Raw genomic sequence first — 122,457 nt, forward strand, 5'->3', positions numbered from 1 at the left:
GTTGGTTTTGTGATGTGTGCTGAGAAAAGCATTGCATTTGGTTTTGCCATGTACAATGACATTAAAGTTACTCTATACTTCCATTCTATATCATCTTTACCCTCTAAACCAGGGGTCCTCAAACTAAGGCCCGGGGGCCGGATACAGCCCTCCAAGGTCATTTACCCGGCCCTTGCTCAGGGTCAACCTAAGTCTGAAATGACTTGAAAACACACAACAACAACAAGAACAATCCTATCTCATCAGCCAAAGGCTGTTCACAACAACTGCCTCACGTGTGCCTCTGTGGGTGAAGTGCAGTGTGCAAAGGAATTCATTCATTTTTTTTCAAATTATAATCTGGCCCTCCAGCAGGTTGAAGGACTGTGACCTGGCCCTCTTTTTAAAAAGTTTGAGGACCCCTGCTCTAAACCAATTATTCGGCATTGCCGAAGGGTTTCATGGCCAGAATCACTGGGTTGCTTGAGGTTTTGGGGCTGTATGACCATGTAGCATTCTCTCCTGACGTTTTGCCTCTCCTGACATTTCTTCAGAGGTCTGTTGGAAGTCTGGGACTCTGGTGCTCATCTCCATTTCTAAGCCAAAGAGCTGACATTGTCCGTAGACACCTCCAAGGTCATGTTGTTGCGGCATATACGTTACCCAGAAGTTCATTCAAAGTTCATTAGAAGAAGGAAAAGGATGGAGACCGCATATCCGATTTCCAGGCTTTATTACTATCTCTGCAGAGTATAGGCTGGACAGCAAGCAAAGGGCTGTCACAACTTCGAATCCCAATGGCACCCGTATATATAGAGCTCAAACTTAGCTTTCCCTTACATGCACAGAAAGTCTCTGACATTTACTTAGTACATTCATTAACAGGTGTTTCCATGTATATAGTTGCCAAGAACATCTTTATCAGGCCTTGGCAGACACTTTGTGAAACTCAACATCTGCTTGATGATATCACATGTTTTTACATGTTCACCATTTACCATTAGATGATTCTTAAAGTTCAGTTCCTTAAATCTCGAATTGAATTATCACTTTCATCTGCTTATAACACAAGATCTGACCAAGGCAAGCTCCTTTAGTTAATTCAGCCTTTTAAAACGTCATTATAACTTATAACTCCCAGATACCAAAATAATAGTAATGTAATCCCCTTTCTTTCTACCTTGCCTCCACCTCCCCAAAGGGGACTCAGGGCGGCTTACATGAGGCCAAGCCCAGAGGTGCCTCACAAACAAATAAAACAGTGCAATGAATTTCAGGAAATGGAACTATGACTGACGAGTTTGGATCATGATTCTAGTTATGAGACGCCACTTGAATGTCTGTTACTGTTAAATTGTTTGATTTGTTTCTGTGTCAACTGTTTTTAAGTACCTTGTTGATGTCGCATTGAATCTTTGCCTTGATTGTTCGCCTTGTTTTGGCTTGATTGTTGTAAACCGCTATGAGTCGCCTTAGGGCTGAGAATGGCGGTATACAAGTGAAGTAAATCCATAAATAAATAAAACCAGAAGCACAGAACAAACATCACAACAAAATAAATAGAGCACAAGAATACCATAAAACAATGCCGAATAAGACAATAAAAAATCAAGCTGTATACATATATATATAGAGAGAGAGAGAGACGTACACACTAGCCGTCCCCTGCCAGGCATTGCTGTGGCCCAGTCTTGTGACCTGGCTTGGGTTTCTCATATAATGTGATGTCTGGATGCTTGTGGGTCAACAGTATTTGTTGTTGTTGCTTTGTCCGTGTTGCTGTGGAGATTGCCTGGCTTGCCCACTCTGGAACATGCAACACATCACTGGCCTTCTTCAGGGGTCCCTTTCACATCTTGGATACTATATCTCTCTGTGTGTGTGAATCCTATCTCTCGATCTCTATCTCTGGCTGGATGGCTCTCTGTCAGGAGGGCTGTGATTAGGTTTCCTTGCCCTGGTGAAGGGAGTTGGACTGGATGGCCTTCAGTATTAACTGTTTGTCATGGGGATTCTGTTTGGGAAGTTGGCCCCAATTGGTGTGGCCATGGGAGGGAAAGGGCCGCTTCCCCTTTAAAGATGCAAATGAGCCCCGCCAGAGGGCAGCCAATCAGGACCGCGCAGGGAGGGGAGGGGAGGGGGCGACGCCACCGGAGGCCCCGCCCCTTCCGGTCCGGCCGCCATTTTCCCGGAGGAAGCCTCCTTTCTCGCCCAGGGAAGAAGCCTCTCTCTCTCTCTCTCTTCGCCTTGGGTGTCTCTCCGGAGAAGGTCTGTATCTGTCTCTCTCTCTCTCTCTCTCTCTCTGGGATTCCCTCCTGGCTTGGGAGGGCGGACTACAACTCCCAGGAGCCAGGGCCAGGCTTCCCCACACCAGGCCTGTAGGCACAGCTGGACAGGGTGGGCCTGAGTGCCAAGGGTGGTCCAGGTCTCTCACTAGCTGGGTTCAAGGGCTCTCTGGGTCAGGGTGGACTACAACTCCCAGGCGCCCAGGACGGTCACCCCCAAGCCCAGCCAGTATCCACAGTTGGCCATGCTGGTTCTCTGAGTGCCAAGGGTGGTCCAGGTCTCTCACTGGCTGGGTTCAAGGGCTCTCTGGGTCGGGGGGAACTACAACTCCCAGGCGCCCAGGGCGGTCACCCCCAAGCCCAGCCAGTATCCACAGTTGGCCATGCTGGTTCTCTGAGTGCCAAGGGTGGTCCAGGTCTCTCACTGGCTGGGTTCAAGGGCTCTCTGGGTCAGGGGGAACTACAACTCCCAGACTCCCAGGGCAGTCACCCCCAAGCCCAGCCAGTATCCACAGTTGGCCATGCTGGTTCTCTGAGTGCCAAGGGTGGTCCAGGCCTCTCACTAGCTGGGTTCAAGGGCTCTCTGGGTCGGGGGGAACTACAACTCCCAGGCGCCCAGGGCGGTCACCCCCAAGCCCAGCCAGTATCCACAGTTGGCCATGCTGGTTCTCTGAGTGCCAAGGGTGGTCCAGGTCTCTCACTAGCTGGGTTCAAGGGCTCTCTGGGTCAGGGGGAACTACAACTCCCAGGCGCCCAGGGCGGTCACCCCCAAGCCCAGCCAGTATCCACAGTTGGCCATGCTGGTTCTCTGAGTGCCAAGGGTGGTCCAGGTCTCTCCCTGGCTGGGTTCAAGGGCTCTCTGGGTCAGGGTGGACTACAACTCCCAGGCGCCCAGGGCGGTCACCCCCAAGCCCAGCCAGTATCCACAGTTGGCCATGCTGGTTCTCTGAGTGCCAAGGGTGGTCCAGGCCTCTCACTAGCTGGGTTCAAGGGCTCTCTGGGTCGGGGGGAACTACAACTCCCAGGCGCCCAGGGCGGTCACCCCCAAGCCCAGCCAGTATCCACAGTTGGCCATGCTGGTTCTCTGAGTGCCAAGGGTGGTCCAGGTCTCTCACTAGCTGGGTTCAAGGGCTCTCTGGGTCAGGGGGAACTACAACTCCCAGGCGCCCAGGGCGGTCACCCCCAAGCCCAGCCAGTATCCACAGTTGGCCATGCTGGTTCTCTGAGTGCCAAGGGTGGTCCAGGTCTCTCCCTGGCTGGGTTCAAGGGCTCTCTGGGTCAGGGTGGACTACAACTCCCAGGCGCCCAGGGCGGTCACCCCCAAGCCCAGCCAGTATCCACAGTTGGCCATGCTGGTTCTCTGAGTGCCAAGGGTGGTCCAGGTCTCTCACTGGCTGGGTTCAAGGGCTCTCTGGGTCAGGGGGAACTACAACTCCCAGGCGCCCAGGGCGGTCACCCCCAAGCCCAGCCAGTATCCACAGTTGGCCATGCTGGTTCTCTGAGTGCCAAGGGTGGTCCAGGCCTCTCACTAGCTGGGTTCAAGGGCTCTCTGGGTCGGGGGGAACTACAACTCCCAGGCGCCCAGGGCGGTCACCCCCAAGCCCAGCCAGTATCCACAGTTGGCCATGCTGGTTCTCTGAGTGCCAAGGGTGGTCCAGGTCTCTCACTAGCTGGGTTCAAGGGCTCTCTGGGTCAGGGTGGACTACAACTCCCAGGCGCCCAGGGCGGTCACCCCCAAGCCCAGCCAGTATCCACAGTTGGCCATGCTGGTTCTCTGAGTGCCAAGGGTGGTCCAGGCCTCTCACTAGCTGGGTTCAAGGGCTCTCTGGGTCGGGGGGAACTACAACTCCCAGGCGCCCAGGGCGGTCACCCCCAAGCCCAGCCAGTATCCACACTTGGCCATGCTGGTTCTCTGAGTGCCAAGGGTGGTCCAGGCCTCTCACTAGCTGGGTTCAAGGGCTCTCTGGGTCGGGGGGAACTACAACTCCCAGGCGCCCAGGGCGGTCACCCCCAAGCCCAGCCAGTATCCACAGTTGGCCATGCTGGTTCTCTGAGTGCCAAGGGTGGTCCAGGTCTCTCACTGGCTGGGTTCAAGGGCTCTCTGGGTCAGGGGGAACTACAACTCCCAGGCGCCCAGGGCGGTCACCCCCAAGCCCAGCCAGTATCCACAGTTGGCCATGCTGGTTCTCTGAGTGCCAAGGGTGGTCCAGGTCTCTCACTAGCTGGGTTCAAGGGCTCTCTGGATCAGGGTGGACTACAACTCCCAGGCGCCCAGGGCGGTCACCCCCAAGCCCAGCCAGTATCCACAGTTGGCCATGCTGGTTCTCTGAGTGCCAAGGGTGGTCCAGGCCTCTCACTAGCTGGGTTCAAGGGCTCTCTGGGTCGGGGGGAACTACAACTCCCAGGCGCCCAGGGCGGTCACCCCCAAGCCCAGCCAGTATCCACAGTTGGCCATGCTGGTTCTCTGAGTGCCAAGGGTGGTCCAGGTCTCTCACTGGCTGGGTTCAAGGGCTCTCTGGGTCGGGGGGAACTACAACTCCCAGGCGCCCAGGGCGGTCACCCCCAAGCCCAGCCAGTATTCACACTTGGCCAGGCTGGTTCTCTGAGTGCCAAGGGTGGTCCAGGCCTCTCACTAGCTGGGTTCAAGGGCTCTCTGGGTCGGGGGGAACTACAACTCCCAGGCGCCCAGGGCGGTCACCCCCAAGCCCAGCCAGTATCCACAGTTGGCCATGCTGGTTCTCTGAGTGCCAAGGGTGGTCCAGGTCTCTCACTGGCTGGGTTCAAGGGCTCTCTGGGTCGGGGGGAACTACAACTCCCAGGCGCCCAGGGCAGTCACCCCCAAGCCCAGCCAGTATCCACACTTGGCCATGCTGGTTCTCTGAGTGCCAAGGGTGGTCCAGGTCTCTCACTAGCTGGGTTCAAGGGCTCTCTGGGTCAGGGGGAACTACAACTCCCAGGCGCCCAGGGCTGTCACCCCCAAGCCCAGCCAGTATCCACAGTTGGCCATGCTGGTTCTCTGAGTGCCAAGCTTGGTCCAGGTCTCTCACTGGCTGGGTTCAAGGGCTCTCTGGATCAGGGTGGACTACAACTCCCAGGCGCCCAGGGCGGTCACCCCCAAGCCCAGCCAGTATCCACACTTGGCCATGCTGGTTCTCTGAGTGCCAAGGGTGGTCCAGGTCTCTCACTGGCTGGGTTCAAGGGCTCTCTGGGTCAGGGGGAACTACAACTCCCAGGCGCCCAGGGCGGTCACCCCCAAGCCCAGCCAGTATCCACACTTGGCCATGCTGGTTCTCTGAGTGCCAAGCTTGGTCCAGGTCTCTCACTGGCTGGGTTCAAGGGCTCTCTGGGTCGGGGGGAACTACAACTCCCAGGCGCCCAGGGCGGTCACCCCCAAGCCCAGCCAGTATCCACACTTGGCCATGCTGGTTCTCTGAGTGCCAAGGGTGGTCCAGGTCTCTCACTGGCTGGGTTCAAGGGCTCTCTGGGTCGGGGGGAACTACAACTCCCAGGCGCCCAGGGCGGTCACCCCCAAGCCCAGCCAGTATCCACACTTGGCCATGCTGGTTCTCTGAGTGCCAAGGGTGGTCCAGGTCTCTCACTGGCTGGGTTCAAGGGCTCTCTGGGTCGGGGGGAACTACAACTCCCAGGCGCCCAGGGCGGTCACCCCCAAACCCAGCCAGTATTCACACTTGGCCATGCTGGTTCTCTGAGTGCCAAGGGTGGTCCAGGTCTCTCACTGGCTGGGTTCAAGGGCTCTCTGGGTCAGGGGGAACTACAACTCCCAGGCGCCCAGGGCGGTCACCCCCAAGCCCAGCCAGTATCCACACTTGGCCATGCTGGTTCTCTGAGTGCCAAGCTTGGTCCAGGTCTCTCACTGGCTGGGTTCAAGGGCTCTCTGGGTCGGGGGGAACTACAACTCCCAGGCGCCCAGGGCGGTCACCCCCAAGCCCAGCCAGTATCCACACTTGGCCATGCTGGTTCTCTGAGTGCCAAGGGTGGTCCAGGTCTCTCACTGGCTGGGTTCAAGGGCTCTCTGGGTCGGGGGGAACTACAACTCCCAGGCGCCCAGGGCGGTCACCCCCAAGCCCAGCCAGTATCCACACTTGGCCATGCTGGTTCTCTGAGTGCCAAGGGTAGTCCAGGTCTCTCACTAGCTGGGTTCAAGGGCTCTCTGGGTCAGGGGGAACTACAACTCCCAGGCGCCCAGGGCGGTCACCCCCAAGCCCAGCCAGTATCCACAGTTGGCCATGCTGGTTCTCTGAGTGCCAAGGGTGGTCCAGGTCTCTCACTAGCTGGGTTCAAGGGCTCTCTGGGTCAGGGGGAACTACAACTCCCAGGCGCCCAGGGCGGTCACCCCCAAGCCCAGCCAGTATCCACAGTTGGCCATGCTGGTTCTCTGAGTGCCAAGGGTGGTCCAGGTCTCTCACTGGCTGGGTTCAAGGGCTCTCTGGATCAGGGTGGACTACAACTCCCAGGCGCCCAGGGCGGTCACCCCCAAGCCCAGCCAGTATCCACACTTGGCCATGCTGGTTCTCTGAGTGCCAAGGGTGGTCCAGGTCTCTCACTAGCTGGGTTCAAGGGCTCTCTGGGTCAGGGTGGACTACAACTCCCAGGCGCCCAGGACGGTCACCCCCAAGCCCAGCCAGTATCTACACTTGGCCATGCTGGTTCTCTGTGTGCCAAGGGTGGTCCAGGTCTCTCACTAGCTGGGTTCAAGGGCTCTCTGGGTCAGGGTGAACTACAACTCCCAGGCGCCCAGGACGGTCACCCCCAAGCCCAGCCAGTATCTACACTTGGCCATGCTGGTTCTCTGTGTGCCAAGGGTGGTCCAGGTCTCTCACTAGCTGGGTTCAAGGGCTCTCTGGGTCAGGGTGAACTACAACTCCCATGTGCCCAGGACGGTCACCCCCAAGCCCAGCCAGTATCTACACTTGGCCATGCTGGTTCTCTGTGTGCCAAGGGTGGTCCAGGTCTCTCACTAGCTGGGTTCAAGGGCTCTCTGGGTCAGGGTGAACTACAACTCCCATGCGCCCAGGACGGTCACCCCCAAGCCCAGCCAGTATCTACAGTTGGCCATGCTGATTCTCTGAGTGCCAAGGGTGGTCCAGGCCTCTCCCTGGCTGGGTTCAAGGGCTCCCTGGGTCAGGGTGGACTACAACTCCCATGCGCCCAGGGCGGTCACCCCCAAGCCCAGCCAGTATCTACAGTTGGCCATGCTGATTCTCTGAGTGCCAAGGGTGGTCCAGGCCTCTCCCTGGCTGGGTTCAAGGGCTCTCTGGGTCAGGGTGGACTACAACTCCCATGCGCCCAGGGCGGTCACCCCCAAGCCCAGCCAGTATCTACACTTGGCCATGCTGGTTCTCTGTGTGCCAAGGGTGGTCCAGGTCTCTCACTAGCTGGGTTCAAGGGCTCTCTGGGTCAGGGTGAACTACAACTCCCAGATTCCAAGGGCAGTCACCCCCAAGCCCAGCCAGTATCCACAGTTGGCCATGCTGGTTCTCTGTGTGCCGAGCTTGGTCCAGATCTAGTTCCAACAGGCCTCACAACCTCTGAGGATGCTTGATATAGATGCAGGCGAAACGTCAGAAGAGAATGCTTCTGGAACAGAACCATATAGCCCGAAAAATCCTACAACTATCCGGTGATTCCGGCCATGGAAGCCTTTGGCAATCCAACCCTCTTATTATGATTGTATGGTGCCCCCGGTGGCTCAGTGGGTTAAAGCACTGAGCTGCTGAGCTTGTTGATCGAAAGGTTGCAGGTTCGATTCCGGGGAGTGGTGTGAGCTTCCGCTGTCAGCCCTAGGTTCTGCCAACCTAGCAGTTCGAAAACATGCAAATGTGAGTAGATCAATAGGTACCGCTCCGGCGGGAAGGTAAGGGCGCTCCATGCAGTCATGCCGGCCACATGACCTTGGAGGTGTCTACGGACAACGCCGGCTCTTCGGCTTAGAAATGGAGATGAGCACCACACCCCAGAGACAGACCTGACTGGACTTAATGTCAGGGGACTACCTTTATCTTTACCTATTATGATTTACCTATTCTCCCCCACTTTGGCTCTCCGGCAGGAGACTCAAAGCGGATAAACAGAAAAGCATCCGCATACCATTCAAAGGATGATGACCTATAATAATAATAATAATAATAATGGACTAGCCGTCCCCTGCCATGTGCTGCTGTGGCCCAGTCTGGTGAATAAAGTAATGGTTTCTAATATATGTAATTTTTTATGCTTGTGGGTAAACAGTATTTCTTTTTGTTTCTTTGTCCGTGTTGATGTGGAGAGTGTCTGGTTTCCCTGCTCTGGGATATGGAACATATTATTGTCCTTCTTCAGGGGTCCCTTTCAAATCTAGGATACTATATCTCTCTCTGTGTGAATCATATCTATCTATATCTGTGGCTGGATGGCCCTTTGTCGGGAGGGCTCTGATTCCGTTTTCTTGCCCTGGTGACAGGAGTTGGACTGCATGGCCTTGAGTATTTTCTGTCTTTCGTGGGGGTTCTGTGTGGGAAGTTTGCCCCAATTGATGGGGTTCACAATGCTCTTTGATTGTAGGTGAACTATACATCCCAGTAACTACAACTCCCAAATATCAAGGTTTATTATCCCCAAAGTCCGTCTGTGTTCATATTTGGGCATATGGAATATTCGTGCCAAGTGTGGTCCAGATCCATCATTGTTTGAGTCCAAGGTGCTCTCTGGATGTGGGTGAACTTCAACTCCCAAACTCAAGGTCAATGCCCACCAAACCCTTCTGGTGTTTTCTGTTGTTCACGGGAGTCCTGTGTGCCCCGTTTGGTTGAATTCTATCATGCTATTTGATTGTAGGTGAACTATAAATCCCAGCAACTACAACTCCCAAAAGACAAAATCCAATTTTTTGAGTGAAGGACATACATTGGGTTGTTAAGCGTCTTGTGTCCAAATTTGGTGCCAATTCGTCCAGTGATTTTTGAGTTCTGTTAATCCCACAAACGAAGATTACATTATTGTTATTGTTGTTGTTGTTGTTATTATTATTATTATTGATGTCTCCCCATTTTCTCTCTTCCGAAGGGGACTCAAAGCAGGTGGACATATATATACTCTATATATATATATATATATATATATATATATATATATATATAATTTATAATTACACACACACACATATATATAATTATAAATATATATAAATATATAATGTAATATATTGTGGAATAATGTTATACTCCTCTTCCTTATTTTGCTCCTTTTTAAAAAGTAATTATTATTATTATTATATAGATTAATATGGCGGACACTCTAGTGATGACTAAAATATTGTAAATAAAAATAATATAATATGGGAGACACTAATATTATTACAATATTTGAAATTATACTTTATTTATAGTATCATAAGTAATATGTTTAAAGATATATTAATATGGTAGACACTCTAATGATGACTAAACATATAAAAATAAAAATATTAATATGGGTGACACTCTATTATTAAATATTATAATATGATTTAGAGTAATATTTAATGTATGATATTAAAATCTTATAAATAGATTAATATAAAAGTCACTAATGATTAAAATATAAATATTAAATAAAAATGTATTAGTGTGTTGGACTATATTAGTGTGTCGGTGGGTGGGGGCGTGGCTTTCTCAGAGGGGGGTGGGCGGAGGAGGAGGAGTGTAGGGGTGGGGCATCGGTGGGTGGGGGCATGGCTTCCGCGCAGGGGGGTGGGCGGAGGAGGAGGAGTGTAGGGGCGAGGCGTCGGTGGGGGCGGGGCTTCCGCGGAGGGGGTGGGCGGAGGAGGAGGAGTGTAGGGGTGGGGCGTCGGTGGGGGCGGGGCTTCCGCAGAGGGGGGTGGGCGGAGGAGGAGGAGTGTAGGGGCGAGGCGTCGGTGGGGGCGGGGCTTCCGCGGAGGGGGTGGGCGGAGGAGGAGGAGTGTAGGGGTGGGGCGTCGGTGGGGGCGGGGCTTCCGCAGAGGGGGGTGGGCGGAGGAGGAGGAGTGTAGGGGCGGGGCGTCTGTGGGTGGGGGCGGGGCTTCCGCAGAGGGGGGTGGGCGGAGGAGGAGTGGGAGGAGGAATGGATGGCGTATGGGAGGGGCGGTGGAGGATGGGGGCGTGGCTTGCGGGAGGGTACGTTGGGCGACCGGCCATGTGCGCGCGCCGGGAACTTGTGGCGGGGCAGCTTTGCGCATGCTCAGTTGGTTTTTTGTTTTTGTGAGTGTGTCGAAATGTTGTTTAGAATTTTGAATCGCTATCTGCATACCTTGTGGGTTGAGGTATGTGCATGCCAAGTTTGGTGTGTTTTGGGCCGGGGGTTTTCGCGTTTTGCTGTCCCGTTGAACGCCCCTAACAGATTTCTATATATAGATATAATGTGATGTAAAATAATATTTAATGAATAATATTAAAATATTATAAATCAATATATTAATATGGAAGACATTCTTAAAAATAATACTTAAAATAATATAATATTAAAATATTATAAATGGAAAATATTAATATAGCAGACACTAGTGATGATTTAATTCACTGTAAATAAAAAATATATTAATATAGCAGTCACTCCCATTTATAGTTTGGCAAGGCACCATCACTATTGGGCAGAGGCGGCAAAGGGCTCACAAAACTACAGCTCCAGGATATTGTTGTTGTTGTTATTTGAAACACAACAAGATGAGTCCACAGCAAACAAGATCACTCTCCTGGATTTTGTATTGGATCACACGTCGGATACTTCCTAGGTTTCTAGGGCTGTGTGATGTATCAGTGAGTGTGTTTAGATCCCTGTAAGGTGGCCTTTTGCAGCTGACAGGGGGGGATTTGGTCAGCGCTGATGGGTTTTAAGTGCAGGCCAAGGTCTTGAGGCACTGCACCCAGTGTGCCCGTCCCCTCTGGGACCCCCTTGACTGGCTTGTGCCAGAGTCTTTGCAGTTCAATCTTTAAATTCTCGTATCGTGTCAGCTTTTCCAGTTGTTTGTCTTCAATCCTGCTGTCACCTGCGATTGCAACATCGATGATCCAAACTTGGTTTTTTAACACGATGGTAAGGTCAGGAGTCTTGTGCTCGAAAACGCGTTTGGTGGGGACACGAGACAGGGCCTTTTCTGTGGTGGCCCCCCGACTCTGGAACACCCTCCCCAAAGATCTTAGACAGGCCCCTACATTGGCAGTCTTTAGAAAGAACTTGAAGACCTGGCTGTTCCGATGTGCCTTCTTCCCAGATTAGGAAATCTCCAATACCAAGTCCCAGAAGCACTTGATTAGAACCAAGATTGCCGCACGCTGCACGCTGCACTTACCCCAGAATCCTTATATACCACCTGTCACATCAGCACTTTTAATTCTGTACCCATTACCTTGGCCCGGCCCAGTTTTATTGTGTTTTGGTGTATTGTTATTGCTTGTTGTTTTGTTGTCTAATATTGCTTTAATTGTTTCTAATTTGCTTTAGGTTTTGTATTGTTATGTTGTGTATTGAGGCCTTGGCCATTGTAAGCCGCATCGAGTCCTTCGGGAGATGCTAGCGGGGTACAAATAAAGCTAATAATAATAATAATAATAATAATAATAATAATAATAATAATACTGTCTGTCTGAATTCGGAAGTCCCAGAGTAGTTTGACCTGTTCATTTTCTGTAACTTTTTCAGGCTTGTGATCCCACCAGTTCTTTGTCACAGGCAGATGGTATTTGTGGTACAAGTCCCAATGAATCATCTGAGCAAGGGTGTTGTGCCTCTGCTTGGAGTCTGTCTGCGCAACCTTCTTGCAGCAGCTGAGGATGGGATCTGTTGTTTCATCTGCTTCCTTGCAGAGTCTACACTTGGGATCTGTTGCCGACTTTTCAATTCTGGCTTTGATTGCAACATTATTATTATTCTTGTTGTTATTGTTGTTATTGTACTATTTAACAGACCGCTGGGGGATAAATATCTCTTAATTAGGCACGTTTTAATAATGTTTTTTTGAAGGCTTTCATGGTCAGAATCACTGGGTTGCTGTACATTTTTGGGCCTGTCTAGTCATGTTCCAGCAGCATTCTCTCCTGACGTTTCCCCTGCATCTGTGGCTAATGGCACCTTCAGAGGTTCTCTTGGCAGTGAAACAAGTGGAGTAGTGTATATATTCCTGTGGAATAATATCCAGTGTGGGAGAAAGAACCCTTGTCTGTTTGAAGAAAGGCTGAATGTTGCAGTGAGCAAGCTTGAATTAGCATTGGAGTAGCCATGAAGTCTGCAGAGTCAATCAGTGAGGATATCTGCAGAGAGGCGGCCTGGCCTCTGTTTCCTGTAGGCACCCTCTTTTTAGGTGGTGTTAACTGGCACCTGATTGCTTGCTGTCTGGAGTTCTCCTCTTTCTGAGTTTTGGACACAGAATCTTATTTGAAAACGCAGAAATGCTGGGCCATTCGCACCTGCTTCAAGCAGACAAGGGTTCTTTCTCCCACCCTGGACATTATTCCAAAGGGACAGAGACACACCACTTGCTTCATTGTCTACCCAGGACGTACTCTGATGTCCTGGGTATTTCCATTTTCAACATGACCCATGAAGGGAAAGGGGGAAATTGTGGAGGCAAAGAAAGCTTCTCCCCTTCATCCTTGACCTTTTGCTTCTCTCTTAACCAGGGAAACGAGGATTCTGTGGAGCCACCCCTTGGATGCAGCAATGAAATCAATAATATAGGAAGAATTTCTCTCTAGTTGATGGACTTGCTGAAATCTTGGTCTCACGTACAGATAAGGAAGGAAAAAAGAAGACGGAAGTATCTGTATTGCAATCAAACACCCATATCGTGGCTGACATGGAGGAGAAAGCATTTAAAGCATTTATATGCCTGGAATGTGGGAAAAGTTTCACTCGCAGCTGTGATCTGAAGCGACATCAAAGAACTCACACGGGGGAGAAATCCTATGCATGCCTGGAGTGTGGAAGGAGCTTCACTCACAGTGGTAGTCTACGTTTACATGAAAGGATTCACACTGGGGAGAAACCCTATACATGCCCGGAGTGTGGAAAGAGCTTCACTCATAGTTCAGGTCTACGTTCCCATCAACGGACTCATACTGGGGAGAAACCCTATACATGCCCGGAGTGTGGGAAGACTTTCACTCATAGTTCAGGTCTACGTTCACATCAACGGACTCATACTGGGGAGAAACCCTATACATGCCTGGAGTGTGGAAAGAGGTTCACTCATACTACAGGTCTACGTTTGCATCTAAGGATTCACACTGGGGAGAAACCTTATACATGCCCAGAGTGTGGAAAGAGCTTCGCTCATAGTTCACATCTATATAAACATCAAAGGACTCACACTGGAGAGAAACCCTATAACTGCCTGGAGTGTGGGCAGAGCTTCACTGAGAGTGGAAATCTACGTTCACATCAAAGGATTCACACTGGTGAGAAGCCCTATACATGCCTGGAGTGTGGTCAGAGCTTTACTCATAGTTCATATCTACGTTCACATCAAAGGATTCACATGGGGGAGAAACCCTATACATGCCCAGAGTGTGGAAAGAGCTTTGCTCAGAGTGAACATCTACGTTCACACCAAAGGACTCACACTGGGGAGAAACCCTATAAATGCCTGGAGTGTGGGCAGACCTTCACTCGGAGTTCAAATCTACGTTCACATCAAAGTATTCACATGGGGGAGAAATGCTATAACTGCCTGGAGTGTGGGCAGAGCTTCACTCAGAGTGGAAATCTACGTTCACATCAAAGGAGTCACACGGGGGAGAAACTCTATACATGCCTGGAGTGCGGGCAGAGCTTCTCTGAGAGTGGAAATCTACGTTCACATCTAAGAACTCATACTGGGGAGAAACCCTATACATGCCTGGAGTGTGGAAAGAGCTTCACTCTGAGTTCAATCCTACATAAACACCAAAGGGTTCACATGGAAGAGAAACCGCATAGATGCCTGTAGTGTGGACAGAGCTTCTCTCAGAGTGGAAGTCTATGTTCACATCAAAGGATTCACACTGGGGAGAAACCCTATCAATGCCATGAGTGATGACAGAGCTACACTGAGAGTTCAGGTCTACTTTCACACCAAAGGGCTCACACTGGGGAACAATCCTATAAATCCCATGAGTGATGACAGAGCTTCACCCATTGTTCAAGTTTACGTTCTCATCAAAGAACTTATACTGGGAGAAACTCTATAAATGCATAGTGTGTGGAAAAAGCTTCTCTGAGAATGGAAAGCTACATAGACATCAAAGGACTCACACTGGGGAGCAACATCCATGCCTGGAGTGTGGAAAGAGCTTCATTCATAGTTCAGGTCTACGTTCACATCAAAGGACTCACACTGAAGAGAAACCGTATACATGCCTGGAGTGTGGAAAGAGACTGCGCAGCTGAGACAGAAGGAGCAGGCAGATCTCCACGCAAGACATCGGACTTTGAATGTGGGGATAAAGTGCTTGTATTAAAACCAAGGTCAAAAAGAAAGCTAGAAGTCGCATGGGAAGGTCTCTATACAGTTCTAAGATATCTGAGGTGACTTATTTAGTGGGAGAAAACTCTGAGGGAGGGAGATGTAAAAAGTGACATGTAAACATGTTAAAGCCTTATCACTCAAGGGCTAATGTGATTATGCAAGTCTCCCAAGAGACAGATGGAGAGGTTTCATTGTCTGGTTGGGGGAAGGTGCGTTCTGATTGTACCCAGCCTTCTGTGGAGGAAAATACAAACCTCACAGCTCCACAGAAAAAGCAGCTGCAAGATCTATTACACCAGTAGAGAGAGGTATTTTCTAACATACCTGGGAGAACTAATATGTCGGAGTGAGACCCTCCAGTCTGCGCAGCGAATTTGAGGTTTCCAGATCACACAGACTCAATTACCACACTGCAGTCTTCTTCAGTTTCAAAAACAACAAACTTTACTGAAAGCATGTCTATATGCGACTACATGTTGAAGAGGGGAAATGGCGACAGACAAAATACAGCATAAAACACACAGACAAAGAAAGATCCACCCTCCTGCCTTATCTATCTTCTGGCTGGTACACTCCTTATTTTTTCAGGGCAAAGGAATTCCTGTTACCACAGTCTCAAGGACTCCACTCTCTGGCCTGTTCCAACTCTCTAACAATAATAATTTACTGCACATGTGAACAAAAATGAACATGACTGAATCCATCTTGAAATATGTCAGCTCCAATGGCTGCCGATCCAATTCCGAGCACAATTCAAAGTGCTGGTTTTGACCTATAAAACCCCATACGGTTCTGGCCCAATGTATCTGTCCGAACGGATTTCCCTCTACGTCCCACCTTGGAGTCTAAGATTCTCTGGGGAGGCCCTGCTCTCGACTCCGCCTTTATTACAAGTGAGACTGGCGGGGACGAGGAGCAGGGCCTTCTCGGTGGTGGCTCCCCACCTGTGGAACTCACTCCCCGGGGAGATTAGATCGGCGACTTCCCTCCTATCATTTAGGAGGGAAGTGAAGACCTGGATATGGGATCAGGCATTTGGATGCTCTGGCAGCTAAAGGAAGGACCTGGATGATGGACAAGAAAATATTGACTGAATAGTACGGATCTATGGAACTTTGGAACGCTGAACATGAGATTAGTTAATGATGGTTTATGTTTTTGGTGACTTTTGATGATTTTAATCTGTTAACTGTTTAAATGTTATTTTTGTATGTTTGCATTTTGATATAGGCATCGAATTTGTGCCTTCCTTTGTAAGCCGCCCTGAGTCCCCCCCCCCCCCCCCCGGGGGTGAGAAGGGCGGGGTAGAAGTAACGGAAATAAATAAATAAGTAAATAAAATATAATATTAACACATTGAAAAACATACATATAATATTTGCAATTATCCTGACATAATGTAGCCTGTCACCGTATCAACACAGGGACAGCTAATCCCATTTCATCTTCACCATACCGTGTAATAGGGGAGCGGGCCAAATTAATCCCAAAAGAGATTCAGGAGATGTGAAATCTTGGTTTGATAGTCCCATCAAGTAGTCCATGGTCATCTGTTATTTTAGTTCCTAAACCGGACCACACCATTAGGTTTTGTGTTGATTATCGTAAATTAAATCAGGTCGCTGGTTCGGATGTTTATCCTATGCCAAGAATAAATGAACTTATTGAGACCATAGGATCAGCCCAGTATATAACAACTTTAGACCTGAGAAAAGGGTATTGGCAGGTCGCTATGAATCCCGAGGATCAGGAGAAAGCTGCTTTTATTACACAGGATGGTTTATATCATTGTTTGGTTCTTCCTTTTGGTTTAAAAAATGCACCAGCAACTTTCCAAAGGTTAATTGACCAAATGTTAGCAGGAATGAAAGATTTTGTCCAGGCGTATATAGATGATCTGTCTGTCTATAGTCAAACGTGGGAGCAGCACCTGGAACACTTGGGGAAGGTGTTGAGTAGGTGAAATACCTTGGCCATGTGGTCAGAGGTGGAACCATATTGCCAGATATGGACAATGTGTAAGCCATAAGGGAATGGCCTAGACCATGTACCAAGAAACAGATTTGTTCATTTTTGGGAGTTGTGGGATTTTATAGGCGATTTATTCCAAGTTTTAGTTCACTTGCAGCAGTGTTGACTGATTGCACAAAAAAGGCCTCACCAGATAGCATGGTGTGGACGCCAGAGTGTCAAACTGCCTATGATTTGTTAAAGAGTGCGTTAATGACTGAACCTGTTTTACGAGCCCCGACTTTAATCAACCTTTTGTTTTGACAACTGATGCTTCTAAGGTAGGCCTTGGGGCAGTTTTGAGTCAGGAGAATGCTGAGGATGTGTTACAGCCAGTGCTGTAGATGAGTAAAAGGTTGTTAGAAAGGGAACAACACCTGTCAGCAATAGAGCGTGAGTGTTTGGCAATAGTTTGGGCCATCACAAAACTAAAGCCGTACCTGTGGGGGAGGAAGTTTACGCTCTGCACGGATCACTCACCTTTACGGTGGCTGCATCAGGTAAAGAGTACCAACAGCAAGTCGATCCATTGGAGTTCAGCACTCCAAGATTATGATGTTGAGGTCAAGCACATGAAAGGCACCCAAAATGTAATGGCAGATGCATTATCCAGAGCAATTGATTAAAAGGATCCAGGATTGGTAAAGGTATTGTTTTATTTATTTATTATTATTATTATTAAACTTTATTTGTACCCCGCTAGCATCTCCTGAAGGACTCGATGCGGCTTACAAAGGCCAAGGCCTCAACACACAAGATAACAATACAAACCTAAGGCAAATTAAAAACAATTAAAGCAATATAAACAACAAGCAATAAACAGTACACTAAGACACAATAAAGCTGGGCCGGGCCAGAGTAATGGGTACAGAATTAAAAGTGCTGATGTGACAGGAGGTATATAAGGCTTATAGGGTAAGTGCAGTGTGCGGTGTGCAGCAATCTTAGTTCTAGTAAAGTGCTTCTGGGACTTGGTATTGGAGATTTCCTATTCTGGGAAGGCACATCAGAACAGCCAGATCTTCAAGTTCTTTCTGAAGACTGCCAATGTAGGGGCCTGTCTAAGATATTTGGGGAGGGTGTTCCAGAGTTGGGGGGCCACCACAGAAAAGGCCCTGTCTCGTGTCCCCACCAAACACGCTTGCGACGCAGGTGGGATCACGAGCAGGGCCTCTCCAGATGACCGAAGTGAACGTGTGGGTTCGTAGACGGAGACACGGTCACGCAGGTAGGATGGTCCCAAACCGTTCAGGGCTTTATAGGTAAGCACCTGCACCTTAAATTGGGCTCGGTAGATAAACGGCAGCCAGTGGAGCTCCTTGAACAGGAGGGTTGACCTCTCTCTGTAAGCAGCGCCAGTTAACATTCTCGTTGGACCAGTTGGAACTTCCGAGCCGTTTTCAAGGGCAGCCCCACGTAGAGCGCATTGCAGTAGTCCAATCTGTTTTAGATGTGATGAATTCGTGTATATGCATAAATGTGTACTGTATTTACTGTTTCTCCTTTTTCAGGAATGTATTTGTTGTATATACTGTATTGATTGCTTAATACGTAATAATGACTTTTTGCAAATGTATTTATTGCAGATGTGTTGCAAATGTATTTTTACTGTGTGTGGGTTTACTGTGGGGATGGTGAACAGTTTAGTTAGAATTTTGTTAGTTAGGCTTACAGTGTAGAGCTAGGCCTTTGCTTCAGAAGAGGAAGGAAAACCTCTTCATTCAGCAAAGCATCTTGGGCGAGGGAGGAATGTAATGAATCCCTTTCCTTGTTTGGCTGCCTGAGGCCTAAAGGGAGTGGGCCTAGTGAAGCCACAGAATGCATTTTAGGAAAGGGAGACAGGGAGAAGCCATCTTAGTTAGGTTTGCCTTGAGGGGGCGTGTTCAAGTCTTAGAGGGAAAATCAATAAGCTAGGATTGGTTAGAAAGATGCGGGCAGAACCTAGAGGGAAAAAAGTATCTTTTAAACTGAGGCTTGAAGTCCCTTTTTAGCCAGTTGGACTTTGGAGCTCTTAGAGAGAGGAAGAGTTGGTGTTAGTCAGAGCGAGTTTGGGTTTGAGAAGAAGATTGGGTCATGAAGGGACATTATTATTATTATGTCCCTTATACAGGAGGGGCACCATTGTGTCCCTAGTGCAGGGGTGCAGGAATGGCAATGTACCACTAGGAGGCACTGGCACACCATGTCTCCGGGTGAACATAGCAGATTCCAGTCCCCTGACGCTTATGCTTCACACCTTTCTGGCAAGGAGATGCAGGGGACATCATGACCTGGGATTGATAGTGGGCTGCAGGTTACCTCACCTTATGATGAGCTCACCTCTAGCCAATCACTCTACCAATGATGTAATCCCCCACTGTTGCTATGCAGACCTTGGCTAAAGAGCACCAGAACCAATATAAGCTTTGCTTGGGCAACAATAAAGGAAGCCATCATCATTTACTTCTACACCCTGCCTCCCGCCTGGTCATTATCGCGTTTCTACAGGGTCAGTCTTTTGTGTAGTATTCAGAATAGCTATTGAGTAGATAGCTAGAAGACTGTGTGGAGCAGTACCCCCTTAGTGGTCTGTTCAAATCCTAAGGAAGTTCAGTTCAGGGTTTTTGGCTAGATTCCTAAGGGGCTTTTTTGGGAGTTACTATCAGAGATTCATTTCCTGAAGTAATTTTCTGTGGTGGAACTTTGAAGACTTGTAACCCAGAAGTTTTTAAGATTTTGACTAATGCAACCACAAGCTTTTTATGCCAGTATTTTACTGAAACGATTAAGCATTTATACCAGATTATTTCAAGCCTGTTCAAGAAAAGTTCTTAATCATAGAATCAAAGTTGGAAGAGACCTCATGGGCCATCCAGTCCAACCCCATTCTGCCAAGAAGCAGGAATATTGCATTCAAATCACCCCTGACAAATGGCCATCCAGCCTCTGCTTAAAAGCTTCCAAAGAAGGAGCCTCCACCACACTCCGGGGCAGAGAGTTCCACTGCTGAACAGCTCTCACAGTCAGGAAGTTCTTCCTAATGTTCAGATGGAATCTCCTCTCTTGTAGTTTGAAGCCATTGTTCCGCGTCCTAGTCTCCAAGGAAGCAGAAAACAAGCTTGCTCCCTCCTCCCTGTGGCTTCCTCTCACATATTTATACATGGCTATCATATCGCCTCTCAGCCTTCTCTTCTTCAGGCTAAACATGCCCAGCTCCTTAAGCCGCTCCTCATAGGGCTTGTTCTCCAGACCCTTGATCCTTTGAGTCGCCCTCCTCTGGACACATTCCAGCTTGTCAATATCTCTCTTGAATTGTGGTGCCCAGAATTGGACACAATATTCCAGATGTGGTCTAACCAAAGCAGAATAGAGGGGTAGCATTACTTTCTTAGATCTAGACACTATGCTCCTATTGATGCAGGCCAAAATCCCATTGGCTTTTTTTGCCGCCGCATCACATTGTTGGCTCATGTTCCCCTTCCTCCCCACGAGGACTCCAAGATCTTTTTCACACGTACTGCTCTCGAGCCAGGCCTCATCGTCCCCCATTCTGTATCTTTGCATTTCATTTTTTCTGCCAAAGTGGCAGAAAATTAATTAATTAATTAATTAATTCTTGTTCTTTTTATCAACTTATACCAGCCTCAGTGTGAATACCTTTGTGGCCAAAGTGTTATTCAAGTCAGCTACACAACAGCCAACAGTGTGTGTTACAGGGGAAACTCTCAATATTACCTCAGCCTGATTATTATAAGAATGCTGGCAGCGGGATTCCCTTGAAGAATGAATTTAAGTCTTGCAGTTCCAGTGGTTCCCAGTTCCTAACTTTTAAATATACAGTGGGTTCAGCAACCATACTCCTTCTACCTTTTGTGAGCCTCATAATTTTGGCAGAACAGAGTTGGGATTCTAATATATATATATTTCCCCATCTTAATAAATTAATTAAATCTCCCTCTATGTTATAGTGTGCCACTCTACCAACCACCGTCAACAGTGAGACATGACACCTGGGTTCAGTCCCAATGTGTCCTGTTATGGTAAATCCTTGCAGGACACAAATATATGTGTGAAGAAAAACCTTACTGATTGTTCAGCCTCCTCCAGGCCCTCCTTCCTTCATCCAGAGGCACGCCATCCTGAGCTGAGCCTGGTTCTGAAGGCATGGAGACAGAGAGTTGGGTGTCATCTGCGTAAGGACAACACCCGCCCAGGCCTCTGGAGGACGTCTCCCAGCGGTGTCGTGTCAATCTGCCGTCTTGGGCAGAGGAGGGGAAAGGCCTTCCAAAACTACAACTCCCAGAAGATTATTATCCGTATTATGATTGGGTTGTTGTAAGTTTTCCGGGCTGTCTGGGCATGTCAAGGTCTATTTTCCTGAAACTACTGACAATGACATGTGTTTTCAAGAGGGCCAAAGACAATTGATCTTCTGGCTTCCTCACAGAACAAAATACTTCCTTCCAAGAGGAGACACTTCTGGACCAAGACATACTAATGATACTATTGATTCCTTCTTTTGTTCCTTTCTTGGGTTCTTTCCTTCCTCCTTCCTTGAATTCTGTATTATTCATTCCTTCATTTCTTTCCCCTCCTTCCTTCCTTTCTTGTTCTTTCTTGCTCTCCTCCTTGGGGGGGGGGGGGGGGGGAATATAACATAGATGTGCAGCTTCTCCGCTTGGCCACTTGGTGGCAGCAAAGGGCTGCAGATCAGAATCTCAAGGGAAGTGCAATATTCTCATGTCCACCAGAGGGCAGCAAAGGGAATTGCCATGAGGGTTAAAACTGGAACATCATTGACCTATTAATAATAATTAGGGCTGTCCAACCACGGAAAAAATTGTTTCTAAACTCGATTCGTTTTTAGGGGGTTTTTGCATTTCGTTATTTAAAAGAATTCCGAAATTTTTCTTTAAAAAAGTTCGATATTTACGAAATTTCAGAAATTACGAAACAATTTCGAAACAATAACGAATCGATTCGTTAATGGCAGACGCGATGGCGCAATATGCTAAAAAACTTGCACCAGACATACGGAAATAATAACGAAATAATAACGAAACAATTACGAAATAAATTTTAAAAATTTGTTTCGATTTTAAGTTGCTCCTGAATGGTTCAATACCGCTTCGTTATAAAAAAAAAAATAACGAATTAATAACGAATTACGAAATTAATGAACGAAACCGCCCAGCCCTAATAATAATACTAATATCCTGGGAGTTGTAGTTTCATATATTAGACACTATAGATCAGCATTTCTCAACCTGGGGATCGGGACCCCGGGGGGGGGGGGCATGAGGGGATGTCAGAGGGGTTGCGAAAGACCATCAGAAAACACATAGTCATGGGGATTCGGTGTGGGAAGTTTGGCCCAATTCTATCCTTGGTGGGGTTCAGAATGCTGTTTGATTGTAGGTGAACTATAAATCTCAGCAATTACAAACCCCAAATGTCAAGGTCTATTTTCCCCAAACTCCCCCAGTGTTCACATTTGGGCATATGGAGTATTCATGCCAAGTTTGGTCCAGATCCCTCAGTGTTTGAGTCCACAGTGCTCTCTGGATTTAGGTGAACTACAACTCCAAAATGCAAGATCAATGCCCACCAAACCCTCCCAGTATTTTCTGTTAGTCTTGGGAGTTCTGTGTGCCAAGATTGGTTCCATTCCATCGTTGGTGGAGGTCAGAATGCCCTTTGATGGTGGGCTAACTATAAATCCCAACAACTACAACTCCCAAATGAGTAAATCAACCCCACCAGGATTCACATTGGGGCGTATTGGGTATTTGTGCCAACTTTGGTCCAGTGAATGGAAATACATCCTGCATGCCGGATATTTACATGACGATTCATAACAATAGCAAAATGACAGTTGTCCTTGTTTGTTTCCTCAGAGGGTTGTTGTAGGATTTTTCGGGCTGTATGGCCATGGTCGAGAGCAGGGGTCAGGAACCTTCGGCCCTCCAGGTGTGGTGGACTTCAACTCCCACAATTCCTTGAGGCTCGGCATTCACCCCAAAGGCTTACCTTGGCCTCAAGGAATTGTGGGAGTTGAAGTCCACCACACCTGGAGGGCTGAAGGTTCCCCATGCCTGGTCTAGAGGCATTCTCTCCTGACGTTTCGCCTGCATCTATGGCAAGCATCCTCAGAGGTAGGGAGGCCTGTTGGAACTAGGAAAAGGGGTTGATATATCTGTGGAATGATGACCAGGGTGGGACAAAGGACTCTTGTCTGCTGGAGCGAGGTGTGAATGTTTCAACTGATCACCTTGTTTAGCATTCGATTGCCTGGCAGTGCCTGGAGCAATCTTTTGTTGAGAGGTGGTGAGATGTCCTTGTTTGTTTCCTCTCTGTTGTTGTGCTGTTGTAATTTTAGAGTTTTTTAATACTCTCTCTCTCTCTCTCTTGCAAAATGAGAGTTATGGAGGAGCAAGGAAAGTCATGTGATGGTTGGGGGTCATCACCAGAGGAGGAGGAAGGGGGCCAAGAAGGGGCTGGACACCCTGCTCTCTCTCTCTCTCTGTCTCCCTGGGGGCAGCTCAGAGGCGCCTCTGGGGCTCAAGGGCGCGCTTCCCCGCTCGGCCTCTGGGTGGCAGCAAAGGGCACTTCTCCCAACTGCAGCTACAAGGAAGCAGGCCGAGGAGGGAAGGCTGCCTGTCTGCGCCTGCGCGGAACGGAGTCCCCAAGGGAGGGAGAGGAGAGGCCAACAGGGGGCGCCCCCTTCCCAGATGCAAATGAGCCCCGCCAGAGGGCGGCCAATCAGGAGCGCGGCTGGGGAGGGCGACGTCACTGCAGGCCCCGCCCCTCCCGGCCCGGCCGCCATTTTCCCGGAAGAGGTCTCCTTGGGCGCCTTCCTGCCTTCCTTCCTTCTCCTCGGTTCCGGTCTGTCTCTGCGGGTGTGTCTCCGCCTCTCTCTCTCTCTGGCTTGGGGGGTGTGGAGAAGGCCTGCTTTGTCTTGAGGTGGGTGCAGCACCCTCTCCTGACCTTTCGCCCACCCCTCTGGCTCAAGGCCTCCTACTCAGAGGTTGAGAGGAAACCCTTGGGAAGGAGGCCAGGGAGGGGGAGGGAGGGAGGGAGAGAGAGAGAGAGAGATCTCTCCCTGGGGAAGGAGGACTCTCAAGGGAAGGAGGGAGGGAGCCCACGCCTCTCGGGAAAGGACTCCCCCAGGCAGGAAGCAGCCAGGCTTTGAAGCTGCAAGGCCATTCAAAGAGGTAAGGGAGGTTTATATATATCCCTGTGGAATAATGTCAAGAGTGGGAGAAAGCTAACATCTCTCAGGAAACAATTCCCCCACGCAGGAAGCAGCCAGGCTTTGAAGCTGCAAGGCCATTCAAAGAGGTAAGGGAGGTTTATATATATCCCTGTGGAATAATGTCAAGAGTGGGAGAAAACTAACATCTCTCAGGAAACAATTCCCCCAGGCAGGAAGCAGCCAGGCTTTGAAGCTGCAAAGCTATTCAATGAGGCAAGGGGGGTTTATATATATGCCATGGAATAATGTCGAGGGGGGGGGGAGGAAGCTAACGCCTCTCAGTAAGCAATTCCCCCAGGCAGGAAGCAGCCAGGCTTTGAAGCTGCAAAGCTATTCAATGAGGCAAGGGGGGTTTATATATATGCCATGGAATAATGTTGAGGGGAGGGGGGGAGGAAGCTAACGCCTCTCAGTAAGCAATTCCCCCAGGCAGGAAGCAGCCAGGCTTTGAAGCTGCAAAGCTATTCAATGAGGCAAGGGGGGTTTATATATATGCCATGGAATAATGTTGAGGGGAGGGGGGGAGGAAGCTAACGCCTCTCAGTAAGCAATTCCCCCAGGCAGGAAGCAGCCAGGCTTTGAAGCTGCAAAGCTATTCAATGAGGCAAGGGGGGTTTATATATATGCCATGGAATAATGTTGAGGGGAGGGGGGGAGGAAGCTAACGCCTCTCAGTAAGCAATTCCCCCAGGCAGGAAGCAGCCAGGCTTTGAAGCTGCAAGGCTATCCAATCAGGCAAGGGGGGGTTATATATATCCCTGTGGAATAATGTCAAGGGTGGGAGGAAGCTAACACCTCTCAGTAAACAATTCCCCCAGGCAGGAAGCAGCCAGGCTTTGAAGTTGCAAGGCCATTCAATGCTAATCAAGGTGGCCAAGGGCAACTATCACACTTGTCTCAAGCAGACAAGAGTTCTTTCTCCCACCCTGGGATATATATATATATATATATATATATATATATATATATATATATCCCTCACTGACCTAGTTTCCAACAGGCCTCCCAACCTCTGAACACATCTGCCATAGATGTGGGTGAAATGTCAGGAGAGAATGCTTCTGGAACATGGCCATGCAGCCTGGAAAACTTCCCTGTGGACTGATGCCCAGGGTGGGAGGAAGCTCTCTTGCCTGCTTGAGGCAAGTGTGAATGCTGCCATTGGCCACCTTGATTAGCATTGAATGGCCCAGCAGTTTTCAAGGCTTAGCTTCTTACTGCCTGGGGGAATCCTTTGTTGGGAGGTGATTAGCTGTCCCTGGCGGAGAGAGAGGAGACAGGATGAGGGCCAGGGGTCAAGAGGTCAGGGGAAGTCCTGCGGAAGAAGGAGCAGCTTGTTTTCTGTATTGTCGAAGGCTTTCATGGCCGGAATCATTGGGATGTTGTAGGTTTTTTCGGGCTATATGGTCATGGTCTAGAGGCATTTTCTCCTGACGTTTCGCCTGCATCTATGGCAAGCATCCTCAGAGGTAGTGAGGTCTGTTGGAACTAGGAAAGTGGGTTTATATATCTGTGGAATGACCAGGGTGGGACAAAGGACTCTTGGTTCTTGTGGGTTTTTTTGGGCTATAGGGCCATGTTCTAGAGGCATTCTCTCCTGACATTTCGCCTGCATCTATGGCAAGCATCCTCAGAGGTAGTGAGGTCTGTTGGAACTAGGAAAAAGGATTTATATATCTGTGGAATGACCAGGGTGGGACAAAGGACTCTTGTCTGCTGGAGCTAGGTGGGAATGTTTCAACTGACCACCTTGATTAGCATATAATGGTCTGACAGAGCCTGGGGCAAACTTTCGTTGAGAGGTGATTAGATGTACCATGTACTATGCAGCTGTGGACAAGTCTCCATAGGGACCACCAAACGCAGCAGCATTGCCCAAACACGAGTTCCAACAGACCTCACTCACTGCCTCTGAGGATGCTTGCCATAGAAACGCCAGGAGAGAATGCTCTAGAGGACCATGGCCATATAACCTGAAAAAACCCACAACAACCCAGCTTGTTTTCTGCTTCCCTGGCGATTAGGATCCGAGAGTTGGGAGAGGCCTGGTGGGCCATCATCCAGCCCAGCCCCATTCTGCCAAGAAGCAGAACTATCGCCTTCAAAGCACCCCCGACAGATGGCCACCCAGCCTCTGTTTCAAAGTTACAATTTTTTATATTTATATCACAATTTTATATTAATAATTATATATTTTATATGACATGTAATCTATATAAATAAAAATGTAATCCTAGTTTGTAAGATTAACGTAACTCAAAAACCACTGGACAAATTGACATCACATTTGGACGCAAGACACAGCAGAAGAGACTTAAAAACCAAAAAAATAAAAACAAAAATACATTACAACACATGTGCAAAACCACGTATACATATATGCAAACACATATACACAAATATATATATACACACACACACACACACAAAACTTATACACAGACTGGGCCACAGCAACATGTGGCAGGGGACGGCTCATATTACTAATAATATTACAGTGTAATGGTATGGTACAATATAGTAATATATAATATTAATATTGTGCTGTGGCAAAATTATAATATACTAGCTTGGGGACCCGGTGCTGCCCGGGTTATTAGAGAAAGTGGGTAATGGCGGTTCTGTATGCCAAGTTTGGTCATTATTGGTCATTGGATGATGTTGCATTGTTTTCAGGAAGTGAGTGAAGGTACTTGAAGTCCCATCATCCATGGTCCACCCTCCTCCAAACAGCAGCAGGATATAGAGTGGGTCATGGGGGCTCTGTGTGCCAAGTTTGGTCTTTATCAGTCATTGGATGAGGGTGGCAATGGTTTCAGTAAGTGAGTGAAGATACTGCAAGTCCCATCATCCAAAATCCATCCTCCTTCAAACTGCAGCAGGATGTAGAATGGGTCATGGGGGCTCTGTGTGCTAAGTTTGGTCTTGATCAGTCATTGATTCAGAGTCGCAGTGGTTTCAGTAAGTGAGTAAAGGTACTGCAAGCCCCATCATCCATGGTTAACCCTCCTCCAAAACTGCAGCAGGATGTAGAGTGGGTCATGGGGGCTCTGTTTGCCAAGTTTGGTCTTGATCGGATATTAGATGAGGGGTGCAGCAGTCTTGGGAAGGGAGTGGAGGTACTTGAAGTCCCAGCATCCATTGTCTGTCCTCCCTGAAAGTGCACCAGGATGTAGAGTGGGTTATGGGGACTCTGTGTGCCAAGTTTGGTCTTGATCAGTCATTGGCGAGGGTCTCAGCGGTCTCAGGAAGTGAGTGAAGTGACTGCAAGTCCCAGCATCCATTGTCAAATTCTTCCAAACCGCACCTGGATGTAGAGCTCTCTGCGGGCTCTCTGTGTAAATTGTGGTCCTGATCCATCATTGTTGGCAGTTGTAATGGTCTTAGGAAGGGAGTGCAGGTATTGCAAGTCCCATCGTCCATGGTGCATCCTCCTCCAAACTGCACCAGGATGTAGAGTGCGTCATGGAGACTCAGTGTGCCAAGTTTGGTCTTTCAACAACCCAGCTTGTTTTCTGCTTCCCTGGCGATTAGGATCCGAGAGTTGGGAGAGGCCTGGTGGGCCATCATCCAGCCCAGCCCCATTCTGCCAAGAAGCAGGACAATCGCCTTCAAAGCACCCCCGACAGATGGCCATCCAGCCTCTGTTTCAAAGTTACAATTTTTATATTTATACCAAAATTTTATATTGATAATTATATATTTTATATTACATGTAATCTATATAAATAAAAATGTTACAGACCTCATTATATCTGAGGATGCTTGCCATAGATGCAGGCGAAACGTCAGGAGAAAATGCCTCTAGAACATAGCCAAATAGCCAGAAAAAACCTACAACAACCCAATGTAATGTTTGTTTGTGGGATTAACATAATTCAAAAACCACCGGTGAAATTGATACCACATTTGAACACAATACACCTATCAGGCTAATGGGTCACCATCACTCACAAAAACACTGCAAAACACAGCGGAAGAGACTTAGAAAACCATAAAACAAAAAATAGAGTACAACGCACATGCAAACCACACATACATATATGCAAACACACATATATACAAATATATACACACATATGCACACACAAAACTTATACACAGACTGGGCCACAGCAACATGTGGCAAGCGACGGCTCGTATTACTAATAATATTACAGTGTAATGGTAATATATAATAGTAATATTGTGCTGTGGCAAAATTACAATATATTGTATTTACGTGTTACTTGTAAGCTGCTGTGAGTCCTCTTTGGGGTGAGAAGGGCGGCATTTAAATGTCGTAAATCAGTAAATGGAACTCCTGATTTCTCCCCTGGGCATGCTTAGGAAAGAATGCTCCTTTTTACTGCTGCTCGGTTTCACCATCTCCTTCACATAGAATCCTAGAGTTGGAAGAGGCCTGGTGGGCCATCCAGTCCAACCCCATTCTGCCAATGGCGTTCAAAGCACCCCCAACAGATGGCCATCCAGCCTCTGTTTCAAAGCCTCCAAAGAAGGAGCCTCCACCACACTCCCTCCAGGGCATTGAGCACTGAGGAGAGAATTCCACTGCTGAACAGTTCTCTCTCTCTCTCAAAGTGGGGAAGTTCTTCATGTTCAGGTGGAATCTCCTTCCTTTCCTGAAGTTTGAAGCCTTGGCTCCTTTGCATCTCCAGGGCAGCACAAAGGAAGCCTGTTCCCTCCTCCCTAGGACTTCCCCAGCCTCACATTTGTATACATGGCCCTCATCATGTCTCCTCTCCGCCTTCTCTTCTTCAGGCTAAACATGCCAAGCTTTTTAAGCCACTCCTCATAGGGCTTGTGTTCCAGACCCTTGATCAGTTGAGTCACCCTCTTCCTTTGGACACATTCCAGCTTAGAGCCAACATCTCCCTTCAGTTATGGTGACCAGAATTGGACACAATATTATTCCCAAAATCACCCCAGGGAGAATCGCAGTAGAGTTCTTGCAACCCTGGAGAAGGTAGGATGGGGTAGAGTCCATGACAGACCCCCTGGACCTAAGATCCTACTGGTAAATGCCAGGTCCATCAATGGTAAGACATCTGTCATCCAAGATTTGATTCCGGATGATGGGGCGGACCTGGCTTGCATCACCGAGACCTGGCTGGATGAGCTGGGTGGGGTAAATCTCACCCGGCTGTGCCCACCTGGCTTCGGGGTGCACTAGCAGGCTAAGCCTGTGGGGCGGGGAGGAGGGGTCACGGTGGTCTTTCGGCAGTCCATCTCCGTGATCAGGTGCACTGTTCTGCAGTCCTCTGAGTTTGAGGGTGGAAACCCGTGATAGCTTTGGGATTCTGCTGGTATACCGTCCACCCCACGACACAGCACTCTCCCTGCCTGAGCTAGCAGATGTGATCTCTAATTTGGCCCTGGTATCCCAGCATTTGGTTGTGGTGGGAGACTTTGACATTCATGCAGAGACCACTTTAACAGGCGTGGCTCAAGATTTCATGGTTGCCATGACGACCATGGGACTATCACAAGTAATATCTGGACCCACCCATCAGGCTGGACATACACTTGACCTAGTTTTACTGCGGACAGCGGAGTGGTCAGGGTGGAAGAGCAAAACATTATTCCATTGTCATGGTCTGAGCATCACCTGATCAGCTTTAGGCTCGCTGCGACCTCTAACCTCCGCGGGGGTGGTGGACCCACTAAGATGGTCTGCCCCAGAAGACTGATGGATCCGGATGGATTCCTCAGGACTCTTGGGGTTCTTCCTGTCATGGAGGCTGACGATCATGTTGACATCCTGGTTGATCGCTATAATAGCGAGATGGCTAGGGCGATTGACACGATTGCCCCCGAACGTCTCCTCTTGTTGCACAGAGCTGGCCCAACTCCTTGGTTTACTGAGGATTTGGCCAAGATGAAGTGCACGAGATGGAGTCTAGAGTGCATCTGGAGGAAGTTTCGGGGTGTCTCTGACCGAGCACAGGCTAGAGCTCTATTAGGGCCTATATCGCGGCTTTGCGGGCAGCTAGGAAGACCTTCTCAACTGCCCGCATAGCATCTGCATCCAATAGACCATCTGAGTTGTTTCGGATTGTCTCTCTCCTTCCCATGGAGCAGAGCATGGCGGGTGAACCAGACTCCCTGGGTCTGTCACAATTTGAGCATTATTAGATTGAGTCTTTTATAGGAGTATTCTGCTGATGTAGTCCCAAAGTTGTAAACGAGTGATAGATGTCTTCCATCTGGGATCCAGCTCGGTTTCCAGGCCAGATGTTAACTCTTCTTGATTAGTGTTAGCCTCGTGTGGCTTCCTTCTTTACATCGTAAACATTTATCTTAGCACTGTCCAGTTCTTATCACAGTTTACTTTTCAATTCTTATTAGCGACTTTTAACTATAATCCAGCAGGCAGGTAGTTAGTCATTGCAGGCCTTAATATTTTACTGGTGTAACTCCATCCGTTCATCCTTGCATTCAGTGGCCAATTAGGGAAGTGCGCCCTTGAGCCGTGGAGGCGCCTCTGTGCTGCCATCCTGTGGACAGAGTGGGCAAACCGCCTCTATATGATATTTCCCCCTCTCAAAGGAGGAAGGCAAGAAAGAACAATAAAGAAAGAAGGAAGGCAGAATGAAACCTCCAAGTGGTCTCCAAAAGGTCCCAAATGTTTCCTGCTTCTGAAAGGCTTCCCTGACCAGTGGCAAAGTTACAATTTTTCACCCTTTAGCAGACCTTTATCTGGCAGTTGGGGGAGAAATATCTCCGAACGAGGCATGTTTTTAATAATGTTTTGTTGGAGGCTTTCATGGTCGGAATCGCGGTTGGTGTACATTTTTTGGCCTGTCTGGCCATGTTCCAGCAGCATTCTCTCCTGAAGTTTTGCCTGCACCTGTGGCTAATGGCACCTTCAGAGGTTCTCTTGGCAGCGAAGAAAGTGGAGTAGTGTATATATTCCTGTGGAATAATATCCAGGGCGGGAGAAAGAACCCTTGTCTATTAGAAGCAAGTGTAAATGTTGCAATTGGCAAGCTTGAATTAGCACTGGAGTAGCCATGAAGTCTGCAAAGTCAATCAGTGAGGATATCTGCAGAGAGGCGGCCTGGCCTCTATTGCCTGGAGGCACCCTCTGTTTTAGATGTGTTAACTGGCACCTGATTGCTTGCTGTCTGGAGTTTTCTTGTTTCTGAGTGCTGGACACAGAATCTTATGTGGAAATGCAGAAATGCTGGGCCATTCACACCTGCTTCAAGCAGACAAGGGTTCTTTCTCCCACCCTGGACATTATTCCACAGGGACAGAGACACTCCACTTGCTTCATTGTCCAACTGAGCCCCTGAAGACCCTGATGTTTGCGTTTCTGGGTGTTTCCATTTTTAACATGGCCCATGAAGGGAAAGGGGGAAATCGTGGATGTAAAGAAAGCTTCTCGCCTTAACCTTGATTTTTTGCTTCTTCCTTAACCAGGGAAATGAGGATTCTGTGGAGCCACCCCTTGGATGCAGCAATGAAATCAATAATATAGGAAGAAGAACTTCTCTCTAGGTGAGGGTCTTGCTGAAATCTTGACCTCACATACAGATAAGGAAGGAAAAAAGAAGACTGAAGCATCTGTATTGCAATCAAACACCCATATCATGGCTGACATGAAGGAAAAAGCATTTATATGCCTGGAATGTGAGAAGAGTTTCACTCGGAAGGGTGATCTGAAGCAACATCAAAGGACTCACACGGGGGAGAAACCCTATACATGCCTGGAGTGTGGAAAGAGCTTCACTCAGAGTGGAAATCTAAGTTTACATCAAAGGACTCACACTGGGGAGAAACCCTATACATGCCTGGAATGTGGGCAGAGCTTCAGTAGGGGTGGAAGTCTACGTTCACATCAAAGGATTCATACTGGGAAGAAACCCTATGCATGCTTGGAGTGTGGGCAGAGCTTCACTCAGAGTGGACATCTACGTTTACATCAAAGGACTCACACTGGGGAGAAACCCTATAAATGTATGGAGTGTGGGCAGAGCTTCACTCAGAGTGGACGTCTACGTTCACACCAAAGGATTCACACTGGGGAGAAACCCTATATATGTCTGGAGTGTGGGGAGAGCTTCGCTGAGAGTGGAACTCTACGTACACACCAAAGTATTCACACTGGGGAGAAACCCTATAAATGCCTGAAGTGTGAGAAGAGCTTCACTAAGAGTGGAGATCTACGTTCACATCAAAGGATTCACACTGGGGAGAAACCCTATACATGCCTGAAGTGTGGACAGAGTTTCACTAAGAGTGGAAATCTACGTTCACATCAAAGGATTCACACTGGGGAGAAACTCTATACATGCAGGGAATGTGGAAAGAGATTCACAAAGATTGAAAATCTACATCCCCATCAAAGGACTCACACTGAGGAGAAACCCTATAAACACAATGTGTGAGGAAAGCTTTTCCGAGAGTAGAAATCTACATAGACATAGAATCCACACTGGAGAGAACAGTGGTCTTTGACCCAAAGAGAGTTTCCCAGATAGAACGTTCCAGACCTTTCATGTTGGTGAAACACTTTTTAGACATGAATCCTTTTGTGACACAGTAATTTAGTTTAACAAGCAAACCAGAGGTTAAACAACCTCATATAAGATATTCAATATAATACTATATTACACAATATTAGTTGTACCCAGCCACGTGTTGCTGTGGCCCATTTTGGAGCAATGGGAAAGAGAGAAAAGAGGAAGAGCTGGCTTCTAAGCTATCAATACACAACTGAAGTGGCAAAGTGTCAACATAAAATAGGCGCATTTTAGTCTCGAGGCCAAAGAGTTATATGGATGTGTGGAAGGGCTCCGAGTTTCCTGAGTCCACACTGCCATATAACCCAGTTCAAAGATATTATATAGGTATTGTTGTTGTTGTTATTATAGACATACAGATATTATTATAGGCATATAGATTTTTAAAATTATTATTGATATATAGATACTATAGATATAGATATTATAGGCATATAGGTATTCAGTTCTTGTGGGTTTTTTCGGGCTATATGGCCATGTTCCAGAGGCATTTCTCCTGACGTTTCGCCTGCATCTATGGCAAGCTTCCTCAGAGGGGAGGTCAGCAGACCTCACCTCTGAGGAAGCTTGCCATAGATGCAGGCGAAACGTCAGGAGAAATGCCTCTGGAACATGGCCATATAGCCCGAAAAAACCCACAAGAACTGAGTGATTCTGGCCATGAAAGCCTTCGAAAATACATATAGGTATTATTATTATAGATGTATAGATATTGTTGACAGACAGATATTATAAGTAGAGACATAGATATTATAGACTAGGGCTGGGCGGTTTCGTTTCGTTAATTCGTAATTCGTTAATAATTCGTTAATTTTTTCAATTACAAAACAATAACGAACCATTCTGGAGCAATTTTTTAAAAAAACGAATTTTTAAACACGTTTTGTAAATGCTTCGTATTTCCTTATTGTATTCGTTTCGTTATTGTTCTGAGGTCGTTTTGTTATTATTTCCGCATGTCTGGGGCAAGTTTTTTGTTTAATTAGTGAAAAAAAATTATAATATCACACCAACAGTCAACAACAGAGGGAGAGGGAAGCTTCAGAAGTTTTTGGAGGTTTTTTAGCGTATTTCGCGGTCGCATCCGCCATTAACGAATCGATTCGTTATTGGTTCGGAAATCGATTCGTTAATGTTTTGTAATTTTTTTTCACATTTACGAAATTTCGTAAATATCGAACTTTTTAAAAGGAAAATTTTGTAATTATTTTAAATATCGAAACAAAAAAAACCCCAAATACAAATCGATTTTAGAAACAAAATTTTCCGTTGTTACCCAGGCCTATTATAGACCTATAGATAGTATTATAGGCAAATAGACATTATTATTACAGACATACAGATATTATAGACATGTAGATATTATTGTTATAGATATATAGATATCATAGACACACGCACATACACATATATGTATTATAGTCTTACAGATATTATTATGATAGATATATAGATATTATTGTAGATATAGGTGAGGGTTGCTATAAAGTAAAAATGGATGGCCATCTTTCGGGAATGTTTTGATTGTGCCTTCCTGGACAGCTGAGTTATCACAGAGCATACGTTTTTGTCCTTCCTTTGAATACTGGACTTCATTCCCCAGAATTCCTTCCCATAACTCAATATGGATGAGCTTTCTGGGCACACACACACACACAGAATCCCTCCCGTGTGAGTTCCCAGCAGCCCAGCAGAGGCACCTCCATGCTGCCGACAACCAAGACCCGAGAGGGAAAGGAAAGGAAAGGAAAGGAAAGGAAGGGAAGGGAAGGGAAGGGAAGGGAAGGGAAGGGGGTGGATTTGGAGAAGGGTGTCCTCTCTCCCTCCTTCTCTCTGAATCCTTTGGGAAGAGAGAGGGAGGGGGTAGCAAGAGGGATGTATGGGCCACCTTTCCCTCCCTCTCTCAAGCTGCCTCTCTCTCTCTCAGCTCTTGTTTATTTCCCTGGGTTCAGGAGGGAGGGACCGGGGAGGGTGTTCCTTTAACGCATGCTTTGTATACTCATTTAGGTTTGTGGGGGTTTAAGTTCTTTCTCGTTTTTTTTGTTTTTGTTTTTTTGAGTGATGGACATACATTGCTTTAGTTGGTGTCTTGTGTCCAAATTTGGTGTCAATTCGTCCAGTGGTTTTTGAGTTCTGTTAATCCCGCAAATGAACAATACATTTATATTCTTTATTTAGTTAATGAGAGATCGCTTTTCTCCTAGACCTGTAAGTATACAGAACTCTGTGGTTTTGCATTGATGTTGCATTGGGGACTGTGTGGTGGTGGTTGGGGTGTGGAGGGACGGGTGTGTTGGTTTTGTGATGTGTGCTGAGGAAAGCATTGGATTTGGTTTTGCCATGTACAATGACAATAAAGTTACTCTATAATTCCATTCTATATCATATTTACTCTCTAAACCAGGGGTCCTCAAACTAAGGCCCGGGGGCTGGATACAGCCCTCTAAGGCCATTTACCCGGCCCTTGCTCATGGTCAACCCAAGTCTGAAATGACTTGAAAACACACAACAACAACAACAATCCTATCTCATCAGCCAAAAGCAGGCCCACACTTCCCATTGAATTACTAATAAGTTTATATTTGTTAAAACTGTTCTTCATTTTAATTGTTGTATTGATTTAAAGTGTTTTTTTGCACTACAAATAAGATAAGTGCAGTGTGCAAAGGAATTCATTCATGCTTTTTTCAAATTATAATCCGGCCCTCCAACAGGTTGAAGGACTGTGACCTGGCGAACAACAGCGAAAGCACATTAGGGAAATCATTATGGCCCCAAGTGATACTGATACGTTTCAAGGCTTCTCGGATTGTGAAATGGGGGATGGGGAGGAGAGCAGAGGTGTAAAGAGGTCTGCTCGCGACCCGGAGTCTGAAGGAGAATTACCACGGAAGCGCATTCGGGAAATACTTAGTGCACCAACAGACAAAGAGGATTTCCTGGGGTTTGAAAGGAGTTCTGGATCTGGGAGTGATATGGAGGAGGAGGAATTAGATTGGACCCGTGTGCAACAAATAAGAGACATTTGTAATCAACCCACCTCTAGTGAGGAATTTGAGGGGTTCACTGAGGATTGGCAGCCAGGGACTTCTTGGCAGGATCTGAGCCTTAGCAGACGCTGGCAGAGCTGGAGGGATGGGCACTCAGCTGTGGGGATGGAGGCAGCTGAGAGCGATGAGGAAAGGGTGGGGAGCTCGTCAAGCTCTGAGGAGGAACTTTGAGATAAAAGTGGGGTCTGTGGGCATATTATTTCACAGAAGGCTGTTTCGAGCTGTTTCAAGTAGTCAGAGGGTTGTTGAACCCCACCTCAGGATGGGTCCCCTGACGACTCGGCAGCCCGCTGTGAAGCTTTTGCTCAGTACTTTGCGGACAAAGTTGCTTTGATCCGTTCGGGCTTTGACACCACATTAATGGCAGTCTCTGAGGATGTAACACAAGCATCTGCCTGTCCAGTTTTGATGGATTTGTTTCGATCTGTTCAACTCGACGAGGTTGTCAGGGTTCTTGGAGAGGTGAGGTCTACCACATGCATCCTAGACCCCTGCCCATCCTGGCTGGTAAAGGAAGCCAGAGGGGGGTTGGCAGAGTGGGTGAAGGTGGTGGCTAATGCCTCCTTTCGGGAAGGCAATATTCCAGCCAGCTTAAAGCAAGCTGTTATAAAACCGCTGTTGAAAAAGCCATCACTGGACCCCACTCAATTCGTCAACTTTTGGCCAGTTTCCAATCTCCCCTATTTGGGCAAAGTCCTGGAACGTGTGGTGGCCTCCAGGAATTCCTGGTTGACATGGACTATCTAGATCTGGCGCAGTCTGGTTTTAGGCCGGGACATGGTACTGAGACAGCCTTGGTCGCCTTAGTGGATGATCTTCGCTGGGAACTAGACAGGGGGAGTGTGTCCCTGTTGGTTCTGCTGGACCTCTCTTCGGCCTTCGATACCGTTGACCACGGTATCCTTCTGGGATGCATCGCAGGAATGGGTCTTGGGGGTACTGCTTTGCAGTGGCTCCGGTCCTTCCTCAAGGGCTGCTCCCAGAAGGTGTCACTAGGGGACTCCTGCTCGACTTCTCGGCCATTGTACTGCGGAGTCCCGCAAGGTTCAGTACTGTCCCCTATGTTGTTTAAAATATACATGAAGCCGTTGGGAGAGATCATCCGGAGTTCTGGGTACAGGGATATCATCTGGGTGCTGGGTACAGGGAGCATACAACCCCTCTGTTACGCCAGCTCCACTGCCGATTAGCTTCCGAGCACAATTCAAAGTGCTGGTTTTGACCTACAAAGCCCTAAATGACTCTGGCCCTGTTTACCTGTCCGAACGGATTATCCCCTACGAACCATCAAGGTCTTTAAGATCTTCCGGGGGGGGGGGGCTGCTCTTGATCCCACCACTGTCACAATCGCGGTTGGTGGGGACGAGAGACAGGGCCTTCTCGATGGTGGCTCCCCGGCTTTGGAACACCCTCCCACAGGAGATTAGAACTGCTCCCCCCCCCCCCGACGTTTCAGGAAGCTAACAAAGACTTGGCTATGGAATGCAGCCTTTGATAACTGAGTCAACTTTGGTCCACATGGAAGGAGAATGAATAACTGTGAATTATGACCAGGAGTGCTTTGACAACATGGCTATGTGATTGTGATGATGGCGATGTTGTATTGTAATATGTTTTTGATTGTGTAATGATGATGCATTGTGTGGTTTGTATTTTTGTATATGAACACATGTTGTGAACCTGTAGGTGAGCAGATCGGTATAGAAAACTTTTAAATAAATAAATAAATAAGGCAAAGTGTCTTTATTGGACAGAACTCTTTGTACTGCCAACTCTTGAATTTGGGTCCTGGGCTGCAGCTTCGTGTGTCCCTGTTTTCCTGCTCCTCGGTGATTCCTGCATTCCAGTGTTTGTTTACTAACGGCTTGACTACGGAATGGTTTGACCAACGCTTTTGGCTTTCTGGACTTTGAACTTTAATAACTTTGTGCTAGAACAACTCCTTGTTTTGGGACTTCGTTTTTCCATCTTCTGTGACTGTGTTTTTGTGCTCCACCAACTTTCAAGTGAATTGCTTAACTTTGAGTTTAATCCAGATTATAAGGCAGCGCTATAATCCAGATTATATTTTCGTTTATTTATTTTATTTATTTATTTACTTTGCTTGTATACCGCAGTTTCTCAGCCCGTAGGCGACTCAACACGGTTCACAACAAGAGCAAAAAAGTCAATCGTACAACATACAATATTTAAAACCATTAACAGCATAATATACAAAATAATGACACATCAGTAACAACACATTAGCGTCTCGTAACTAAAATCGTGATCCAATTCGTCATCCATAATTCCGTTTCCTATATTCATCGTTCAATTGCACTATTTATCTGAATGCCTGTTCAAACAGCCAGGTTTTTAGTTTTCTTCGAAACACCATTAACAAAGGGGCTGATCTAATGTTCATGGGAAGGGCGTTCCACAGACGAGGGACCACCACAGAGAAGGCCCTGTCCCTCGTCCCCGCCAGCCGTGCTTGCGATGCAGGTGGGATCGAGAGCAGGGCCTCCCCAGAAGATCTTAGAGTCCTGGTGGATTCATAGGCAGAGATACGTTCGGATAGGTAGCTTGGGCCAGAACCGTTTAGGGCTTTTTAGGCCAACGCCAGCACTGTGAATTGAGCCCGGTAGCAAATCGGCAGCCAGTGGAGCTGGTGCAGCAAGGGAGTTGTATGCTCCCTGCGCTCCGCTCCTGTTAGTATCATGGCTGCCGAGCGTTGAACTAGTTGGAGCTTCCGGGCCATCTTCAAAGGCAACCCCACGTAGAGAGCGTTGCAGTAGTCTAAACGGGATGTAACCAGAGCGTGGACTACCGTGGCCAAGTCAGACTTCCCAAGGTACGGGCACAGCTGGCGCACGAGCTTTAACTGTGCAAATGCTCCCCTGGTCACCGCCGAAACCTGGGGTTCCAGGCTCAGCGATGAGTCCAGGGTCACACCCAAACTGCGAACCTGCATCTTCAGGGGGAGTGCGGCCCCATCCAACACAGGCTGTAACCCTGTGCCCTGTTCGGCCTTGCGACTGACCAAGAGTACCTCTGTCTTGTCTGGATTCAGTTCCCCTGTTTCTGGTATCGCTTTGTTTTTGATGCCAACTTACTCCTGGGACACTTTGCACTGAAGTTAAGTGCTTTGAAAGACTATTTTTGTACAATAAAGCTGTGTTTTGTACTCTTATCTTGTGTTTAGCTCTAATTAAAGCTTCTGGGTCCTGACACAATAACTGTTTAATTTCATTACTAGAAACTTCTGCACCTTTATCAAGGATGAGTGTATCCAATTTCTTACCATAAATATTTTCAAACTTTGTGTGAATCCCTTGGCAACTAACCTGTCTTTATATTTCTGACTACGATTAGTAAGCACCTCCCTTTTCTAAACCCACCTACAATCCACTACCTTTTGATCTTTAGGCCTATCTACAATTTCAAACACTTGTTGTTGCATCATGGAATTATATTCATTGTCCATAGCTGCTTTCCATTCTTCTGCATCAACACTTTCAATGGCTTGTTTGTAACATTCAGGCTCCTCATCTAGCAACTCTAGATCTAGATCTAAATCTAGAAATAGAAACTCTAAATCTAGAAATAGTTTTCTAAGATCTACAGAGACACTCACTGGAACACCTCAGCAAGCGAGAGTCCAAAAGTGGCAGGCCCAAACCCAGTACCTCAACCAATGGCTGATACCCAATGAGAGACTCCCCCTGGGCACACAGAGGACTGGGCGACCTGGAAGGCACTGAACAGACTGCGCTCTGGCACCACGAGACGCAGAGCCAACCTTCAGAAATGGGGCTACAAAGTGGAATCCTCGACATGCGAGTGGGGAGAGGAGCAAACCACTGACCACCTGCTGCAATGCACCCTGAGCCCTGCCACATGCACAAGGGAGGACCTTCTTGCAGCAACACCAGAGGCACTCCAAGTGGCCAGATACTGGTCAAAGGACATTTAATCAACTCTCATACTCACAAATTTTGTAATCTGCTTGTTTGCTTTGCTCTGTTAGAAATGTAATATAATTTGACTGGTTGTTCTGACACGACAAATAAATAAATCTAGCAACTCATTTCCTGTAGCCTAATAAAGTATTGGCTTGCCGTATTGATCTGGTGGCTTTCTGACCCTTCTGCTCCTTTTCAAAACTATGCCCTCAGCACCACAATAGTTTCTTCAGCACTAGACTTAGGTCTCTCTTTCTTCTTTCTATCTCTAAGTCTAGAGCATGGTGAAGGAACGTTTGACACTTTCATCAAAAGAACCTTCAATATGTACATGTGCCTTCTCAAACAAACTAGTCACCTTTTTCTTGGATCTTTTGTAAAACTTTATCGGCACCTTCTTCACTTCTTGACAAATGGCACAATCTAAATCATAAAAAAGACTTACCATAACAGGACACATTGGGACTGAACCCAGGTGTCATGTCCCGCCGTTGACGGTGTTTGGTAGAGTGGCACGCCTAGCCGTTGGTGGTGGTTAGTCTATAGAATGCCTGGCAGTTTGGGGACGGGTAATATAGGATCGTGATTAGCAGGGAGGTGATGCTGCAGGAAGGTATGGAAGGGGTAATCTCCCCCCTGGTTCTAAAGGTCAGAGTGATCCATCTATAACATGTTAGGACATGGAAAAACATCAATTGGTGAATGTGTTAATTGGAAATGCAAAACACGGATCTGATTGGTTGGGCAACACCCAAGGAGCTAGCTGAGCCTGGGAGTTTTGGCAACAGTTACATATTTTGGCTTTACCTGTGCAGGAGCTTACAGAGAGATATTTCTCGCTTCATGAGCTGCAGAAAGAGAATCCTCCACATAGACACCTAAATACCATTTGAATATCTCTCAAAATATATTGTGTGAGTCAACGCAACTGTTCTCAAAATTGTATATATTGTCAAGAAAATTCGGCCTCAGTGCAACTGCAATGAGGCACGCAATGAAAACAAAGTCTGCAGTCCTTGGTCAAACTTCAACTTTTAATAACCGACCAGTCATGAAGAAGGGCCTTTGGAATTTGTGCATGGGTATATTGCACTCTGTATTGTATTTATTTAATGGCATTGTATGCTTTGAATTTCCGTAATGCTATGTGCCCATAACCCTTCTCAATAAAGTTCGGCCTCAGTGCAACTGCAATGAGTCACGCAATGAAAACAAAGTGCGCAGTCCTTTGTCAACTTCAACTCCTTATAGAATCATAGAATCAAAGAGTTGGAAGAGACCTCCTGGGCCATCCAGTCCACCCCCATTCTGCCAAGAAGCAGGAATATTGCATTCAAATCACCCCTGACAAATGGCCATCCAGCCTCTGCTTAAAAGCTTCCAAAGAAGGAGCCTCCACCACACTCCAGGGCAGAGAGTTCCACTGCTGAACGGCTCTCACAGTCAGGAAGTTCTTCCTAATGTTCAGATGGAATCTCCTCTCTTGTAGTTTGAAGCCATTGTTCCGCGTCCTAGTCTCCAAGGAAGCAGAAAACAAGCTTGCTCCCTCCTCCTCCCTGTGGTTTCCTCTCACATATTTATACATGGCTATCATATCTCCTCTCAGCCTTCTCTTCTTCAGGCTAAACATGCCCAGTTCCCTGAGCCGGTCCTCATAGGGCTTGTTCTCCAGACCCTTGATCATTTTAGTCGCCCTCCTCTGGACACATTCCAGCTTGTCAATATCTCTCTTGAATTGTGGTGCCCAGAATTGGACACAATATTCCAGGTGTGGTCTAACCAAAGCAGAATAGAGGGGTAGCATGACTTCCTTAGATCTAGACACTAGGCTCCTATTGATGCAGGCCAAAATCCCATTGGCTTTTTTTTGCCGCCACATCACATTGTTGGCTCATGTTTAACTTGTTGTCCACGAGGACTCCAAGATCTTTTTCACACGTACTGCTCTCAAGCCAGGCATTGTCCCCCATTCTGTATCTTTGTATTTCATTTTTTCTGCCAAAGTGGAGTATCTTGCATTTGTCACTGTTGAACTTCATTTTGTTAGTTTTGGCCCATCTCTCTAATCTGTCAAGATCCCTTTGAATTCTGCTCCTGTCCTCTGGAGTCTTGTCTCTCCCTCCCAATTTGGTGTCGTCTGCAAACTTGATGATCCTGCCTTCTAGCCCTTCATCTAAGTCATTAATAAAGATGTTGAACAGGACTTTGTACAGGAGAAATCACACACGCGTCTTCCTCCTTCCCCGGCATGGCTGGAAGAGAACACCTAGCAGTCTGTTCTCTCAAATCCACGTCATTGGAATGTGTGACGTATACAGGAAAAGCTCACTCTCTAGGCAGTAAATCACTCTATGCCTTTAACTCTTGCACAGCATTACGTCTTACACCGGACACCCAGAGTTTAAAAACTATAAACTCAAGAACGGGAAACATAATGTTGGGGGACAGGAAAAGAGATTTAAAGCCAACCTTAAAAACTGTGGCATCGACACCGAGAACTCAGAAGGTCCTGGCCGTTGAGCACTCTAACTGGAGGTCAGCTGTGACCAGCAGTGCTGCAGAATTGAAAGAGGCACAAATGGAGGGCAAAAGGGAGATACGTGCCAAGAGGAAGGAGCATCATCAAGCGGGATAACATGCAATTCAAGAACAGGGCTCTACAGTCACTGTTGCACACCGGGGTTGGCACCTTTGAACCCATATTTATTTATTTAGTGTATTTGTATACCGCCTTTCTCAGCCAAAGGCGACTCACACCAATGTTCTTTATAGCAAAGCAGTTTATTGAGGATTAATATAGCAACAGCCAAAAAAGGTAAAAAGCAGTCAAAGAAGTAATGAAGAAATGTCCACAAAACATTCAGTTGAGCAAAGTAAAATAAGACAGTCAATTATCAGTCAGGAACCAGGAGGGTTGCAAAAATCCAATCAACAAGTCCACAGGCTTAGAATCTTTCAGTTCCAAAAGGTTGCAAAGACCAAAGTCCCTTGAAGAAACAGCAGGAAACTTGAACCATTAAATCCCAATGGAGGAGCTTGAAACCAGGACCAACCACATACGAGAATCTCAGCATGAACATGAATCCCGGGCAGAAGTAAACAGGAATCTTAGCATGAACAAGAAGGCATGGATACCAGGCATGAAACAAAAGGCGTGGTTACACATGAAAACCAAACGTTGAACTCACTGAAGAGTATAGATTCACAGGCCCTATATTTATTCAGAAAGCCATAGCAAAAGCACTCAGTTTCCCTTGGGAAACCTCTCCCTGACTCCCTTTTTCTCTTCATCTTTCAGACCGCCTTTCCCCCCCTTCCAGGTGGAAATGTTGATTGATTTGACTTTTCCCATCAAAGAGTGTCTGGTCCTCCCTCGGCTTGCCAATTAGTACATTCCTTTCACTATCACTATGCTTTCCTCAGCACACATCACAAAACAACACACCCATCCTTCTACACCCCAACCACCACCACACAGCCCCCAATGCAACATCAATGCGAAACCACAGAGTTCTGTATACTTACAGTTCTAGGATAGTTATATTTCATGTCAATTGTCTCTCTCTATATTATTATCCATACATAAGTAAAAATGTAATGTTTGGGTTGTTGTAGGTTTTTTCGGGCTGTATGGCCATGTTCTAGAGGCATTTCTCCTGACGTTTCGCCTGCATCTATGGCAAGCATCCTCAGAGGTAGTGAGGTCTGTTGGAACTGGGAAAATGGGTTTATATATCTGTGGAATGACCAGGGTGGGACAAAGGACTCTTGTCTCCTGGAGCTAGGTGTGATTGTTTCAACTGACCACCTTGATTAGCATTTGATAGCCTGGCAGTGCATGTATGTATGTATGTATGTATGTATGTATGTATGTGTATCTATATCTATATATCTCTCTCTCTTTCTCTCTCTATCTATCTATCTATCTATCTATCTTGTCAGCCGCTCTGAGTGCCCTTTGGGGTGAGAAGGGCAGCATATCAGTGTCGTAAATAAATAGATAAACTACTTTACGATGCCATAAAACCTTCCAGCAGCTTGCAGAAGAATGAGGAAGTACTCCATCAAGGACTCGGGGTCACAAGCACTAACAAGCCACACCAAACAACTGCCAGGCCATGAAATGCTAATTAAGGTGGTCAGTTGAAACATTCACACCTAGCTCCAACTGAGAACAGTTCTTTGTCTCACCCTGGACATTATTCCACAGATATATAAACCCATTTTCCTAGTTTCCAACAGACCTCACTACCTCTGAGGATGCTTGTCATAGATGCAGGTGAAACGTCAGGAGAAATGCCTCTAGAACATGGCCATACAGCCCGAAAAAACCTACAACAACCCAGTGATTCCGGCCATGAAAGCCTTCGACAATACAATGTAATGTTTGTTTGTGGGATTAACAAAACTCAAAAACCACTTGACGAACTGACACCAAATTTGGACACAAGACACCAACTAAAGCAATGTGTGTCCTTCATTCAAAAAACATTTAAAAAATTAACCAGAAAGAACTTTAAACCCCAAAAACCTAAATGACTATCCAGAGCATATGTTAAAGGGACACCCTCCGCCGCCCCTCCCTACGCACACTGCACTTATCTTACTTGTAGTGCAAAAAACACTTCAAATCAATATAACAATTAAAATGAAGAACAGTTTTAACAAATATAAACTTATTAGTATTTCAGTGGGAAGTGTTGGCCTCCGTTTGGCTGATGAGATAGGACTGTTGTTGTTTTTGTTGTTGTTGTGTTTTCAAGTCATTTCAGACTTGGGTTGACCCTGAGCAAGGGCCGGGTAAATGACCTTGGAGGGCTGTATCCGGCCCCCGGGCCTTAGTTTGAGGACCCCTGGTTTAGAGGGTAAAGATGATATAGAATGGAATTATAGAGTAACTTTATTGCTGTTGCACATGGCAAAACCAAACTCAATGCTTTCCTCAGCACACATCACAAAACCAACACACCCGTCCCTCCACACCCCAACCACCACCACCCAGCCCCGAATGCAACATCAATGCAAAACCACGGAGTTCTGTATACTTACAGCTCTAGGAGAAAAGCTCTCTCTCATGTCAAATGTCTCTCTATATTATTAACTATATAAAAATATAAATGTAATTTGTGGGATTAACAGAACTCAAAAACCACTGCACGAATTGACACCAAATTTGGACACAAGACACCAACTAAAGCAATGTATGTCCTTCACTCATAAAAAAAAAATAACCGGAAAGAACTTAAACCCCCACAAACCTAAATGACTATACAAAGCATGCATTAAAGGAACACCCTCCCCCGCCCCTCCCTCCTGAACTCAGGAAGATAAACAAGAGCTGAGAGAGAGGCAGACTGAGAGAGGGAGGGAAAGGTGGCCCGTACATCCCTCTTGCTACCCCCTGCCTCTCTCTTCCCAAAGGATTCAGAGAGAGGGGGGGAGGGGGAGAGAGAGAGAGGACACCCTCCTCCGGGTCCACCCCCTCCCTTTCTTTCCTTTCCTTTGCCACTTCCGTTGTGTTTGGATAGCTTAGAAACCAGCTCTTCCTCTTTTCGTTCTTTCCCATTGCTCCAAAATGGGGCATAGCAACACGTGGCTGGGTCAAGCTAGTATTATATGATATAGTATTATATTGAATATCTTATATGAGGTTGTTTAACCTCTGGTTTGCTAGTTCAACTAAATTACTGTGTCACAAAAGGATGCATGTCTAAAAAGTATTTCACCAACATGAAAAGTCTAGAAAGCTCTATCTGGGAAACTCTCTTTGGGGTCAAACACCACTGTTCTCTCCAGTGTGGATTCCATGTCTATGTAGATTTCTACTCTCAGAGACACTTTTCCACACACTATGTGTTTATAGGGTTTCTCTCCCAGTGTAAGTCCTTTGATGTGAACGTAGACCTGAATTATGAATGAAGCTCTTTCCACACTCCAAGCATGTATGTTGCTCCCAAGTGTGAGTCCTTTGATGTCTATGCAGATTTCCATTCTCAGATAATATTTTTCCACACACTATGCATTTATAGGGTTTCTCCCAGTGTAAGTTCTTTGATGTGAACGTAAATTTGAACAATGGGTAAAGCTCTGTCATCACTCATGGCATTTATAGGATTTTCCCTCAGTGTGAATCCTAAACTCTCAGTGCAGCTCTTTCCTCACTCCAGGCATGCATAGGGTTTCTCCCCAGTGTGAGTCCTTTGATGTGAACGTAGATTTGAACTGTCACTGAAGCTCTTCCCACACTCCAGGCATGTATAGGGTTTCTCCCCAGTGTGAATCCTTTGATGTGTACGTAGACTTCCACTCTCAGCGAAACTCTTTCCACACTCCGGGCATGTATAGGGTTTCTCCCCAGTGTGAATCCTTCTATGTTTTTCTAGATCGGAAGACCTAAGGAAGCTCTTCTCACACTCCAGGCATGTATAAGGTTTTTCCCCAGTGTGAATCCTTTGATGTGTACGTAGACTTCCACTCATAGTGAAGCTCTTCCCACACTCCAAGCATGTATAGGGTTTCTCCCCAGTGTGAGTCCTTTGATGTGAATGTAGATTTCCAATCCGAGAGAAGCTCTTTCCACACTCCAGGCATGTATAGGGTTTCTCCCCCTTGTGAATCCATTGATGTGAATGTAGATGTGAACTCTGAGAGAAGCTCTTTCCACACTCCAGGCATGTATAGGGTTTCTCCCCAGTGTGAATCCTTTGATGTGAACGTAGACTTGTACCACTACTGAAGCTCTGCCCACACTCCAGGCATGTATAGGGCTTTTCCCCCGTGTGAATCGTTTGATGTTTATGTAGATCTGAACTCTCAGAGAAGCTCTTTCCACACTCCAGGCATGTATAGGGTTTTTCCCCTGTGTGACTCCTTTGATGTGCAAGTAGATTTGAACTCTGAGTGAAGCTCTTTCCACACTCCAGACATTTATAGGGTTTCTCCCCAGTGTGAATCCTTTGATGTTTATGTAGAGTTGAACTATGAGTGAAGCTCTGCCCACACTCCAGGCATGTATAGGGTTTCTCCCCCGTGTGAATCCTTCGATGTGCATGTAGATTTCCACTCCTAGTGAAGCTCTGCCCACACTCCAGGCATGTATAGGGCTTTTCCCCAGTGTGAGTCCTTTGATGTCTATGTAGTTCTGAACTCTCAGAGAAGCTCTGCCCACACTCCAGGCATGTATAGGGTTTCTCCCCAGTGTGAGTCCTTTGATGTCGTTTCAGATGATTCCTCCAAGTGAAACTCTTCCCACATTCCAGGCATATCAATGCTTTCTCCTTCATGTCAGCCATGATATGGGTGTGTGATTGAAATACAGATGCTTCAGTCCTCTTTTCTCCTTCTTATCTGTATGTGAGGTCAAGATTTCAGCAAGATCCTCACCTAGAGAGAAGTTCTTCCTATATTATTGATTTCATTGCTGCATCCAAGGGGTGGCTCCATAGAATCCTCATTTTCCTGGTTAAGAAAGAAGCAAAAGATCAAGGATGAAGACGAGAAGCTTTCTTTACCTCCATGATTTCCCCCTTTCCCTTCATGGGTCATGTTGAAAATGGAAATACCCAGGACATCAGAGTACATCCTGGGTAGACAATGAAGCAAGTGGTGTGTCTCTGTCCCTTTGGAATAATGTCCAGGGTCGGAGAAAGAACTCTTGTCTGCTTGAAGCAGGTGTGAATGGCCCAGCATTTCTGCGTTTTCAGATAAGATTCTGCGTCCAGCACTCAGAAACAGGAGAACTCAGACAGCAAGCAATCAGGTGCCAGTTAACACCACCTAAAAAGAGGGTGCCTGCAGGAAACAGAGGCCAGGCCGCCTCTCTGCAGATATCCTCACTGATTGACTCTGCAGACTTCATGGCTACTCCAATGCTAATTCAAACTTTCTAATTGCAACATTCAGCCTTTCTTCAAGCAGACAAGGTTTCTTTCTCCCACCCTGGATATTATTCCACAGGAATATATGCACTACTCCACTTGCTTCACTGCCAAGAGAACCTCTGAAGGTGCCTTTAGGCACAGATGCAGGGGAAACGTCAGAAGAGAATGCTGCTGGAACATGATTAGACAAGCCCAAAAATGTACAGCAACCCAGTGATTCTGGCCATGAAAGCCTTCAACAAGACATTATTAAAAACATGCCTCGTTAATAGATATTTATCCCCTAGCGGTCAGTTAAAGGTCTGCTAAAGAGTACAACATCTGCAAAAACTGTCAATGTAAGATTAATGTAATGTGAATTTTTAAATGTAATTTTGTGCAATGCCTGTGAATGTAACCGAATTTCTTTGCCAGAGAGTATATTGACACTGAAAGGGTTAAACAGTCAAGCATTTAATGAACTGTGAAGATGTGACCCTGAGTTTGCCTTGAACGCGTAGGGAGGATCCAGAGATAAGGTTTCATTCGTCCTTCTTACTTCGGTGTGTATTTTGTCTTGTTCCTGTCTGTGTGGTTGGATGTAAATGCGAATATGTGCTGTATATTTGATCTACTCAGTAAAGCTAAATGTTTACTTTTACTGAATTCTCAAAGGGTCCATTCTCCGAAGCTTCAAAGCTTCTGTCGCACTCTGACAAAGGGTTATGGGCCCTGATTTGAAGCTACAACTGGAGCTGTAGTTTGGACTGGAGACTGGAGCCTGCTTCTATGGAGAACCGGCGTGTCTTCGGAGGAAGGCTGATTCCAGGAGAAAGCAGAGCTGTGAGCGGGGCGTGCTGAACCCAGTTTGATGGTTAGATGCGTGAAGCAGTAAAGCCATAAAGCTGGTAAGCAGAGAGGAGACTGCCAGATGCCACTGAAGGTGTGTTCGTGAGTCAGCGGCCGGGCTTAAATTCGGAGTGCGAGGGTCTCCTGGAGGTGAGAATGGCTGCTTCAAATCCTTTGACTGTAACTGAGAAGCTGAATGACCATAATTACAAACAGTGGTCTGTGTTCATGCAGCATTTGCTGACAAGAGATGGATTACAAAAGACTATTTTGGGAACGGAAGTGGATCAAGACAAGAATCAGAGGGGGATATCAAGCCTGATTCTTTGTTTGATGCCAGACCAATTGGTTCATGTACAGAATTTCCATACTGCTCAAGAAGTCTGGGAAGCTCTTCGTAATGTACATCAGCGAGAGAGCACACTTGGTAAAATGATTTGGACCAAAAGATTGTACAGAGCTAAAGTAGACGAAGGAGGAGATGGGAGAATACATGTTAAGAGAATGAAAGAACTGTTTATGGAGTGCCAGACTAGAGGTATTGACAAGCTGGAATGTGTCCAGAGGAGGGCGACTAAAATGATCAAGGGTCTGGAGAACAAGCCCTATGAGGAGCGGCTTAGGGAACTGGGCATGTTTAGCCTGAAGAAGAGAAGGCTGAGAGGAGATATGATAGCCATGTATAAATATGTGAGAGGAAGCCACAGGGAGGAGGAGGGAGCAAGCTTGTTTTCTGCTTCCTTGGAGACTAGGACGCAATGGAACAATGGCTTCAAACTACAAGAGAGGAGATTCCATCTGAACATGAGGAAGAACTTCCTGACTGTGAGAGCCGTTCAGCAGTGGAACTCTCTGCCCCGGAGTGTGGTGGAGGCTCCTTCTTTGGAGGCTTTTAAGCAGAGGCTGGATGGCCATCTGTCAGGGGTGATTTGAATGCAATATTCCTGCTTCTTGGCAGGGGGTTGGACTGGATGGCCCATGAGGTCTCTTCCAACTCTTTCATTCTATGATTCTATGTGTCCAGATTAGCGGTGAACATCAAGCTTATATTATGATGTCTTCTTTGACGAATGAATGGGACCATTTATTGTATTCTTTGCAAGCTGTGCGAGCTCAAGACCTCACACTGGATCTAGTTTGTTCCAGGATTCTGGAGGAGGAAGGCAGATGCTTGTTTGAAAGAGAGCAGCATGGAGGCTGCAAGTATGAGGGGGAGTCGCCACCGACGGAGCTGAAGAAGGAGCCTCTTCTTGCAAGTGTGCGTGTTTCCGCAGCGAGGAGATGCTATTCTTGCAACAAGCCTGGACATCTGGCCAGAAATTGCAGAGTCAAGAAAAGTCAACCGAGAGGGAGCTACGCCAGAGGGGGCTTCAACAGAGGAAGAGGCCATGGTAGCGAATCATCAAACCTTCCTGGAGCCAGAGTAATGATGGAAGCCACAGGAGGTGCTATAGACAATGCTCTAAGTGAAGATGATATTGAAAGTGACATGAACTGTGCAGAATATATGAATAAGGACTTAAATGTACCTTTACATGACTCATGTGCACATTTTTCCACAGGGCAATGGGACATGTAAGCTTTCGTGGTCTGGAGAAATTAGCTAAAGTATGTCCTGAGTTAAAGATGCTGAAGTGTGATAACTATTTGGACTGTGCGGTGTGTAAACAAGCGAAGGTCAAAGCATATCCTGTGGTAAAAAGAAGTAAGATGAAGGCTAGTAGGCCTTTTGAGGTTGTTCGTGCTGACTTGGCAGGGCCTTTTCCTGAAAGTGAAGGGGGAGCCAAGTCTTTCTTTGTCATAGTAGATAGATTCACCACATATGGGTTTGTGTACAATTTGAAAAATAAAAGTGTTGCTTTCTTAATGTTCAAACCATGGGTGCAGATGGTTGAGAGGACTTTTCCTCACAAAGTGGCTTCTTTGGTCACGGATAGAGGTGGGGAATTTTGTGGCAATGATTTTCAAAATTGGCTAGCAGAGACTGGCATCCAATATAAGACCACCAACCCATATACTCCAGAGGAAAACAGACTAGCCGAAAGACGTATAGGCATAATTAACAACATGAAGGAGTGCATGTTGAAAGATGCTGAGGCACCCAGTAATCTATGGGGAGAAGCCATCCATACTGCTAATTATGTATTGAATAGAGTGTGGTGTTCAGCAATAGAACAGACCCCATTCTTAGCCTTGTATGGTAGGTCACCCAATCTAAAGCATCTAAGGATATCGGGCAATTTGTATATGTACTAATTCCAGGCCAACAGAGAAGGAAGGGGTCAACAAAAATGTCAGAAGTTGTGTTTTACTGGGTATGAAGGAAATAAACTAGTCCAACGCTCGTCAGCCATGATTTTAACAGGAGTGGAGAGCAGGGAGCATACAACCCCCCTGTTGCGCCAACTCCACTGGCTACCGATCTGCTACCGGGCTGAATTCAAAGTGCTGGCGTTGGCCTATAAAGCCCTAAACGGTTCCGGCCCAAGCTACCTATCTGACCGCATCTCTGCCTATGAACCCACCAGGAGTTTGAGATCTTCCGGGGAGACCCTGCTCTCGATCCCGCCCGCTTCTCAAGCTCGGCTGGCGGGGACGAGAGATAGGGCCTTCTCGGTGGTGGCTCCTCGGCTGTGGAACGCCCTTCCTACGGACATTAGACTAGCACCATCTCTAATGGTATTCCGCAAAAAGGTGAAGACCTGGATGTTTGTGCAGGCGTTTGAGTAATTTAGTGCAATCTGGTAATGGAACATAGGAATGGAACAATGGACGACGAACCTGGACTACGCTTGGATGACGAGAAGATTGGGTACGGTTGTTTTTTGTAATAATTGTGCGTTGTAATTGCTTATTGGTAATTTATGGATAATGTGTTAAGTCAATTGTTATATGTTGTATGGAACCACTGCTGTTTCTACTGTTTTTACTGTTTGTGAACCGCTGTGAGTCGCCTTCGGGCTTGAGATACAGCCGTATAGAAGCAAAGTCAATACATAAATAAATAAATAAATATCATTTTTACGCAGGGAATGGAAGAATAATCCTTTCCAGGAGTGCTAATTTTGAAACGCATAGTGGATGGGAAAAGATACACTGTGATAAAGAAGTGTTTATTCAATTTGGTCAAAAAGATGAGGAAACTAGAGATACAAGTGTGAATGTTGATTTGTTATCGGATAGTGAGGAAGTGCCAAATGTTCCTTCGCCACGTTCTAGACTTAAGGATAAAAAGAAGAAAGGGAGACCTGAATCTAATGATGAAGAAACTAGTGGTGCTGAGAGCATAGTTTTGAAAAGGAGCAGAAGGGTCAGAAAGCCACCAGATTGATATGGCAAGCCAGTGCTTTATCAGGCTCTAGGAAATTCGTTACTAGATGGGGAGCCTGAATGTTACAAACAAGCTATTGAAAGTGTGGATGCAGAGGAATGGCAAGCAGCTATGGACAATGAATATAATTCCATGATGCAACAAGTGTTCGAAATTGTAGATAGACCTAAGGATCAAAAGATAGTGGATTGTAGGTGGGTTTACAAAAGGAAGGTGCTTGCTGATGGTAGTCAGAAATATAAAGACAGGTTAGTTGCCAAAGGATTCACACAAGTAAAGTTTGGAAATTATGATAAAACCTTTGTTCTCACTGCAAGGCCAGAAAGCCTAAGATTAATGTTAACATTGGCAGCTAAAAGACAATTGGACATTAGACATGTTGATTTCGAAACTGCTTATCTCAATGCGAATTTAGAAGAAAACATTTATATGGAGCAAGCACCAGGTTTTAGATCTAGAGCTGAGAATAAAGTCTGCCTTCTTCATAAAGCCATTTATGGTTTACGACAGTCAGCTCGGTGCTGGAAGAACTGTGTCGTCTTGGATTCAAAAGAAGCATCGCTGATGCGTGTGGATATCCTAGGGGTGTTAATGATGAATGTATTGGTCTTCTGCTTTACGTAGATGATGTCTGTGTCCTGGCTAAAGGTTTGGATAGTCTCACCAAAGTGCAAAAAGAGCTGGAAAGAAAATTCAAAATAAAAGACCTAGGGAATCTGAAAAACTATGTGGGCCTAGAAGTGGATAGAACAGAAGACAGAAAAATAATTCGAAGTCAGAAGGCAAAGATAAAGCAATTGGTTGAAAAATGTGGTCTCACTGATGCCAAAACTGTATCTACACCCATGGTAGTAGACTATGTAAATCAAGAGTCTCAAAAGTTATTTGAACAACCTGATATTTATCATTCTGCAATTGTGAGTCTAATGTATATTGCTAATCATACTAGGCCTGATATCAGCTATGTTGTGGGTTGTCTTAGTAGAAGAGTTGCTAAACCCAGAGATATAGATTGGGTTGCACTAAAAAGAGTAATAAGATATCTTAAGAGTACCATTGATTATTGTTTAGTATTTGGAAACAGTGAAGAAAATATTGATTGCTTTGCTGACAGTTCATTTGCTACTGAACAAGAGTGTAGATCTGTCTCGGGTATAATTGTGAAATTTGCTGGCAATATGTTAGTATGGCGGTCCCGTAAGCAGAATTGTACGGCGCATAGTATCACTGAATCAGAATATGCTGCTTTGTGTGAAGTTATAAATGAGGTGCCTTCCATATTAATATATTGATTTATAATATTTTAATATACATTACATATTATTTTACATCTTATTATATTTAATATGAGTGTCTGCCATACTAATTCATTTTTATTTCTTATTTATAATATTTTAATCATTAGTGCCTTTCATATTTAATATCATACATTAAATATTACTTTAAATCATATTATATTTAATATTAGAGTGTTACCCATATTAATATATTTTTAAATATATTACTTATGATACCATAAAGTATAATTTTAAACATTGTACAGGGTTAGTCAAAATGAATAGGCCAATAAGAATGCAGTAAACATTCTTATTGGCCTATTCATTTTGACTAACCCTGTATTTAATATTAGTGTCTCCCATATTATATTTTTATTTACAATATTTTTTTACTTTTTAAAAAGAGCAAAATAAGGAAGAGGAATATAACATTATTATAATATATATTATATATAATTATAGGTATTATGTAATAATATATATAATATTATATGTGTAATTATAAATTATCATATATATATATACTGTATTATATTATATATATAGATTAATTATATTATATATAATTAAGCATATTATTTAATATTTAATATTAGTAACTCCCATATCTATATAAATAAAAATGTAATGTTCGTTTGTGATACCATCAGAACTCAAAAACCACTGGGGGAATTGACACCAAATTTGGACACAAGACACATAACAGTTCAATTTATGTCCTCCACAACCCCCCCCCCCCAAGAAACAGCAGAAACCCCAAAAATCCACACAAGGGAAGAGCTGCTGTTACAGCATTGAGAGCCAAGCGCGTGTGCACGCACGGTCATATAAACAGAACTGGCACAGCAGGCAGCACCGAGCTCCCTCCCTCACGGCAGCCTACTCAGGAGCCTATCCTGCACACATGGCCACACACATACACACAACTTCACCTTCCCCTTCGCTTTTTCTTTTAAAGGTGAGGCAAGCAGGCGCAAAAGAGGCATTTTGCCCTGATGGTTGTGTGTGAGTGAGAGGGAGAGAGAGAGGGGGGAAGGAATCTCCCTGCAAGGCTTGCAAGCTCGCCTCCTTTCTCCCTTCGGGCAGCTTCTTCTCCTTCTCGTTCCTCCTCCTCCTCCCTCTTTCCTTCTCTCCCTCACTCCTTTCCCTTTAACTTCCCAGGAGATCTCCATGGCGCCATGACCCCTTCCTCTTCACCTTCCTCCTTGCATTCTGTGGCAACAGAGGAAAGAGAGAAAGGAAGAAGGGAGGGAGGAAAGATGGAAGCATGGGAAAGAGGGGAGAGCGCGCCTTGCACAGACCGGGGGATAGAGAGAGGTAGAGAGAGAGAGAGAGGTGGAGAGAGAGAGGTAGAGAGAAAGGGAGAGAGAGGGGGTAGAGAGAGAGAGAGGTAGAGGGAGGAAGAGAGAGAGGTAGAGAGAGAGGGAGAGAGAGGGGGAGGGGGAGAGGGGTAGAGAGAGAGGTAGAGGGAGAGAGAGAGGGGTGGAGAGAGAGAGGTAGAGAGAAAGGGAGAGAGAGGGGGTAGAGAGGTGTAGAGGTAGAGAGAGAGGGAGGGAGAGAGAGAGGTAGAGAGAGAGGGGGAGAGGGAGGGGGAGAGGGGGGAGAGAGGTAGAGAGAGAGAGGTAGAGGGAGAGAGAGAGGGAGGGAGAGAGGGAGGGAGAGGTGGAGAGAGAGGTAGAGAGAAAGGGAGAGAGAGGGGGTAGAGAGGTGTAGAGGTAGAGAGAGAGGGAGGGAGAGAGAGAGGTAGAGAGAGAGAGGGAGGGAGAGGTAGAGAGAGAGGGAGGGAGAGAGAGAGGTAGAGAGAGAGGGAGAGAGAGGGGTAGAGAGAGAGGGAGAGGAAGGGAGAGAGAGAGAGGGAGGGAGAGAGAGGGGGAGGGGAGAGGGGTAGAGAGAGAGGTAGAGGGAGAGAGAGAGGGGTGGAGAGAGAGAGGTAGAGAGAAAGGGAGAGAGAGGGGGTAGAGAGGTGTAGAGGTAGAGAGAGAGGGAGGGAGAGAGAGAGGTAGAGAGAGAGGGGGAGAGGGGGGAGAGAGGTAGAGGGAGAGAGGGGTAGAGAGAGGGCGAGAGAGAGAGAGAGGGAGGGAGAGAGAGGGGGAGGGGGAGATGGGTAGAGAGAGAGGTAGAGGGAGAGAGAGGGGGTGGAGAGAGAGAGGTAGAGAGAAAGGGAGAGAGAGGGGGTAGAGAGGTGTAGAGGTAGAGAGAGAGGGAGGGAGAGAGAGAGGTAGAGAGAGGGGGGGAGAGGGAGGGGGAGAGAGGTAGAGAGAGAGAGGTAGAGGGAGGGAGAGGTGGAGAGAGGTAGAGAGAAAGGGAGAGAGAGGGGGTAGAGAGGTGTAGAGGTAGAGAGAGAGGGAGGGAGAGAGAGAGGTAGAGAGAGAGGGAGGGAGAGGTAGAGAGAGAGGGAGGGAGAGAGGTAGAGAGAGAGGGAGAGGGAGGGAGAGAGAGAGAGGGAGGGAGAGAGAGGGGGAGGGGGGTAGAGAGAGAGGTAGAGGGAGAGAGAGAGGTAGAGAGAAAGGGAGAGAGAGGGGGTAGAGAGGTGTAGAGGTAGAGAGAGAGGGAGGGAGAGAGAGAGGTAGAGAGAGAGGGGGAGAGGGAGGGGAGAGGGGAGAGAGGTAGAGAGAGACGAGTGAAGAGGTTAGAGAGAGAGGGAGGGAGAGGTCGGATAGAGAGGTAGGAGAAGGATGAGAGAGGGGGTAGAGAGGTGTAGAGGTTGAAGAGAGAGGGAGGGAGAGAGAGAGATAGGAGAGAGAGAGGGAGGGAGGTAGAGAGAGAGGGAGGGAGAGAGTGTGGGCTGAGAGAGAGAGGGAGGGAGAGGTAGAGAGAGAGGGAGGGGGAGAGAGAGGTAGAGAGAGAGGGGGAGAGGGGGGGAGAGGGGGGGAGAGAGAGGGGTAGAGAGAGAGGGAGAGGGAGGGAGAGAGAGAGAGAGGGAGAGAGAGAGGGAGAGAGCCGGCATTGTCCAGAGACACCGCCAAAATCATGTGGCCACTGGCATGACTGCATGGAGTGCCACTTCCCTTCCTGCCAGAGTGGTACCTATTGCTCTACTCACATTTGCATGTTTTGGAACTGCTATATGAATTGAAAATCATTCTATGTATCTATTACCACTTGGCAACATACACATGTTGGCAGAGCAACAGTGAGTGCGTATGGGTGTGTGGAGTTGTGAAAATGTCGTGGAATTCATGTGCATGCAAGATCATCCCCACAATCCCCCCTCAAGAGAGCCACTCCAGCAGAGCCACTGAGTTCCCGCGTGACTGTGTGTCTTTGAGGGGAGGGTGGAGGAAATAGAGTAAAACTAACCTCCATGTAGGCATTCTCCACAACTTCCTTTCCACATAGACATTACCATATTATCCACACCCATGTGTGTATGCGTGTGTGTGCATGCAGTCTGTTGTTGTTCATTCGTTCAGTCGTCTCCGACTCTTCGTGACCTCATGGACCATCCCACGCCAGAGCTCCCTGTCGGCCGTTACCACCCCCAGCTCCCTCAAGGTCAGTCCAGTCACTTCAAGGATGCCATCCATCCATCTTGCCCTTGGTCGGCCCCTCTTCCTTTTGCCTTCCACTTTCCCCAGCATGCAGTCTATCTCCCCCAAAAGAAAGAAGGAGGCAAAGAGAGAAAGAGGGAGGGAAGGTTGGCCACAGCCACGCCATTTGGTGTGATTTCGCTCATTGGTTCTTGTTTTTAAGGTACTCATTATGCACAGAGCATTTTTATATAGATGGATAGATCCGTCATTGGAGAGCCTGCCATATTCATATATTTTCCTAATAGCGAAATAAAGAAGAGAGAGAGAAAGAGAGAGAGAGAGAGAGAGAAGGCTACACCTCACCTGCCGCCGTCTCTTCCTTCCGGAAATAGTGGCTGAGCCGGAAAAGGCGGAGCCTGCCGTGACGTCACCCCTCCCTCCCTTCCTGAGCGACCGCGCACCCGATTGGCCGCCTGCTTGTCTGTCTCAGCCCAGCCTCGCCCCGCCCACCCGCGGAGCTCATTTGCATGTTTAAAGGGGAAGCCGCCCTTCCTTCCTTCCCTCCCTCCCATTGAGAGGCGTTTCTGCGCAGGCGCAGGCAGGCCTTCCTTTTGGGGCCTGTTGGTGTGGAAGGCAGCTCGGAGAAGAAGAAGCCTCCCTCGCCTCCCTCTGCCCAGGAAGAAGAAGGCCTCCTCCTCCTCCTCCTCCTGGGATCTCCTCCTGCCTCTCTCTCTCTCTCTGGTCCTCTTGGCAGGTGGGCATCTCTTTCCTCTTGTCTGCTGAGGGGAGGAGGCCCACCCGCTTGGAAGAGATCAAGGGGGGGGGGGAGAGACATCATAATCATAATAGTGTTGGGAGGCTTTGATGGACCAGCCTGGCCAACTGTGAAGCCTGGCTGGGCTTGGGGGTGAGTGCCCTGGGAGTGTGGGAGTTGTAGTCCACCCTGACCCAGAGAGCCCTGGAACCCAGTTAGTGAGAGACCTGGACCACCCTTGGCACACAGGCCCACCCTGCCCAGCTGTGCCTCCAGGCCTGGCGTGGGGGGCGGGGGAGGCCTGGCCCTGGCTCGCTCCTGGAACTGGTAGTCCGCCCTCCCGCCTGGCCCTGCCTTCCCTCCTGGGCGCCTTCCTTCCTTTCATCCTTCCTTCCTTCCTAGCTTCTTCCTCCCCCAAGGCAGGCTTCTCCCTCCTCCAGAGAGAGGGAGAGAGGCTCCTCCTCAGGGACTCCTCAGTGGGACCCCCTCAGCCCACAAAGAGACATACAAGGCCTCCCTCAGGCTCCCAAGCCAGGAGAGAATCCCAGAGAGAGAGAGAGAGACACACACACACACATACATACCTTCTCCAGAGATCCAAGGAGAGAGAGAGAGAGAGAGGCTTCTTCCCTGGGCGAGAAAGGAGGCTTCCTCTTGGAAAATGGCGGCCGGGCTGGGAGGGGCGGGCCTGCAGTGACGTCGCCCTCCCCTCCCTCCGCGCTCCTGATTGGCCGCCTTCTGGCGGGGCTCATTTGCATCTCGGAAGGGGGCGCCCCCTGTCGGCCTCTCCCCTCCCTCCCTCCCTCCCTTGGGGACTCCGTTCCGCGCAGGCGCAGCCAGGCAGCCTTCCCTCCTCCTCGGCCTGTTCCCTCCCTCCCTCCCTCCCTCCCTCCCTCCCTCCCTCCTTCCTTCCTTCCTTCCTTCCTTCCTTCCCGGTTTCCGCTCCGAGGAAGAGAGAGAGAGAGAGAGAGATGGGGAAGGAGGGGGCTCTGTTGCCTTGGGGCTGGAGGGTGCGCTTCCCGGCCTGGCCACTGGGGGGCAGCAAAGGGCAGGAAGGAGGAGGGAGGGGCGTCTCCAGGCGAGCGAGGGCGCCTTCCCTTCTCCACCAGAAGACTACTGCAACACTCTCTACGTGGGGCTGCCCTTGAAAACGGCCCGGAAGCTCCAGCTAGTCCAGCGCGCGGCAGCCATGTTACTAACAGGAGCAGGACGCAGGGAGCATACAACGCCCTTGCTGTTCCAGCTCCACTGGCTGCCGATCTGCTACCCGGGCCCAATTCAAGGTGCTGGTTTTGGCCTACAAAGCCCTAAACGGTTCCGGTCCAAAATACCTGTCTGACCGCATCTCGGCCTATGAGCCCACGAGGACTTTGAGATCGTCTGGGGAGGCCCTTCTCTCGATCCCGCCTGCCACACAGGCACGTCTGGCGGGGACGAGAGATAGGGCCTTCTCAGTGGTGGCCCCCCGGCTGTGGAACACCCTCCCTGTAGATATCAGACAAGCGCCCTCCCTTTTGGCTTTCCGCAAGAGCCTAAAAACATGGTTATTTGAGAAGGCGTTTGACTAAGTGCTACAACAATTGGCAATGATGATCGGAACGGAATATGGATAACGAGCTTGGTTTATGATTCTACGATGAGACGGCGCGGATGATTTAGTGTAATTGTATTAGTGATAGTTATGTTGATTTTGTTGTGATATTGCCTATTGTAAACTGTTTTTATATGTTGTACACCGCCGTGAGTCGCCCTAGGGCTGAGAACGGCAGTCTACAAATGCAATAAATAAATAAATAAAATAAATAAACTTGGCATGAATACTCCGTATGCCCAAATGTAAACACTGGAGGCGTTTGGGGAAAATAGACCTTGACGTTTGGAAGTTGTAATTGCTGGAATTTATAGTTCACCTACAATCAAACAGCATTCTGAACCCCACCAAGGATAGAATTGGGCCAAACTTCCCACACAGAACCCCCCATGACTATGTGTTTTCTGATGGTCTTTGGCAACCACTCTGACATCCCCTCGTGACACTCCCCCAGGGGTCCGGATCCCCAGGTTGGGAAATGCTGATCTATAGTGTCTAATATATGAAACTACAACTCCCAGGATATTAGTATCATTATTCATTGCCATGGCTCAATGATAGGTCAATGATATTCCAGGTTCAGCCCTCATGGCCATTCCCTTTGCTGCCCTCTGGTGGACATGAGAATATTGCACTTCCCTTGAGATTCTGATCTGCAGCCCTTTGCTGCCACCAAGTGGCCAAGCGGAGAAGCTGCACATCTATGTTATATCCCCCCCCCCCCCCCCAAGGAGGAGAGCAACAATAAAGGAAGGAAGGAGGGGAAAGAAATGAAAGAATGAATAATACAGAATTCAAGGAAGCAGGAAGGAAAGAACCCAAGAAAGGAACAAGAGAAGGAATCAGTAGTATCATTAGTATGTCTTGGTCCAGAAGTGTCTCCTCTTGGAAGGAAGTATTTTGTTCTGTGAGGAAGCCAGAAGATCAATTGTCTTTGGCCCTATTGAAAACACATGTCATTGTCAGTAGTTTCAGGAAAATAGACCTTGACATGCCCAGACAGCCCGGAAAACTTACAACAACCCAATCATAATACTGCTAATAATCTTCTGGGATTTGTAGTTTTGGAAGGCCTTTCCCCTCCTCTGCCCAAGATAGCAGATTGACACGACACCGCTGGGAGACGTCCTCCAGAGGCCTGGGCGGGTGCTGTCGTTACGCAGATGACACCCAACTCTCTTTCTCCATGCCTTCAGAACCAGGCTTAGCTCAGGATGGCGTGCCTCTGGATGAAGGAAGGAGTGCCTGGAGGAGGCTGAACAATCAATAAGGTTTTTCTTCACACATATATTTGTGTCCTGCAAGGATTTACCATAACAGGACACATTGGGACTGAACCCAGGTGTCATGTCTCACTGTTGACGGTGGTTGGTAGAGTGGCACACTATAACATAGAGAGAGGTTTAATTAATTTATTAAGATGGGGAAATATATATATTAGAATCCCATCTCTGCTCTGCCAAAATTATGAGGCTCGCAAAGGGTAGAGGGAGTATAGTTGCTGAACCCACTGTATATTTAAAAGTTAGGAACTGGGAACCACTGGAACTGCGAGACTTAAATTGATTCTTCAAAGGAATCCCACTGCCACCATTCTTATAGTAATCAGGCTGAGGTAATATTGAGAGTTTCCCCTGTAACACACACCGTGCCACTATAGTTTCTTGAAGGCTGTTGTGTAGCTGACTTGAATAACACTTTGGCCACAAAGGTATTCACACTGAGGCTGGTATAAGTTGATAAAAAGAACAAGAACTTTTCTTGAACAGGCTTGAAATAATCAGGTACAAATGCTTAATCGTTTCAGTAAAATACTGGCATAAAAAGCTTGTGGTTGCGTTAGAGTCAATATCTTAAAAACTTCTGGGTTACAAGTCTTCAAAGTTCCACCACAGAAAATTACTTCAGGAAATGAATCTCTGATAGTAACTCCCAAAAAAGCCCCTTAGGAATCTAGCCAAAAACCCTGAACTAAACTTCCTTAGGAATTGAACAGACCACTAAGGGGGTACTGCTCCACATAGTATTCTAGCTATCTACTCTATAGCTATTCTGAATGCTACACAAAAGACTGACCCAATCTTCTTCTCAAACCCAAACTTGCTCTGACTAACACCAACTCTTCCTCTCTCTAAGAGCTCCAAACTCCAACTGGATAAAAAGGGACTTCAAGCCTCAGTTTAAAAGACACTTTTTTCCCCCTCTAGACCCCTTAGGTTCTGCCCCCATCTTTCTAACCAATCCTAGCTTATTGATTTTCCCTCTAAGACTTGAACACGCCCCCTCAAGGCAAACTTAACTAAGATGGCTTCTCCCTGTCTCTCTTTCCTAAAATGCATTCTGTAGCTTCACTAGGCCCGCTCCCTTTAGGCCTCAGGCAGCCAAACAAGGTAAGGGATTCATTATTACATTCCTCCCTCACCCAAGATGCTTTGCTGAATGAAGAGGTTTTCCTTCCTCTTCTGAAGCAAAGGCCTAGCTCTACACTGTAAGCCTAACTAACAATATTCTAACTAAACTGTTCACCATCCCCACAGTAAACCCACACACAGTAAAAATACATTTGCAACACATCTGCAATAAATACATTTGCAAAAAGTCATTATTACATATTAAGCAATCAATACAGTATATACAACAAAACATTCCTGAAAAAGGAAAAACAGTAAATACAGTACACATTTATGCATATACACGAATTCATCACACCTAAAACAATACCTTTACCAATCCTGGATCCTTTTAACCAATTACTCTGGATAATGCATCTGCCATTACATTTTGGGTGCCTTTCATGTGCTTGACCTCAAAATCATAATCTTGGAGTGCTGAATTCCAACGGATCAACTTGCTGTTGGTACTCTTTACCTGATGCAGCCACCGTAGAGGTGAGTGATCCGTGCAGAGCGTAAACTTTCTCCCCCACAGGTATGACTTTAGTTTTGTGGTGGCCCAAACTATTGCCAAACACTCACGCTCTATCGCTGACAGGTGTTGTTCCCTTTCTAACAACTTTTTCCTCATCTACAGCACTGGCTGTAACACATCTTCAGCATTCTCCTGACTCAAAACTGCTCCAAGGCCTACCTTAGAAGCATCAGTTGTCAAAACAAAAGGTTGATTAAAGTCGGGGGCTCGCAAAACAGGTTCAGTCATTAACGCACTCTTTAACAAATCATAGGCAGTTTGACACTCTGGTGTCCACACCACGCTATCTGGTGAGGCCTTTTTTGTGCAATCAGTCAACACTGCTGCAAGTGAACTAAAACTTGGAATAAATCGCCTATAAAATCCCACAACTCCCAAAAATGAACGAATCTGTTTCTTGATACATGGTCTAGGCCATTCCCTTTTGGCTTACACATTGTCCATATCTGGCAATATGGTTCCACCTCCGACCACATGGCCAAGGTATTTCACCTACTCAACACCTTCCCCAAGTGTTCCAGGTGCTGCTCCCACGTTTGACTATAGACAGACAGATCATCTATATACGCCTGGAAAAAACCTTTCATTCCTGCTAACATTTGGTCAAATAACCTTTGGAAAGTTGCTGGTGCATTTTTTAAACCAAAAGGAAGAACCAAAAAATGATATAAACCATCCTGTGTAATAAAAGCAGTTTTCTCCTGATCCTCAGGATTTATAGCGACCTGCCAATACCCTTTTGTCAGGTCTAAAGTTGTTATATACTGGGCTGATCCTATGGTCTCAATAAGTTCATTTATTCTTGGCATAGGATAAACATCCCAAACAGTGACCTGATTTAATTTACGATAATAAACACAAAACTTAATGGTGTTGTCCGGTTTAGGAACTAAAATAATGGGAGATGACCATGGGCTACTTGATGGGACTATCAAACCAAGATTTAACATCTCCTGAATCTCTTTTGAGACTAACTTGGCCCGCTCCGCTGTTACACGGTATGGTGAAGATGAAATGGGATTAGCTGTCCCTGTGTTGATATGGTGACAGGCTAAATTAGTTCTCCCAGGTATGTTAGAAAATACCTCTCTATACTGATGTAATAATAATAATATTTATTTATTTGATCAGTCATATGACCATTTCAAAATAAAACACAAGTAAAAAACAAGGCAACAAGGTGATAAGTCAGAATCTTATTTTCCTGGTTCTTCTTTCAGGAAATCTGCTCTTTTCTTAATGGCTTTCAGAATAAAAAGGCTTACTCTGATTATGTTGGATCTTTCCTGCCCTTGCAAGAGGGATGTCAGAATATCATTTCTGTTGGGGGACCTGCAGTTGGATAATATTGGATGTAAATATCTGTCTCACAGTTCGGTGTATGCTGGACAGTCAATTAAGAAATGTTCAATGTCTTCCACTGTTCACCCCAGACGCAGAATCTCTCACTTCTTGGGATGTTACAGTAACGCCCGGTTTGCACCATAGTACCGAGTTGTTCAAACCTAGCCCTAGTATATGTTCTTCTTAAGGGTAGAGGGAGTGGAATAGTTAGGTAGTGCTCTCAATGAATATTCCTTTTGTGGGAAGCTAAAAACCTTGTGGCTGGAGACCTACCTATGCTCTCTAGGTCCAGCTGTGCATAGACATCCCGAATGCGCCGCTTGAGCACTTGCCCTGCCCCCGGACCAAGAACACCCAGAAATTGCAAAGGCAGACCGAATCCAGCCAGCTCATTATTTAGAGCCTCCATCCACGATGACTTCTGGTCATGCTGGACTTGATCCTCTAGACATAGGCGAGGAAGTCTACTGGGATCCATAGAGTTTACTTTTGACCAGTAATTAAACTGTCTCATTAGAATTTGAGCTTTTACTGGGAGTATTCCTAGCTCAGCCCTTACTGCCGCTGTCAGCGTTGTTCTGGAAAGGCCCAGGAAGGTGCAAAGCTGCTTCACTTGGAAGGCTTCAATCTTAGCCAGATTAATGTGCCCCCAAATTTCAGCCCCAAATATAAGTGCTGGCATTATTTTGTTTTAAAGACTTCCAGGGCAGGTCTGATTGTGCCTGGATATCTATGATGGTACAGCTTATAAATGGAACCTGCTGTTTTTGTTGCTCTTTGTATACTACGAGTAATGTGGTTAGCCCAAGCACCAGACGAAGAGAACATAATGCCTAGATATCGCTTCTCGGCCTTTTGGCTAAGATCAAGTGTAGTATCTGTTCTTATCAGTTTAATATCTGATACGTCCTCTATTTGAGGACTATATATACTGGTGTAATAGATCTTGAAGCTGCTTTTTCTGTGGCGCTGTGAGGTTTGTATTTTCCTCCACAGAAGGCAGGGTACAATCAGAACACACCTTCCCCCAACCAGACAATGAAACCTCTCCATCTGTCTCTTGAGAGACTTGCATAATCACATTAGCCCTTGAGTGATAAGGCTTTAACATGTTTACATGTAACTTTTTACATCTCCCTCTCTCGAAGTTTTCTCCCACTAAATAAGTCACCTCAGATATCTTAGACAGAACTGTATAGGGACCTTCCCATGCGTCTTCTAGCTTTCTTTTTGACCTTGGTTTTAATACAAGTACTTTATCCCCCACATTCAAAGTCCGATGTCTTGCGTAGAGATCTGCCTGGTCCTTCTGTCTCAGCTGCGCAGTCGACAGACTCTCGGCCGCACAGTCCCTTATGGTTGATAAATGTCTCTGCAAGTCCTCAATATAACTACCGATGTCAGTCTCTGGGATCTGCTCCACTCCAGTCCATGCTTCTTTCAAAATGTCCATGGGCCCACAAGGTGTTCTCCCATACAGCAACTCAAAGGGACTAAACTTTGTGCTTTCTTGGGGCACTTCCCTATAAGCAAATAATAAGTGCTGCAGTTTTCTCTCCCAGTCATTGGGATTTTTATGGACGTAGGTCTTCAGCATATGATTTAAGGTGCCATTGAACCTTTCTGTCAAGCCATTGGTCTGCGGATGATACGGAGTGGACGTTAGATGCTTTATCTCACAGGTTCGGAATATCTCTTGCATCATCTGGGACATGAAGGTAGTTTCTAGATAGATCGGTGACAATTGATCTAGGGAACCTCATGCGCACAAACAGATTAAGCAACGCGTTTGCTACCGTTTTCGAGTCTGTTTCCTTCAAGGGAATTGCTTCCGGGTATCTGGTAGCAAAATCAACAGCAGTCAAAATAAATTGATGTCCATCTTGTGTTTTATTGGACATGGGGCCAATAATGTCTACCCCCACCTTGTCAAAGGGGATAGTGAGGACAGGGATTGACTGCAAAAGCCCTTTGGTTTTATCTTTGGCTTTCCCAACAAATTGACATGTTTCACAGTTCACTTTCTAGGCAGTAAATCACTCTATGCCTTTAATTCTTGCATAGCATTACTGTGCCGTTACGCCCAGACGCTTTAAAATGAAACTTTGACGTGCTGCTATCTATGTCTGGCCGAAACTGCTGGGGTCTTTCTTTAGGCAGATTGAGCTTTCTGGAATAACTGAGTCCACTTCAATTTTAAACAATAAACAGGGTATTTATTCACCAAGTCCTAGTAGACTTTGTTCAGCTTATCAATATTACAAAACAATCAATGAGTAATAAACTCCATCTATACTAATAAACTCTAACTATATTCAATTGTTCCCTATCTATGACTCAATTATACTCAATTACTCAATCTATCTATCTATCTATCTATTATTTATAAGTCTCAAACTAAATTACTCAATAAATCTATCTAAATTAAACTCAGTTACTTTATATCTATAACTAAATTGTTTTTACAATGATATTTTCTGAGGTACCTGCCTGCCAACAGCACATCATGGATTCTTCCTAAAACTGAAGGGGCAGGGAGACCTCCAAAATGGCTGCTTCTATCCTGGAAACAGGGGCGGGCCCAAAGAGCCACTCTTTGGCCAATTATTGCAGAGGGCCTGAAAACTGGCTTTCCTGTCTCTGGCTGCTAACTTTTTAGGCCTTTGCAGAGGCTGCAGAGGCCTAGGAGAAAGGCAAGGGGCAACCAATTTAAGCAACCCAAAAAGACAATAAACCCAGTCTCCTGGGAGACGGAACAATTACATACATTATGTCTTACACCGGACACCCAGAGTTTAAAAATTATAAACTTGAGAATGGGAAACATAATGTTGGGGGACAGGAAAAGAGATTTAAAGCCAACCTTAAAAACTGTGGCATTGGCACCGAGAACTGGGAAGCCGTGGCCTTTCACCAGCTGTGATCAGCAGTGCTGCAGATTTGAAAGGGGCACAAGTGGAGTGCAGAAGGGAGATACATGCCAAGAGGAAGGAGCAGCATCAAGAGGAAGAACATGCAGTTCAAGAATAGGGCTCGACAGCCACTGTTGCACACCAAGGCTGGGGTTGGCACCTTTGAACCCATATTTATTATTTATTTATTTATTTATTTATTTATTTCCCTCATTTGTATACCGCCTTTCTCAGCCAGAGGCAACTCACACCAATGTTCTTTATAGCAAAGCAGTTTATTGAGGATTAATATAGCAACAGCCAAAAAAGGTAAAAAGCACTCAAACAAGTAATGAAGAAATGTCCACAAAACAGTCAGTTGAGCAAAGTAAAATAAGACAGTCAGTTATCAGTCAGGAACCAGGAGGTTTGAAATAATCCGATCAACAAGTCCACAGGAGTTAGAGTCTTTCAGTTCCAAAAGGTTGCAAAGACCAAAGTCCCTTGAAGAAACATCACCAAACTTGAACCATTAAATCCCAATGCAGGAGCTTGAAACCAGGACCAACCACATACAAGAATCTCAGCATGAACATGAATCCCGGGCAGAAGCAAACACAAATCTTAGCATGAACAAGAAGGCACGGATACCAGGCATGAAACAAAAGGCGTGTTTACACATGAAAACCAAACGTTAAACTCACTGAAGAGTATAGATTCACAGGCCCTATATTTATTCAGAAAGTCATAGCAGAAGCATTCTGTTTCCCTTGGGAAACCTCTCCCTGACCCCCTTTTTCTCTTAATCTTTCAGACCGCCTTCTCCCCCCTTCCAGGTGGCAATGTTGATTGATTTGTCTTTTCCCATCAAAGCGTGTCTGGTCCTCCCTCGGCTTGGCAATTCATACATTCCTTTCGCTAACAGTATTTGGCCTTGGCCGTTCAACCTTTTCCTCGTCCTCTTTTTCTGTTAGCATTGCAGCATCTTTGCCTTAGGAACCAACTGTCCCAAAATCCTCAGGCTCACTCTGGCTAATTGTACTCTCTTGACCATCATCTCTAGACACAAACCCCTGAGACTCAGCAGAAACCTGATCATCTAACTCAGACACTGGAACCTCTGCAGACTCATGGCCATTCTCCTCAGAAGCCTGAAGTAAAGAGACAACCACAGGCTGAGCCCCTAAAGCCACCTACGGACCAACGGCCAAGACACAGCACTTGGAGGACCCTCATCCTCGGGCAACGAGGGATCGCCTAAGTAAGTACTGAGTCTTGAGCTGTATGCCCTATTCAATAATATATTGGAAGGAGGGAAAGCACCTGATACCTGGAGGCATGTGGAAATTATAGTTATTCTGGAACCACAGAAAAGCTCGAGGGAGATTTGTCAAAGACAATGGACATCCAATCGGAAAGGCCACCTCTATGCAAATACCCTCACTGACTGATTTGGCATCTTCATGGCCACTCAATGCTCATCAAGCTTGCTAATTGCAACATTCACACTTGCTTTCAACAAGCAAGAGTTCTTTCTCCTGCCCTGGACATTATTCCACAGGGATATACACACCCCACTAGTCTCACTTCCATCAGACCTCTGAAGAAACGTTAGGACAGGTGAAATGTCAGGAGAGAATGTTACTGGAACCTGGCCATACAGCCCAAAAAGCTCACGGCAACCCAGTGATTCTGGCCATGAAAGCCTTCAACAATACCGAATAATTGGTTTATACAGTAAAGATGATGTAAGTAAATAAATAAATGTAGAATTTAATTATAGAGTAATTTTATTGTTGTTGTACACCGTAAAACCAAATCCAATGCTTTCCTCAGCACACATCACAAAACCAACACACCCGTCCCTCCACACCCCAACCACCCCCACCCAGCCCCCAATGCAACATCAATGCGAAACCACGGAGCCTTGTATAGTTACCCCTCCGAAATAAAGGCTATCTCTCCGTCTGCTGTCTCTCTACTGAAACGTCTCTCTCTAGATTATTATTATGCATTGAAAGTCTTATATGGGGTGGTTTAACCTCTGGCTTGCTAGTAAAACTAAATTACTGTGTCACAAAAGGATGCATTGATAAAAAGAGTTTCATCAACATGAAAAGTCTGGAAAGCTCTTTCTGGGAAACTCTCTTTGGGGTCAAACACCGCTGTTCTCTCCAGTGTGGATTCTATGTCTATATAGATTTCAACTCTCATAGAAGCTTTTTCCACACGACATGCATTTATAGGGTTTCTCTCCCAGTGTAAGTCCTTTGATGTGAACGTAGACCTGAACTATGAATGAAGATCTTTGCACACTCCAAGCATGTATGTTGCTCCCAAGTGTGAGTCCTTTGATGTCTATGCAGATTTCCATTCTCAGATCATCTTTTTCCACACACTATGCATTTATAGGGTTTCTCCCAGTGTAAGTTCTTTGATGTAAACGTAAATTTGAACAATGGGTAAAACTCTGTCATCACTCATGGCATTTATAGGATTTTCCCTCAGTGTGAATCCTGAACTCTCAGTGCAGCTCTTTCCTCACTCCAGGAATGTATAGAGTTTCTCCCCAGTGTGAGTCCTTTCATGTGAACGTAGATTTGAACTGTCACTGAAGCTCTTCCCACACTCCAGGCATGTATAGGGTTTCTCTCCAGTGTGAATCCTTCTATGTTTTGCTAGATCAGAAGACCTAGAGAAGCTCTTCTCACACTCCAGGCATGTATAGGGTTTTTCCCCAGTATGGATCTTTTGATGTGAACGTAGACTTCCACTCATAGTGAAGTTCTTTCCACACTCCAGGCATGTATAGGGTTTCTCCCCAGTGTGAGTCCTTTGATGTGAACATAGCTCTGCACTCTCACTGAAGGTCTTCCCACACTCCAGGCATGTATAGGGTTTCTCCCCAGTGTGAGTCCTTTCATGTGAACGTAGATTTGAACTGTCACTGAAGCTCTTCCCACACTCCAGGCATGTATAGGGTTTCTCCCCAGTGTGAATCCTTCTATGTTTTTCTAGATCAGAAGACCTAGAGAAGCTCTTCTCACACTCCAGGCATGTATAGGGTTTTTCCCCAGTGTGAATCTTTTGATGTGAACGTAGATTTCCACTCGTAGTGAAGCTCTTCCCACACTCCAGGCATGTATAGGGTTTCTCCCCAGTGTGAGTCCTTTGATGTGAACGTAGCTCTGCACTCTCACTGAAGTTCTTCCCACACTCCAGGCATGTATAGGGTTTCTCCCCAGTGTGACTTCTTTGATGTGAATGTAGATTTGAACTCTGGGTGAAGCTCTTCCCACACTCCAGGCATGTATAGGGTTTCTCCCCCTTGTGAATCCTTTGATGTCTATGTAGGTTTGAATTGTGAGTGAAGCTCTTTCCACACTCCAGGCATGTATAGGGTTTCTCCCCAGTGTGAATCCTTTGATGTGAACGTAGACTTCTACTCTCAGGGAAGGTCTGCCCACACTCCAGGCACGTATAGGGCTTTTCCCCCATGTGAATCTTTTGATGTGAATGTAGACTTGAACTCTCGGAGAAGCTCTTTCCACACTCCAGGCATGTATAGGGTTTTTCCCCAGTGTGACTCATTTGATGTGAAAGTAGATTTGAACTCTGAGTGAAACTCTTTCCACACTCCAGGCATGTATAGGGTTTCTCCCCAGTATGAATCCTTCGATGTTTATGTAGAGTTGAACTCTGAGTGAAGCTCTGCCCACACTCCAGGCATGTATAGAGTTTCTCCCCAGTGTGAATCCTTTGATGTGAACGTAGACTTCCACTCTTAGTGAAGCTCTGCCCACACACCAGGCATATATAGGGCTTTTCCCCCGTGTGCATCGTTTGATGTATATGTAGATCTGAACTCTCATAGAAGCTCTGCCCACACTCTAGGCATTTATAGGGTTTCTCTCCCGTGTGAATCCTTTGATGTCGCTTCAGATGAGCCCTCCAAGTGAAACTCCTCCCACATTCCAGGCATATCAATGCTTTCTCCTTCATGTCAGCCATGATATGGGTGTTTGATTGCAATACAGATGCTTCAGTCTTTTTCCCCCCTTCCTTATCTGTATGTGAGGTCAAGATTTCAGCAAGATCCTCACCTAGAGAGAAGTTCTTCTTCCAATATTATTGATTTCATTGCTGCATCCAAGGGGTGGCTCCGTTGAGTCCTCATTTCCCTGGTTAAGAAAGAAGCAAAAGATCAAGGATGAAGGGGAGAATCTTTCTTTACCTCCACAATTTCCCCCTTTCCCTTCATCTGTCATGTTGAAAATGGAATCACCCAGAAATTTATTTATTTATTTATTTATTTGCTATACTTGTATACCGCTGTTTCTCAGCCTAGCCAGCGACTCAACGCAGTTTACAACAAAATATAACAATTAGCAGTATACAGTTTAAAACTATAAAAGCATAATACACAATTCACATATCAATAACAATCCAATTCATCTCCTGACTAAAATCGTGATCCAGTTTCGTCGTCCATATTGCCGGTCCTTTAATCATTACATTCCTTGCACTGAGTTAACCAAATGCCTGTTCGAACATCCAGGTTTTTAATCTCCTTCGGAATACCATCAATGAGGGGGCTGATCTTACCTCCATGCGGAGGGCGCTCCATAGCCGAGGGGCCACCACAGAAAAGACCCTGTCTCTCGTCCCCGCCAGCCGCACCTATGAAGCAGGCGGGATAGAGAGCAGGGCCTCCTCAGAAGATCTTAGGGTCCTGGTGGGCTGATAGGCCGAGATACGTTCGGATAGGTAGGTTGGGCCAGAACCGTTTAGGGCTTTAAAGGCGAACGCCAGCACTTTGAATTGAGCCCGGTAGCAGATCGGCAGCCAGTGGAGCTGGTGCAGCAGAGGAGTTGTATGCTCCCTGCGCTCCGCTCCTGTTAGTATCATGGCTGCCGAGCGTTGGACTAATTGGAGCTTCCGGGCCGTCTTCAAAGGCAACCCCACGTAGAGAGCGTTGTAGGAGTCTAAACGGGATGTAACCAGAGCGTGGACTACCGTGGCCAAGTCAGACTTCCCAAAGTACGGGCGCAGAAATGCAAACATCGGGGTCTTCAGAGGTTCTGTTGGACAATGAAGCAAGTGGAGTGTCTCTATCCCTGTGGAATAAAGTCCAGGGTGGGAGGAAGAACCCTTGTCTGCTTGAAGCAGGTGTGAATGGCCCAGCATTTCTGCATTTTCAAATAAGATTCTGTGTCCAACACTCAGAAACAGAACTCCAGATAGCAAGCAATCAGGTGCCAATTAACACCTCCCAAACAGAGGGTGCCTCCAGGAAACAGAGGCCAGGCCACCTCTCTGCAGATATCCTCACTGATTGACTTTGCAGACTTCATGGCTACTCCAATGCCAATTCAAGCTTGCTCATTGCAACATTCACCCTTGCTTCAAACAGACAAGGGTTTTTTCTCCCGCCCTGGATATTATTCCACAGGAATCTTACTCCATCTACTTCACTGCCAAGAGAACCTCTGAAGGTGCCATTAACCACAGATGCAGGGGGAATGTCGAGAGAGAATGCTGCTGGAACATGACTAGACAGGCCAAAAATGTCAACCAACCCAGTGATTCTGACCATGAAAGCGTCAACAAAACATTATTAAAAACATGCCTCGTTAAGAGATATTTCTCCCCCAGCTGCCAGTTAAAGGTCTGCTAAAGCCTACAACAACAACAACAACAACAACAACAATTTTGCCATCAAAGCCATTATTGAAAAGTTGGTAACAGATTCCAAGTGTAGACTCTGCAAGGAAGCAGATGAGACAACAGATCCCAACAAGGAAATATTATTATCAGAAAGTTCAACACTAACACCAATCATAATGGATAAAAATTTCCCCAAAAATGTAAAAAAACATATTAGACAAAAAATTAAGAGAGAAGAATAGAGATAAGATTGGAGATTGGATCAAAGCAAATATGAGGAAAGAAACTATCTTGAGGGAATTTAGAGATATTAAACTCTCATGGTTCCATTGCTCACAAGTAGAGAAATGGTTCAAGAATTGGATAAGAAATAACGGGGAAGGAGGCAAACTTACGCAAGTGGAACAAATGATACGAAAAGAAAGAGCGACGGGAGGATACCACAAGCTGAAAGGAATAAGCAGGAAATGGTAGAAGAGAATAATTGATATTAAGGGGGGAAAATAAAGGACGTAACATTAAGAGAGATATGGGAGGAAGACCTAGTGTCAAGACCCAGGCGGACCAGCGAGGCAAAACAGCAGCTAAAGAGTTAACAGAAGGTCTTTAATGGCAAATTAACACATAAAAAGGGCTCTTAACAGCAGAGCAATAAACACAAAAGAGCTTGCAGCCAGCAGGAATGTAAACAAACAAGAGTCCAGGCAGTCAGCACTGTGAAAAGGAAAGCAGGAAAAACACAGGCAAAAGGCTTGAAGTCAGTGTCCAAATACAGTCAATTCCGAAGTCCAAACAAATCACCAGGCAATAATCGGCATGAGGAGCGGTCCAACGAAGTCACAGGAGAATAGCAGGAGCGTAGAATGGTCAAGGCAGTCCAAGGGTCAGGGCAGAAGACAAGACTCACGATTCCAAGACAGGCAAAGTTGTCAGCACGGTCAGGAAGCCACGATTCTGTAAGCAGGAACTCAAGGCAAGAGTTTAGAAGCAAGATACACTGGAACACAACACTTTGAACTCTGCAACTAGACTGCTCCCAAGCAGCTCCTTAAATCTCATCAGAGTCACTAGATTCACCTCCAGGTGCATCCATTTCCACAGGTGAATCACGACTTCTCCATTGCTGCCAGTCTGCACTTCGGACTGCATCCTGCAAAGCAGTATTTGAAACCCATGGGTCTGTGAAACCATGGAACTCATCGCTGGAAGTTGGAGCATTAACCACATCTAACACTTCCTGGACCCTGGTCCAGTCCAGCTCTTCATCCTCGCTGTCAGACTCCTCGCAATCTGCTACGTCTTTAAGACGCTTGGAAATGGATTCCTCATCACTGTCTGAGCTGCGTGCTACTCGCTTTACACCACGGTAATCCTCCACCTCCATTTCCTCACGAGTAAACCCCTCAAAGTCTTCCTCATCCGTAGGCTCTAGGAACAAGTCCCTAATGCGCTTCAGCTGTTGCTGAGCGTCTTCCTCTTCCAAGCCTCGTTTCCTCCTACTAGCACTAGTAGATACATGAGGCACACGCTGAGTTACAACACCTAGGGATTCGAACCAAAGAAGCCGATTGGGTACAATTATGGGATCAAAGATATTTAAAGAACTTATCGATACGTGTTAAAGAAAATTATTACAAATTGGTTTGGAAATGGTACTTAACACCAGTAAAGATTGCAAATATTAAGAGGAATGCTACAAAAAATGGTTGGAGAGGTTGCTAGGAGGTGGGTACATATATACATATGTGGTGGCAATGTAAAGACATAAAGGAATTTTGGGGGAAGATATTTGGAGAGATAGAAGCTAAAATGGATATGAAGATAGGGAAAAGTGCAAGCATTGCATTGTTGTGACTATATAATGTTAAGAAGCTGAAAAAAACAGAGAGAGATGCAATAGAGAACATGTCAACTGCAGCAAGATGACTGATAGCGAAGAATTGGAGAGGTATTTATTTATCGTGTCATCCGCAACCAGAACATTGTATTACATTTCTAACAGAACAAAACAAACAAACAGATAAAAAAAACAACAAATTTTGCAAACTTAGTAGCTGATTAAATGTCCTTTGACCAGTCTCTGGCCCCTTGGAGTGCCTCTGGTGTTGCCGCAAGAAGGTCCTCCATTGTGCATCATGTGGCAGGGCTCAGGTTGCATTGCAGCAGGTGGTCTGTGGTTTGCTCCTCTCCACACTCGCATGTCGAGGATTCTACTTTGTGGCCCCATTTCTTGAGGTTGGCTCTGCATCTCGTGGTGCCAGAGCGCAGTCTGTTCAGCGCCTTCCAAGTCGCCCAGTCTTCTGTGTGCCCAGGGGGGAGTCTCTCATCTGGTATCACCCACGGATTGAGGTGCTGGGTTTGAGCCTGCCACTTTTGGACTCTTGCTTGCTGAGGTGTTCCAGCGAGTGTCTCTGTAGATCTAAGAAAACTATTTCTAGATTTAAGTCATTGACGTGCTGGCTGATACCCAAACAAGGGATGAGCTGGAGATGTCTCTGCCTTGGTCCTTTCACTATTGGCTGCAACTTCCCGGCGGATGTCAGGTGGTGCAATACCGGCTAAGCAGTGTAATTTCTCCAGTGGTGTGGGGCGCAGACACCCTGTGATAATGCGGCATGTCTCATTAAGAGCCACATCCACTGTTTTAGTGTGGTGAGATGTGTTCCACACTGGGCATGCATACTCAGCAGCAGAGTAGCACAACGCAAGGGCAGATGTCTTCACTGTGTCTGGTTGTGATCCCCAGGTTGTGCCAGTCAGCTTTCGTATGATATTGTTTCTAGCACCCACTTTTTGCTTGATGTTCAGGCAGTGCTTCTTGTAGGTCAGAGCACGGTCCAGAGTGACTCCTCCCAGGTATTTGGGTGCGCTGCAATGCTCCAGTGGGATTCCTTCCCAAGTCATCATCCTCAGAGCTCGGGATGCTTGTCTGTTCTTAAGGTGAAAGGCACATGTCTGTGTTTTAGATGGATTAGGGATCAGCTGGTTTTCCCTGGAATAGGCAGTGAGAGTACCTAGAGCTTCGGAGAGCTTCTGTTCAACCATCTCAAAGCTCCCTGCTTGAGCGGTAATGGCATATCAATTGAAGAATGGTATAAATAATTATGGAAAATAGCAATAAATGATAAATTGACATGTAGGTTAAGGGTCAGGAAAGGGGGATGGAAGGAAAACAATTTTGATAAAGTTTGGGGGAAATTTATTGAGAATGGCTTAAAATTACCTCCACAAGAAGAAATGGTATTTTGGAAAGAGAATGTAAATTGAAGTGGCTCAGAAGGGGGGGCACAGAGGTGGGGGGGGAAGTATACAAGATATATATATATACACTTATGGTTGATGTAACGAATTGAGGATGGAATATAAGAGTATTGAAGGTATTGATGTATTCTAAGAAAACCAATAAAAATATTTGGGAAAAAAAGAAACAACAGATCCCATCCTCAGCTGCTGGAAGAAGATTGCGCAGACAGACTCCAAGCAGAGGCACAACACCCTTGCTCAGGTGACTCATTGGAACTTGTGCCACAAACACCACCTGCCTGTGACAAAGAACTGGTGGGATCACAAGCCTAAAAGTTACAGAAAATGAACAGGTCAAACTACTCTGGGACTTCCAAATTCAGACTGACAATATCCTGACCTTACGATCGTGTTAAAAAACCAAGTTTGGATCGTCAATGTTGCAATCGCAGGCGACAGCAGGATTGAAGACAAACAACTGGAAAAGCTGACACGATATGAGGATTTAAAGACTGAACTGCAAAGACTCTGGCACAAGCCAGTCAAGGGGTCCCAGAGGGGATTGGCACACTGGGTGCAGTGCCTCAAGACCTTGGCCTGCACTTAAAACCAATCAGCACTGACCAAATCCCCACCATCAGCTGCAAAAGGCGACCTTACTGGGATCTGCACACATTCACGGATACATCACGCAGTCCTAGACACCTGGGAAGTGTCCGACGTGTGATCCAATACAACATCCAGCAGAGTGGTCTTGTTTGCTGTGGACTCATCTGGTTGTGTTTCAATAACAACAGCAACAATATCCTAGAGTTGTAGTTTTGCGAGCCCTTTGCCGCCTCTGCCCAATAGTGCTGGTGCCTTGCCAAACTACAAACGGGAGAGACTGCTATATTCATATATTTCTATTTACAATTATTTAAATCATCACTAGTGTCTGTCATATTAATATTTTCCATTTATAATGTTTTAATATTATAAGTATATTAGTTTAAATATTTTTAAAGTATCTTCCTTATTAATATATTGATTTATAATATTTTAATATTATACATTAAATATTATTTTACATCATATTATATTTAATATAAGAGTGTCTGCCATACTAATACATTTTTATTCATGATTTATAATATAATATTTTAATAATTAGTGCCTTTCATATTAATCTATTTATAATATTTAATAAAATATATTAAATATTACTTTAAATCATACTATAATATTTAATATTAGAGTGTCTCCTATATTAATACTTTTATTATTTATATTTTAGTCATCATTAGAGCGTCTACTATATTAATATATTTTTAAATATATTACTTATGATACTATAAATAAAGTATAATTTTAAATATTGTGTTTAATATTACTGTCTCACATATTATATTATTTTTATTTACAAAATTTTTAGTAATCATTAGAATGTCTGCCATATTAATATATTTAATAATAGTAATAATAATTTTTTTAAAAGAAGCAAAATCAGGAAGAGGAATATAACATTAATATAACATATATTATATTATATATATTGTGTATATAATTATATAATTGTATATTTTATATAATATATATAAAATACTAGCCGTCCCCTGCCACGCGTTGCTGTGGCCCAATCTGTGTATATGTGTTTTGTGTGTGTATATATGTGTGTGTGTGTGTTTATGCATAAATACACATGTGGTTATGCTGAAGCCCGCAGTGGGTTAAACTGTGAAACTTGGTAACGGAAAGGTTGGAGGTTTGAATCCAGGGAGAGGCATGAGCTCCTGCTGTTAGCCCCAGCTTCTGCCAACTTAAGAATTTGAAAACCTGAAAATGTGAGTAGATCAAAAGGTACTTCTCTGGCGGGAAGGTAAGGGTGCTCCATGCAGGCCTCAAGACTTTGGAGGTGTCTATGGATAACGCCGGCTCTTGGGCTTAGAAATGGAGATGAGCACCAACACACCCCCACCCCCCAAAATCGGATACAACTGGACTTAACGTCAGGGGAACAATGTGGTTATGTGCGTGCATTGTAGTGGATTTGTTTTTTGGGTTTGTAAGTCTCGTCTGCTGTGTTTTTCAGTGTTTTTATGAGTGATGGTCACTCAATGGCCTGAGAGATGTATTGTCCTTTCTTTCCTTCCTTCCTTCCATCCATCCTTTTCAGTCTTCCCTTTCTGCCTTCCTTTGTTCTGTCTTTCCTTCCCTCCTTCCTTTTTTCCTTGTGTTTCTTTCTCCCCCTCCTTCCTTCCTTCCTTCCTTCCTTCCTTCCTTCCTTCCTTCCTTCCTTCCTTCCTTCTGTTTCTGCCTTCCCCTTCCCAACCGTGATGTTGTTCCCGACTCAGGTGGTAGACCCACAACCGGTATGACAGTGGGGCAGACCCCTGCGTGGAAGCAGCGGCAGTAGGAAACCCCTCCCCATGGCACGCCCCTTCTCTCCTCCCTCCCTCGGATCCCCCTGGCGAGGCGGGGTGCGGGGTGGGTGGGTGGGCGGGGGTCCCAGTTGCCAAGGCGACGTTGTGGGTCTCCTTCACTGGGGTGTCCTGCTTGGCCGGCCCCTTTTTGGCAGTGGCGTGTCTGCGGGGAATGGCGTGCCTCTCCCGCAACCAACCTGCGGGGCCGGTGATGTCAGGTGCGGCGGCGGCGGTGGCAGGGGCGAGATTCCCGGGTCTGCCTGCAGAGGAGGAGGCGGCAGAGGCGGAGCCGGGCCAACCCTCGCCCCCCCCTCGGGATGATGGGGGTCTCTGCACCTCCTCCTACGCCTCCCCCCCCCCAAGGATTATGCAAGGAGGAGGCGCCCGGCTGGGGAGGGAGGCCTCCGGAGGTGGGGGGCTCCTTCCTCCCTTTCCAGGCACAGCCATTGGGGAGAGAGGATGCTCCGGCTTCCCATTGCCTTCCCATTGGGAACATTATTTTATAGCAGTATGGGAGCGGGGAAAGCAAGTGGCCAGAGCAAGGAGGACTGTGTAGCCGAGGTGAGTTTGTGAGTTTGTTTTGGTGATTGTTGGTCATACCTTGGGGTATGAGGCATTTCAAGGCCAAATTTGGAGAAAGAGAAAGAGCCATCCAGCCATAAATATAGATAGATATGATTCACACACAGAGAGATATAGTATCATAGATTTGAAAGGGACCCCTGAAGAAGGACAATAATATGTTACATATCCCAGAGCAGGGAAACCAGACACGCTCCACATCAACACGGACAAAGAAACAACAAGAAATACTGTTTACCCACAAGCATAAAATAATTACATATATTAGAAACCAATGCTTTCCCATTACTTGATTTTCCACATCACCAGACTGGGCCACAGCAATGCCTGGCAGGGGACAGCTAGTCAATAATAATAATAATAATAATAATAAGTATATTGTATTGTTTTAATCTACCCATGTAAACCGCAGTATGTAGATCATCATCCTTTAAATCAGGGGTCCTCAAACTAAGGCCCGGGGGCCGGATGCGGCCCTCCAAGGTCATTTCCCCGGCCCTTGCTCAGGGTCAACCTAAGTCTGAAATGACTTGAAAGCACACAACAACAACAACAACAACAACAACAACAACAACAACAAACCTATCTCATCAGCCAAAGGCAGGCCCACACTTCCCATTGAAATACTAATAAGTTTATATTTGTTAAAATTGTTCTTCATTTTAATTATTGTATTGTTAAATGTTTTTTGCACTACAAATAAAATATGTGGAGTGTGCATAGGCATTCATTTTTTTTCCAAATTATAATCTGGCCCTCCAACAGTTTGAGGGACTATGACCTGGCCCTCTGCTTAAAAAGTTTGAATGGTCTGCGGATGCTTTTCTGTTTATGCGCGTTGAGTCTCCTGCCGGAGAGCCAAAGTGGGGGAGAAAAAAAATCAGAATAACAGTGTTGTATTGCCAAAGGCTTCCATGGCCGGAATCACCGGATTGTTGTAGGATTTTTCGGGCTATATGGCTCTGTTCCAGAAGCATTCTCTCCTGACATTTCGCCTGCATCTATGGCAAGCATCCTCAGAGGTAGTGAGGCCGGTTGGAAGGAGATCTGGACCACGCTTGGCCCACAGAGAACCAGCATGGCCCACTGTGAATACTGGCTGGGCTTGGGGGTGACAGCCTGGGAATCTGGGAGTTGTAGTTCATCCTTATGGAGAGAGCACCCTACTGAGCTGGTGATAGATCTGGACCACCTTTGGCACTCAGAGAACCAGCATGGCCAACTGTGAATACTGGCTGGGCTTGGGGGTGACAGCCCTGGGAGTCTGGGAGTTGTAGTTCATCCTTATGGAGAGAGCACCCTACTGAGCTGGTGATAGATCTGGACCACCCTTGGCACTCAGAGCCAGCATGGCCAACTGTGAATACTGGCTGGGCTTGGGGGTGACAGCCCTGGGAGTCTGGGAGTTGTAGTTCATCCTTATGGAGAGAGCACCCTACTGAGCTGGTGATAGATCTGGACCACCCTTGGCACTCAGAGCCAGCATGGCCAACTGTGAATACTGGCTGGGCTTGGGGGTGACAGCCCTGGGAGTCTGGGAGTTGTAGTTCATCCTTATGGAGAGAGCACCCTACTGAGCTGGTGACAGGCCTGGACCACTCTTGGCACACAGAGAACCAGCATGGCCAAGTGTGAATACTGGCTGGGCTTGGGGGTGACAGCCTGGGAGTCTGGGAGTTGTAGTTCATCCTTATGGAGAGAGCACCCTACTGAGCTGGTGATAGATCTGGACCACCCTTGGCACTCAGAGAACCAGCATGGCCAACTGTGAATACTGGCTGGGCTTGGGGGTGACAGCCCTGGGAACCTGGGAGTTGTAGTTCATCCTTATGGAGAGAGCACCCTACTGAGCTGGTGATAGATCTGGACCACCCTTGGCACTCAGAGAACCAGCATGGCCAACTGTGAATACTGGCTGGGCTTGGGGGTGACAGCCCTGGGAGTCTGGGAGTTGTAGTTCATCCTTATGGAGAGAGCACCCTACTGAGCTGGTGACAGACCTGGACCACCCTTGGCACACAGAGAACCAGCATGGCCAACTGTGAATACTGGCTGGGCTTGGGGGTGACAGCCCTGGGAATCTGGGAGTTGTAGTTCATCCTTATGGAGAGAGCACCCTACTGAGCTGGTGATAGATCTGGACCACCCTTGGCACTCAGAGCCAGCATGGCCAAGTGTGAATACTGGCTGGGCTTGGGGGTGACAGCCCTGGGAGTCTGGGAGTTGTAGTTCATCCTTATGGAGAGAGCACCCTACTGAGCTGGTGACAGACCTGGACCACCCTTGGCACACAGAGAACCAGCATGGCCAACTGTGAATACTGGCTGGGCTTGGGGGTGACATCCCTTGGAATCTGGGAGTTGTAGTTCATCCTTATGGAGAGAGCACCCTACTGAGCTGGTGATAGATCTGGACCACCCTTGGCACTCAGAGCCAGCATGGCCAACTGTGAATACTGGCTGGGCTTGGGGGTGACAGCCCTGGGAGTCTGGGAGTTGTAGTTCATCCTTATGGAGAGAGCACCCTACTGAGCTGGTGATAGATCTGGACCACCCTTGGCACTCAGAGAACCAGCATGGCCAAGTGTGAATACTGGCTGGGCTTGGGGGTGACAGCCCTGGGAGTCTGGGAGTTGTAGTTCATCCTTATGGAGAGAGCACCCTACTGAGCTGGTGACAGACCTGGACCACCCTTGGCACACAGAGAACCAGCATGGCCAACTGTGAATACTGGCTGGGCTTGGGGGTGACATCCCTTGGAATCTGGGAGTTGTAGTTCATCCTTATGGAGAGAGCACCCTACTGAGCTGGTGATAGATCTGGACCACCCTTGGCACTCAGAGCCAGCATGGCCAACTGTGAATACTGGCTGGGCTTGGGGGTGACAGCCCTGGGAGTCTGGGAGTTGTAGTTCATCCTTATGGAGAGAGCACCCTACTGAGCTGGTGACAGACCTGGACCACCCTTGGCACACAGAGAACCAGCATGGCCAACTGTGAATACTGGCTGGGCTTGGGGGTGACATCCCTTGGAATCTGGGAGTTGTAGTTCATCCTTATGGAGAGAGCACCCTACTGAGCTGGTGATAGATCTGGACCACCCTTGGCACTCAGAGAACCAGCATGGCCAACTGTGAATACTGGCTGGGCTTGGGGGTGACAGCCCTGGGAGTCTGGGAGTTGTAGTTCATCCTTATGGAGAGAGCACCCTACTGAGCTGGTGATAGATCTGGACCACCCTTGGCACTCAGAGCCAGCATGGCCAACTGTGAATACCGGCTGGGCTTGGGGGTGACAGCCCTGGGAACCTGGGAGTTGTAGTTCATCCTTATGGAGAGAGCACCCTACTGAGCTGGTGACAGGCCTGGACCACCCTTGGCACTCAGAGCCAGCATGGCCCACTGTGAATACTGGCTGGGCTTGGGGGTGACAGCCCTGGGAATCTGGGAGTTGTAGTTCATCCTTATGGAGAGAGCACCCTACTGAGCTGGTGATAGATCTGGACCACCCTTGGCACTCAGAGCCAGCATGGCCAAGTGTGAATACTGGCTGGGCTTGGGGGTGACAGCCCTGGGAGTCTGGGAGTTGTAGTTCATCCTTATGGAGAGAGCACCCTACTGAGCTGATGACAGACCTGGACCACTCTTGGCACACAGAGAACCAGCATGGCCAAGTGTGAATACTGGCTGGGCTTGGGGGTGACAGCCCTGGGAATCTGGGAGTTGTAGTTCATCCTTATGGAGAGAGCACCCTACTGAGGTGGTGAGAGACCTGGACCACCCTTGGTACTCAGAGAACCAGCATGGCCAAGTGTAGATACTGGCTGGGCTTGGGGGTGACAGCCCTGGGCGCCTGGGAGTTGTAGTTCACCCTGACCCAGAGAGCCCTTGAACCCAGCCAGTGAGAGACACACAGGCCCAAGCTTGGCACACAGGCCCACCCTGCCCAGCTGTGCCTACAGGCCTGGCGTGGGGGGAGGCCTGGCCCTGGCTGCTGGGAGTTGTAGTCCCCCCGCCTGGCCCTGCCTTTCCTCCTGGGCGAAGCCTCCTTCCTTCCTTCCTTCCTTCCTTCCTTCCTTCCTTCCTTCCTTCCTTCCTCCCTCCCTCCCTCCCTCCCTCCGCCAAGGCAGGCTTCTCCCTCCTCAAGAGAGAGAGAGAGAGGCTCCTTCCTTCCTCCTCAGGGGGACCCCCTCCGCCCACAAAGGAAAACACAAGGCCTCCCTCAGGCTCCCCAGCCAAGACAGAAGGCCAGAGAGACAGAGACAGAGAGAGACATACACACCTTCTCAAGAGATCCGAGGAGAGAGAGAGAGAGAGGCTTCTTCCCTGGGCGAGAAAGGAGGCTTCCTCCTGGAAAATGGCGGCCGGGCCGGAAGGGGCGGGGCCTGCAGTGACGTCGCCCTCCCTCGCGCTCCTGATTGGCCGCCCTCTGGCGGGGCTCATTTGCATCTGGGAAGGGGGCGCCCCCTGTCGGCCTCTCTCCCTCCCCCCTCCCTCGGGGACTCCGTTCCGCGCAGGCGCAGACAGGCCACCTTCCCTCCTCGGCCTGTTTCTTCCCTCCCTCCCTCCCTCCCTCCCTCCCTCCCTCCCTCCCTCCCTCCCTCCCTTCCTTCTTTCCTTCCTTCCTTCTTTCCTTCCCTCCTTCCTTCCTTCCCTCTTTCCTTCCTTCCTTCCTTCTTTCCTTCCTTCCCTCCTTCCTTCCTTCCTTGCCTCCTTCCTTCCTTGCCTCCTTCCTTCCTTCCTTCCTTCTTTCCTTCCTTCCCTCCTTCCTTCCTTCCTTCCTTGCCTCCTTCCTTCCTTCCTTCCTTCTTTCCTTCCTTCCTTCCTTCCTTCCTTGCCTCCTTCCTTCTTTCCTTCCTTCCTTCCTTCCCTCCTTCTTTCCTTCCTTCCTTCTTTCCTTCCTTCCTTCCTTCCTTCCCTCCTTCTTTTCTTCCTTCCTTCTTTCCTTCCTTCCCTCCCTCCCTCCTTCTTTCCTTCCTTCCCTCCTTCCTCCTTTCCTTCCTTCCTTCCTTCCTTCCCTCCTTCCTTCCCTCCTTCCTTGCCTCCTTCCTTCTTTCCTTCCTTCCTTCCTTCTTTCCTTCCTTCCCTCCTTCCTTCCTTGCCTCCTTCCTTCTTTCCTTCCTTCCTTCCTTCCCTCCTTCTTTCCTTCCTTCCCTCCCTCCTTCCTTCCTTCCTTCCTTCCTTCCTTCCTTCCTTCCTTCCTTCCTTGCCTCCTTCCTTCTTTCCTTCCTTCCTTCCTTCCCTCCTTCTTTCCTTCCTTCCTTCTTTCCTTCCTTCCTTTTTTCCTTCCTTCCTGGTTTCCGCTCCGAGGAAGAGCCTTCGAGCAACAGTGCAATGAAGGCACGCTTTGGCACCGCTTTGGATTGCATTGGCTCCGTGCTGTGGGCTGCTGGGATCTGTAGTTCACTGCAGTCCCATGGCTCTCTGATAGGGGGTGATGCTGGGTGAGCTCCACTTAAACTTCCTCGGCTCATTGCTATGGAATCCTGACAGTTGTAGTTTGGTAGAGGAGGTGAAAGGCCTTGGAAAACTGCACCACCCAGGCTGCCATAGCACTGAGCTGCAGCAGAGGTGCAGTTTAGTGATAGAGAGATATATATATATATATAGAGAGAGAGAGAGTTTGACATTTCAGAGTTGTAGTTACTGGGATTTATAGTTCACCCACAATCAAAGAGCATTCTGAACCCCACCAAGGATAGAATTGGGCCAAACTTCCCACACAGAACCCCCTTGAACAACAGAAATACTGTGTTTCTAATCATCAATTTTCCTAGTTTCCCACAGACCCCTCAACCTCTGAGGATGCCTGCCATAGATGCAGGCGAAACGTCAGGAGAGAATGCTTATGGAACATGTTAGGACGTGTTGGTGAGTGTGTTAACTCCAAATGCAAGGCATGAATCTGATTGGTTGGGCAACACCCAAGGAGCTAGCTGAGCTTGGGAGTTTTGGCAACAGTTACATCCCTGAGCTTTACCTGTGCAGAGAGGTAAAGCTCTCAGAGCTTACAGAGAGATGTCTTGCTTCATGAGCTGCAGGAAGAGGATCCTCCACGTGGACACCTAGATACCATTTGAATCTCTCTCAAAATATATCGTGTGAGTCATCACAATTGTTCTCAAGATTGTATAGATTGTCAATAAAATTCGCCCTCAGTGCAACTACAATGAGGCACGCAATGAAAACAAAGTGTGCAGTCCTTTGTCAAACTTCACCTTTTAAAAACTGAGCATTATGGAGAAGGGCCTTCTGGAACCACAGAAAGACTCGAGAGAGACCGGATCTTCGAGACCAATCACCCTATGAAAGCAGGACTATATCATATTTGCAATTTTTTTAGCCACTGGATTGGAAAATGTAGTACCTAAATTATGCAGTGGGAGCCCCCGGTGGCGCAGTGGGTTGCACTCCTGAGCTGCAGTGCTTGCTAACCAAAAGGTCACAGGTACGAATCCGGGGAGCGGGGTGAGCTCCCATTTTTAGACCCAGCTTCTGCCTACCTAGCAGTTTGAAAACATGCAAATATGAGTAGATCTATAGGTACCGTATAAAGGATTCAAGAAAAAGCTTTATTTGGGAATAAAAATAATCTCAGAAGCAGAACACCACTAAGATTGGAATGAGGCTTCTGTGATTAAAAGCCCCAAATCAAAAGCGGTAAGGAAAGCTGGAACTTTCTTCTGGCCGAAAACCCCTTTTTGAAAGCCCTCTGGCACCCACCAATTTAGAAGCGCTGATAAGCCCTTGGCTTACTGGACGTATTTTTAGGCAAGAGTGTGTTGGGTTTAGCCCTCAGGCTTGTGTTTCTGAGGTAACACTAAAGATTGTTCTTTAAAATATACACTGCCGCCATTAGTCTCCTGTTTGCTGCAGGAAACTACTCTTAAACTTCACCCACAGAGGCACACGTGAGGCAGTTGTTGTGAACAACAAAACAATGAGGTTTATTTGAGAGAACTTGAACAAATTAGGTATTAAGCTTAGTTGGTTTCAAAATACTGACTTAAAAGCGTGTGGTTATGTTAAGCAGTTTAGACTTAGTCACACCGGAAACACTTCTCTCTCCCTCCAGAGAAATACTGACAGAACTGCTTCTCTGACAGGAATGTCTAAACTCCTCCACACAGACCGTCCTTGTCTTTTGGGATCTGTCTCTCCACTCACCCGCTCTCCTTCCCAAATAGCTGTAATCTTCTCACTAGCCATCTCTGCTGGCCAACTGACCAATCTCAGGCCTTTCTCACTAACCCTCTACACCACTCCAAACTCCTAACACCTTCTCCCTTTGACACCCAGGTTCAATCTCCTGACAGGGTTTGTGCAGTCACGCCTGGGGGCTATTGTTCTCAATAAAGGAGGGATGGACGTAGCATCTTTCCCCCAGGGGATTGGTTCTTGCCCTCCTGTAGGAAACTGGAACTCCCAAAAACCCAAAACGCTGTAAATAGCTCAAAATAAGTTTTATTTATCACAAAGTCATTTCTTTAAAGCAATGAGCTGGAAAACTTTAGAGGGGTGAAGGAAAACATACGTTACAGTCTCAACTAGTCCTGGGTCCAAGGGTTTGAAGCTGAGAAGCCTCACCAAGTTTCCTCTTTCCTCAATGGCTGTGAATGCCGGAGCAAACCACAACCCCAGTTCAGATGGCCTATGTTTTGAAGGATCGGGATCTTCCTTTGGTGCCAAAAGAACCGGCTTGAAGGCGCCTGGGTCTCCTCAATAATTGTCCAGGATGATCTGGACATAAAGCATGAGTCCCAGGGGTAAAAAACCTCAGAACTGGTGCTAAGAGGTAACTTAAATCAGGGTCTTTTAGAATCAAGTCTCTTACTCACGTCCATGTTGCAGAAACTCTGATGGCAGAATGAAGAAGAAAAAGGAAGTTCTCCCCTCTTGCAGGAATAGGTGGAGCCAAACAGTACTGATTGACAGCTACAAGCAACCAATCCATGCAACTATACATAAACAGTGTAAAAAGGGGCAGGATTAAGCATGATACAACAGTTTAAGTCTTACAACTAACAGTTCTATACATAGGTGGCGCCACTCGCGCCGTCACAGGGTTTTCAAAACCTTCCCTTAAAGTCATTTTTTTCTTTTGCCAAGTTAGGCTCTACCCACTCTAACTCAGCCAATTACAGTCTTCCCTGATTTCCCTCCAAAGCTGCTCTTTCTAAACACACCCCTTTCAGGAAATGAGTAATTAAAATGGATCTCCCCACCCCCGGCACCCTTTCCAAAATGGCTGCCGAACTTCCTGGGCCTACTTTTCTAGGCTTTTCCTAGCCTAACAGGTAGGGAATTCACTACATCACGCTTCGGCGGGAAAGTAACGGTGCTCCATGCAGTCATGCCGGCCACATTGTAGGAGCAGTTAGGAGAAAATATAATAATGGAAATCACAATAATTTAGAATAAAATGTAAGGTTTAAGATCTTACTGCATCCTCCGAAAGGAAAAAAGGCATTCCTCTGTGGGGGACTTTCATGCCGTGGGAGAGACTACAGCCGGTATTGATTTTCCACTGGAAATGCCAGGACCTTGGTCCGTCCATGTTTGCTCTAGCTAGCTTTTGCTTAGAGAAGGAGGCCAACAGGGAAACTTGGCAACCTGAAGAGATCAATATGATCGATCCAAGACTTGGAATGTCTAAGATCATAGAGTGAGAGAGCGCCATCTTCTGACCACTTCACGTAAATAGCAGGCATTTTCAGAAAAGCATTATTCTATTGATTTTCATATTAAGAAATAAGTTATAATTACGTTTTAAAAGGCTGGATTAACGAAAGGAGCTTGCCTTGGTCAGATCTTGTGTTATAAGCATATGAAAGTGATAATTCAATTAGAGATTTAAGGAATTGAACTTTAAGAATCATCTAATGGTAAATGGTAAAAACATGTTTGTAACGAGTTAGGAGAGAGGAGAGACGATTTATTATTTATTACTCTTAATGGTGCCACCAATGTGTGATGTGAGGTATTATTGGGGAATATGGCACACTGGACACAGAATTAATGGAGGTGAGGCAGTCTTCAAACAAAAGTTAACAAGTTTATTGAGCACAAAGCGTGTGGTTGCAAATTGTAACTTTTCTTATAGAACTCAGAATAATGCTTGGTTAGTTGAATGTTACACTTTTTCAGGTTATACAGTATCTTCCTGAGGTGAAGCACTTATTACAAAACAAAGTTCCAATACAGGGATGTCTCCCTTATCTGATCCTCCCTTGATCAGATACTTAATAAGCTTATTCTTTAGCCTTTCTTTAGACTAACGGAATACTGGTTATGTTTCCCTTATCAGACTCTCTGGCTAAGAAACTTCCAGTAGCTTAATCTGGCTTTCCAAAGCCTCGAAACTTTGCTTCACAATTCACTCTTTTACAGCTATAACCTCCTAATCTTTCCTCTACCAATTCCTCACCCTCCAATCTTAACTCCTGACTGCTCACTCCTCTGAACCTAACCTCTAACTCTGACTGAACATAAACTGTCGTTTTTCAAACTCTCCCCTCTAAGCTCCTCCCACTTCTCTACAGCATCGTCTCCATGGTAACGCACTCCTCTCAGCTAGGCCGCTCCAGCATTAGTGCAGCCAATCTAAACACCAATACAGTTAAAGTCATACAATTTATAATCAACTTCTTTACACCTTCCCCCCCAGAAAAAGTTATTTTTGGGCCATTCTCAGTCCCGGAATGGGCAAAAATAATTCCACAAATTATCCAACAATATCTACATACACAATATTTCTGAAATGCAAACATATTATGGTTAAATACATTCTAATTCATACATACAAACCTTTAACCTTACGAAATTCTAGATCATCTATGGATGTGGTATCAAAGTCTCACATTTTTAACGTTTTTCATATAAACAATCTATCTAAACATTTCTACATTTACACATATATTCGTAAATATCCATTGCCTATTGCAAAACGTATATACCTACCACACTTTAATATAATGGATTTATATCTTATACCCATGGTATGAAACACATACAGTTCACCACTGTAACGACATCATACATTTTACAAGTCTACAATAAAACAGGATACCAATTTTTTTAAAATATTACACTATACTATATTATACTATGTTAGACATACATTACCTCTATATAACTTAGATCTATCTGTGATCATCCTCCATCTATTCAATTTTCCATATCAACATCAAACATCCTTGTCCAAACCCCAGATCTCTAGTTCATTTCTAACTAGTGATCTAAACAAGCTTCTATTAGTCCTCTCTAACTAATGAAACTAATTAGGTTTCCCCTTCAGCCTTCCTAAACTGAAGAAACCTCTGACTATTCACAAACACTGCTTCTCTACTTCCCACTCTCTCTCTCTCAACTCCGACTCCAAAACCCTAACTCTGACTGAACATAAACTGTCGTTTTTCAAACTCTCCCCTCTAAGCTCCTCCCACTTCTCTACAGCATCGTCTCCATGGTAACGCACTCCTCTCAGATAGGCCACTCCAGCATTAGTGCAGCCAATCTAAACACCAATACAGTTAAAGTCATACAATTTATAATCAACTTCTTTACAATGTTATATAATCAAGGAGATGTTGAGTTTCACAAAGTGTCTGCCAAGACCTGATAAAGATGTTCTTAGCAACTATATACATGGAAACACCTGTTAATGATTGTACTAAGTAAATGTCAGAGACTTTCTGCGCATGTACGGGAAAGCTAAGTTTGAGCTATATATACGGGTGCAATTGGGATTCGAAGTTGTGACAGGCCTTTGCTTGCTGTTCACCCTATACTCTGCAGAGATAGTAATAAAGCCTGGAAATCGGACATGCGGTCTCTATCCTTTTCCTTCTTCTAAAGCACTCGAATGAACTTCTGGGTAACGTATATGCCGCAACAACATGACCTTGGAGGTGTCTACGGACAATGCCAGCTCTTTGGCTTAGAAATGGAGATGAGCACCAGAGTCCCAGACTCCAACAGACCTCTGAAGAAATGTCAGGAGAGGCAAAACGTCAGGAGAGAATACTACAGAACATGGTCATACAGCCCCAAAACCTCAAGCAACCCAGTGATTCTGGCCATGAAAGCCTTCGGCAATGCCGAATAATTGGTTTAGAGCAGGGGTCCTCAAACTTTTTAAACAGAGGGCCAGGTCACAGTCCTTCAACCTGTTGGAGGGCCGGATTATAATTTGAAAAAAAATGAATGAATTCCTTTGCACACTGCACTTCACCCACAGAGGCACACGTGAGGCAGTTGTTGTGAACAGCCTTTGGCTGATGAGATAGGATTGTTCTTGTTGTTGTTGTGTGTTTTCAAGTCATTTCAGACTTAGGTTGACCCTGAGCAAGGGCCGGGTAAATGACCTTGGAGGGCAGTATCCGGCCCGCGGGCCTTAGTTTGAGGACCCCTGGCTTAGAGGGTAAAGATGATAAAGAATGGAATTATAGAGTAACTTTATTGTCATTGTACATGGCTAAACCAAATGCAATGCTTTCCTCAGCACACATCACAAAACCAACGCACCCGTCCCTCCACACCCAACCACCCCCACACAGCCCCCAATGCAACATCAATGCAAAACACAAGAGTTCTGTATACTTACAGCTCTAGGAGAAAAGCTATCTCTCATGTCAAATCTCTCCCTATATTATTAACTATATAAAAATATAAATGTAATATTCATTTGTGGGTTTAACAGAACTCAAAAACCACTGGACTAATTGAGACCAAATTTGGACACAAGACACCAACTAAACCAATGTATGTCCTTCACTCAAAAAAAAAACCAAAAAAAAAAAATAACGAGAAAGAACTTAAACCCCCACAAACCGAAACGACTATACAAAGCATGCGTTAAAGGAACACCCTCCCCGGTCCCTCCCTCCTGCACCAAGGGAGATAAACAACAGCTGAGAGAGAGGCAGCTTGAGAGAGGGAGGGAAAGGTGGCCCATATATCCCTCTTGCTACCCCCTGCCTCTCTCTTCCCAAAGGATTCAGAGAGAGGGAGGGAGAGAGGACACCCTTCTCCAAATCCACCCCCTTCCTTTCCTTTCCTTTCCTTTCCTTTCCTTTCCCTCTCGGGTCTTGGTTGTCGGCAGCATGGAGGTGCCTCCGCTGGGCTGCTGGGAACTCACACGGGAGGGATTCTGTGTGTGTGTGTGCCCAGAAAGCTCATCCATATTGAGTTATGGGAAGGAATTCTGGGGAATGAAATCCACATTCAAAGAAAGGACAAAAACGCACGCTCTGTGAGTTAGGAAAGACTGTCCAGGAAGGCACAATCAAAATCCTCCTGAAAGATGGCCATCCATTTTTATTTTATAGCAACCCTGGGCTATAATATATCTACAATATTATCTATATATCTATCATAATAATATCTATAAGTCTATTATATATGTGTGTGTGTGTGTGTATGTCTATGATATCTATAGGTCTATAACAATAATATCTACATGTCTATAATAATATCTGTACGTCTGTAATAATATCATAGAATCATAGAATCAAAGAGTTGGAAGAGACCTCATGGGCCATCCAGTCCAACCCCATTCTGCCAAGAAGCAGGAATATTGCATTCAAATCACCATGTCTATTACTATAATATCTGTCTGTCAATAATATCTACACATCTATAATAATAATGCCTATATGCCTATATCTATGTCTATAATAATAATATCTATATATCAATAATAATAAAAAATCTATATGCCTATAAAAATATCTATATGTCTATAATAATAACAACAATAATACCTATATAATTTCTTTGAACTAGGTTATATGGAGTGTGGACTCAGGCAACACAGAGCCCTTCCACACATCCATATAACCCGTTGGCCTTGAGGAGACTGAAATGCGCCTATATTACGTTGACACTTTGCCACTTCAGTTGTGTATTGATAGCTTAGAAACCAGCTCTTCCTCTTTTCTTTTTTCCCCCATTTCACCAAAATGGGCCACAGCAACACCTGGCTGGGTACAGCTAGTATTATACAATAAAGTATTATATTGAATATCTTATATGAGGTTGTTTAACCTCTGATTTGCTAGTTAAACTAAATTATTGTGTCACAAAAGGATGCATGTCTAAAAAGTGTTTCACCAACATGAAAACTCTATCTGGGAAACTCTCTTTGGGGTCAAATACCACTGTTCTCTCCAGTGTGGATTCTATGTCTATGTAGATTTCTACTCTCAGAATTTTCCCACACACTATGTGTTTATAGGGTTTCTCCCCAGTGTGAATCCTTTGAAGTGAACGTCGACTTCCACTCATAGTGAAGCTCTTTCCACACTCCAGTGTGAGTCCTTCGATGTCTACGTAGACCTGAACTATGAATGAAGCTCTTTCCACACTCCGGGCATGTATATAGTTTCTCCTCAGTGTGAGTCCTTTGATGTGAACGTAGATTTCCACTCTTAGTAAAGCTCTGCCCACACTCCAGGCATCTATAGGGTTTCTCCCCAGTGTGAGTCCTTTGGTGTGAACGTAGATTTCCACTCTTAGTAAAGCTCTGCCCACACTCCAGGCATCTATAGGGTTTCTCCCCAGTGTGAGTCCTTTGATGTGAACGTAGACTTCCACTCTGAGTGAAGCTCTGCCCACACTCCAGGCATGTATAGGGTTTCTCCCCATTGTGAATCCTTCGATGTCTACGTAGACTTCCACTCTCAGTGAAGCTCTTTCCACACTCCAGGCAGTTATAGGGTTTCTCCCCAGTATGAATCCTTTGATGTGAACGTAGATTTTTACTTATAGTGAACCTCTGCCCACACTCCAGGCATTTATAGGGTTTTTCCCCAGTGTGAATCCTTTGATGTGAAAGTAGACTTCCACTCTCAGTGAAGCTCTGCCCACACTCCAGGCATGTATAGGGTTTTTCCCCAGTATGAGTCCTATGATGTGAACGTAGAGCTGAACTATGAGCAAAGCTCTGCCCACACTCCAGGCATGTATAGGGTTTCTCCCCAGTGTGAGTCCTTTGATGTGAACGTAGATTTCCACTCTGAGTGAAGCTCTGCCCACACTCCAGGAATGTATAGGGTTTCTCCCCAGTGTGAATCCTTTGATGTGAACGTAGATTTCCACTCTGAGTGAAGCTCTGCCCACACTCCAGGCATGTATAGGGTTTCTCTCCAGTGTGAATCTTTTGATGTGTACGTAGATTTCCACTCTGAGTGAAGCTCCGCCCACACTCCAGGCATGTATAGGGTTTCTCCCCAGTGTGCATACTTTGATGTGAACGTAGTCTTGAACTATCAGTGAAGCTCTGCCCACACTCCAAGCATGTATAGGGTTTCTCCCCAGTGTGAGTCATTTGATGTGAACGTAGATTTCCATTCGTAGTGAAGCTCTGCCCACAGTCCAGGCATTTATAGGGTTTCTCTCCAGTGTGAATCCTTTGATGTGTACGTAGATTTCCACTCTGAGTGAAGCTCTGCCCACACTCCAGGCATGTATAGGGTTTCTCCCCGGTGTGAGTCCTTTGATGTGTACGTAGATTTCCACTCTCAGTGAAACTCTTTCCACACTCCAGGCAGTTATAGGGTTTCTCCCCGGTGTGAGTCCTTTGATGTGAACGTAGACTTCCACTCTGAGCGAAGATCTGCCCACACTCCAGGCATGTATAGGTTTTCTCCCCAGTGTGAATCCTTTGATGTGAACGTAGTCTTGAACTATCAGTGAAGTTCTGCCTACACTCCAGGCATGAATAGGGTTTCTCCCCACTGTGAATCCTTTGATGTGTACGTAGATTTCCATTCTGAGTAAAGCTCTGCCCACACTCCAGGCATGTATAGGGTTTCTCCCCAGTGTGAGTCCTTTGATGTTTATGTAGATTTGAACTATGAGCAAAGCTCTGCCCACACTCCAGGCATGAATAGGGTTTCTCCCCAGTGTGAATCCTTTGATGTGTACGTAGACTTCCACTCTCAGTGAAACTCTTTCCACACTCCAGGCAGTTATAGGGTTTCTCCCCAGCGTGAGTCCTTTGGTGTTTATGTCGATCTGAACTATGAGCAAAGCTCTTTCCACACTCCAGGCATGTATATGGTTTCTCCCCAGTGTGAATCCTTTCATGTGAACGTAGACTACCACTCTTAGTGAAGCTCTTCCCACACTCCAGGCATGTATAGGGTTTCTCCTCCATGTGAATCCTTTGATGTCGCTTCAGATCACCCCTCCAAGTGAAACTCTTCCCACATTCCAGGCACATAAATGCTTTCTCCTTCATGTCAGCCATGATCTGGGTGTTTGATTGCAATACCGTCTTCCTTTTTCCTTCCTTATCTGTATGTGAGGTCAAGATTTCAGCAAGTCCATCACCTTGCTACATCCAAGGGGTAGCTCCATTGAATCCTCATTTTCCTGGTTAAGAAAGAAACAAAAGATAAATGAAGTCAAGAATGTTTCTTTACCTCCACGATTTCCCCCTTTCCCTTCATGGGTCATGTTGAAAATGGAAACACCCAGAAATGCAAACATCAGGGTCTTCAGATGTTCTGTTGGACAATGAAGCAAGTGGAGTGTCTCTATCCCTGTGGAATAATGTCCAGGGTGGGAGAAAGAACCCTTGTCTGCTTGAAGCAGGTGTGAATGGCCCAGCATTTCTGCGTTTTGAAATAAGATTCTGTGTCCAACACTCAGAAACAGGAGAATTCCAGACAGCAAACAATCAGGTGCCAGTTAACACCTCCCAAACAGAGGGTGCCTCCAGGCAACAGAGGCCAGGCCGCCTCTCTGCAGATATCCTCACTGATTGACTCTGCAGACTTCATGGCTACTCCAATGCTAATTCAAGCTTGCTCATTGCAACATTTACACTTTCTTCAATATCCCACCCTGGATATTATTCCGCAGGAATACATACACCACTTTCTTCGCTGCCAAGAGAACCTCTGAAGGTGCCATTAGCCACAGGTTCAGGCAAAACTTCAGGAGAGAATGCTGCTGGAACATGGCCAGACAGGCCAAAAAATGAACAGCAACCCAGTGATTCCGGCCATGAAAGCCTTCAACAAAACATTATTCAAAACATGCCTCATTCAGAGATATTTCTCCCCCAGCTGCCAGTTAAAGGTCTGCTAAAGGGTGAAAAATTGTAACTTTTCCCCTGGTCAGGGAAGCCTTTCAGAAGCAGGAAACATTTGGGACCTTTTGGAGACCACTTGGAGGTTTCATTCTGCCTTCCTTCTTTCCTTTCTTTGTTGTTCTTTCTCGCCTTCCTCCTTTGGGAGGGGGAAATATAATATAGAGGCGGTTTGCCCACTCTGTCCACAGGATGGCAGCACAGAGGCGCCTCCACGGCTCAAGGGCGCACTTCCCTAATTGGCCAAAGGATGGCAGCAAAGGACTGCAGATCAGAATCTCAAGGCAAGTGCAATATTCCCTTGCCCAAAAGAGGGCGTCACGAAAAATTAATATGCAGATTTCATCAATGTGGATTTAATATGATGTGTGGGAATGAATGGAATAATGGAAGGATGAATGGACGGAGTCAATAATTTTGGTAACACCAGTAAAATATTAAGGCCTGCAGTGATTAACTACCTGCCTGCTGGGTTGTAATTAAAAGTCGCTAATAAGAACTGAAAAGAAAACGGTGATAAAAGCTGCACAGTGATAAGATAAATGTTTACAATGTTAAGAAGGAAGTCAACACAAGACTAACACCAATCAAGAAGAGTCAACATCTGGCCAGGAAATTGATATGGAGCCAGAATGGAAGAGGTCTATCATTGATTTACAACTTTGGGACGACATCAGCAGAATACTCCTATACAAGACTCAATCTAACCAGACTTGAGGAGTCTGGTTCACCCACCATGCTCTGCTCCATGGGAAGGAGAGCGGTGATGTACTCGGAGAGTGGCAGATTTGTAAGGGAGCTGTGATGATCCTTACTTCATAGGCTGAAGTGGGAACCTAAGATGTCAGTAAGCGGCCTCCATTTTGAGAGGGTAATCCGAGGAGGCAGACATCTTGGGAGTATTAGAATAAAAGAGGGGAGGAGCTGGAGCTCTCTCTGGATTGGTTAAGGCTGAATGGAAGGAGTTTAGCCGAGGGAGGGAAAAAGCTGTCAGCTTGTCACAAAAGTTTTTTTGATTTTGGCTTTGAAGGGAGAGTGGGGCGGATTTTTGGCGAGCAAAGATTTTTACTGTCAGAGAGAATTTGGGGCAGGTGATTCTACATTTATTTGGCCAGGAGGGTCAAAGTAGACACCTGTGTGTTTGTGTTGGATTTAGGACACAAGTGGTTCTGCTCTCTGCGGTCAGAGTAGTTTAGCTGCGAGAGAACTCGGTCTAGAGTGAAGCTATTTACTCTGGGGACAACAGGGTTAGGTTTGTCTGAGGAACTCACTGCTACTGTGACAGGGTAGAGAGAGGGATCTTGATCACGTTTAAGTTAGGAAACCTATTTCAGAAACCATTTAGGAATAGTGTGCCTCTGTAACCATTTCTGCTTGTGTGCCTCGTTGAAGAAGTTAGTTGTTTGTTCAGATACATTAATAAACATTTCTCTAGTTCAACGATTAAGCAGCCTCAGCGGTGATTCATTCTATAAGAATATTTCCAGTGGTTTTTAATCATCTTTACAACTCAGTCATTTCAGAGAGCCAAAAGGGAGAGCTGGTGCGTAGGGAAGGGATTTACCTCAAGGGCAACATCGTTAGTTTTCCCAAATTCTTTGGGTGGTGGCAGCAACTGTATCAGAGTAATCACGTTACCGCAACAATCCTCTAAACGCTCCGTGCCAAGAAATACATCCCATATAATTGGTGTCCAGCAATGAGATTTATTTTGAGATCTTACTTTATTGATCCTAGAAAGAGGTGCCAGTAGGCGGGATATATTAGGGGGGGAGGGGAAATAATCCTCCGGGATCTTCTCATGATTTCGTTATAGGAGTGGTCTGGTCACTTTGGCCTTCTCTCTCAAAGGAAGAGCAAGAAGTGTGCTTTGGAGTCTTGGATTTTGTGCAGGGAGTCAGGTTCTGCTGTATGGAAAACAGGGATCTGGTCCTCAGCATTGTGCTTAGGGAAAGCAGTTTTGAAGTTATGGAACTGTGCGTTGGCAGGCTGCAGGGAAGCAGGAGGGAGTAAAGGATATGGTAGTATTTGGGTGAATGGTGATGGATGTTCAGAATGTTCTTTGATTATAAATCCCAGGAACTACAACTCCCAAATGTCAAAATCATTTTTTTTTTGAGTGAAGGACATACATTGGGTTGTTAGGTGTCCAGTGGTTTTTGATTTCTGTTAATCCCACAAAGGAACATTACATTTTTATTTATATATTTATTTCCTATATTGATACCCTGCCCTTCTCCCCCTGAAAGGGGACTCATGCTTACATATTCCAAAAAACCACTTTCAAAATGACAGAAAATATAATTTTTTCCCCTCATTTTCATTATCAACTATTTTATTTTCAGAAATTCTAAAGCTATCTTTTTCTATGTATTCCTATATTGCTTTCAGCAGCCCATGGTTAGGTGTGTGTAGAGTTTTCCTTTTATTTATGGCGGCCCCATGAACAATTTATTTTGTCATTTGGGAGTTGTAGTTGCTGGGATTTATAGTTCACATATAATCAAAGAGCATTCTGAACTCTACCCATGATGGAATTCAACCAAACATGGCATACAGGACTTCCATGACCATGGAAGGGTTTGGTGGGCATTGACCTTGAGTTTGGGAGTTGTAGTTCACCTCCATCCAGAGAGCACTGTGGACTCAAACAATGATGGATCTGGACCAAACTTGGCATGAATACTCCATATGCCCAAATATGAACACAGATGGAGTTTGGGGAAAATAGACCTTGACATTTGGGAGTGGTAGTTACTGGGATGTATAGTTCACCTACAATCAAAGAGCATTCTGAACCCCACCAAGGACAGAATTGGGGCAAACTTCCCACACAGAACCCCCATGACTGACAGAAAATACTCAAGGCCATCCAGTCCAACTCCCTTCACCAGGGCAAGAAATCGTAATCAAAGCCCTCCCGACAAAGAGCCATCCAGCCATAAATATAGATAGATATGATTCACACAGAGAAAGATATAGTATCCTAGATTTGAAAGGGACCCCTGAAGAAGGACAATAATATGTTCCATATCCCAGAGCAGGGAAACCAGACGCTCTCCACATCAACACGGACAAAGAAACAACAAGAAATACTGTTTACCCACAAGCATAAAAATTAAATATATTAGAAACCATTACTTTATTCACCAGACTGGGCCACAGCAGCACATGGCAGGGGACGGCTAGTCCATAATAATAATAATAATAATAATAATAATAATATATTATTATTATTATTATTATTATAGATCACCATCCTTTAAATGGTCTGCGGATGCTTTTCTGTTTATCCGCTTTGAGTCTCCTGCCGGAGAGCCAAAGTGGGGGAGAAATACCATCATAATAGGTAAAGGTAAAGGTAGTCCCCTGACATTAAGTCCAGTCATGTCTGTCTCTGGGGTGTGGTGCTCATCTCCATTTCCAAGCCGAATAGCCGGCGTTGCCCATAGACACCTCCAAGGTCATGTGGCCGGCATGACTGCATGGAGCGCCCTTACCTTCCCGCTGGAGCGGTACCTATTGATCTACTCACATTTGCATGTTTTCGAACTGGTAGGTTGGCAGAAGCTAGGGCTGACAGCGGACGCTCACGCCGCTCCCCGGAATCGAACCTGCGACCTTTCGATCAACACGCTCAGCAGCTCAGTGCTTTAACCCACTGCGCCACCGGGGGCTCCATACAATCAGAATAAGAGGGTTGTATTGCCAAAGGCTTCCATGGCCAGAATCACCGGATTGTTGTAGGATATTTCGGGCTATATGGCTCTGTTCCAGAAGCATTCATAGAATCATAGAATCAAAGAGTTGGAAGAGACCTCATGGGCCATCCAGTCCAACCCCATTCTGTCAAGAAGCAGGAACATCGCATTCAAATCACCCCTGACAGATGGCCATCCAGCCTCTGTTTAAAAGCTTCCAAGGAAGGAGCCTCCACCGCACTCCGGGGCAGAGAGTTCCACTGCTGAACGGCTCTCACAGTCAGGAAGTTCTTCCTCATGTTCAGATGGAATCTCCTCTCTTGTAGTTGGAAGCCATTGTTCCATTGCGTCCTAGTCTCCAAGGAAGCAGAAAACAAGCTTGCTCCCTCCTCCCTGTGGCTTCCTTTCACATATTTATACATGGCTATCATATCTCCTCTCAGCCTTCTCTTCTTCAGGCTAAACATGCCCAGTTCCCTAAGCCGCTCCTCATAGGGCTTGTTCTCCAGACCCTTGATCATTTCAGTCGCCCTCCTCTGGACACATTCCAGCTTGTCAATATCTCTCTTGAATTGTGGTGCCCAGAATTGGACACAATATTCCAGATGTGGTCTAACCAAAGCAGAATAGAGGGGTAGCATTCCCTCCTGACATTTCGCCTGCATCTATGGCAAGCATCCTCAGAGGTTGTGAGGCCTGTTGGAACTAGATCTGGACCAAGCTTGGCACACAGAGAACCAGCATGGCCAAGTGTAAGTACTGGCTGGGCTTGGGGGTGACTGCCCTGGGCGCCTGGGAGTTGTAGTTCCCCCTGACCCAGAGAGCCCTTGTACCCAGCCAGGGAGAGGCCTGGCCTAAGCTTGGCACACAGGCCCACCCTGCCCAGCTGTGCCTCCAGGCCTGGCGTGGGGGGGAGGCTTGGCCCTGCCTGTTGGGAGTGGTAGTCCGCCCTCCCGCCTGGCCCTGCCTTCCCTCCTGGGAGAAGCCTCCTTCCTTCCTTCCTCCGCCAAGGCAGGCTTTTCCTTCCTCAAGAGACAGAGAGAGAGGCTCCTTCCTTCCTCCTCAGGGACCCCTCCTCAGTGGGACCCCCTCCGCCCACCAAGAGGCACACCAAGAGGCCTCCCTCAGGCTCCCAAGCCAGGAGGGAATCCCAGAGAGAGAGAGAGAGAGAGAGAGACAGATACAGACCTTCTCCGGAGAGACACCCAAGGAGAAGAGAGAGAGAGAGGCTTCTTCCCTGGGCGAGAAAGGAGGCTTCCTCCGGGAAAATGGCGGCCGGGCGGGAAGGGGCGGGGCCTGCAGTGACGTCGCCCTCCCCAGCCGCGCTCCTGATTGGCCGCCCTCTGACCCAGAGAGCCCTTGAACCCAGCTAGTGAGAGACCTGGACCACCCTTGGCACTCAGAGAACCAGCATGGCCAACTGTGGATACTGGCTGGGCTTGGGGGTGACCGTCCTGGGCGCCTGGGAGTTGTAGTCCACCCTGACCCAGAGAGCCCTTGAACCCAGCCAGTGAGAGACCTGGACCACCCTTGGCACTCAGAGAACCAGCATGGCCAACTGTGGATACTGGCTGGGCTTGGGGGTGACCGTCCTGGGCGCCTGGGAGTTGTAGTCCACCCTGACCCAGAGAGCCCTTGAACCCAGCTAGTGAGAGACCTGGACCACCCTTGGCACTCAGAGAACCAGCATGGCCAAGTGTAGATACTGGCTGGGCTTGGGGGTGACCGTCCTGGGCGCCTGGGAGTTGTAGTCCACCGTGACCCAGAGAGCCCTTGAACCCAGCTAGTGAGAGACCTGGACCACCCTTGGCACTCAGAGAACCAGCATGGCCAACTGTGGATACTGGCTGGGCTTGGGGGTGACCGTCCTGGGCGCCTGGGAGTTGTAGTCCACCGTGACCCAGAGAGCCCTTGAACCCAGCTAGTGAGAGACCTGGACCACCCTTGGCACTCAGAGAACCAGCATGGCCAAGTGTAGATACTGGCTGGGCTTGGGGGTGACCGTCCTGGGCGCCTGGGAGTTGTAGTTCCCCCTGACCCAGAGAGCCCTTGAACCCAGCCAGTGAGAGACCTGGACCACCCTTGGCACTCAGAGAACCAGCATGGCCAACTGTGGATACTGGCTGGGCTTGGGGGTGACCGCCCTGGGCGCCTGGGAGTTGTAGTTCCCCCTGACCCAGAGAGCCCTTGAACCCAGCCAGTGAGAGACCTGGACCACCCTTGGCACTCAGAGAACCAGCATGGCCAACTGTGGATACTGGCTGGGCTTGGGGGTGACCGTCCTGGGCGCATGGGAGTTGTAGTCCACCCTGACCCAGAGAGCCCTTGAACCCAGCTAGTGAGAGACCTGGACCACCCTTGGCACTCAGAGAACCAGCATGGCCAACTGTGGATACTGGCTGGGCTTGGGGGTGACCGTCCTGGGCGCCTGGGAGTTGTAGTCCACCGTGACCCAGAGAGCCCTTGAACCCAGCTAGTGAGAGACCTGGACCACCCTTGGCACTCAGAGAACCAGCATGGCCAAGTGTAGATACTGGCTGGGCTTGGGGGTGACCGTCCTGGGCGCCTGGGAGTTGTAGTTCCCCCTGACCCAGAGAGCCCTTGAACCCAGCCAGTGAGAGACCTGGACCACCCTTGGCACTCAGAGAACCAGCATGGCCAACTGTGGATACTGGCTGGGCTTGGGGGTGACCGCCCTGGGCGCCTGGGAGTTGTAGTTCCCCCTGACCCAGAGAGCCCTTGAACCCAGCCAGTGAGAGACCTGGACCACCCTTGGCACTCAGAGAACCAGCATGGCCAACTGTGGATACTGGCTGGGCTTGGGGGTGACCGTCCTGGGCGCATGGGAGTTGTAGTCCACCCTGACCCAGAGAGCCCTTGAACCCAGCTAGTGAGAGACCTGGACCACCCTTGGCACTCAGAGAACCAGCATGGCCAACTGTGGATACTGGCTGGGCTTGGGGGTGACCGCCCTGGGCGCCTGGGAGTTGTAGTCCACCCTGACCCAGAGAGCCCTTGAACCCAGCTAGTGAGAGACCTGGACTACCCTTGGCACTCAGAGAACCAGCATGGCCAAGTGTGGATACTGGCTGGGCTTGGGGGTGACCGCCCTGGGCGCCTGGGAGTTGTAGTTCCCCCTGACCCAGAGAGCCCTTGAACCCAGCCAGTGAGAGACCTGGACCACCCTTGGCACTCAGAGAACCAGCATGGCCAAGTGTAGATACTGGCTGGGCTTGGGGGTGACCGCCCTGGGCGCCTGGGAGTTGTAGTTCCCCCTGACCCAGAGAGCCCTTGAACCCAGCTAGTGAGAGACCTGGACTACCCTTGGCACTCAGAGAACCAGCATGGCCAAGTGTGGATACTGGCTGGGCTTGGGGGTGACCGCCCTGGGCGCCTGGGAGTTGTAGTTCCCCCTGACCCAGAGAGCCCTTGAACCCAGCCAGTGAGAGACCTGGACCACCCTTGGCACTCAGAGAACCAGCATGGCCAAGTGTGGATACTGGCTGGGCTTGGGGGTGACCGCCCTGGGCGCCTGGGAGTTGTAGTTCCCCCTGACCCAGAGAGCCCTTGAACCCAGCTAGTGAGAGACCTGGACTACCCTTGGCACTCAGAGAACCAGCATGGCCAACTGTGGATACTGGCTGGGCTTGGGGGTGACCGTCCTGGGCGCCTGGGAGTTGTAGTCCACCCTGACCCAGAGAGCCCTTGAACCCAGCTAGTGAGAGACCTGGACCACCCTTGGCACTCAGAGAACCAGCATGGCCAAGTGTAGATACTGGCTGGGTTTGGGGGTGACCGTCCTGGGCGCCTGGGAGTTGTAGTTCCCCCTGACCCAGAGAGCCCTTGAACCCAGCTAGTGAGAGACCTGGACTACCCTTGGCACTCAGAGAACCAGCATGGCCAACTGTGGATACTGGCTGGGCTTGGGGGTGACCGTCCTGGGCGCCTGGGAGTTGTAGTCCACCCTGACCCAGAGAGCCCTTGAACCCAGCTAGTGAGAGACCTGGACTACCCTTGGCACTCAGAGAACCAGCATGGCCAAGTGTAGATACTGGCTGGGCTTGGGGGTGACCGTCCTGGGCGTCTGGGAGTTGTAGTCCACCCTGACCCAGAGAGCCCTTGAACCCAGCTAGTGAGAGACCTGGACCACCCTTGGCACTCAGAGAACCAGCATGGCCAAGTGTAGATACTGGCTGGGTTTGGGGGTGACCGTCCTGGGCGCCTGGGAGTTGTAGTTCCCCCTGACCCAGAGAGCCCTTGAACCCAGCTAGTGAGAGACCTGGTCTACCCTTGGCACACAGAGAACCAGCATGGCCAACTGTGGATACTGGCTGGGCTTGGGGGTGACCGTCCTGGGCGCCTGGGAGTTGTAGTTCCCCCTGACCCAGAGAGCCCTTGAACCCAGCTAGTGAGAGACCTGGACCACCCTTGGCACTCAGAGAACCAGCATGGCCAAGTGTAGATACTGGCTGGGCTTGGGGGTGACCGTCCTGGGCGTCTGGGAGTTGTAGTCCACCCTGACCCAGAGAGCCCTTGAACCCAGCTAGTGAGAGACCTGGACCACCCTTGGCACTCAGAGAACCAGCATGGCCAAGTGTAGATACTGGCTGGGCTTGGGGGTGACCGTCCTGGGCGCCTGGGAGTTGTAGTTCCCCCTGACCCAGAGAGCCCTTGAACCCAGCCAGTGAGAGACCTGGACCACCCTTGGCACTCAGAGAACCAGCATGGCCAACTGTGGATACTGGCTGGGCTTGGGGGTGACCGCCCTGGGCGCCTGGGAGTTGTAGTTCCCCCTGACCCAGAGAGCCCTTGAACCCAGCTAGTGAGAGACCTGGACCACCCTTGGCACTCAGAGAACCAGCATGGCCAACTGTGGATACTGGCTGGGCTTGGGGGTGACCGTCCTGGGCGCATGGGAGTTGTAGTCCACCCTGACCCAGAGAGCCCTTGAACCCAGCTAGTGAGAGACCTGGACCACCCTTGGCACTCAGAGAACCAGCATGGCCAACTGTGGATACTGGCTGGGCTTGGGGGTGACCGCCCTGGGCGCCTGGGAGTTGTAGTCCACCCTGACCCAGAGAGCCCTTGAACCCAGCTAGTGAGAGACCTGGACTACCCTTGGCACTCAGAGAACCAGCATGGCCAAGTGTGGATACTGGCTGGGCTTGGGGGTGACCGCCCTGGGCGCCTGGGAGTTGTAGTTCCCCCTGACCCAGAGAGCCCTTGAACCCAGCCAGTGAGAGACCTGGACCACCCTTGGCACTCAGAGAACCAGCATGGCCAAGTGTAGATACTGGCTGGGCTTGGGGGTGACCGCCCTGGGCGCCTGGGAGTTGTAGTTCCCCCTGACCCAGAGAGCCCTTGAACCCAGCTAGTGAGAGACCTGGACTACCCTTGGCACTCAGAGAACCAGCATGGCCAAGTGTGGATACTGGCTGGGCTTGGGGGTGACCGCCCTGGGCGCCTGGGAGTTGTAGTTCCCCCTGACCCAGAGAGCCCTTGAACCCAGCCAGTGAGAGACCTGGACCACCCTTGGCACTCAGAGAACCAGCATGGCCAAGTGTAGATACTGGCTGGGCTTGGGGGTGACCGCCCTGGGCGCCTGGGAGTTGTAGTTCCCCCTGACCCAGAGAGCCCTTGAACCCAGCTAGTGAGAGACCTGGACTACCCTTGGCACTCAGAGAACCAGCATGGCCAAGTGTGGATACTGGCTGGGCTTGGGGGTGACCGCCCTGGGCGCCTGGGAGTTGTAGTTCCCCCTGACCCAGAGAGCCCTTGAACCCAGCCAGTGAGAGACCTGGACCACCCTTGGCACTCAGGCCCACCCTGCCCAGCTGTGCCTACAGGCCTGGTGTGGGGAAGCCTGGCCCTGGCTCCTGGGAGTTGTAGTCCGCCCTCCCGCCTGGCCCTGGCTTCCCTCCTGGGCGAAGCCTCCTTCCTTCCTTCCTTCCTTCCTTCCTTCCTTCCTTCCTTCCTTCCTTCCTTCCTTCCTTCCTTCCTCCCCCAAGGCAGGCTTCTCCCTCCTCAAAAGAGAGAGAGAGAGAGAGAGAGAGAGAGAGAGAGAGGGGGGGGCTCAGGGACTCCTCAGTGGGACCCCCTCTGCCCACCAAGAGGCACACCAAGAGCCCCTCCTCAGGCTCCCAAGCCAGGAGGGAATCCCAGAGAGAGAGAGAGAGAGAGAGAGACAGAGACAGACCTTCTCCGGAGAGACACCCAAGGCGAAGAGAGAGAGAGAGAGAGGCTTCTTCCCTGGGCGAGAAAGGAGGCTTCCTCCGGGAAAATGGCGGCCGGACCGGAAGGGGCGGGGCCTCCGGTGGCGTCGCCCCCTCCCCTCCCCTCCCTGCGCGGTCCTGATTGGCTGCCCTCTGGCGGGGCTCATTTGCATCTTTAAAGGGGAAGCGGCCCTTTCCCTCCCATGGCCACACCAATTGGGGCCAACTTCCCAAACAGAATCCCCATGACAAACAGTTAATACTGAAGGCCACCCAGTCCAACTCCCTTCACCAGGGCAAGGAAACCTAATCACAGCCCTCCTGACAGAGAGCCATCCAGCCAGAGATAGAGATCGAGAGATAGGATTCACACACACAGAGAGATATAGTATCCTAGATGTGAAAGGGACCCCTCAAGAAGGTCAGTGATGTGTTGCATGTTCCAGAGTGGGCAAGCCAGGCAATCTCCACAGCAACACTGACAAAGCAACAACAACAAATGCTGTTTACCCACAAGCATCCAGACATCACATTATATGAGAAACCAACTTGGGAGGGCCCAAGCCAGGTCACCAGACTGGGCCACAGCAACGCCTGGCAGGGGACGGCTAGTGTGTACGTCTCTCTCTCTATATATATATATATGTATACAGCTTGATTTTTTATTGTCTTGTTCGGCATTGTTTTATGGTATTCTTGTGTTCTATTTATTTTGTTGTGATGTTTGTTCTGTGCTTCCGGTTTTATTTATTTACTTATTTAACTCAGTTGTATACCGCCATTCTCAGTCCTAAGGCGACTCATAGCGGTTTACAACAATCAAGCCAAAACAAGGCGAACAATCAAGGCAAAGATTCAATGTGGCATCAACAAGGTACTTAAAAACAGATAACACAGAAACAAATTAAACAATTAAACAATTTAACAGTAATAGACATTCAAGTGGCGTCTCATAACTAGAATCATGATCCAAACTCGTCAGTCGTAGTTCCATTTCCTGAAATTCATTGCACTGTTTTATTTGTTTGTGAGGCACCTCTGGGCTTGGCCTCATGTAAGCCGCCCTGAGTCCCCTTTGGGGAGAAATAAAGTCGATTATTATTATTATTATTATTATTCTCATAATTACTATTATTTTGGTATCAGGGAGTTATAAGTTATAATGACGTTTTAAAAGGCTGGATTAACGAAAGGAGCTTGCCTTGGTCAGATCTTGTGTTATAAGCATATGAAAGTGATAATTCAATTCGAGATTTAAGGAATTGAACTTTAAGAATCATCTAATGATAAATGGTGAATGGTAAAAACATGTGATATAATCAAGGAGATGTTGAGTTTCTCAAAGTGTCTGCCAAGGCCTGATAAAGATGTTCTTGGCAACTATATACATGGAAACACCTGTTAATGACTGTAGTAAGTAAATGTCAGAGGCTTTCTGCGCATGTACGGGAAAGCTAAGTTTGAGCTATATATACGGGTGCCATTGGGATTCGAAGTTGTGACAGGCCTTTGCTTGCTGTTCACCCTATACTCTGCAGAGATAGTAATAAGGCCTGGAAATCGGACATGCGGTCTCCATCCTTTTCCTTCTTCTAAAGCACTCGAATGAACTTCTGGGTAACGTATATGCCGCAACAACATGACCTTGGAGGTGTCTACGGACAACGCCAGCTCTTTGGCTTAGAAATGGAGATGAGCACCAGAGTCCCAGACTTCCAACAGACCTCTGAAGAAATGTCAGGAGAGGCAAAACGTCAGGAGAGAATACTACAGAACATGGTCATACAGCCCCAAAACCTCAAGCAACCCAGTGATTCTGGCCATGAAAGCCTTCGGTAATGCCGAATAATTGGTTTAGAGCAGGGGTCCTCAAACTTTTTAAACAGAGGGCCAGGTCACAGTCCTTCAACCTGTTGGAGGGCCAGATTATAATTTGAAAAAAAATGAATGAATTCCTTTGCACACTGCACTTCACCCACAGAGGCACACGTGAGGCAGTTGTTGTGAACAGCCTTTGGCTGATGAGATAGGATTGTTCTTGTTGTTGTTGTGTGTTTTCAAGTCATTTCAGACTTAGGTTGACCCTGAGCAAGAGCCGGGTAAATGACCTTGGAGGGCAGTATCCGGCCCCCGGGCCTTAGTTTGAGGACCCCTGGCTTAGAGGGTAAAGATGATAAAGAATGGAATTATAGAGTAACTTTATTGTCATTGTACATGGCTAAACCGAATGCAATGCTTTCCTCAGCACACATCACAAAACCAACACACCCGTCCCTCCACACCCAACCACCACCACACAGCCCCCAATGCAACATCAATGCAAAACACAAGAGTTCTGTATACTTACAGCTCTAGGAGAAAAGCTATCTCTCAGGTCAAATCTCTCCCTATATTATTAACTATATAAAAATATAAATGTAATATTCATTTGTGGGTTTAACAGAACTCAAAAACCACTGGACTAATTGAGACCAAATTTGGACACAAGACACCAACTAAAGCAATGTATGGTCTTCACTAAAAAAAATAAATAAATAAATAACCGGTAAGAACTTAAACCCCCACAAACCGAAACGACTATACAAAGCATGCGTTAAAGGAACACCCTCCCCGGTCCCTCCCTCCTGCACCAAGGGAGATAAACAACAGCTGAGAGAGAGGCAGCTTGAGAGAGGGAGGGAAAGGTGGCCCATATATCCCTCTTGCTACCCCCTGCCTCTCTCTTCCCAAAGGATTCAGAGAGAGGGAGGGAAGGAGAGAGGACACCCTTCTCCAAATACACCCCCTTCCTTTCCTTTCCTTTCCTTTCCTTTCCTTTCCTTTCCTTTCCTTTCCTTTCCCTCTAGGGTCTTGGCTGTCGGCAGCATGGAGGTGCCTCCGCTGGGCTGCTGGGAACTCACACGGGAGGGATTCTGTGTGTGTGTGTGTGCCCAGAAAGCTCATCCATATTGAGTTATGGGAAGGGATTCTGGGGAATGAAGTCCAGTATTCAAAGGAAGGACAAAAACACATGCTCTGTGAGTTGGGAAAGGCTGTCCAGGAAGGCACAATCAAAACACTCCTGAAAGATAGCCATCCATTTTTACTTTATAGCAACCCTCGGCTATAATATATCTACAAAAATATCTATAATAATAATATCTATAAGTATATAATATATGTGTATGTGTGTGTCTATGATATCCATATGTATATAACAATATCGACATGTCTATAATATCTGTATGTCTGTAATACTAATGTCTATATGCTTACAATAATATCTATAGGTCTATAATATCCATGTGTCTATCATTACAAAATCTGTCAATAATATCTATGCATCTATAATAATAATAAATACATGTCTATAATATCTATGTCTATAATAATTATTATGTATCAATAATAATAAAAAACATCTATGTGCCTACAATAATATCTATATGTCTATAACAACAACAACAATACCTATATAATATCTTTGAACTGTGTTATATGGCAGTGTGGACTCAGGCAACCGGGAACCCTTCCACACATCCATATAACTCTTTGGCCTCGAGACTAAAATGCGCCTATGTTACGTTGACACTTTGCCACTTCAGTTGTGTATTGATAGCTTAGAAACCAGCTCTTCCTCTTTTCTTTCTTTCCCATTTCTCCAAAATGGGTCACAGCAACACGTGGCCGGGTACAGCTAGTATTACATAATATAGTATTATATTGAATATCTTATATGAGGTTGTTTAACCTCTGGTTTTCTAGTTCAACTAAATTACTGTGTCACAAAAGGATGCATGTCTGAAAAGGGTTTGAGCAACATGAAAACTCTGGAACGCTCTATCTGGGAAACTCTCTTTGGGGTCAAAACACCACTGTTCTCTCCAGTGTGGATTCTATGTCTATGTAGATTTCTACTCTCAGAGAAGCTTTTCCCACACACGATGTGTTTATAGGTTCTCCCCAGTGTGAGTCCTTTGATGGGAACGTAGACTTCCACTCTTCGTGAATCTCTTTCCACATTCCAGGCATGTATAGGGTTTCTCCCCAGTGTGAATGCTTTGATGTGAACGTAGACTTGAACTATGAGTGAAGCTCTGCCCACACTCCAGGCATTTATAGGGTTTCTCCCCAGTGTGAATCCTTTGATGTAAACGTAGATTTCCACTCTTAGTGAAGCTCTGCCCACACTCCAGACATTTATAGGGTTTCTCCCCAGTGTGAATCCTTTGATGTAAACGTAGACTTCCACTCTGAGTGAAGCTCTGCCCACACTCCAGGCACATATAGGGTTTCTCCCCAGTGTGAATCCTTTGGTGTTTATGTAGATGTCCACTCATAGTGAAGTTCTTTCCACACTCCAGGCATGTATAGGGTTTCTCCCCCGTGTGAGTCCTTTGATGTGAACGTAGATTTCCACTCTCAGTGAAGCTCTGCCCACATTCCAGGCATGTATAGGGTTTTTCCCCAGTGTGAGTCCTTTGATGTTTATATAGATCTGAACTATGAGCAAAGCTCTTTCCACACTCCAGGCATGTATAGGGTTTCTCCCCCGTGTGAGTCCTTTGATGTTGCTTCAGATCACCTCTCCGAGTGAAACTCTTCCCACATTCCAGGCATATAAATGCTTTCTCCTTCATGTCAGCCATGATATGGGTGTTTAATTGCAATACAGATGCCTCAGTCTTCTTTTTTCCTTCCTTGTCTGTATGTGACGTCAAGATTTCAGGAAGACCCTCACCTAGAGAGAAGTTCTTCTTCCTATATTATTGATTTCATTGCTGCTTTCCCTGGTTAAGGAAGAAGCAAAAGATCAAGATGAAGGCGAGAAGCTTTCTTTACCTCCACGATTTCCCCCTTTCCCTTCATGGGTCATGTTGAAAATGGAAACACCCAGAAACGCAAACATCATGGCCTTCAGAGGTTCTGTTGGACAATGAAGGAAGCGGAGTGTCTCTATCCCTGTGGAATAATGTCCAGGGTGGGAGAAAGAACCCTTGTCTGCTTGAAGCATGTATGAATGGCCCAGCATTTCTGCGTTTTCAAATAAGATTCTGTGTCCAGCACTCAGAAACAGGAGAACTCCAGATAGCAAGCAACCAGGTGCCAGTTAACACCTCCCAAACAGAGGGTGCCTCCAGGCAACAGAGGCCAGGCCGCCTCTCTGCAGATATCCTCACTGATTGACTCTGCAGACTTCATGGCTACTCCAATGCTAATTCAAACTTTATAATTGCAACATTCACCCTTCCTTCAACAGACAAGGTTTCTTTCTCCCGTCCTGGATATTACTCCACAGGAATATTACTCCATTTGTTTCACTGCCAAGAGAACCTCTGAAGGTGCCATTAGCGACAGATGCAGGGGAAACTTCAGGAGAGAATGTTGCTGGAACATGACTAGACAGGCCCAAAAATGTACACAACCCAGTGATTCTGGCCATGAAAGCCTTCAACAAAACATTATTAAAACATGCCTAATTAAGAGATATTTATCCCCCAGCGGTCTGTTAAATAGTACAATAACAACAACAACAACAACAAAAATGTTGCCATCAAAGCCAGAATTGAAAAGTCGGAAACAGATCCCAGGTGTAGACTCTGCAAGGTTAGCAGATGAAACAACAGATCCCATCCCCAGCTGCTGCAAGAAGATTGCGCAGACAGACTCCAAGCAGAGGCACAACACCCTTGTTCAGATGATTCATTGGAACTTGTACCACAAATACCATCTGCCCGTGACAAAGAACTGGTGGGATCACAAGCCTGAAAAAGTTACAGAAAATGAACAGGTCAAACTACTCTAAGACTTCCGAATTCAGATTGTCAGAGTTTTGGAGCACAAGACTACTGACCTTACGATCGTGTTTAAAAAACCAAGTTTGGATCGTCAATGTTGCAATCGCAGGTGACAGCAGGATTGTAGAAACAACTGGAAAAGCTGACACGATACGAGGATTTAAAGATTGAACTGCAAAGACTCTGGCACAAGCCAGTCAAGGGGTCCCAGAGGGGATGGGCACACTGGGTGCAGTGCCTCAAGACCTTGGCCTGCACTTAAAACCCATCAGCGCTGACCAAATCCCCCCGTCAGCTGCAAAAGGCCACCTTACAGGGATCTGCACACATTATTCGCTGATACATCACACAGCCCTAGACACCTGGGAAGTGTCCGACGTGTGATCCAATACAACATCCAGCAGAGTGATCTTATTTGCTGTGGACTCATCTTGTTGTGTTTCAAAAAACAACAATATCCTGGAGCTGTAGTTTTGCGAGCCCTTTGCCGCCTCTGCCCAATAGTGATGGTGGCTTGTCAAAATACAAACAGGCGAGACTGCTATATTAATATATTTCTATTTACAATTATTTAAATCATTACTAGTGTCTGCCATATTAATATTTTTCATTTATAATATTTTAATATAAGTATATTATTTTAAATATTATATTTAAAAGTGTCCTCCATATTAATATACTGATTTATATTTTAATATTATACATTAAATATTACTTTACATCATATTATATTTAAATGTATTCTGCCACACGAATACATTTTTATTTATAATATTTTAATAATTAGTGCCTTTCATATTAATCTATTTATAATATTTTAATATCATACATTAAATATTACTTTAAATATAATTTTTAATATTAGAGTGTCTCCTATATTAATACTTTTATTATTTATATTTTTATTCATCATTAGTGTGTCTACCATACTGATATATTACTTATGATACTATAAATAAAGTATACATTTAAATATTGTATTTAATATTAGTCTCCCATATTATATTATTTTTATTTACAATATTTTTAGCCATCATTAGAGTGTCCGCCATATTAATACATTTAATAATAAAATAATTTATTTTTTAATTTTTAAAAAGGAGCAAAATAAGGAAGAGGAATATAACATTATTATAATATATAGTATAATAATAATAATAATAATAATAATAATAATAATAATAATACTTTACTTCTACCCCGCTACTACCATCTCCCCAAGGGACTCGGTGCGGCTTACATGAGGCCAAGCCCACAATACATCAAGACAAGCAATGACAACAGCAATACTAAGCAATTAAAATAAATCTCATACACAGAGTAAAGTAAACATGAACAATAGCACAATACACATGTACAATCTGTGGCTAGGCCAGTGTAATTAAAGTTTAAAAATAATGCTGGGTATGGACAAGAGAGAGGAGGTGGGGCGTTAGTGGGAACATACAAGCAGTCCTGAATCCATATGAAGTGCTTTTGGAGGACAAAGTGCTAAGGATTCATTCTTCTGGGAAGGCACACTCGAACAACCACGGTTTCAAGCTCCTCCTAAAGACTGTATATATAATTATATATTTTATATAATATTATATATGTAATTATATAGAGATTAATTATATACAGTATAATGAAGCATATTGTTAAGTCAATTGTTATATCTTGTATGGAACCACTGCTGTTTCTACTGTTTTTACTGTTTGTGAACCGCCGTGAGTCGCCTTCGGGCTTGAGATACAGCGGTATAGAAGCAAAGAAAATAAATAAATAAATATTATTTAATATTTAACATATTTAATTTAATATTTAATATTAGTGTCTCTCATATTAATACATATAGTGTGTATATATATATATATATATATATAATCGTCATTAGAGTGCCTGCCATTTATATATATATATATATATAAATGCTCTATGCATAATGAGTACCTTAAAAACAAAAAAACTACAGGGCCAAATGACTCCAAATTTGGCAACAACACTCCTCACAATCCAAGGAGTGTCCATCACTGGGAAAAAAAAAACACAATCAAAGGCCTCACAACAGACGGCCAACCAGTTGGAAGGGAGCCCTAAAGGCCATCCAGTCCAACCCCCTCCTTCCCTTCCTCCCTTTCTCTACTTCCCTTCCTTCTCTTTCCTTTACTTCTTGCCCTCCCTCCCTCCCCTCCTCCCTTTTCTTTTCTCCCTCACTCCTCCCTCCCTTTCTTTCCTTCCCTCCCTTCTCTTCCTCCCTTTCTTTCCTTCCTTTTTCTACCCCCCCCCCCTTGCCCGCTTCATCCTCCTTTATTAAATCTACAGTGTAGATGCACCCAAAGTCCCCCCTTCCACACTGCCATGTAAAATCCAGATTATCTACTTAGGACTGGATTATATGGCAGTGTAGACACATGCACGCATACACACATAGATATGGATGGATGTTGGATCACTGGTTGGTGTGTGCATGTATATATATAAATAATTACAATACTTTATATATTACTATATATATATATATATTAGGCCTGGGTAACCATGGAAAAATTTGGTTCTAAACTCGTTTCGTTTTTAGGCGGCCCTTGCGTTTCGTTTTTTTTAATAATTCCAAAATTTTCCTTTTAAAAATTTCGAAATATATGAAATTTCGTAAATTTCGAATCGATTCGTTAATGGCGGATGCGATCGCGCAATATTATTTATTTATTTATTTATTTGCCGCATTTGTTGACCGCCGTTCTCAGCCCTAGGGCGACTCACGGCGGTGTACAACATATAAAAGACAATTTACAATAAAGCACGACGAAAAAAATCAACATCTCACTAATACACACTAATATAATTACACTAAAATAATCCGCTCCGTCTTATCATAGAATCATAACCAAACTCGTAATCCGTATTCCGTTCCAGTTGTCATTACCAGTTATTGTACACTCAGTTGAATGCTTTCTCAAATAGCCATGTCTTTAAGCTCTTACGAAACTACGAAATATGCTAAAAAAAACCTCCAAATGGGACAGGGGGAACTTCTGAAGCTTCCCTCTCCCCCTGTTGTTGACTGTTGGTGTGATAAAACAAACAACAACTATAAAACTTTCACCAGACATGCAAAAATAATTACGAAATAATTACGAAATAAATTGAAAAAATGATTTCGAACCTAATTTACTCCTCACACTATTCCTGCATGGCTCAATATTGGATCGTAAGCTAATTTAAATACGAATTAATAACGAATTACGAAATTAACGAACGAAACTGCCCAGGCCTAATATATATATATATATATATATATATACACACATAATTGTTATATATACTACTATATAATATAATGTTAGAATAGAGTTAGAAGGGACTCTACCATGGTATTGGGGGAGAACAGACAGGAAGGAGGGAGGGAGGGAAAAAGGGAAGGAAGGAAGGCGGGAAAGGGGGAAGGAAGGAAAGAGAGAAGGAGGGAGAGAAAGAAGGAAAGAGGGAAGGAAGGAGAGAAGGAAGGAAAGGAAGAGGGTACGGGAAGAAGGAAGAAGAGAAAACATAAAAGAAAAAGGGAGGGAAATGCAGGAAAGAGGTAAAGAAAGAAAGAAAGAAAGAAGAAAAGGATATAAAAAGTGAAAGAAGGAAAGGAAACAGGAAGAAAGGAGACGCGGGAGGGAGGGAAGGAAGGAAAGAGAGAAGGAAAGAGAGAAGTGAAAGAAGGAAGGGAAGAGAGAGGGAAGGAAGGAAGGAGAGAAGAAGGGAGAGAAAGAGGGAAAGAAGGAGGGTATGAGAAACAGAAGGAAAGAAAGGTAGAGAAGGAAGGAAAGAGGGAAGGAAATAAAAAGGTGAAAGAAGCAAGGGAAGAGAGGGAAGGAAGGAAAGAAAGGGAAGGAAGGAAGGAAGGAAGGAAGGAAGGAAAGGAAGAGGGTACGGGAAGAAGGAAGAAGAGAAAACATAAAAGAAAAAGGGAGGGAAATGCAGGAAAGAGGTAAAGAAAGAAAGAAAGAAAGAAAAGGATATAAAAAGTGAAAGAAGGAAAGGAAACAGGGAGGGAAGAAAGGAGACGGGGAGGGAGGGAAGGAAGGAAAGAGAGAAGGAAACAAAAAGTGAAAGAAGGAAGGGAAGAGAGAGGGAAGGAAGAAGAAGGGAGAGAAAGAGGGAAAGAAGGAGGGTATGAGAGACAGAAGGAAAGAAAGGTAGAGAAGGAAGGAAAGAGGGAAGGAAATAAAAAGGTGAAAGAAGCAAGGGAAGAGAGGGAAGGAAGGAAAGAAAGAAAGGGAAGGAAGGAAGGAAGGAGAGAAGGAAGGAAAGGAAGAGGGTACGGGAAGAAGGAAGAAGAGAAAACATAAAAGAAAAAGGGAGGGAAATGCAGGAAAGAGGTAAAGAAAGAAAGAAAGAAAGAAAAGGATATAAAAAGTGAAAGAAGGAAAGGAAACAGGGAGGGAAGAAAGGAGACGGGGAGGGAGGGAAGGAAAGAAAGAGAGAAGGAAACAAAAAGTGAAAGAAGGAAGGGAAGAGAGAGGGAAGGAAGAAGAAGGGAGAGAAAGAGGGAAAGAAGGAGGGTATGAGAGACAGAAGGAAAGAAAGGTAGAGAAGGAAGGAAAGAGGGAAGGAAATAAAAAGGTGAAAGAAGCAAGGGAAGAGAGGGAAGGAAGGAAGGAAAGAAAGGGAAGGAAGGAAGGAAGGAAGGAAGGAAGGAAGGAAGGAGAGAAGGAAGGAAAGGAAGAGGGTACGGGAAGAAGGAAGAAGAGAAAACATAAAAGAAAAAGGGAGGGAAATGCAGGAAAGAGGTAAAGAAAGAAAGAAAGAAAGAAAAGGATATAAAAAGTGAAAGAAGGAAAGGAAACAGGGAGGGAAGAAAGGAGACGGGGAGGGAGGGAAGGAAGGAAAGAGAGAAGGAAACAAAAAGTGAAAGAAGGAAGGGAAGAGAGAGGGAAGGAAGAAGAAGGGAGAGAAAGAGGGAAAGAAGGAGGGTATGAGAGACAGAAGGAAAGAAAGGTAGAGAAGGAAGGAAAGAGGGAAGGAAATAAAAAGGTGAAAGAAGCAAGGGAAGAGAGGGAAGGAAGGAAGGAAAGAAAGGGAAGGAAGGAAGGAAGGAAAGAAAGGGAAGGAAGGATGAAACCCAAGAGCGAAAGAAGGCATGAATGGAAGAGGAAGAGAGGGAAGAAAGGAGAGGAAGGGGAAGGGGAAGCACAAGGGGGAAGGCATAGGTAGGCAGGCCCCTCTCTGTCATCATAGTCCAGAAATCTCCCTCTTCTTTGAAAATTCTTACTGTAGGCCACAGCAACGCGTGGCAGGGCACAGCTAGTATCCATATATGTTCCTAATGGCGAAATAGGGAAGGGAAGAGGAGAGAGAGAGAAGGCTCCACCTCAGCTGCTGCTGCTGTCTCTTCCTTCCGGAAATAGCGGCTGCGCCGGAAAAGGCGGAGCCTGCCGTGACGTCACTCCCCCTCCCTCCCTCCCTCACTGAGCGAGCGCGCACCGGATTGGCCGCCCGGGAGCCTGCCTGCTTGTCTGTCACAGCCCAGCTCAGCCTCGCCCCGCCCTCCCGCGGAGCTCATTTGCATGTTTAAAGGGGAAGCGGCCCTTCCTCCCCTCCCTCCCTCCTTCCCCTGGAGAGGCGATTCTGCGCAGGCGCAAGCAGGCCTTTTTTTCGGGCCCTGTGTGTGTGGATGGAGAAGGAGAAGGAGCCTCCTCCCCGGCCTCCCTCTGCCCAGGAAGAAGAAGGCCTCCTCCTCCTCCTGGGATCTCCTCCTGCCTCTCTCTCTCTCTCTGGTCCTCTTGGCAGGTGGGCATCTCTTTCCTCTTGTCTGCTGAGGGGAGGGTGCCCACCCGCTTGGAAGAGATCGGGGGGGGGGGGGGGGGAGAGAGACATCATAATCATAATAATACTGTTGGGAGGGCTTTGATGCACCAGCATGGCCAACTGTGAATCCTGGCTGGGCTTGGGGATGGCAGCCCTGGGCGCCTGGGAGTTGTAGTTTCCTTCAGCCCAGCCAGGGAGAGGCCTGGCCCAAGCTGGCCCCCTCCTCCCACCCTGCCCAGCTGTGCCTCCAGGCCTGGTGTGGGGGGGAGGCCTGGCCCTGGGAGTGGGAGTCCGCCCGCCTCCCCTTCCCTCCTGGGCGAAGCCTCCTTCCTTCCTCCGCCAAGGCAGGCTTCTCCCTCCTCCAGAGAGAGAGGGAGAGAGAGAGAGAGGCTCCTTCCTTCCTTCCTCCTCCTCAGGGGGACCCCCTCTTAGTCCACCGAGGCACACCAAGAGGCCCTCCTCAGGCTCCCAAGCGAGGAGGGAATCCCAGAGAGACATTAGAGAGACATTAACAGAGAGACAGACATCTAGGTACACAGACACACCTTCACATCCAAAGGAGCCAAGGGGAGGGAGAGAGAGAGAGAGAGAGAGGGAGAGAGAGAGAGAGGCTCCTTCCTCCTCCTCAGGGACCCCTCCTCAGGGGGACCCCCTCTTAGTCCACCAAGAGGCACACCAAGAGGCCCCCCTCAGGCTCCCAAGCGAGAAGGGAATCCCAGAGAGACATTAGAGAGACATTAACAGAGAGACAGACATCTAGGTACACAGACACACCTTCTCAGGAGAGACGCCATCCAAAGGAGCCAAGGGGAGAGAGAGAGAGAGAGAGAGAGAGAGAGAGAGAGAGAGGCTCCTTCCTCCTCCTCAGGGACCCCTCCTCAGGGGGACCCCCTCTTAGTCCACCAAGAGGCACACCAAGAGGCCCTCCTCAGGCTCCCAAGCGAGGAGGGAATCCCAGAGAGACATTAACAGAGAGACAGACATCTAGGTACACAGACACACCTTCTCAGGAGAGACGCCATCCAAAGGAGCCAAGGGAGAGAGAGAGAGAGAGAGAGAGAGAGAGAGAGAGAGAGAGGCTCCTTCCTCCTCCTCAGGGACCCCTCCTCAGGGGGACCCCCTCTTAGTCCACAAAGAGGCACACCAAGAGGCCCTCCTCAGGCTCCCAAGCGAGGAGGGAATCCCAGAGAGACATTAACAGAGAGACAGACATCTAGGTACACAGACACACCTTCTCAGGAGAGATGCCATCCAAAGGAGCCAAGGGGGGAGAGAGAGAGAGAGAGAGAGAGAGGCTCCTTCCTCCTCCTCAGGGACCCCTCCTCAGGGGGACCCCCTCTTAGTCCACCAAGAGGCACACCAAGAGGCCCTCCTCAGGCTCCCAAGCGAGGAGGGAATCCCAGAGAGACATTAACAGAGAGACAGGCATCTAGGTACACAGACACACCTTCTCAGGAGAGATGCCATCCAAAGGAGCCAAGGGGAGAGAGAGAGAGAGAGAGAGAGAGAGAGAGAGAGAGAGGCTCCTTCCTCCTCCTCAGGGACCCCTCCTCAGGGGGACCCCCTCTTAGTCCACCAAGAGGCACACCAAGAGGCCCTCCTCAGGCTCCCAAGCGAGGAGGGAATCCCAGAGAGACATTAACAGAGACATTAACAGAGAGACAGACATCTAGGTACACAGACACACCTTCTCAGGAGAGACGCATCCAAAGGAGCCAAGGGGGGGGAGAGAGAGAGAGAGAGAGAGAGAGAGAGAGAGAGAGAGAGAGGCTCCTTCCTCCTCCTCAGGGACCCCTCCTCAGGGGGACCCCCTCTTAGTCCACCAAGAGGCACACCAAGAGGCCCTCCTCAGGCTCCCAAGCGAGGAGGGAATCCCAGAGAGACATTAACAGAGAGACAGACATCTAGGTACACAGACACACCTTCTCAGGAGAGACGCCATCCAAAGGAGCCAAGGGGGGAGAGAGAGAGAGAGAGAGAGAGAGAGAGAGGCTCCTTCCTCCTCCTCAGGGACCCCTCCTCAGGGGGACCCCCTCTTAGTCCACCAAGAGGCACACCAAGAGGCCCTCCTCAGGCTCCCAAGCGAGGAGGGAATCCCAGAGAGACATTAACAGAGACATTAACAGAGAGACAGACATCTAGGTACACAGACACACCTTCTCAGGAGAGACGCATCCAAAGGAGCCAAGGGGGGGGAGAGAGAGAGAGAGAGAGAGAGAGAGAGAGGCTCCTTCCTCCTCCTCAGGGACCCCTCCTCAGGGGGACCCCCTCTTAGTCCACCAAGAGGCACACCAAGAGGCCCTCCTCAGGCTCCCAAGCGAGGAGGGAATCCCAGAGAGACATTAACAGAGAGACAGACATCTAGGTACACAGACACACCTTCTCAGGAGAGATGCCATCCAAAGGAGCCAAGGGGGGAGAGAGAGAGAGAGAGAGAGAGAGGCTCCTTCCTCCTCCTCAGGGACCCCTCCTCAGGGGGACCCCCTCTTAGTCCACCAAGAGGCACACCAAGAGGCCCTCCTCAGGCTCCCAAGCGAGGAGGGAATCCCAGAGAGACATTAACAGAGAGACAGACATCTAGGTACACAGACACACCTTCTCAGGAGAGACGCCATCCAAAGGAGCCAAGGGGGGAGAGAGAGAGAGAGAGAGAGAGAGAGAGAGAGAGAGAGAGAGGCTCCTTCCTCCTCCTCAGGGACCCCTCCTCAGGGGGACCCCCTCTTAGTCCACCAAGAGGCACACCAAGAGGCCCCCCTCAGGCTCCCAAGCGAGGAGGGAATCCCAGAGAGACATTAACAGAGAGACAGACATCTAGGTACACAGACACACCTTCTCAGGAGAGACGCCATCCAAAGGAGCCAAGGGGGGAGAGAGAGAGAGAGAGAGAGAGAGAGAGAGAGAGAGAGAGAGAGAGGCTCCTTCCTCCTCCTCAGGGACCCCTCCTCAGGGGGACCCCCTCTTAGTCCACCAAGAGGCACACCAAGAGGCCCCCCTCAGGCTCCCAAGCGAGGAGGGAATCCCAGAGAGACATTAACAGAGAGACAGACATCTAGGTACACAGACACACCTTCTCAGGAGAGACGCCATCCAAAGGAGCCAAGGGGGGAGAGAGAGAGAGAGAGAGAGAGAGAGAGAGAGAGAGAGGCTCCTTCCTCCTCCTCAGGGACCCCTCCTCAGGGGGACCCCCTCTTAGTCCACCAAGAGGCACACCAAGAGGCCCCCCTCAGGCTCCCAAGCGAGGAGGGAATCCCAGAGAGACATTAACAGAGAGACAGACATCTAGGTACACAGACACACCTTCTCAGGAGAGACGCCATCCAAAGGAGCCAAGGGGGGAGAGAGAGAGAGAGAGAGAGAGAGAGAGAGAGAGAGGCTCCTTCCTCCTCCTCAGGGACCCCTCCTCAGGGGGACCCCCTCTTAGTCCACCAAGAGGCACACCAAGAGGCCCTCCTCAGGCTCCCAAGCGAGGAGGGAATCCCAGAGAGACATTAACAGAGAGACAGACATCTAGGTACACAGACACACCTTCTCAGGAGAGACGCCATCCAAAGGAGCCAAGGGGAGAGAGAGAGAGAGAGAGAGAGAGAGAGAGAGAGAGGCTCCTTCCTCCTCCTCAGGGACCCCTCCTCAGGGGGACCCCCTCTTAGTCCACCAAGAGGCACACCAAGAGGCCCTACTCAGGCTCCCAAGCGAGGAGGGAATCCCAGAGAGACATTAACAGAGAGACAGACATCTAGGTACACAGACACACCTTCTCAGGAGAGACGCCATCCAAAGGAGCCAAGGGGGGAGAGAGAGAGAGAGAGAGAGAGAGAGAGAGAGAGAGAGGCTCCTTCCTCCTCCTCAGGGACCCCTCCTCAGGGGGACCCCCTCTTAGTCCACCAAGAGGCACACCAAGAGGCCCTCCTCAGGCTCCCAAGCGAGGAGGGAATCCCAGAGAGACATTAGAGAGACATTAACAGAGAGACAGACATCTAGGTACACAGACACACCTTCTCAGGAGAGACGCCATCCAAAGGAGCCAAGGGGGGAGAGAGAGAGAGAGAGAGAGAGAGAGAGAGAGAGAGAGAGGCTCCTTCCTCCTCCTCAGGGACCCCTCCTCAGGGGGACCCCCTCTTAGTCCACCAAGAGGCACACCAAGAGGCCCTCCTCAGGCTCCCAAGCGAGGAGGGAATCCCAGAGAGACATTAACAGAGAGACAGACATCTAGGTACACAGACACACCTTCTCAGGAGAGACGCCATCCAAAGGAGCCAAGGGGAGAGAGAGAGAGAGAGAGAGAGAGAGAGAGAGAGAGGCTCCTTCCTCCTCCTCAGGGACCCCTCCTCAGGGGGACCCCCTCTTAGTCCACCAAGAGGCACACCAAGAGGCCCTACTCAGGCTCCCAAGCGAGGAGGGAATCCCAGAGAGACATTAACAGAGAGACAGACATCTAGGTACACAGACACACCTTCTCAGGAGAGACGCCATCCAAAGGAGCCAAGGGGGGAGAGAGAGAGAGAGAGAGAGAGAGAGAGAGAGAGAGAGAGAGAGGCTCCTTCCTCCTCCTCAGGGACCCCTCCTCAGGGGGACCCCCTCTTAGTCCACCAAGAGGCACACCAAGAGGCCCCCCTCAGGCTCCCAAGCGAGGAGGGAATCCCAGAGAGACATTAACAGAGAGACAGACATCTAGGTACACAGACACACCTTCTCAGGAGAGACGCCATCCAAAGGAGCCAAGGGAGAGAGAGAGAGAGAGAGAGAGGCTCCTTCCTCCTCCTCAGGGACCCCTCCTCAGGGGGACCCCCTCTTAGTCCACCAAGAGGCACACCAAGAGGCCCTCCTCAGGCTCCCAAGCGAGGAGGGAATCCCAGAGAGACATTAACAGAGAGACAGACATCTAGGTACACAGACACACCTTCTCAGGAGAGACGCCATCCAAAGGAGCCAAGGGGGGAGAGAGAGAGAGAGAGAGAGAGAGAGAGAGAGAGAGAGAGAGAGGCTCCTTCCTCCTCCTCAGGGACCCCTCCTCAGGGGGACCCCCTCTTAGTCCACCAAGAGGCACACCAAGAGGCCCTCCTCAGGCTCCCAAGCGAGGAGGGAATCCCAGAGAGACATTAACAGAGAGACAGACATCTAGGTACACAGACACACCTTCTCAGGAGAGACGCCATCCAAAGGAGCCAAGGGGGGAGAGAGAGAGAGAGAGAGAGAGAGAGAGAGAGAGAGAGAGGCTCCTTCCTCCTCCTCAGGGACCCCTCCTCAGGGGGACCCCCTCTTAGTCCACCAAGAGGCACACCAAGAGGCCCCCCTCAGGCTCCCAAGCGAGGAGGGAATCCCAGAGAGACATTAACAGAGAGACAGACATCTAGGTACACAGACACACCTTCTCAGGAGAGACGCCATCCAAAGGAGCCAAGGGGGGAGAGAGAGAGAGAGAGAGAGAGAGAGAGAGAGAGAGGGGCTCCTTCCTCCTCCTCAGGGACCCCTCCTCAGGGGGACCCCCTCTTAGTCCACCAAGAGGCACACCAAGAGGCCCCCCTCAGGCTCCCAAGCGAGGAGGGAATCCCAGAGAGACATTAACAGAGAGACAGACATCTAGGTACACAGACACACCTTCTCAGGAGAGACGCCATCCAAAGGAGCCAAGGGGGGAGAGAGAGAGAGAGAGAGAGAGAGAGAGAGAGAGAGGCTCCTTCCTCCTCCTCAGGGACCCCTCCTCAGGGGGACCCCCTCTTAGTCCACCAAGAGGCACACCAAGAGGCCCTCCTCAGGCTCCCAAGCGAGGAGGGAATCCCAGAGAGACATTAACAGAGAGACAGACATCTAGGTACACAGACACACCTTCTCAGGAGAGACGCCATCCAAAGGAGCCAAGGGGGGAGAGAGAGAGAGAGAGAGAGAGAGAGAGAGAGAGAGGCTCCTTCCTCCTCCTCAGGGACCCCTCCTCAGGGGGACCCCCTCTTAGTCCACCAAGAGGCACACCAAGAGGCCCTCCTCAGGCTCCCAAGCGAGGAGGGAATCCCAGAGAGACATTAACAGAGAGACAGACATCTAGGTACACAGACACACCTTCTCAGGAGAGACGCCATCCAAAGGAGCCAAGAGAGAGAGAGAGAGAGAGAGAGAGGCTCCTTCCTCCTCCTCAGGGACCCCTCCTCAGGGGGACCCCCTCTTAGTCCACCAAGAGGCACACCAAGAGGCCCCCCTCAGGCTCCCAAGCGAGGAGGGAATCCCAGAGAGACATTAACAGAGAGACAGACATCTAGGTACACAGACACACCTTCTCAGGAGAGACGCCATCCAAAGGAGCCAAGGGGGGAGAGAGAGAGAGAGAGAGAGAGAGAGAGAGAGAGAGAGAGGCTCCTTCCTCCTCCTCAGGGACCCCTCCTCAGGGGGACCCCCTCTTAGTCCACCAAGAGGCACACCAAGAGGCCCTCCTCAGGCTCCCAAGCGAGGAGGGAATCCCAGAGAGACATTAACAGAGAGACAGACATCTAGGTACACAGACACACCTTCTCAGGAGAGACGCCATCCAAAGGAGCCAAGGGGAGAGAGAGAGAGAGAGAGAGAGAGAGAGAGAGAGAGAGAGGCTCCTTCCTCCTCCTCAGGGACCCCTCCTCAGGGGGACCCCCTCTTAGTCCACCAAGAGGCACACCAAGAGGCCCTCCTCAGGCTCCCAAGCGAGGAGGGAATCCCAGAGAGACATTAACAGAGAGACAGACATCTAGGTACACAGACACACCTTCTCAGGAGAGACGCCATCCAAAGGAGCCAAGGGGGGAGAGAGAGAGAGAGAGAGAGAGAGAGAGAGGCTCCTTCCTCCTCCTCAGGGACCCCTCCTCAGGGGGACCCCCTCTTAGTCCACCAAGAGGCACACCAAGAGGCCCTCCTCAGGCTCCCAAGCGAGGAGGGAATCCCAGAGAGACATTAACAGAGAGACAGACATCTAGGTACACAGACACACCTTCTCAGGAGAGATGCCATCCAAAGGAGCCAAGGGGAGAGAGAGAGAGAGAGAGAGAGAGAGAGAGAGAGAGAGAGGCTCCTTCCTCCTCCTCAGGGACCCCTCCTCAGGGGGACCCCCTCTTAGTCCACCAAGAGGCACACCAAGAGGCCCTCCTCAGGCTCCCAAGCGAGGAGGGAATCCCAGAGAGACATTAGAGAGACATTAACAGAGAGACAGACATCTAGGTACACAGACACACCTTCTCAGGAGAGACGCCATCCAAAGGAGCCAAG

General features: G+C 47.2%; 5 protein-coding genes, 1 non-coding gene and 1 pseudogene across 7 annotated transcripts; 3 read left to right on the forward strand and 4 right to left on the reverse strand.

Annotated features, from left to right (window-relative positions):
* Window positions 1–2,143: 2,143 nt before the first annotated feature.
* LOC137094722 (zinc finger protein 135-like) lies at window positions 2,144–19,150 on the forward strand. Its single transcript, XM_067470947.1, has 2 exons — window positions 2,144–2,247; window positions 12,893–19,150. The coding sequence occupies exon 2, from the start codon at window positions 13,069–13,071 to the stop codon at window positions 14,197–14,199; it is 1,131 nt and encodes a 376-aa protein (XP_067327048.1). The 5' UTR covers window positions 2,144–2,247; window positions 12,893–13,068; the 3' UTR covers window positions 14,200–19,150.
* A 4,462-nt stretch (window positions 19,151–23,612) lies between these two features.
* Window positions 23,613–34,865, forward strand: LOC137097557 (zinc finger protein ZFP2-like; annotated as a pseudogene).
* Window positions 34,866–43,181: 8,316 nt separating this feature from the next.
* On the reverse strand, window positions 43,182–57,687 carry LOC132782890 (zinc finger protein 135-like). The gene is made up of 2 exons (XM_067470941.1): window positions 57,612–57,687; window positions 43,182–46,942 (listed from the first exon to the last, which is right to left on the reverse strand). Exon 2 carries the CDS (start codon window positions 46,774–46,776, stop codon window positions 45,643–45,645), a length of 1,134 nt encoding a protein of 377 aa, XP_067327042.1. The 5' UTR covers window positions 46,777–46,942; window positions 57,612–57,687; the 3' UTR covers window positions 43,182–45,642.
* Window positions 57,688–63,729: 6,042 nt separating this feature from the next.
* LOC137097585 (U2 spliceosomal RNA) lies at window positions 63,730–63,917 on the forward strand. The gene has a single exon (XR_010910279.1). It is a non-coding gene; the product is annotated as a U2 spliceosomal RNA (small nuclear RNA).
* LOC132768284 (zinc finger protein 420-like) lies at window positions 63,833–82,054 on the reverse strand. 2 transcript variants are annotated; one of them, XR_010910262.1, is made up of 2 exons: window positions 81,955–82,054; window positions 63,833–64,729 (listed from the first exon to the last, which is right to left on the reverse strand). XR_010910262.1 is itself a non-coding variant. In XM_067470938.1 (2 exons), the coding sequence occupies exon 2, from the start codon at window positions 69,790–69,792 to the stop codon at window positions 68,323–68,325; it is 1,470 nt and encodes a 489-aa protein (XP_067327039.1). In that variant the 5' UTR covers window positions 69,793–69,962; window positions 81,955–82,054; the 3' UTR covers window positions 66,059–68,322. The 2 variants fall into 2 exon arrangements, 1 of the variants encoding a protein (XP_067327039.1); XM_067470938.1 differs by lacking the exon at window positions 63,833–64,729 and adding an exon at window positions 66,059–69,962.
* Window positions 82,055–89,111: 7,057 nt separating this feature from the next.
* Window positions 89,112–98,743, reverse strand: LOC137097551 (zinc finger protein 850-like). The gene is made up of 2 exons (XM_067470936.1): window positions 98,661–98,743; window positions 89,112–93,050 (listed from the first exon to the last, which is right to left on the reverse strand). Exon 2 carries the CDS (start codon window positions 92,923–92,925, stop codon window positions 90,904–90,906), a length of 2,022 nt encoding a protein of 673 aa, XP_067327037.1. The 5' UTR covers window positions 92,926–93,050; window positions 98,661–98,743; the 3' UTR covers window positions 89,112–90,903.
* A 7,122-nt stretch (window positions 98,744–105,865) lies between these two features.
* Window positions 105,866–108,429, reverse strand: LOC137097578 (zinc finger protein 79-like; the record flags this gene model as incomplete). The annotated part of the gene is made up of 1 exon (XM_067471164.1): window positions 105,866–108,429. A coding segment is annotated over one exon (816 nt), but the record flags the coding sequence as incomplete, so codon positions are not given.
* Between the last annotated feature and the right edge of the window lie 14,028 nt (window positions 108,430–122,457).

This window comes from Anolis sagrei, chromosome 8 (assembly GCF_037176765.1).
Source record: "Anolis sagrei isolate rAnoSag1 chromosome 8, rAnoSag1.mat, whole genome shotgun sequence".
Lineage (NCBI taxonomy): Eukaryota > Metazoa > Chordata > Lepidosauria > Squamata > Dactyloidae > Anolis > Anolis sagrei.

Coding starts and splice junctions, on each gene's coding strand:
- LOC137094722 (XM_067470947.1), top strand. CDS start 13,069: ATGGAGGAGAAAGCATTTAAAGCATTTATATGCCTGGAATGTGGGAAA.
- LOC132782890 (XM_067470941.1), bottom strand. CDS start 46,776: ATGGCTGACATGAAGGAGAAAGCATTGATATGCCTGGAATGTGGGAAG.
- LOC132768284 (XM_067470938.1), bottom strand. CDS start 69,792: ATGGCTGACATGAAGGAGAAAGCATTGATATGCCTGGAATGTGGGAGG.
- LOC137097551 (XM_067470936.1), bottom strand. CDS start 92,925: ATGGCTGACATGAAGGAGAAAGCATTTATGTGCCTGGAATGTGGGAAG.